This window comes from Carettochelys insculpta, chromosome 3, assembly GCF_033958435.1.
Source record: "Carettochelys insculpta isolate YL-2023 chromosome 3, ASM3395843v1, whole genome shotgun sequence".
NCBI classification, from domain to species: Eukaryota; Metazoa; Chordata; order Testudines; family Carettochelyidae; genus Carettochelys; species Carettochelys insculpta.
In genome coordinates this window covers 97,722,198-97,859,044 of record NC_134139.1, presented here as the reverse complement: position 1 = coordinate 97,859,044, position 136,847 = coordinate 97,722,198, and the positions used below count along the sequence as shown (strand labels likewise).

At 45.7% G+C, this 136,847-nt stretch overlaps 1 protein-coding gene across 1 annotated transcript; it reads left to right on the top strand.

Moving 5' to 3' along the window:
* The first annotated feature begins 77,144 nt into the window (after window positions 1–77,144).
* RAB32 (RAB32, member RAS oncogene family) lies at window positions 77,145–120,893 on the top strand. The gene is made up of 3 exons (XM_074988711.1): window positions 77,145–77,484; window positions 109,456–109,733; window positions 118,999–120,893. Exons 1-3 carry the CDS (start codon window positions 77,256–77,258, stop codon window positions 119,146–119,148), a joined length of 657 nt encoding a protein of 218 aa, XP_074844812.1. The 5' UTR covers window positions 77,145–77,255; the 3' UTR covers window positions 119,149–120,893.
* Window positions 120,894–136,847: the final 15,954 nt, after the last annotated feature.

Genomic DNA, 136,847 nt, shown 5'->3' with positions numbered 1-136,847 from the left:
AGAAACAAGATCTCTGTCTAAGAGAGTTTATGTATATATATTTCTTCTGATTTGGTAGGTGGGATAAAAAGTGCAAATGCAAGTCATTGTAATGTTTCTGTTGGGGAAAAGCAAAGGCAACATGCTGGCATATGATTTCAAACGAATTTTGTCAGAACAATCAGTTGCTCACATTAGATTTTCTTTAAAACTTGTGCTGATTTTGAAAAGGGTCCAGGATAATCACAACATTTTTTGTGATGAAAATTCAAGAAGCCTGTTTAAAAGAGCCTTTGTTGTAGTACTTGTAATGTGCCAAGTACTCAGAAGAACAGCCCTTTTATATATGAGTGCAAGCCATGTGGCTAAACTGTTACACTACATTTACTGTAGCAAAATATTTACCAACTAAACTTTCATAACACAATAGATTTCCATGTGATTACATTATTTTTTGTGCTACTATAGGAACAAATACATGAAAAATAACTGTATACTTATAGCAACAATTACTACTTTAAACAAAAAGGCAATTCTTTATTGTGGGTCATAAAATCCATCTTAGAAGCAAGAGAATGAGCGTGTGGTTGTGTCTGTGTGTGTGTGTGTGTGTGTTTAGTATGTGTGAAATGTAATATCTAATAACTGCTACTGGAAGATTGTTTTACAAGTATACATGGATGTTTTTATGTTCCAATCATGTTTTACAACATTGTTACAAATATACTATAGATCTTGGAACGTTTGTATGCTGTTAACACATTTTTTCATATATAAACTAAAATGGTCGTTACCCTTATAATAGCTGCTTTATTTTGCAGATATTTTATTGTGTGGAAATATGCTATTGACAACTAGTGCTTTGAGAACTTGTTACTTTACATGTTTGCAACAAGTGTGGTTAACCAAAATAAAAAGTCTTGTTTTAGAAATCTTAAACATGCCAGTATTAAAATTATAAAGGCAAGACTGGGAAAAGTATTTAGACTATTTCTAGTTATTTTAGATAGTTAAAAATAAAATCAAGTTCAGACAAGGACTTTCATCAGCGCTTAATGTGTATTGAAAGATCCAGATCTATTCAAAGTTTTCCATTAATCACTCAGATTCTTCTACTTAAATGTCTTCTTCACAATGTCTGTGTTTTTCCTTCCATTTCACCCATGTGGTGTTCCTTTCTGCTCTGTTTATTTTTAATGCTCATTTGTATGCGTCCCCACTTCTTTCCTTCATATCTTTGTCTCCACCTTTCATATTTTTGCCAGAGATGGGTCTAAACCAAACTCTAGCCCCAAAGATTCTTAAATGTTCTGAGATTCAAAATCCAGATCCAACTGTTGGAGCTTGAATGCATCAATTCAGTGAATTCAGGTTGGTTTGATTTGGTTGGGTTTTGTTTTTTACATGTCGGATATTGTGCTATATAGGACACTCATATGAAGAAGATTCTCTGCTGGTGTAAATTCTCATACCTTGATTAACTTCAGCTGAGGATCTGTCCCATCATTACTACACTTCATTTTCTCTTTAAATTTGTGAACTGTTCTTTTCGTGCCAACATAATTGCATACTTGTTTTTTGACATAGATCTTGTAGGTTTTCTGCCAGAATTATTCTGAACTCCTCATATTTATACTTGATTTTTCCCCTTTTATTTCATTTTAGTCTAAAATTGCTCATTGCCAGTAATCAATTCTTCCATTAGAAGCCAAGTCTTTGTTATTTTGGATCTAATTATATAGCAGCTGAATTAAATGAATTGGCCAGTATCCCAAATCCAATCCAATATTTAATCCTTAGTCTTTTATTTGTATGGTATTCCTTTCAATATTACTTGTTGCCAATTGTTGCCAATTATCATCTTGATGTGAAAAGCATGAATTGACTTTGCCCAAAGAAATTGCTACATCTTTGTCAATGTCTGTGGTCAAACTTAAAGATGCCTTTGGGTTTGTTTTTGTTGAATTGCAGTTGGTTGTTTTTTTTTAAACTGTATATAAATTAAAGAAATAGGAAAAATGAAATATTTTGTCTCTTGAATAGCATACTAGATTATATCTTCTCATATTTATTATTAGTATAAGATATTTTGTGTTGCTACCAATAGCAACGGGGCTAATACGTTGAAGACATGAGTTAGGTAAGATGAAGTGATTGATAAGTACATAAATGTGTGTGCCTATGGCAAATTTTTGGTAGTCTGACCTAACTGATTTGAACACATTAAGCACTGACTTTATTACTGTTTAATCATTATATCATGAGTAGCAGTTTCTTGAAATTTAGTATAGTAGTTCTTAGCTTGTAATTGTTAAAACTGTAAACATACACATACATAAAATGTATTTAAAGGGCAAGAATTCACCTTCGTGTTTGTGGCTGTACAAGCTATTGAGCTTCCTGTAAAAGTTATTTCTTTTGGCCTGTCAAATGCTTGATTAAAATTGCCTTTTTGTCAGAATTACCTTGATGATGCTGTATAATAAATATTTTCTATTTATTATTTTAAAAGAGTCTTAGTTTTTGTTTCATGAGATGAAAGGAAAATTTTGAGAATATATTACCTGGAAAAAGTCTCTGAGCTTTTAATCTATGTATTACAGTATCAACCTTTTGTGTATTAAAGTAGTAAACCATAATGCAGACAAGTATTGATTAAGCTATGATTAAAAAAGAAGACTCTTTTGCTTGCTGGCAAAGAACAGGACAGGGCCTTGGGCCATAGCAAATATATAACTATGAATGGGTAGTGTGATAAAGTCATGCTGCATAGCTGAAGAGGGTAATGGAGAGTGGAGAGGTTAGCCCGAGACTGTTAGACACCTTTCCTTACAAACTGAAAAAGGGGTTATCTCAGGTTAATTAGAGGCACCTGAATCCAATTAAGGGCTTCCTAGGACCTTAGAAAACCCTTATTCAGTGAGCCATAAGGAGGCGAGACAGACAACAGGGAAGCAGTTTCTTTGAGAGGTAAGGCTATTCCCCCTTCTCTACAGGGGCAGCGGACTAAGCCTGAGCACTGACTAGGGGAAGGACTGACACAGGAGTATAAACAACAGGCTGGGCAGGCAGGGAAAAGTATCAACACCCTATGATTTGATGTATGGGATTGTTTCCCCTTTCTGAGTGGGAGAAGGAATGCCCTTTAGGGTTACCCTCAGGCCTACTCTGAAGACACAACCAAGAGAGCACTGAAGGGGAGAAGGCAAACCCTGTTTGAGCTGGTTACACTAGGGCTATCATTGCTGAGAGCCAGCGGAGGGATGTGAAGTCTAGTGAGAGAAAGGAGGTGCCTGGCCACAGTGGGCACCTCTGTCACCCCATGGACTCAGGCTAGAAGATTGTTATATGGCTTTTCATTGGTCTCAGAAGCTTACATAAGCCAATTTTGGCACCCCAACACTCAGACTATTCAGAATAAAGGCCTGCCACAGAGGCTATAAAAACTGTCTGTGTTGCTTTGAGGTATAGACATCAACTTATATCAAACGCCTGCCGCTTCCTGTGCTTCAAGGCTTAAGGTTAAGAGCGGTGAACTTCTTGACTCTGCAAGTGACTCAAGTGGCCCTTTAGTGAGTGACTTAAGCATCAGTTTGGGATTGGTGAGTGAGTCACTTAGACCTCAAAATGGGAGCATAGTACGGTGTGAATAATGGGGTTTTTGGTTTGCTGTCAATTCTAACAAAATGGGGAGAAAAATGGTTATGTTTAAACTGGAAACAAATTTTTTCTAAAGTTTTGGCAAATCAAAAAGTTTTTTAAATATCACTTCATGGCAAATTAAATGTTGTTCTTACTAGCATTTAGCATTTTTTGAATTTTAGAAGTGATTTTTGAATGAAATTTCTAAACAGTTCTTTTGCACCAAACCATTGCATGTTTCATTTCAAAAATCTGAAAATGAAATGCTTTGACCTTTTTACAATTTTGTTATGGTTTGAGGTCTTTTTCTTTGCAAACAGGGAAACGAACTTGAATTTGGGAAATCGTTTAGTGCAACCAAACCTGCACTTTTGACAAAAACGTTGTTTTGGCCCAAAATTTTCACTAGCTCTAATAAGAAGCCATTTTTTAACAGCTTTTCAGAGCCTCAGAACAAAGTATGTCCATATCGCAGCTCAAGGTGTGAGTCCCACTGAAGGTAAACATACACCTGGTATATTTCCTGTAGCTAGTGCACTACTAACAAAAGTGTTGTGCCAGATCTGCACATGTACCCATGGGAAGCCACTCATGCCGCTACTTTTATTGAGAGAAGCTAGTGTGAGCATGGCTATTTGAGCTGGGAATCACACCTGTCACTGGCTGTGTAGCCATACTGCCAAGGTGCAAAGCATTGCTCCTTATCTTGGTAATCTCAGGCACATGGGTTTTTGTTTTGGGGGGGAGTGGGACGGGGAGAGGGCATGAACTTAGCCGACCAGCCTGTGGGATGTGAACTATTTTCAGTGACTTTCTGTTTGGGGCCTTGATCTGCACACATGGGCCGTGTCTACACTAGCCAAAAACTTCGAAATGGCCATGCAAATGGCCATTTCAAAGTTTCCTAATGAAGCACTGAAATACATATTCAGCGCCTCATTAGCATGTGGGCGGCCGTGGCACTTCGAAATTGACGCAGCTTGCCACCGCCCAGCTCGTCCAGACAGGGCTCCTTTTCGAAAGGCCCCCGGAAACTTCAAAGTCCCCTTATTCCCATCTGCTCATAGGAATAAGGGGACTTCGAAGTAGGCGGGATCCTTTTGAAAAGGAGCCCTGTCTGGACGAGCCGCACGGCGGCGAGCCGCGTCAATTTCAAAGTGCCACGGCCGCCCACATGCTAATGAGGCGCTGAATATGTATTTCAGCACTTCATTAGTAAACTTCGAAATGGCCATTTGTATGGCCATTTCGAAGTTTTGGCTGGTGTAGACGTAGCCATGTAGTATAGTGAGGAATCCTGCTGTGAGTAGTTCCATTAACATTGGTTGCTAAGGAATAGAGCCAATCATGACGACTAAGATCAGTACCAAGTGTGTTTTTTCAGGGTCAGGCCTTAATTTACAACAAAGTTTTTAATTTTTTTTTAAACACACTGGGAATTCAGTTTCTCAGCAGGGAAATTGCTGGCAAAATGGGCCTGATCCCGCAATCACCAGAAAATGACATCCATGGTATTACTTGTCTGAATAAGGGCTATTTCCATATACGCCCCTCCCCCCCACACACAGTGCCACTGCTGTAAAATAAATATTTAATAATCCCATTAAATACATTTTTGTGAGACCAAGTACCTAGGGCCAAGCCCTGCACGCATTTCTGCACTGTTCTCTATTTTACTATGTCAGTAGTTAGTGAAGTTACTTGTGAATGTACATGTTATCCATAGACCATAAAGAAGTATTTCTGACTACAGCATTACACAACTGGAAGAAAGCCAGTGCGTTAGCTGCATACATGCCCTCAAATTCAGGTACGGCCAAAGGTGACTGACAAGCAGTAAGAATGCGAAAAGCCCTCTTTTTGTCACTGCATCTCAAAGAGGAAAGAATGGAGCAGTCACTGTTAAAAATTGTTTCCCTTTTTTGAGCCATTTTGAAGACCTAGGAGAGGGAGACCGAAAGTTCCAGTGGCACTGGAGCAGAGGGGAAGAAGGGGAAGCCCTCTCATTTTTTCATGGGGCAGACCCTGTCTGCTTCTTCCCACTGAGGTTCAACCCTTCTCAAGTTAAAGAGCACGAAGTTGGATATTAGGAAAAACTACTTCACCGGAAGGGCGGTGAAGCTCTGGAATGCGTTACCTAGAGAGGTGGTGGAATCTCCATCCCTAGAGGTTTTTAAGTCCTGGTGGGATGATTTAGTTGGGGTTGATCCTGCTTTGGGCAGGAGGCTGGACTCAATGACCTTCTGAGGTCTCTCCGAGCCCTTGGATTCTATGATTCTACAATTCTACCCCCTGGGTAGGCCAGCAAGGGACCTACATAGGAAGAGGGGCCAGGACAATTGTGGGAGCCATGTGCACAGATCCTCCACTTACCCACCAGGTGTGGTGGGAGGGGTGCTGAGAATAACTCCCCCAGCCCGTGTCCTTGCGCTGATCTGTGACTGGTCCCCACCAATAGTTCCTAATACATTGGAGCCATCCCAATAGTGCAATTCTGGGCTGCCAGCAAGCCAGGTAAGGTTGCCATAAATTAGTTCATCTCTGCCCCTACCTTCTGCCTGGCTACCTGTTCAGTTCCTCATCTCAGGGGTCACAACACAGAATTTATTCTCAAATAGTCAAGCATGGTGAATAGGTTCAGTTCTGGTGGTTTATTCCTGGTCCTAGTCTTACTCTGCTCTACGTGTGCTAAAATATTTAGAGCCTGATTTTCCTCTGACAGGCACTGATTTAAATCGTGTACACAAGGTCAGAATCAGGGTTTTAATTTCTCTTCCTAAAGGCACAAACACTTTTACAGAGGACCATTTTCTAGAAGAAAAGTTCTTAGACCCATTAAAGTGTTGGATATTCATTACATTCAAGTGACTGTATGATTTTTCAGAAGCAGTCTTGGAGGGATTTCTACATCTGTTTTTATTTAAAAAAAGCATACTTCAAGGTGAGAATCTTGGACCTTTCTCCTTTCATCTGCTTATGTTTAAATCACGAGTTACATTGTTGCTATCAGAGGCTCAACACCAGCATAAACTGTCCGACAAGAATCGGAGCCTTGTATGTTGAAAACAAAAAACCTGACCTGATTGTGTGACTCCCTACATCTTAGGCTATTGATACAAACACTTTTTAAAATACAAAACCCACAATTTGCTACTCACACTGGCCATTTTGTGTTTTTCATTTCGCTCAGACCGGGTAGTGGAATGAGATTACTCAGTTTGCTTTCAGCATCTAGTTATTTTCATATTCTGGCTCCCATGCCACTGTGGTTTGGATTTCTAATGCTGAGGAAGAATATTACCACCTAAGTCATTTAAAATAATGTACATCTGTCCATTCATTTTGTTTTCATTAACTTTTTTCATAAAAGTACAACAAAATACACATTTACAGAAAGAGCAGATTGTGCACAGTCTATATAAACAAACGTCACTGAGTATGAGCAAACAACAGTTGGCAGAAATGCTAAAGGGAAACATGTAGACTGCCAGATTCTCCATGCATGGTGCATTTCTGAAGACCTTAACCTGGTGCAGTTGGACAATGGAGGGTTCCCCTTACGTAGGGAAAGCCTCCAATGATGTAGAGCCATGATAGCAATTTCTATATCACCCCTTCCCAACCCCAAGCATAGGGAGAAGAGAAGGGGAAGGGGGCTTGCTACTGGTGGTTCTTTGGTCTAACATAGGAAGGCCTAACAAGATCCAGTAACTGGTACTTGAAGTCAGGAAGACCATTTGACAATGAAGGTGGCCAGTGCAACAGATGACCAAGGAAAGCAAATATACTCTCCATTGCTTGGGATCTTCAGATCAAGACTGGAGTTTTTCTAAAAGGTGTGCTCCAGTTCAACCTCAAGTTATTAGACTCAACGCAGAGCTCCTTGGCTGAAATTCTGTCCCGTACTGCACAAGATACTTGATCTATAGATTATGTATTAATTGTACTGATTACTCAAAATCCCTAGAAGTCTCTCTGAGGTTTGACAGGATCTTGTCCCAAGATCAGACACAGTATTATTAAAATTACTAGAGAGTGGAGAACCCAAGTGTGCATAGTTGCAACATTCACACCATAGGAATGCTTCTACAGTTACACAAATGTGTTAATACATTTAGCCAAGTCACAAACAGGCTAACCCACCAAGATGACTAAGATAATACACCAGGTATGCCTGAACATCTTTACAGTCATATCAAACCTTGCAGAATAACCTGAAATGTTAGCCATGACCTTCCTCATTACTGTCACCTTCCTCCTCATTAGCATTGGCCATCATCCTGGCACTCCCACAGGCTAAATTTCTCTCTCCTCTTGCACGCAGGCTGTGATTCAACTTTTATATGTTACACTGATTCCACTGTGTCTAATGCATACTCAGCAGGGGTGAGGGGATGTCCACTTTTCTTTACTAATATTTCCTCAGTCTACTAATGTTGTGGTGCCCTTCTCCTATAGAGTAGTATGTTAATGGTCTCCTCTAACTATCATCCACATCAGTTCATTGCCCTGGTGCTTTTGTGGTGAGACATCTGTAGTTGTTCTGTTCCCAAATCTGTCATGTTCCTCCGCCTGGTGCTGTTATGGACAAACCTCTCCTTCAAATGCTATCCTCAGTTCTCCAAACTTAGAGGTGACTATTAGGCCTTTTATCTGGGCCAAAGTTCATAAGTCTCAAGCCTTCTGCTCACTGGCAAAGCCAATGTCTGATTGGATACAGGCATGTAGATTCCTTGTGTTACTGAAATAAAATGTATGCTAAAGCTAGTTCTATGGGCTACACATGATAATCTAAACTGAATTATAATAATCACTATTTCCAGCAGAGACAGGTTGTCTAAGCTCCCCTGCTTGCTGTCTCTTCAGAGGCAATTAAAAGGCTGTGAATGGGCTACAATCATAAGTTATCCACAAAGCTCTTCTTATGCACACCTATTTTATCCTTAAGGTAGAAGCATTACAGGGGAAAAAAACTATCAAAACAATAAAAGAACCTTTGTGCTGCCAAATGGCCCCTGCAGGTCACAGCTAGGCTGTGTAAGATAGAACACCCTTATCCTGTGTTGAGGGAGGTAGACTGATGACCACCATCTCCATGACCATGGAACAGGAACACGGTTTGATACCACTTTTGGCCCTGCCTCCAGACTTGTGCTAAAGGCAATTTAGTTGCTGCTGAGGATCTGTTTCTCCATTGCCTTGCCCTGTCCACAGCAGGTTTGGCTTGCTGACCTGGCAAGTGCTTATGGTTACTTTGCAAAGGCATAAATGATTTAACAAATGGAAAGGTGAGAAGCAAGCAGCCCTTTGGTGGTTAAAGGTGGCCAAAGAGTTTGCCATTGTTTAGAGAAGGACTGTCACAAGGGTTGATAAAAGCCGTTTTATGCAAAGTCTAAATGTTGTCTTAAAAATAGCTCTTAAAGGGATTGGGAGGTTGTGAGGAGGTGATTGGGTTGTTTTGTTGGGATTTTTTTTTCAAATAAAGTAATTACAAAAGAGATACTTGGCAAGCACCAGTCTATCAAACCACCATGAAAGGGATGCGTACCTGTGGTGAGTATGAAGGCTTAGGCTTATCGACAAAGAGGTTTGCAATGGGCTTTTTGAAACTACAACAAGACAAACAGGAAACTATATGGGAACAATGTTATTGCACGCCCTGCACCTGCAACAAAAGCAATGGCTTTGTGCAGGGCCAGACTGACACCTCTGGGAGCCTGGGGCAACTAGATTTTGTGGGCTTCCCTAGGATCTGGGGTTGACCCCAAAATGAGAAGTTCAGTGTGCTGGGAAACTGTGGGTTGAGGCAGGAGGGTGGGTGTGGAAGGGGGAAGGGCTGTGACTGGGGTGTGGGCTTGGGGGCAGTATGAGGATGAGGTGTGTGGAGTGTAGGGGGCTCCAGGCTGTGGTCAAGGAATTTGGAATGTGGTGGGGGGAGGGCTCAGGGCAGGAGGCTGGCATGGAAGTGTGGGGTCTGGGAAGGAGTTTGGGTGCAGGAGGTGGCTCAGGGTTGGGTGTGGGACGTGAAACCTGAGAGGGAGTTAGGGTATGGGAGGGGGCTGGGGCAGGGAGTGCAGGTGAGCGTGCTTACTTAGAGCAGCACCCATCTGGTGTGGGAGAAACAGATGTGTCCACATGACTCCCGCTCACTTGCAGCCTCCCTTCACCCCACATCTCCCATTGGCTGGGAAGTGCAACCAATGTGACCTGTGGGAGTGGCACCTGCAGGCGAGGGCAGTGATCATCACAGCAATGTGGCTCTGGGGGCAGGGAGAGGAATGGCAGTGCATGCAGTCGCCTCCCACGCCTCCACCACTCAAGGCTGGCCCAGGATGCAGCGTGCAGGTGCTTTTGCAGCTGCAGCCCAGAGTCCCTTCCTTAGCCTGCGGCCCAGGGCTGCATTCCCTGAAGCCCCTTTCTTCCTTGGGCCCTGGTTCCGTGAAGCCTCCTAGCTTCAAAACACAGCTGTTAGCACAGAGAGGAGCATATAAATGTCTGAAAAGAGACTTCTATTTTCAGAGCTCTGACTAATCCCATCCCCCTCAAACAAAGATCAAAGCACCTTTTGCTGAATATTGTTGCCATGAGAATAGCATCTTCCAAATTTAAACAAGTCCAAACAAATCACTGGGGTGTGGGTGGGGGGGATGAATTCTCGCACTGCCCCTTTTTTTAATTAACTTGCTTTTAAGGACAAACACAGATTGGCATTCTGGAGAAACACAACAGTAGAATGTGAGGATGGCCTGCGCAATTTCCCTAAGGCAGACTTCTAGGTGTTGAATCAGCTGACACTGCTACCAAAGCCGAGAGATTAAAATGGCAAGGATGGGAAACGTGAGGGTAGTACATTGTGCATGGGTGGTGTTCACTGTGCCCACATACTTAGTGTGCACAAAATATTTGGGCTCTGGTTAGACGGAAAGGATCCTATACATGGCAGATCCCCCCACCCATGTGCTTGACTCCTGTTATTCTCTTTGGTGGCCTGAAATCAAGTTTTGTGGCCCTGTCCCACTTGTTTGGAGTGTTTTTTAGAATGGCTGAATCAGCATAAATGTGGCTCTGACTCATTTCTGCAGTCAGCCTCCATTTTGACTTAAGCAGAGCAAGAGTGGAGGCCATTTCTGTGCTGTGCCTCGTGTTGTTCCAAGTAGCCCTCAGGTGTGGTTTACATGGCATAGATGGCCCTTTACACAAGATTTAAATGGTGTGTCACCAAGCAGGGCATATTACTCTCCTCAGACAGGCTCCTTGAGGGCTGGCTGGATGTTTTCACCTGCTCATTGGACTTGGTTAAGCACAGCCAGCCAGCTAGCTACCTCGTTCATTTCACAGTGATACGAAAAAAGGAAAAAGAAAAGAAAGGTGGATAAAATCATCTCAGAGGAGGGAAGAAAGGAGAATTGTGTTGAATAAACTGTCTGTTATTTGCCTCGAAAGTCTTCCACCAGATCCTCAGTTCTCCTGAAGTAAATGACGCTACCCTGACTTGCACCTAAATGGAGCTGGAGATCTAGCCCTCCATTTACCTTGTCCTTGGGAATTTATACTATACAAGAGATTTCAATATCCTCAAAGCTAAGAGCTTCCTTCTGGTGTCTGCCATCACTGGTAACAGCAGCTCTCACCTGAGCAGGGATACCATTTTCACTTGCTGTATGTTAGGGTTCTTAAAGGGTTAAAAATTCATATGTTTTCCTCAGCTAAAGGGGAAGAACTGAATTGGAATTTTTGGGAGATACCAGGTTGTTCGAACAATGAATCCAAACCTATTCAGCTACATTTGTATTTTGGATGTGTTATACTCTTGTCTGCTTTAAAAACATCAGCATACTCAGCAGCAGCAGAAAATCAGTAGTTTTGCTCCAATGAAGCTTATGAACTGGTTGATTTCTGCTAGCTGAGGAGCTGGCCCACTTACCCGAGCAATTCAGTTTTTGACTTTCCTAGTTTTTCTTTTAAATTTTCAAGAATCATGTTATATCTAGGTGTATCCTGTGCTCATTTCTTCTTTCTCATCTTTTAAGTGCTGCTCTTCTTAAACCCTTGTTGCAATGACAGAGAGAGAGGAAAGAAAGCGCCAGTCTTCTCATTCTCTAGGGTTTTCCAAATGTCTTTCTTTCTTCTGGCCGGTTACAATCTTTTATAATGTAGTGACTGGATGTTTAGCTCACTTTTTGACCTTAGGCAGCTTGCTGAGGGCTTTGGGCCTCCGTTCCTGTTAACATTCATGGAAACTGAGCATCAGAATCCCCTACACAGCTTGTAAATTCTCAGCTTGAATTTCTCTGTAATTTAGCTAACCGTAAGCATGGACAGGAAAGAGGGACAGATGAAAAGAGTATGACCAGCACATTCTTTACCTTGTCCAGAGTGGCGAAGTGCTTATGATGGTCTAGCAGATGCATCACATTCTAATGCAGTGGTTCCACCTCATTGGATGGAGCTTATTTTCCTTCCTATTTTCAGCTCCAGCAATTCCTTGGAGACTATGAAAGCTGTTGGGCTATGTCTAGACTGCAGACTTCTGTCAACAAAACTTCTGAAGTTTTGTTCACAGAGCACGCGTCCAGACTGCAAATCTCCCAGAAGAGATCTGCCAGCCAGGAGCGTTCTGTCGACATTCCTGTGCATCTTGTGCCACAAGGAAGAAGGGATGTTTTGACAGAGGAGGGTTTTCTGACATTTGGCCCTGTGTGGAAAAGCCTCCTCTGACAGCATTGTCAGCAAAAGATTTACAAATTGTGGTGCACAACTTGTGTATCTTTTTGCCAACAGTTCCCTGTAGTCTAGACACAGCGCTGGAGAAGAAAGGCAGGAGAAACCAACATAACTATCTCTTCTGGCTCTTCTGCAACATGAGAGCTGAGGAGAAAACCGAAATTACCTTCAGGTGCCAGACCTCAGATGCTATGGGTTTGAGAAGCAGCAAAACACCTTGAGGTAGATAGGGCGACTGGTGGTCCTGGAGCTACCGGCCATCAGCAGGAGAAGAAAGTCATGGGAGGGAGAAAAGAAAAGAAATTTGAGGGCTCCTGATAGAATAAGCTCAGCATAGGACAAGCAGCCAGGAGATCCCAAGTTCTAGTCCCAGGGCTGTCATAGTTGCTGTATGGCAAAAAACCACACGCCTAAAATCAGATGACCAAATCCATTTTTTTCAGGCATCAAAAATAACATCGCTGGATTTGCAGTCACTGAATTCCCACTGAGACCAGCCTCTGACAGGATGGTAGTAGCATCCCGCATAGTCCCTCAGAAGCAAGCTGTATGAATGATTACGGTGCTCTCGTACATTCCCTCTGACACTGATTAGTTTTCAAAACTTTTTGAAGCCAACTTTTAACAGGGCAGACAGCACGGGCCCACCCATCACATAGTGAGGTTTCTGTTGAGCACTTGAGAGACTAAGACCCACGTGACTGGGAACAGAAAATCAGGCATTATAGTCAGAGCAAGCTGTCTGCCAGAGCACAGTATAAAAGGCTAGGCCAGCTCTGTAGCCTCTTCCTGTGTTTTTCTCCCTCTCCAAGCTCTGCCCACTGGGTGTCTCACTGCCTCTGTTCACAGCACCATGGACAATACTCATCCTGATCAAATGTGTTGAATAAAGCAGAAGTCACCTTCTGACCTTAATTCGGCAGCAATGTTGTTATACCCAAAACTCACACTTAACTGTCACAGAGAATTTTTCACTTATGACAGAAACAAGAAACAAGCAAACTCTACACCAAAGACCTGGTCACCTTTTAAGAAACCAATGTAAAGATGTAATGGAGTATGCAAAGCCTTCTAATAACTTTATGAAACATAAGGAGCAGGCCTGCTGATGTGGAGCAGGGAGGGCAAAGAAAGCAGTTACCCTGGGGCCCAGCCTTTCAAAGGGGCCTGGTGTTCCAGACAGTGCTGCTGCTACTTTGGCAGCAGTGGTGTGTGCAGAGATCCAGGCCCCTTGGAAGTGCCAGGTCACCACTGGTCCACAGCTCTGTGCAGCTCCAATGGGGGAATCCAATGCCTCAGCCTGAGCAGCACTAAGGGCTGACTGCCTCTGGCCCCGCCCTGTCCACCCTTGACCCCACCCATTCTGGGGCACAGAGCCAGTACTCTCCTACTGTGCCCCAGGGCCCCTGGTGGATGTTGGCCCCACTGATAAGGAGCCATTTCCAAAGGGTTCCTCCAGAATCCACTAACAGGGGGGATCCTCCATGCACAGGTTTCCCTCTTCCTGTAAGAAGCACGAGGCCATTGCCTTGCAACACTATGCCTTCCTGGCTGCTCTAACTTTCGTTCTTTGGACCGTCTGTGTTGCAGACCCCCCAAAGTGACAGGAAGTTCTGAAGTATCAGCTCTTAGGGGAACCATGCTGTCAGGGAGTGGGTCAGGTGCCCTGGAGCCAGGGTGAATATACACACTGTCCATGTGGATGACATTAGCGTCTGGCAGATATCCTCAAATGCCACTGGCTAAAGTTCATTCTTGTTATTAGGGAGCCTCTGTGAGTTGTCATCCAATTTCTAGCCTCATACTTCACAATGGTGGAAGTCCCGCACCTTCTGGTTCATTCTCGTAATGCTAAGACCACTTACAGAGAGAATAATTGGTCTGTCCTACAGCCTTAGCTAATAGGCAGCTGGCTTTTAGCTCATTCATTAGCAACAAGAATTATTAGTGGGGGGCTGGGATGCATGACTTTTGAGGAGAGGCTGATCAAAATGGGCTTATTTAGTCTGCAGAAGAGAAGAATCGGGGGAGATTTGATAGCAGCTTCCACTATCTGAAGGGGTAGGGGTTACCAAGAAGATGAAAAGGGGCTGTTCTCAGTGGTACCAGTTAACAGTTTGACAAGGAGCAATGGTCTCAGGTTGCAGGGGAAGAGGTCTAGGTTGGATATTAAGAAAAACTATTTCACTGGGAGGGTGGTGAAGAACTGGAATATGTTGGCTAGGAAAGTGATGGAATCTGCAACCTTAGAGTTTTTTAAAGCCCCCCTTGACAAAGCCCTGGCTGAGCTGATTTATTTGGAAGTTGTTTTCTAGACTTGTATGATTCTATGGTTCGTGGAACATTTCAGTTTTTAAACTAAATATTGGCAAAGTTATAATAAACCAAAACTAGGGTCTTTTAATAATGTGTGTCAGGCAGTTTTAATGCTAGCTGAAACTGCCACCTCCCCATAACAAATATTAAGGATAGCCTGTCAGCTACAATCAAAAATCTGAAGAAGGACCTTTCTGGTTTTGGTTTTTGCTCACAATGAGATTTCTCACAATGCCAAATCACCTTGTCAGGCAATCTGTCTTGCTGTAACACTGAAAATCTAAGTCTGCCTCTTGTCCATTGACACTTGTTCTTGTGTGTTATTTAGCTGAAAGGAAAGTTTTTTACTCAGGAATAATCTGACAATATAAACAATGTTGTTTTCTGACTTCATTGCCACTACAATTAATCAAGTAAAAGATGAAATATGTATTTTGCCATAGCTCATCTCTGAAGTTGGGCAACTTTCTAGACAGCAGTGACCCTGAAAATTGTGTATCACCACAAGGCCAATTTTTTCCAGCTTGGCAAACAGAATTCGCCAGTAACTTTCAAGAGTCTGCTTTACATACTGGGATAGAACAGAACCTAAATTAGTACTGAGGGGCAAATGATGCTATTTCTTTTCCCTTCCCTCTCCTACACCGGACTCCAGACGTTGGGGAGCACCAGGTCCCTTAGAGATCACCCACGTTAGGCTTCCACCTTCTAGGGGGGTTCTCTTCTGTCTTTTGATTATATGTGTGTGCAGAGATTAGCAGAATGAGATCCTGATCATCGATTAGTGGCCTCATTGCATTATCACAGTACACACAAATAATAAGGCCCCAGCAGCCTGGGAGAAAGGAGAGCAGGGGTAGTTTCAGGGAGCAGGGGAAAGGAGTCTGCAGCCTAAGGAGCCTTTCTGAGATCAGCACCATGAGTCTCAGTAGTTAGATGTTTAAATTAAACATTGGATCAGGTCAGAAACTTTCTAGTGGCAGGGTTACCATATCTGCACTTTCAAACAAGGGGACACCCCTGAGAAGGAGTGTATCTGTATCAGTATCTGCCAGCTCATGTTGTATTAATGTACTATATGTACATACTATAGCACGTTAATACAAGGCGAGTTGGTAGATACTGATATAGATGCACTCCCTCCCAGGGGTGCCCCTTTCTTATTTGAAAATTCAAATATGGTAACCCTACATCATCTACCAATATTTGTACATTGTCAAACGAATTAAGACAACAGGAAGGAATAAGTCAAAAAGCAAATAAAAATTAACTGAACTAAAAACAGAACTAACAAAACAAGGAAGATGGCTTCTGGGGGTAGTGTATGAATATGCTGCTTATAGGAAATTAACAAGATGAGTGCCAATTGTCACCTTATTCTCTTTGTTTTAACATTGTCTCCCTTCTCATTCTCCTCCATCTTTCTGTGAGTTTGTCTCATTTACACTGCTAACTCTTTGGGGCTGAGCTATTTTTCCTTTATGTGTGATAGGTAGCACATTTTGCTACAGTAAACGCTCGAGATACGCACAACCAAGTTGAGTGTGTCTCAGATCAACGTGACTGCCACCCCTGACAGGGAAACTGCTCCTGTCAGGGGTGGCAGCCTGATTCTTGGCTGCCACCCCTCTCAGGAGTGGTTTCCTGGTCCCCAGAGTGGTGAGGAGCCAGCACCCAGGCTGCCCCTGGTTCCTAGCTCCCCTCCACTGACTGGAGCCAGGAAACTGACCCAGGCTGCTGCCCTGGTCAGTTTCCCAGTTCTGCAAGAGGAGGGGAGCTGGGAGCCAGGCTGCTGCCTGGTTCCTATCTCCCCACTGCATGCGGGACCCAGGAAACTGACCAGACATGTGCTGGTCAGTTTCTAGGGTCCAACAAGCAGCAGGGAGTTGGGAACCAGGGGGCCTGGTTCCTGGATCCCCGCCTCTCTGGGAGTCAGAAAACTGACCAACTCTGGTGGGCTGGTCAATTTCCTAGCTCCTGCAACCCTGGGGAGGGCCGGAAACCAGGCTCCAGCCCGTGTCCTGTCTTGTCTCAATTTGCACAAAAATTGAGTTAGGCAAGGGTAGTAGATGTGCAGGAATGCAACCCCTGCGTAACTCGAGGGTTTACTGTATTCATGTGACTGATAAGTATCATAAAAATCAGTAGGCTCATTACTGATAGAGCGTGGATTAAAGAGTCTGTTGTGTGAACTTACTGGGACTGGTGAAATCTGGTTATCACTAGACATTGCTGTAAGATTTCAGGGAGACTCTTCTAAGGTCCTCAAGTCCAGTCATCTTCATACATAACGTAGTCAGCAATGTGCTTGTTGTCTTGTAAAATCGATACAAGCAGTCTCTTATGAACAGCTAGTGATGCATGGCCAGCTCAGTCACCAACACAGAGGCCCTGAGCAAATCCCTCCACAGGATATTAAAGGACACAATGTAGTTGTACACCAGATGTCTTTTTATCTGATGTGTTTCAGAGAGAATGCTCAATGGTACATGAATGCACTGACGCAAAGTTGGCAGGGCTGGCAGCTTACAGCCAAAGATACAGCCCCAGGTTAAGAAAATAAAATATTTTCAAAGTTCAAAAAGGAGAGCTTCAGTGGGACTACAGATTGTAATATTCTGACTGCCCCCTCCACCAAAAATAGTTTACTGCAAAAGAATAAAGCTTCTCCAGAAAGATTAAAAAATGCATTTGAACAATAAACTAAATTTTAAAAATTGCATTCAAATAATGCTAAAGATCTGATTTAAACTGATACAGCCATGGAAACTAAAAGTAAAGGCATTAACTATATTCTTAATGCATTGTTCCTCATCTGGACCCAAATGATGTATTTAACTTCAGTCAAAGTTTTGCATAAGTCAGGAGTCAGTAAAAGCCAAGTGACTGATCCTGCCTACTGCTCCATGCTTGATCCAGGTAAACCCTTTGTACAGCAAGGGAATTAAGCATGTGCTTTACTTTAACTTAACTTTAAGCACGTACTTAAGTGCTTTCCTGCACTGGGACCCCATTCAAGTTTCCCCACAATGCTATTTGCAGGACTGTAAGAGAACCTAATATTTGGAGACTCTGTACAATTTAGAGTGTTAAACACACACAAATCAGTTCCAGCCTTCAGAGTGCTCTTTCATATTTCCCCTTTTTTCTGGAAGTCTGACACCTTCTGTTCTCCATTGCAGCCCTACCCCAGCTCTGTCCTGTGATCCACATGTACAACACAGCAGTGCCGCCCCAACAGGAGTCGGCAGGCTGTCTGCTGGGGGGAGCTGATTTCTCAAATAGTTATTTTTAACCATTCTTGCTTATGTTCTTCTGAGTATTTGTTATCATCTTCATCTCATGCTGTACTTTTCATTGTAGCGATACTAAAATGCTGGCGTGCGCTATACCTGTGTATCTCTTATTCCTGTGAGACCTTGTTTCAGTGAAAACAAATTTTAAAACAATCTGATGGGTCTGATGCAGTGAAGCTACATGAAGTGCATCTCCACTATTGCTGTTCTCAACACAGCAGCATCTCGAGGCCCAACAATGAAGAAGGCCTCATTCTGTTAGGCATTGTAAATACACGGAGACCCAGATCCTCAAAAGCGTTTAGGTATCTAACTCCCATTAATTTCAATGGGAGTTAGGTGCCTAAATAACTTTTCCCTGAAAATCTTATAGTCAATGAGCCCAGGCCCATACACAGGGGCTGGTGGGTGTGAAGGGTGAGAACACCCCTGACCACCTCTCCAGGTATAGGCGGCATGTGTGGGAGACAATGCCTCCCCGGGTCTTAGTGCTCAACCGCTCCCCTCTTCCTGTCCTTATTGTGACAGTTCCTGAAAGCGCATACAACAGACCATTGCAGCTTACAGTCTCATGACTCTTTCCCTGAAAGTGGCTCTGTGAAGTTAAAAGCCTTGCAGCTTGTCAGACCTATTAGCGTAGCACAGACCCTGTGAAAGAGACATTAAATGGTAATTAAAGCATTTAACACACATGTGCCAACCCTGAATTTACTGACAAAAACAGTTGTGTATTGCCATGTCTATGGGACCTGAGTTTAAAATTTGCTTTAAATATTTCATTGATTTCTGGCTGAAGCTTATAAAATTGTATCTCTAAAAATCCTTGCGTAGAAATTTAGATGCACAATCTGAGTATTCAGCTTTAGACTTAACTGCTTGGATCTTCAGACAGTTCTTTTTTATTTTTATTTTTTTAACTAATTCTTCAAAAGACCTCCCTGATCTAAACCCAGCCCCAGGGGCAGCCCCTCTTCCCACACACACAATACCCTAACTCCCAGCCAACTGCCCTGCCTCCTGTACCCCTACACCCATCCCAGCATCCTACCTTGAGCCTCTCATGAGCACTGATGGCTTGCTCTGGGCCCTCACATGCTCCAGCCCTTACTCCTGAATCCCCTACACACTCCAGTCTCATACTCTGGGCACCTATACCTCAACCCTGTCTCCTACATCCCCAGCCCATGGCCCTGAGCCTCTCACTCTCCAGCCCATAATTTCTGAAGTATTTCTAATTGAATCGTAGATTTGTTCAGCATGTTAGAGCTGGGCTATGTGTGGATAATACATGTTTTGGTGTGTTCTTGAGCCTGAGTGGTTAGGAAGGATGATAATACAGGTGCTACAAAAGCAGTGTTTGTTCTCTTTTTATTCGATTTCATGTTAATTAACCATCGTAAACATTACTCCTTACTGTTATCCCTTATTTTAATATATTTTCTTCCACACCTATGGACTGTGTGCAACACATATAGTTATAGCTAAGGTTTTTGTTTGTACTGGTGGTGCGCATTCACTCACTACCTCAGTATTGGTGTTACCCACAGAAAATTTTAATCCATCCAAGCATGGAAAATCTTGGAGGGAATACTACTCCCCAACCCCACAAGCCGTCAGGAGAGCCCTGATGTGTGCACAAGGGTGGGGGCAGCTAGGAGAGAGCCCCGGCTGTGCAGCAGCCAGGACCCTGGCATTCAGGGTAGAAGGCAGGAGGGGGAAGGGCAGCAGGGGTCCCCATGCACACAGGTTGCCACTGGCAGCAGTGATGCTGGGGGAGAGGGGCAGGGCCAGGCTGGCTGGTGGGAAAGTGGAGAGAGTTGGGGGGCAGGGCTAGCTGGAGAGTTAAGGTGGGAGGAGAAGGGCTGGGCCCATGGTTGGAGCGGTGGTCCACATTTGCCAAAAGAGCACCCCTCCCAGAAATTCTTGCCTATGGGCCTGGGGCCCACTCCTGCAAACACTTACACACCTGCTTGACTTCATGGCTGGGTGGGTGTTCGCTCATTGAAACAAATGAGTGTTTGGTGCTTGCTTAGGTACTTCTGAAAATCACACTAGGAACTATCTGCATCTTTAGGTGCCTAAATACCTTTCAAAAAGGTGGTCCTTGGGGTTTGCAGGATTGAGACCGTAACCAACCATGAGTGAGAGAAAGGCAGTAGTAATAATTCTGTGCGATATTTATGCTACTATACTCCAGTACCAACTACCATGTGTTCAACGTGCAATTTATAACTGCACCTGTCACAGTGGTTGGCGGTGGTGTACAATGAAAGCCCTGTGCCTCTGAACAACAAGTTTCACAATGCATACATGCTTCTCCTTATAACATAAAGCTCAATTGCATGCAGAAATGTTACTGTGGCAGCCAGTCACACATGTCCGTCTGTTGGAATACTTCACTGATCAGCATGGCATATTGCTTCAGAATCATGCTCATCAATTTCATGAGCTTTTATTGTTTACTAAACAACTGTCTTCGAAAATTATTAGGCCAAGTAGATTTAAGTGTGAGGAAAAACTACCACAGAGTTTGACAATCCAATTTCCTTTCATTTCAGCTCAGCATTTCATTAAAATTAACATGTCCCCCAAGCAGACCCCTGGCAGGCCCAGTGAAAGTAAGACAGAGGGACAGAGAATGTGTACTTACACTCACAATATGAAATTGTGCAGCAGACCATCCGAAGTTCACAACTGGTTGTGAATTTTCCATCTAAATGTTTTTTTGGATGAAAAATGTGTTTTCCTTTAATAAAATTTCTGATCAGAATATTCTGACATTTTTCAATTTTTCATAACAATATAAAAATAACAGTTTAATTGTGAGCCAGTTCAACACTAATCTGTATTTTCTACTGCTGCAACAGTGCATCATGGGTGTTGTAATCTGGGTTATTGATGCCACTTTTGCCTTCTTTGAGCAAAGCTCCCTGTGTGGAATACATTGCAATGATTCCCCTGTGATTTCATCCTCCATATTTTCTTGTAGTAAAAAGGAGGTTGGTAGTGGATCCCTCTCATTGTTTTCAACAGAGCTGTACTGATTTACAGCAGCTCAGGAGCTTTGTCTGTGTTACTGTAGCCTCACTGAAGCCAGCAAGGCTGCATGCATTTAATGAAAGGGAGAACATAGCTATGTTTTTATCAAATTTAAGACAGTAAGGATGTTTGCAGTTATAGTATAAACCTTTTAAAACTGGGATTCTCAAATAGCACTTTTGACATGGCATTAGTTAGAACACGATTTCTGAAGACACTAGAGTTTGAATACCCAATTCAGAATGTACAAGTTTTCACTCCAATAAAGATATATGATCAGATTGCTTCTGAGTATTAGATTAAAATAGTTTGGAATCCTGAGCTACTATAAATGCATTACTACATGACCCTGTTGCTGAAATAGTTAAGCATATATTATACAATATATCTAGGGAAGACAGATAAAATATTTTTCATGCCATCACTTGGTTGCTAAAAGTGAACATCCCTGAAATTTTGATGTAACTTCAATTAAATAATTAATTAACTAGTTCAGGCAAAGAAAAATACTATCAGTCAGCAGAACTTTCCAATCTTCTGCACCAGTGGTTTAATCCCAGGGTGAATTAAAATGGTAGTATTTTGAGTTTATATCCAAGTTTGTTGTCATTCTGTGAACACATAATTTTTAACAGGATGCACCATTCATAAATGTTTGGAATACAAAGGGAAAGAAAGGAGGATTGTGGCTTTGGTTAGCAAGAAAATAGCTATGACATTTCATAAAACAATCAAGAACATGGATGGATGTCTCATTGGGTCGTTAATAAAATACAAAGCCATTTGGCACTAATCTGGGCAAAACTAGTGGCCAAAAATTATTATTGTCCATGTGATAGTTCAGTGCTCTGTGATAGATACATTTCAGAGGGTCAAGTTCACAGTTACAGAGCTATATGGAGAACTATAATAATTTGAATGCTGATTTCCTTATGGGCATAATAACTCCTTTTAAATATGATTTTAAAAATGGACAGCTATGATACAGTTTAGAAAAATTTTTGCTGCAGAAAAAAAGGCCACCAACCCCAATGACTTATGCATACAAACTGCTTGGGTAAATAAGAAAGACGAGAACTGCCATAGCAGGGCTCATTCACACTGTTTCTACTAACAGCATTTCCATTTATATTACCCTAAAATATTGCTTCTACATGCTATGTCCAATAATACACATGCTGAGAATTTATCTGCATGGGGGGCACAGAAAAATCAGTCTGAATTAAATAAGTGTGAGTTCAAGGTGGATTGTTTAAACCACACTAAGCCTTATTCTGTTTATCCTAATTCACTTCCAAAGTGAATTAAGATAACCCAAACTAAGGCCAATTTAATTTTGAATAAGTCCACAGACAGTGGCTGTGGCTACACTGCCCCTCCCTTTTGGAAGGGCATGAAAATGCGGCCAATCAGAAATGTGAATGAGGTGTGGAATTAAACATCCCGTGCCTCATTTGCATATTCAGGCGGGATCCGGATTCCAGAAGAGCTGATTCAAAAGCCAAAACAGCCATGGAGACGGAGTTCACTCTAAAAGAAACCCCGCTTTCGAAAGTACCCTTCTTTCTAATTTTTTAGAAGACACCCACAAGCTGCCAGCAGCACGTTCACCCAGCAACACTGGACTGCAAGCAGCCACCCTACTAGCAGTGTGGCCAGCAGCCAGGACCGCCGTGCCCCCCAGGGATCCCTCTCCCAGCCATCCAAAGGTTCCCAGGAGCCCAGCCAGTGGCCAAAGAAGAGGGCCCCCTCCTGGAGTAAGGCCGAGATCAAGGAGCAGTTGGGACTCTGGAGGGATGAGGAGCTCCTGCTTCACACAACCAGCCAGTGATAGAACACTGCCACATTTGGCCAGCTGTCAACCAGCCTGACCCCCCCAGAGCCACCCTCCCTGCACAGCCAACCAGGTCTGCAGTAAGGTCAAGGAGCTGCAGCAGGCACACTGCCAGGGTCGGGACGTGGCCTTTTGGCTAAGATCAAATGCAGTATGCAGGGGGTGCTTACGAGCTCTATTGCAGCCATGCTACGCTTTTTCTCATTTTTACACTAATTTAATTTTTTTTTTCCTGCCCACGGGGTACAGCCATTTTGACGATGTCATTTCCAGTTTCATGCAGCCGGCTTTTTTAAGCTTGCTTGCTCCTCACACAGTGTTTTTTTTAAGTACTCATACCCGTTTTGCTTTACACAATTGCTATTTGGGGTATGTGGTTTTTTTTGTTTGTTTGTTTGTTTGTTTGTTTCTTTTCCTCTCGTAGGTTCTGGACACTCAGATGCCGAAATGAGTACCTGCCTAAAGCCTTCAAAAAGTGTCACCAGGATGACTAGAGCCAGTAGCAGAGAGGGGAAGATCAGTGCCTGGTTACAGCCTGCTGCAGACTCCTCCCGGAGGATGACAGGAAAGACGATCCTTGCTAACTCTGCTCTCTGAGAGGCTGACACCCGGAGGATGAATGCCCCATCGATGTTGGACCTGGTGAAGGAGATCCTCCCAACACCGGACCCCGCTGATGCCATCCCTCCATCGCAGGACCGGACTGGAGCTTTAGTCCAGTCCAGCGTTGGGAGGACAATTTTAATCTCACTGCTCTAACCTGTTGGAACGGACTAAGTCGCATTGTCATGACTGACTGAATGCAGTCCTGCATAGCAGCCATTGTAGGAACATGATGCTTTCCAGTTTACCATGTACATAATTCTGTGCACCAACAAGCCACTTAATTATACCAGCTACTAGCTTTTTATGCAAAGACACATGCTAATAAGTATCAGCTGCAGCAATGAATCTGATGAAAGGTTTGCTGGAAAATACATCAGATAGTAACATCAATCCATGGAGTAGCTTTTCAGGGTTATTATACTACAGTCTGTGCAGATGGTGATTTGCTTAGTGCTTGATTTCTAGACCCGCTGTTTCAAACAGTATTTCTTTTCTAATTTGCAGCATTCAAGTTCCAGAAATTACTGTTTGTATTTCACAACATTTCATACTCTATGGTGCTATAGAGCAGTGTTTCTTAAACTTTCTGAGACCGGAACACCTATGAAAATTTTCTTCAAAAAAACTTCAGACCCAAAAAAATCCCAAAAAAACCACCCCCAAGCAGCAACATATACAGCAGAAACAAAATAAATTAATTTAATCAATCAGAGCAATGGAGATGTAACCCTGTATCTGGTTTTAATAACAGAAAATATGTACCATCAGTGTATGATATCAAAAAAGTGCCAGATTTTCATGGCACACCTGCGAGTTGTTCATGGAAAGCCACTGTTCCGTACAGCATTGTTTAAGAAACACTGCTATGGAGGATGTAGAGAATGGTGGCTGCTTAAGGAGGAAATGACCCTAGGGACACAGAACTGCCAACAATTATTCCTGGCTTGTCTCTCTTTTCATACCTTTTTTTTTTTTTTTTTGTTAAGTAGCAGGCCAAGGCTATTTCTTTTCTAAATGGTCTTTCAGCACCTGTGTCCCCAAGGATGATTCACCACATTCTTGATGCCTTCTGACACTTGTGAGTCAAATCACGTCAGTTGCTGAGCGGATTATGTGTTTCTGAATCAGTATGTTTTAGCCAACATACACCTGATTGGGCTCAATACAAGGCCAGCGAGATTCTGTGTCTGTGTTACACAGGACTCAGACCAGATGTTCTAATGATCCTCTCTGCTCTTCAGTTCTAGGACAATTCATTAAGGATAGTCCTGTGCTGGTTTCTGTCTTGTTGAATCTAGGGGATCTCAAGGTTCTGGAGGCAGAGTCAATTGTCTAAAAATTACTGCTAGCTTGACTCAGTTTCTGGACTCTGTGTGGATGTGGGTACATTTGGGCTGCATGTAAGTGCCTATCAAGCCTCCCTTTTAAAAATCCTCTTGTGAATTTAATACATTGGCAGCATCCCCCACCAGGCCACTTTTTTTCAGAACCACTCAAGATTCCTTCTGCTTTAGTCTTCTTCTTTCAGTAGTTTCAATGCTGCCCTTTTCCTCCCGCCAGTCATTAATCTTCTTTCACTTTTACTTCTTAATCCGAAATCCCACTAGCAGCTTCTGGTATATGTGTGACACTGTGTGCTTTAAACGTATCTGTGTAAGTCACTTTGGACATATGAGTGATAGGTGCACCCTTTACAGATGGCCAGAATGTGACATACTTTCTCACACAATATTACCATAATACCATACTCCTCCTCCGGCCCCCTCTAATGCAGTGTGAGTGTGAGAGGAGCCCAGTCTGGCCTGAAAGAAGGAAGATTTTTATATCCTCTCCAGAGCCAGGGGTTATTATTACCAAGAATGGCTATTGCCCATGTTATTTTTATGTCTTGTAAGTTTTACAGCATTTGGTAAAGTGCCAAACCCACAGTGATTTTGCTTCATTTTCAAAGACAGCTTGTGTCTGTTAGGCAAAGCCTAGAGAAAGCGGGTGTTTGGAAGCTCTTCTAACAAACAGAATGCCTTCCTGAACAGCTTGGCATATAGAGGGACTTGCATGTCAGAGTAACTCCTTTGCGCCGTGTGTGTCATCTGGTTCCTTCCAATCCTGATCCACAGATCAAGTGACTCTTTACAGCTCATCCTTATAGGACTTAGTCTTTTAACTCAGCCAGTGGACAAGAGGCTAATGTTTTTGTTTATCTGCAGTCCAAACCCTAAAGATTCATACATAGATTACAAGACCAGAACGAACCATTGTAATCACCTAGTCTGGCCTCTGGTATAATACAGACCACAGAACTTCCTCAATATGTCTACGTCTACACTAGCATCCCCGTTTTGAAAGGTGGATGCTAGTGAGACACTTTGGGGGTATGCTAATGAGGCTCTGCAATGAATATGCAGTGTCTCATTAGCATAATGGTGGCCACAGCACTTCGAAAGTGCCGCTTTTGATCGTGCCCGGCTCGTCTACATGTGGTCCTTTTCGGAAGGACCCCTCACACTTCAAAATTCCCTTACTCCTATTTGGTTATAGGAATAAGGAGCTTTTGAAGTGTGCAGGGTCCTTTCAAAAAGGACCACGTGTAGTCGAGCCGCGCACCATCAAAAATGGCACTTTCAAAGTGCCGTGGCTGCCATTATGCTAATGAGGTGCTGCATATTCATTGCAGAGCCTCATTAGCATACCCCAAAGTGTCTCACTAGCATCCCCCTTTCGAAAGAGGGGTGCTAGTGTAGAAATGGTCAATAATTCCTAGAGCAGACCTTTAGAAAAACATCTAATTTGGATTTAGAAATTTTCAGTGATGCAAAATCCACTACAACCCTTGGCAAATTGTTCCAGTTGTTAATTTCTTTTCCTATTAATTTGTTTTCCTCTTATTTCCAATCCAAATTATCTGCCAGCCATTAGATCATGTTATACTTTTCTTTACCTCATTGAAGAACCCGTAACTGAATATTTGCTACTCATATTGGTCACATCTACTCTAGCAATGAACTTTGAAATAGATAAATTTCCAAGTTAGGTCTTATTTCAAAATTCAGTGTGAAGCATCTACACATCTTCTATATTAATTTGAAATAGCGGTCGAAGTAAGGGGGCCCAACTTCGAAGTCCTTATTCCATTCCTGAGATGGGAATAGCGCCATACTTCAAAGTGTAACTTCAAAATAGGATGTGTGTAGACACTCTGCCGCTGCTATTTGGAAATAGCGGGTCTGCCATGGAGGTGGCCCACAGGAGCCCAGAGACACTCCAGACAGCCTAGATGGGGCACTATGGTCAGTGCCAGCCATGTGCAAAGATGTAGCTACCCAGCAACCCCTGGTAGGAAGCTGAGAGCGTGCTACAAGGAGGGGGATCATGGGCTCCCTGCAGCATACTCGCCTCCAATGACACCGCGGCAACAGCCACGCCCTGCTAGCCATGTCGGCCGGCCAGGAGCCCTGAGCCCCGCCCCTTGGAACCCACTGGTGAGCCTAGCCAGGGGTCCTAGCAGCCCAGCCAGTGCCGGCACAAAAAGGGGCTCTCCTGGATGGAGGATGAATTGAAGGACCCCCTTGCACTCTGCGGGTGAGGAGGAGGTGCTGCTACAGACCAGGGTGTGGTGTCACAATGTGGATGCATTTGACCAGCTGGCCAGGGGCCTCGCCAACCAAGGGCACCCCAGCAGGAGCCTGGAGCACTTGTGCTCCAGAGTCAAGGAGCTCCAGCAGGCCTACTACCGAGCCAGGGACACCATCAGCTGGTCAGGGGCAAGGCTCACCCAGTGCCCCCCAGTACAAAGACCTCCACTGCCTCCTTGGGCCAAAGGAGGTGCAACCCCCGAAGCACCTCCTGGACACCATCACCCCCCACATGGAGACTGAGGAGGAGCCGGAGGCAGGAACAGACGAGAAGACGGGACCCTCAGGCACCACAAGCACACACCCAGGGAACCAGGGGACCAAGGCCAGGAGTAAGGATGAGGGTTCCAGCGATGGGACCCATGCCATCTCCATTCCCTCAGAGATATCAAGCCAGGACACCTCTAGCCAGGCATCAACCAAGTTCATGGAGGTACCAGCCAGTAGGTATGGGGTATTCGGGATGCCTCAGTGCCTGGGGAGGGGGACTCTGCCCCCTGCCACAGATGGCAGAGGGACACACACCCATGTGACACTTGGAGTCTGTCCCTGCACGGCCCCACAGTCCACATACCCAGGGAGGCGGGGGGGACACCGCAGCCTGACCCTAACCATGCGGAAATCCCTCTGCACCCAGCATCCTAGGGGGCCCCCAGGACATTGGACAGTGGGGGGGCCAGAGTGAGGGCCAGAGGAGTGGGGGCCCCACCCCTGGGATAAGGACACAGGACTCACAGGCCATCCCCTGTCCCCTTCTGTCTCCATAGGACCGCCATACAGAAGCCACTCCAGCCCTGTCCAGGACTAGCCTGAGCCATGGAGGGCCAGGAGTCTGCCACCTCACCTGATCCTGCATCCCTGCAGGGTCGCCGACAGGCCAGGTGCTGCCGCCAATGGGGGGATGAGGAGGCAGCTGCAAACAGGACTGTCAGTCAGGAGACTGCTGTGCTCTGGGACTGGCTGACAATGGAGCAGAAGGTGTGGATGCAGATGGCTGGCAGCCTTGAAACCCTGACCCAGGCTGTGGCCACCCACCTCGTCCAACCTCCTGCTCCCTCGCCAGCATCCCCTGCTGCTCCTGGTGCAGCCACTGGCTTTGGGGCCTTGCTCCTGCCCACAGTCCTGCCAGCCAGTTCCACCCAGGGTAAATAGGCCCCTCCCTCCCAACCGTCTCCATCATCACCTCATGAACCCTGCTGACCCTGAGGCCACCATACCCCCCAACACCCCTAGCTTCCTGTTGTCCCAGCCCCAACGGGGTCCCTGGACCCAGGGCGGTAGGGGTTCCTATGGCTACCGTGGCTCCCAGCCCTCCACCCCAGTGGACGAATGAGTCCTCGCCCACGCTGGCTCCCTCTGCCAAGTTGGGTCCTTCCCCAGAATGCCACCGCTCAGTCCCTCTTGTATACAGTCCCCCCCTTGTACACAGATGTAGGCACTCATTTTGTTTTGAGGTTTATAAACATGCAACCTTTATTTACAACAGTAAAGTTCAAGTTCCACCCCTACTCCCACATCCTTATTGTGTGGTGGTGGGTGATGGGGGTGTGTGGCTGGGAGTTGGCTGGGGAAGGGTCACTATAGGCCCCAGGCGAAGGCCTCCCGCAGGGCCTCCCTGACATGCACCCCATCTCTGTCCACCTGGCACATGGGGCTGCAGGTGGCTGCTCATACCTTGCAGTGGGCTCGGCATCTGAGACCTGGACAAAGGACTCCCCTGTGCTCTCCACAATTGGAGAGCACAGTAGGCCGCAACCACCATGGGCAGGCTCGCCTCCAACCTCATAAGGAGGCATCTTAGCTGCGCTTCAGCTGCCCGAACACCCAATCCATGGTGTTCCTGGCATGGTTCAGGCATGCATTAAAATGGTCCTGGGATGGGTCAGTGCGTCCAACGTAGACCCTCATGAGTCATGGGTGTACACAGCATCGGCCATGATGCAGGAGGGCATGGTGATGTCTCCTACCAGGACTTCCCACAGGGGAAGGTAGATCCCTCCTGCATCCTGTGGCCAAGCCACGAGTTCTGAAATACCCAGGCATCATGGGCCCTGCCCGATCCCCCAACGCATGCCCACGAACCAGCTGTTAGCATCCATGAGGGCTTGGAGGACCATGAAGTGGCACCACTTTCTGTTTGTAAATGTGGTCTGGAGCCCAGGTGGTGATGTACACCAAAACAGCATGCCGAAACAGTTGGGGAAGCCCAGGTATATGAAGCCAGCGAGGGCAACATCCAGGTCCCCGATGGTGACGACCCAGCGAAGGAGAAGGGTGTTGATTGCCCAGACAACCTGCATGGGGTGCAAAACAGATGCATCCATGAGTGTGTGGCCAGGTGGTACCCGTGCATGTGCAGGGATCCCCTCCCTGGCCCCATGCAGGGCCACCCGTTGCTGGGTGCCCCTCCCCAGTTGGTGTGTGGCCCCAGCCTGGCTTACCTCCATCAGGGATACCCCAATGGTGTCCGTGCCTACCATGAACTGATGTCCATTGGACCAGTGGTTGTCTGGGGTGGCAAGCTTCCAGGGGGCAACGGCTACCCTCTTGTGCAGGGTTATTGCAGGCTGCATCCTGGTGGCCCCGTGCTAGAGGGCTGGGGCGAGCCATTGCACGGCTCCCTGAAGGTCTGCCTGGTCATCCTGAAGTTGCACGGCCACTAGTCATCATCCCAGTCCCCCAGTACAAGGTGGTCCCAACAGTCAGTGCTGGTGGGAAAGCCCCGGCATCACCGGATCACCAGAGTGGGGCACCATAGTCCCCACTCCTGCAGAGGGCCTGCAGGAGGGGGACTATGCAGCAGAGGGCCTGCAGGAGGGGACCTTGCGGTACTACTGGAGGATGGCCACAAGCAGCACTGCCAGCAGGCTGGCCACAGCCTGGAGGAAATCCCCCTTGGGAGCTGCTGCCGCAGTGTTTCCTAGCCTCTTATTTCAAAAGAGGGATGGTGGGTCTGTAAATGCTTCCTTACAAAGTGCCAGGCCACTACTTCAAAATAGCCAATGGTGATTTCGATCTGCTTTGTATGTGTGGACACACATATTCAAAGGCTGTTATTGAGAAGTTGGCCTTCAAAATAGGCTCTTTCAAAATTCAGGTGTAGTGTAGACACGGCCATAGATACTTAGAGTTATCCAAGCACCTTTTCTTGTTAAACTAAAAAAGATTAAGCTACTTAAGTCTAGCACTGTAAGGCATGTTTTGTTTTTTAATCCTTCAATCATTTCTGTGGCTCTCCTGTAAACCCTCCTTTCGAAAAGGAGCCCCGTCGGGACAAGCCGCGCGGTGGCGAGCCGCGTCAATTTCGAAGTGCCGTGGCCGCCCGCATGCTAATGAAGCGCTGAATATGCATTTCAGCGCTTCATTAGTAAACTTCGAAATGGCCATTTGCGTGGCCATTTTGAAGTTTGGGGCTAGTGTAGACATAGCCCAGGTAAATTTTCTGTTTTTTAAGCTATCCATGTGTGAAATGATGATTACATGGATTCCTATCCCACTTAGGCATTGAGAGATTTAGCTAATGCTTGTCAGGTGCTTTGAAATCCTTGGCATCATAAAAGTGTAAAGCATTACTAAAGGGTTAAATGAAATCTCATGAGCTCCAGTCCTGTATGATGCTGCCAAGTGCCCCTTGTGAGGTATAGGTATGCCCTACGGTTTATTCTGGGGAAACGCTGAGGCTTGAGCTAGGCAGGAGAGCAGGCTAGATGATCATAGTGGTCTCTTTGAGCCTTAGAATGAATGGGTATGCCTGCACTTCACTTAAACAGGTGTGTCTATCTCGTGTGAGCTGATGTGGGATACAGGGCTGTAAAAGTACTGTTATAAACCTTGGGCTTGAGCTGAAGTTGCACCACTGCATGTCTACACTGCAAATTTACAGCCACATAACCTGAGCCCTCCCAGCCCAAGTCAGCTGGCACGGGCTAGTAGCAGTAGCCCAAAAATGCACACGCCAAAGCTCAAATGAGGTTGGGCTTGTGCTTACACTCACTCATAACCCACTGTCTTGCCAGCATTACTAGCGCATTCTTTTACTATGCACCTTGCTGGTCTCCAACTGAATTTATGTCGATGCTAACAAGGCAGAGTAGAAGAAGATAGCCATTTCAGAGATGAGCAAACTGCCCAGATACTAGTCGGAGAACCAGAACATTGTGAATAGAATTCACTTATGAATTTTTATTTTAAAACAAAATATTTTTAGTTTTTCCAAACTGTTGTTTCAGGAAGGGCTATAAACGGAGCAGGGATTTTAGTTGTCTTTAAACTACAAGGCTAAAAATTTTAAAAATCAAACTTTTTCACACTTTATAAGTGAGGGGAATATGTTTACCTTTAGTTTCTTCAAAAATATTTCAAGCTTAATAAGCCACAAATTGTCAGATTCCTGATTGCAGCTGCAAAATTTACATCTGCATATTTCACACTTGCAAATGACTAGTAGGTACAGATATTAGTACAGACAAGCTACCTGACTCACAAGAGGAGAAAACTGCAAGTGCTCATCATTTGCAGGTACATAAAAATGCCCATTTAATTTTTACTGGTACAAATTGCCCTCACAAACAGCTGAGGTCAGAGCAGACTGAACTTAATCTTTTCTCTTTGTCTTCTACTCAAGTCTGTATGCATGACTAACGATTTGTAATTGCATATAAAATACAAACAGAGCACCATGTGCTGAATGCAAACCAATGTATATGTGTTGGATCTGGCCCATCACATAATTAATAGCCATCAGATCTATAAATTCCAGTCCTACTTTTTGTTATATAAGATTTTATTTTGTCTCTTTGGATATGATCCAAAATCCATTGGAGCCATTGCAAAACAAAAACAAGAGAAAAAAAACTTGCTTTAACTTCAATGGGTTTTCATCAGGCCCTGCATCACCACGGCATGAAATCCTCCTTTGCAATTCCAGCACAAAAGGCTATAGGGCTTTCATCTTCCCTGTCTTTACTAGCATAATACCTACTGGGTGCAGCTACACTAGGAACGAATTTTGAAGTTAGGAGCTACTTTGAAGTAGCCAGCAGAGAGTCTACACACATTTTCCCTTACTTTGAACTTAACTTCAAAGTAGGGAGCCCAACTTCGAAGTCCTTACTCCCTTCTCAAGAATGGAGTAGTGCCCTATTTCAAAGTTAAACTTTAAAGTAGGGTGTGTGTAGATGCTCAGCTTCAAAGTCTGTTATTTAGAAGTTGTACTTCAAAGTAAGTAACTTCGAAGTTATTTTTGTAGTGTAGACACAGCCCATGTCTAAAATGCCTTTTGTGTTTGTGCCTTGTAGTTTTCTAGCTAATATCCAACCTGGACTGTAAATGGAAAACAAGCCTTTACTCTGCCACAAGGGGTCATGAACAACTATACTGTATTATACCAATACAAAATAGTAGAGATTTGCTTTAGTTGCAAGAATCAGAGCTTAATCTGCCAACCTCTTCAGAGCCATCTGTACGGAAAACAAAAGCTTTAATTGTGAAGGCTGCATGCAAATAATTTTTCAGACTTTGGTAATTTAGAACCCTGTAAGAGACAGCAACAGTGACTGTAATTGATTAGATGTGAGTAGCTTGTTTTCAAACATTTGATCTTAATAGTGTAAAACTAGCTTTTATCTTTCTAAAGTATGATTTATGTTTAACTCCGTTCTAAACACTTTGGTAGGGTTTTTTTGCATCATCTTTTGTAACAGGCAGAGTATGAGTCAAGTATGACTACTGAACATTTGCTTTAAGTAGGAGATAGCATTACTTACTGGAGCATCAGGTTACCTGTTACTGCTGTGTGCAAACTATGATGGGAAGTGAAAGGCGCACCTGAACCCGAATTAGTAAAATATTTGGATCCCACTGTAATCAACAGCAAAATATTCAATCACTTCAGTGGAAGCAGGCTGGTGTCCAATGTAAATAAGTCCCATTATATTGACATATTTTGGTTGTTTTCTGCATCAATAAAGTGTTTTCTCAAATATTATCTCAGCTTGACTGGTCTTAGCATTTTCAGCACCTTCTTGGGCTATTTCTACACAAGCAGCTTCTGTCAATGTAGGTCACTGTTGACAGAGAAACCTTGGCAAAACTTCTGTCAACAGATAGCATCTAGGTACAAAAGCCGATCAAAAAAGCAATCTGCTCCATCGACAGAGAGCAGCCAAATAGACCTCCCCTCTCTCAACAGAACAGCTGACTGGAAGCTCTGCAAAATAGGGTGCCCAGTGAACTAGAAGCCCTCTCTGTCAACAGAGGTGCTATGCCTGATCTGGGAGCGGTATAACACTGCTGGCTGAACAGCTGAGTTTTGTCAACAAACTCTCAACAGAGCACTTTACCCATGTGGACACTCAGCAAGTTTTATCGACAGAAGCTGCCCATATAGATGTAGCCTTGGTTACATGGCTTCACATAGGGTTGGTGAGGGAAGATTAGTTTTGAAGGTATTTTCATTAATGAAATAGAAGTTTAGGATCTCCCTTCTCTTTGAAAGTAAATAGAAACTTTTGTGCACATATAGGAAATCAAATGTGTGTTAAAAAAATCATAGGACAAACGGCAGAAATTATGTAAAAAGTTCAAAGGAGAAGAAGTGAATAATGTTTTGTGATTTGCTGTTGCTGGGTGTGTGTATCTCCCATCATGGTGCCCTTTCGCTTTGTTCGTATAAATTGGGGCATGTCTCCTTGGAACTGATATAGGGGCTTTTTAAAGAATCTCAAGTGGGAGTCTAATGTGCTTGGTGGTCTCCCAAATATAGGTTAAAAAAAAAGGGAGAAATTGTCATACTGGATGAAAGGAATGGTTAGAGCAGGATACAAATGGAGGGTATTTAATGTAATAGTTTCCTGCTGTGTCAGCATTCTTTAGTTGCTGGGAAACAAAATAAGAATATAGAAAATAGAAGATTTCTAAGTGTTGTCTGAGTAAAAATACACTTTAATGACAGACATTAGCAAATGCAGATCTTCTGCGGGCACAAAGCATTTGCAAAGTCAAATAATATAAAGAAATACAATCTCTAAGCCTGCTCATTCAGCACAATAGAGAGCACAAATATGTCTTTCACACCTTTTTGAGTCATGTGAAAAATTATCACTGCTTGCCAGTTCCAACATGCAGAAATTTTTCAGAAATTATAACATGACTCTTTAGGTCTGGCTCTTGAAGAACTATCATATTTCATTTGCAACAGATTTCATAGTGTGAATATGTTGTACAGCAGGTAATGAAATGACAGTCCATGGTAATAACTTAACTACTAGATACTGCAATTGTACATAAGATTTTCCACAAGGCAATCTTCTGAAAGTTAGGTCATAAGAAATGAGTGTGAGATCAAAGGAAAGAAGTAGAATAATTGTATGAATGAAGATAATTGTAACCTTATCTTGCTCTGTTTTGGGACACAGGGAAAAAGCCTGCAAGAACAGATGGCTTGATGTAAACAAATAATATTTTGTGAGTACGCAATTAGATATGATGACTTCTATTGTTTTTTGCACAAGGCTTTTGACAGTAGAAGCAAAGTCAGAGATTAAAGATTGTAAACAAGGGTTTATCAGTTTTCAGAACTGGAGAACGGCTGGATTTTATTTAAATAACTAGATGTGCTTCTCACAAGTGGTTTTAGAGAATACGATTATTTACAGATAAACATTATAATCTAAAAAAATATTGTATTCTGCTAGATAGTTTCATGAAGGGACACCCGTCTCACTGAAGTAGATCACAATTGAATAGAAATAGACCCCTTCAATTTTATTTTAATTTAATAGGGACAAAAATGTGAAAAAAACTGCTGTACAAGCAAAAGCTCACTGATTGATGACCAATCTCCTAAATAAATTAGATCCTTTTGCATGATAGTTCACACCTCCTCAGACTGCTTATTACATGCCACAACTAGAACCAGGCAAAATGTTCTTCCCAAAAACATTTTTGGTAAAAAATGCAGATTCAATTACACTAAAATGTATGATAATAACAGAGAGAAAGCCATGCTAGTCTATATACTATCAAAACAAAAAAGCAGTCAAGTAGCACTTTCAAGACTAACAAAATAATTTATTTGGTGAGCTTTTGTGGGACAGACCCACTGCTTGATGAATTTATGTCAGTTTCACAAAATTGTGGTTGCCAAAAATTACCCTGAAAAATATCTAGATGATTTCTTCCAACATTTTCAAAGTTAAATGTTTTGATACTGTGGTTAAAAATGACCTTCATATCAAAATTCCTTTAATTTTTTATTTATACTCTTTAAATGCTTACAATAAAAAGGTACATAGGTTTTGTCTGATTGAACTGTCTCATTTGCCCTGAAACAATTTTTTAAATTTAGTGTAACATTATGAAAAATGCCATTTTCATTCAACATGAGACTTTTCTTTTTTCTCTTTTGAGAAGTGCCAGAAAATTTAAAAAAAAAAAATCCATTATTTTCATAACCCTAATCGCAACAATCACACAGTGCAAGATACCTATTGCAGAGTGAATAAGAATATATCAAGCAAAACCCGTAACAGAGTACATACCATTCTTACTTAGAGCACCAAAGATGCCATAAAGGAAAGGGAAACGCCCTGCGTTCTGTTCATTACACTTATGAGCAGGGAAGCTCACAAACTTGCTGAGCCTGTGGGCGAGGTTGTGGAGGACCTGGCTCCACTCCATGCTCTTAGAAGAGGTGGAACCTGACGCAAAAAGGGCAGTGCCGGGGGCAGCCAGCCCTCAATGCCACCCACAGCATGCCACCCCTCTCCCTGGAGTGCACATCTCAGAGTGCTGGTGGTGATTTAAAGGGCTCACGACTCTGGCAACAACCACTGCTCCAGAAGTGGCAGCAGCAGCCAGGAGCCCCTGGGCCCTTTTGAATCACCTGGCCCAGGGGCAGTTGCCCCCTACCGCATTGGTTGGCCTGCTTATGATGGGCCTATTTCATTACAAATATGCAGTTAACAAGTCAATGTGTGTGCAAATGCTTTTAAATGGTCTCATGCTGTGTTTCCTGGGACACAGAAAACCTCTATATAGGCTGAAAGGCTTGTCTCTGGCCACCAGAAGTTAGTCCAACATCCAATACAGGATAATATTTCATCTGCCTCAATCCTCTAGGAGGAAACATGCACAGTTATGAGGGGAAATTGGTTGATAATGGTGCAGTGCTGACAGTGTGCTTGATACTATGAGACATAAGAAAGACGCTATGCCTGCTCTGTGGAGTTTACAGCATAAACAAGTGGACAAGGCAATTCAGATAGAAAGTGCACTGAGGCAACTGCTCTGGCTTTGCTTTAAAGCATGTTCCTTATTTATGTTTATACTTAGCATATATGGGAGACCCAAAGTCACTGATGTAAGTTAGCAGTGTAGACTTGATTTAAAAACTGAGAGAGGATATGCCCATCAAATTTAAGCAGAGATTTTTCTTTTTAAGACAGTTTATAGAATAGGCATGAAGCCACATGAAACAATTTACAAGTATCCTGACCCGCAGATATTTTACATTTGCAAGTCCATCAGGGTAGGTCCAATAAACTACCCCCTCACCCGCATTGTCTCTTTAATGTCCTGACACTAACACGACTACGACAACACTGATACAACATGTTTCCTTGAAATTAATGCTGTAGTTTCTTCACAGGGACCTCTTTGCATTTTGCTAACAAGATAAAAATACTAATGGTATACTCACTCTTGTCTGCAGCACAGTTTCAATGGTTAGAGGAAATCATGGGTTGAGCAACCTGATTCAGGGCTGTTTAAAATATGATATGGGGACATCTACCAAATAGTACAAGTACAGCGTTGTGCAGAACTCTTTGTAATTTTAATATTGTGGCCATACAGGTAAATAGAACCCTAAAAAGAAAGAGACTGATGTAACTGAAAGAAATTGTTCAGATGGAAGAATTGCTACTGTTGGGGAATAAAGCAACTATACACTGATCATACATGGTTGGTAAGAATTGCAATGTGATTTTGATTCCCCCCACCCTCCTTTTTGCAGGAATAAAGACTTGTTTGTCTTTACTTCTTCTTATGCTACTGCTTTCCTCTTTGCCCTGGCACATAAAGCTGTGTGGTGTCATTCCTAACACAAACATTAATTTGTGTGTCACTGAACTAAACAGCTAGTTTCTAGAATATTTCAAAGGCTACTGCTGCATAAACAAGCAATTATACATTAAAACCACTCACCAGGCAGGCCATGTGCTTACCTAGCTACAAACGGAGAAGCAGTCTATTAGGAATTCACATACCTTTATAGTTATCACTAGGCAATACAAATTATGGGCACACAATTAACTGCTACTAATGTTCATCCTTCAGGGTGCATCTACACTGGCACCCCTCTTTCTCAAGAGGTATGCAAATGAGACAAATTGAAAATGCAAATGAGCTATAAAAATGCATAATTGGCACCTTATTTGCATATTCTAATTTCAAAAGGCTTGTTTTGAAAGAAGAAAGCCAGTGTAGATGCTGCTCTTTTGAAAGTAAACCCATCTGTGAAAGAATCCTTCTTCCCTTTATTTAATGGGAGGAAGGATTCTTTCCAATATGGGTTTACTTTCAAAAGAGCAGCATCTATACTGGCTTTCTTCCTTCCAAAGAAGCTCTTTTGAAATTAGAATATGCAAATAAGGTGCCAATTATGCATTTTTATAGCTCATTTGCATTTTCAATTTGTCTCATTTGCATACCTCTTGCGAAAGAGGGGTGCCAGTGTAGACGCACCCTGAAGGATGAACATTAGTAGCAGTTAATTGTGTGCCCATAATTTGTATTGCCTAGTGATAACTATAAAGGTATGTGAATTCCTAATAGACTGCTTCTCCGTTTGTAGCTAGGTAAGCACATGGCCTGCCTGGTGAGTGGTTTTAATGTATAATTGCTTGTTTATGATGCACCCTCAACGTAAAGACCAGGGCCACCCTCTCCAAACACACACCTGCCCAGAGGAGCCCTGAGCTGGCAGAGCCCTGAGGGACATCCCCCTCACCTGAAGGTGTTCAAACACCACCGCTGGCCTCCTGCCTGAAGGAGCCTCAGTCCAGCTTCAGCCATGACTCCCCACTGCCCCATAACCAACTTGTCTCAGGGAAAAGCACCTCTTTGAAGATGCATTTGATATGGCCCATGCAGGTTTCCTAGTGGCTGAGGAGGCAGTATCGTCTATTCATCTGCCTGGGTTTCACTGTAATCTCCCTGTACTCTTTAGGATAGGTTTTCTGTAGTGTACAACTCTATTTTTCCAATACTAAAAGTTCTGAAATGAGGCATAAATATGTGCATCATGTCAGATGTATTTTCTTTCTCTAAAATTTGTAATAATTAAGTTTGTGTTTTTAATGTTACTTCGTTCAATTTTAGGAACTCACCATCCTGCCAAGTTTCACTGGCAGTACCAAGCTACAGTAGGAAACTCAATTATGGCAGCTGAAACAGAGAACTCCCTCCTCACCCAGAGAAATTTAGGAAATCATTTGCATTTTATGTAGATTCCTAGGCTGTATCTACACTGACTACAGAAGATTGACTACTTAGGTTCAATCTTCTGGGATGCCGTTTTGCACATGCGCAAAATAGCACATTCTGGGGTCAACATCAACCTCAGAACTCCTCAAGAGTGGCGAGGATTAAGGAAGCGCTCTTGTCAGCCTTCTGCCTTGAAGACAGCTGCAGAAGTCGACGGCTACAAAGTTGATTTTTGGTGCACAATTGGCATACCAAACAACACATAGCAGCCTTCAACATACCAGGTAAGTGTAAACGTAGACGTAGACTTTCAAGGTAATTGCTGCTTCCTCATTATGATTAATAAGCCATCTCTACTAAACTCCAAGACAAATATAAATTTGCAATCTGAAAGAAAATCATAATCTCACAGAGATGCTGCTAAGGTACTGTGAGCTGTCTACACTGAATTAATTGCATTTGAATTATACATAGTGATAAATTGTAAAGCCTGGACACAGGAGCTCTGAAATAAATAGACCATGCTCACAAAATACAAAAGTCACATGCAAATTAATTCTCATGTAACCATTGCTACTATGGTGAGCCAGAAGGCAAGCAAAAAATTTACAAGGCATTGCAAATTATTCATCAGGAAGAAGGGCCCTAACGCTCAAGTAAGTAATCCAATAGGATCTTGTGTGCTTGTATGAAAAAGTTTTGCATACTAATAAGTACGCAACAGTCCAAGTCAGCACCACCTTAACTCTGCTTACTTCACAAAGGCTGGGTCTACATTTTGAAGGGTGCCTGTTAATCAGGGCAAGGGGAGATTACTAATGAAGTGCTGCAGTGAATATGCAGCACTTCCTTAGGCTAATTCTCCCCTGCGGCAACTTCGAAGTGTCAAACTTCGAAGTGCTGGCGTGTGTGTAGCCATGGGCACTTCGAAGTGCCCGCACTACTTTGAAGTGCCTTTACTCCTCAAAATTCTGGGGAGTAAAGGCACTTTGAAGTGCCCGTGGTTACATGCATGCCGGCACTTCGAAGTTTGACCCATCGAAGCTGCCACAGGGGAGAATTAGCCTAATGAAGAGCTGCATATTCACCACAGCACTTCATTAGTAATCTCCCATCTCCCTGATTAACAGGCCCCCTTCAAAGTTGGGGGCAAGTGTAGACAAGCCCAAAGCGGGGCAAATTTACTGCTGGCCTGCTCTTTGTATAATCATCTACAACAGTGCTCAGCAACCTTTATTACCCAATCTGTGCCCACTCCTCCAGAGCCAGGCACCCCCAGCTCCCCACTATAACCCAGTGTCCCACCCCTCTCCAAGAGCCAAGCAACCCTAGTCCCACCCCCGATTCTAACTCAGTGCTGGTGAAACACCAGAGTTGCTGCCGCCACTGCCACCATCCCAGAGCTGCCGCCACTGCCACCGCCACCACGCACTTCTTCCACCAAGCAGTGGGGTGTGTGCGTAGAGCGGTAGATAGCACTCCCGGCACACATCTCTGGGGCACACTAAGCGCAACCTCACAGCACGCCAGTGAGCCAGAGCAGACTGGTTGTGGAGCACTGATCTACAGTAGCCACAAAAATTAGGTGTAAAATGATATTAAATTAGAGAGGAAGCTTTTTACGCCCTTCTCCATGCAGGGCAATTACTGCACAAAGTGCAGGGGAATGGGGAATTGGACCCAGTAGGTTTATCTTTCCTATGACTTCATCATGCAAGGTGCTGAGGAGTCTCAAGCTCCCCCTCTGGACATAAGGGGGACTTGGTACCCTCAGTTCAGCAAAGACTAATGTACATGTTTAATTTATGCCGTACGAGTTGCTCATTGCAATCACAATGTATACAGCTGAGCATGCATCTAAGTCTTTGCAGGACCAGGGTCTTAGCAAATAAAGTAACTTGACCAAGAGAACTACTGGAAAATCACCCTAACAGCAATATTCCCCATTCTAAGCATTTGACCTTTATCATTCCAGGGCCGTGTCTACACTAGCCCCAAACTTCGAAATGGCCATGCAAATGGCCATTTCGAAGTTTACTAATGAAGCGCTGAAATACATATTCAGCGCTTCATTAGCATGCGGGCAGCCGCGGCACTTCGAAATCGACGCGCCTCGTCGCCACGTAGCTCGTCCCGACGGGGCTCCTTTTCAAAAGGCCCCCAGCTACTTCGAAGTCCCCTTATTCCTATAAGCAGATGGGAATAAGGGGACTTCGAAGTAGGCGGGGTCCTTTCAAAAAGGAGCCCCGTCAGGACGAGACGCACGGCAGCGAGACACATCAATTTCGAAATGCCGCGGCCGCCCACATGCTAATGAAGCACTGAATATGTATTTCAGCGCTTCATTAGTAAACTTTGAAATGGCCATTTGCGTGGCAATTTCGAAGTTTGGGGCTAGTGTAGACATGGCCCAGGTGTCGAAAGAGTCAAAGCTATGGAGCTTGAGGATAATAAAATGAGAACTACGGTACACTTTAGCAAAGCGAGGAGCTTCTACATGAAATGGGAAATTTCTCTGTTGTTGTTTAGGGGTGGGGGTTTGGTGTCAGTCTTTTTAGTTTGTTTATTTGTTTTATGGTAAGTAGTTTCTTCCCCAGCATTTACCATTTGTGAAGACTGATGAATCAGAGCAACAGGACATGAGTCAGAACCTTAAAAACAGAATCTGCAGTGAGGGATGGAGGTGCAGAGCGATGTTTTAAAGGGTACATCAGCATTATGGGAATGTGCATCCTGAATATTAAACAATTTTTTATGTTGCCTGAACAGCTGCCTTGAACCAGCCCTTCATGCTCTATTATGTGCAGAGTGTTTAAAAACGTGTAGGCAGTGAATCCTCCCTAGATTATAGAGTGGTACAGAAAATGAATGTGGACTTCAGCCAGATTGAATATAGCTTGTATCTGTTTAACTGCCTTATTGCTAAGTAACGCAGAATCTAGAAGGCCATGCTTCTGGTGACATGTAGTATATGTATGTAGTGAGCAGGGGTGGCTGCTCACTGACCAAGAGGGAGAAACACCCCTCCTTGAGCCCTGGTGGGCAGAACCTAGCAGCACCCCCATACCTGACTGGAGATCAGAGGGTGGAACTATCTATATAAAAGCCCCAGCCAGAAGCACGGTCAGGGTCCAGCCAACAGAGAAGGTAGATGGTGGACCTGAGGTCCCAGGTTGCCCAGACTCCTGGGCCTTACCAAAGGGGAGCTGCAAGCTGAGATGGAGACCCCACTCTACCCACACACGGAGGAACCTAGCCTGAGGCCCCATGAGGTGTGAGCCAGGGGGGAGTCAGGAAATGGCCCCGTGATAGCTGGGGGAGTCAGGAAATGGCCCCGTGATAGCTGGGTCAGCATGTTGCCATTTGGACCCCTGCTGATCCCACTGGGAGACCACTCTGCTGCTAGTAGGTCCCTTGGCTGGGACACAGTGGAGTGGGCGGCCTGCACCCACTGCCGTCCCAAACCTGTGGGTGGCAGTCTCCCACTCTTGCAGTTCTAGGCACAGGCATGGGTTGTCGGCCCTCTGCCTTGCAAGGAGGCCTGACCTCTGTGTCTGCTGCTTATCTATTGCTCTGCCTTGAACCAGGGCCTGGGCCTAGTGACTCTTACTTGGACCTGCCATCGTTTGTAGCCCCACCCTGGACCAAGGTGTGAACCTCATGAGGCCCAAGCACAGTCCCAAGCCCCAGAACTAAGCTTTGGTGCTGAAAATATATAAAATGACAGTATTAATAATAAATAAATATATTAAAAAGTAGGAAGAAAGGATAAATAACCACTGTGGGTCTCGCTCCACAGATCAGCAGCATTCTGGAGACTTGCCCTGTCCTCTGAGCCCTGATTGACTAGGGGAAGGGCAGACAAGAGAAGCTGGCTACGCCACTGCCTGAGCTCTCTGACTGGCTAGTGAACTGGCAGGAGGCCCCACCCCTACTTGCTGCTGCCAGTTTGCCTTGGATAGACAGGAGGATGGGATTAAGATACAATAAATGACTGTACAGGCTGCTAGGGAGGGCACATGCTGCTGCAGGGTCACAGCAGGCTGGGAGTCTGAGCTCAGAGCATGGAAATCGGCCCAGGGAAGAGCCTGTCTGTCGTCACCTTGAGCTTACATCACAGGGGATAATGGCTAGAACCCAAAAAGAAGAACATGCACTGGTTGCTGATTTAGAGATGAATGCTCACGGGGCACTGAAAGTGTTTGTTGGCTAATAAAGATGGCATGATTTGTGGGTAAATCTTTGTAGCCCCAAGGCTGTAAAAGGCTCCTTCACCCCAAGACAAGTGGCTGGAGTTTGGAACTAACTAAAGATGCTTAATGGAAAGGATTGTAGTTTTACAGATTTCACTGAGTTTGAGGCCAGAAGAGAAAAAAGACCATCTAATCTGACCTTCTGTATATCACACTGAGTCTCACTCACTTATCTCTATATTAAACCCAATGACTTTAGTTACAGTAAAGCATTTCAGTCCTTTGGAGACCCCCAAACTTTACTGAAAAAAACAGGATAAACTAAGGTGCCACCAATGGACAAGGCAGGGGACTGATCAGTTAAGATCCCACCAGGTGATCCCAGCAGATGCTGTATGCCACTGCTGCCTTCTGCTACTGTGACCTGGGAGGAAATTGCTCCCTGACCCCTAAGCTGGTGACCAATTTGACCCTGTGCATGTAAGCACATAGCCTGGCACCTAAAAAAAGCATGTTCTCTATATCACCTTAGGGCCCAGTTTCACCCATTCCAGTGTCCCACTTGCAGGCACAGCCAGCCTCTGATTCTTTAGAGGAGGGTGAAAAAAACAAACAAAACTCCCTACACAAAACAAAACTAAAAGCCCAGCCAATCAAACAGAATACATTTGACAACTATGAATCGGAGAGAAATAATCTTTCCTGTTGCCTTGAGGCAACTGACTAAAGCCCTGAAGCATGAGATTTGATTAGTCATTGTCTCAATGCACAGCTGAAAGTATTATGTACACGTGGAGGCAATGCAGGCATTCCGGTTCTTCCTGTGGCCTATGAAAGAAGGGGATAAACAGGGGGACTAACACATTCACAGATTCCAAAGACAAACATGACCATTGTAACCATCCAGCCCAACCCACTGAGTGCACACAAGCCACAGAGCATCTCCCAGAAGCAAGATAATAACATATCCTTTAGGGAGACATCCAATCTTGTCTTAAAGACTCCGTGTGATAAGAGTCTGCCACCTCCCCACTATGTTGTTCCAATGTTTAATTACTCTCACTGCTAGGAAATTGCTAACTTGGTCTAATTTCAACACCAGCCATTAGATCTTCTAATGCCCTTGCCAACAAGACTGAGGAGCTCTCCACCGTCAGATCAATTTTCCATGTCTAAACATTGATATAAAGTGATCAAATCACTCTCCCCCTTCTCGTCGATAAACTGAATAAGTTGAACTCCTTAAGTCTCTTGTTATAAGATTATTTCCCAGTCACTGAATCATTTTTGTGGCCTTTCTTTGAACTCCCTTCAATAATTCCATATTCTTCTTGAAGTGTTCCAAAAATGGAACACGGAATTCTAGTAGCAGACTTACCGATGCATAAACAGAGGCAAGATAATTTCCTTACTTTTACATGATATTCTAATTTTTATACATCCAAGGATCATGTTAACCCTTTCGGCCACAGCACTGCACAGACAGCTCATATTGGAGTGACGCTTTATGATTACCCCCAAGTTCTTCTCTGAGCTCTGCCTTTCAAGACAGTGTTTCCTATCCTGTAGTTATAACCTGCATTGTTTTTTCCAAAATATACTAGCTTGCATTTGCTGGCATTGAAATGAATTTTGTTGGATTGTTACCAGGTGATTTAGATAATTCCATAATAGTAACTTGTTCTCTGTGTCCTCTGCCACCAATCTTTGGGTCACCTGCAAACTTTATCAGCAGCTAAATTCCATGCCAGGAATCTGCATTAGGGCAAATATTTCTGGGACACATCAGCAAAAACAGTTAAGCTGTTTATCAGAATGAGGCTAGGGCACAATACATTGTTTGGCCCATGTTAATTTTTATAACTGGCTGATAATCTCTACCACCTCAATGCCTTTGAGCAGGAATTGAAAATGGGCAGCAGGGTGTCCTAGTGTCATGGACATGCCGATTCATATCCTCATGAAGAGCTGCCCAAATTTAGATAAGTTATAAGGCATCAAGACTTTTCAGTTCATACAAGTGCTATAAAGACGTGTGGCAGAGTGCTCAGAAACAACAGCTAATCCAGCATTCTGGTCATTGTACATCCAATTAGTTCTGCCAGAGAGGGCTTGATTGATGGAAGGAAGCTAATTTTGAGATCAGTCTAGGCTGAGGATAGCTGAGGAGTTAATTAGCCTGTTTAATGTAAGAGTACAAAATAAAGAAAGAGAATGGGGGTGGGAGGCCATACAGTTGGTCAGACAGCCAAAGTAAGGGGACAACTCTGGGGCTACGTCTACACTAGAGCACTACTTTGAGTAGCATCTTTTGAAGTACAGACTTCAAAAAAATGCTACTTTGACATGTAGTGTCTACACACAGGCTGGGGCTGGTGTCGTCAATGTGCAACATCAAAGTAGCAATGTGGCACGTTGACAGGGGCTGCCCTGGATGTGGAAAGAGAGTGTCTACACACATACAAGTGGCCCCTTTCGAAATAAGGGTCCAGGAAAGGCTGTGGACGGGGTCACAGGGCAGACAAGCCCTTCCTGGGGCACAGCAAGCCACTCCTTTAAAGGGCACACACACCCAAACGCAGTGCCTTCAGGAACAATCACAGAGCAGCAGCAGCTTGACATCCTGCTGGCTGCCACCAGCGAAGCAGGTGCCCTGCTAGCCAAAGCTATGGGTGGCCACCAGCAGCTCCTGGCAGGGGAGCACGCCCCCAGGTGGAGAAGGGGACGCCCCAGACTATCAGCTCCTCCTGCCCACCAAGGTTCCCCACCGGCTCTGGAGCCACCCCACCAGCTCCAAGTGGTGCTAGCAACTCGTCATAGGGGAGTGGGACGATGACCGGTAGCTGTGGTATTTCCATATGCGACAGCAGACCTTCCTGGAGCTGTGCCAGTGGCTGCGCCCCTGCCCCCAAGACACCAGGACACCCGGATGCGGTGTGCCCTCACCGTCGAGAAGAGGGTCACGATAGGTGTCTGGAAGCTGGCCACTCCAGACAGCTACCACTCCATGGGACACCAATTCGGTGTCGGCAAGGCCACAGTTGGGGCCATTGTAATGGAGGTAAGGCAGCCCGGGCACGCACCCACCGAGGGGTGGTGAGCCCAGGGTGGGTGCCTGGGGTGGGGGGTCTGGGCACACCCCACACACTCTAATGGGTGCCTATGTCCCCTCCCCATAGGTGGTCTGTGCTCTGAATGCCCTGCTCCTCCAGAGGGTCATCCGCAGAGGAGACCTGGAGGCAGACATTGAGGGCTTTGCCACACTGGGGCTCCCAAATTGCTTCAAGGCCCTCGACGGGACCCGCATACCCATCCATGCCCTGGAACACAGCGGAGGACAATTTATAAACAGGAAGGGCTACCATTCGGTGATCCTGCAGGCCGTGGTGGACAGCTGGGGTCAGTTCTAGGACGTGTACGGGGGCTGGCCCACCTGCACCCACTACATGCACGTCTTTTGGAACTCGGGCCTGTGCCTCTGGCTGGAGGCAGGGACCTACATTTCCCAGAGGGAAATCCCACTGGGGCACACCACAGTGCCCCTCTACCTGGTGGCAGACGCTGCACACCTGCTCCAGCCCTGGCTCATGTGGCCCTATATGGGCCACCTCACTGCCAGCCGGAGTGGTTCAATGGACAGCTCAACCATGCCTGCCAGGTGGTTGAGCACACCTATGGCCACTTGAAGGGGTAGTGGCGCTGCCTCCTCGCCTGCCTGGCCGTGGGCATTCTCAGCGTCCCCCAGGTGGTTAGCACCTAAGGGGGAGGCCTTTGTGCCGGGGTGGGTGGTTGAGGCTGGGACAGGCTATCCCCAGCCAGTCACCACCGCCCCTAGCTGCCAGGCCCACCACCTGGGGGACATTGGGATCCGCATCCAGGAGTCCCAGTAGCGGTACTTTGATCAGGGGCCCCAGTGAGTGCCGCCCCAGCCACCCCCGTCAGGCATCCCGCACACTCCCCTCCACCTTTGGGACATTCCCCCCTCTCCAACGAGCAAACAGCACACAGGGATTTGGGAAAAATAAAGCTGTATATATTGCAAACTAGTAAAACAGTGATTAATACCAATTTTTGCCAAACAACTGTGAGGATAACTATGTACAGGAGGTGGGGTCAACTATTTATAGAGGGAGGGGACATGGATGGCCTGGCTGTTGTGCCATCACTCCAGGGTGGGAGTGGAGGGGCATGATGCCTGCTGGCTCTGGGTCCCACACCCCTCTCTTGTCCAGAGTCCATGGCAAGGTCGGGTGTGCCCAGGGACACTCCAGCAATGCTGGGCCCCCGACAGGTGGTGGGAAGACACCACAAAACAAACCCTCACCACCTTTTAGGTCCCAGAACCCACCCCCGCGGCCTTTGTCAGGGTGCACCCCTAGGGGATGCAGACCCACGCTGGCACCCCCTGGGAAGACTGAGGTCGAGGAGAGCAATGAGGCAGGCAAGAGAGATGAGAAACACAATTGGTTTATTAATACACTAGGAAGGAACGGGAAGTATTACTGCCAGTCCTATTCTAATACCAGTGTACACTTACTTGGATTAACAGGAAGATGACCATTTTTAATACCAGACCGTGATGTGGTCTCAGGTAAATTTGGCCCAGGGCCAGTTCAAAGGAAAGTAATTTGTATGTATATATTTTGAAATAAAAGGAAGGGAGAGGGCGCTACTCCTCTTTACCCTTACCAGGGACCGGGTCGCTACTCCGATCCCAATAGTAATAGTGATTTTTTGAAAGGCTGATGGAGGTTGTTACCTCTTTATCAAGCTAGATCGATAAGACAAGGAGAGGGGAGGCCACGCCTTCACCCTGGTAAGTATTCTTTATTTGTACCAATATTTTAACAGGCTAATAACATTTTTCCCCCTAACTAGGTTATTAATAAACTAACAATTATTACCTATAATTTACTACTAGAATGGTTTAACAATCCTATCTGTTACTAACTTAATTAACAATCCTATCTATCACTAAGGTTCTTATCTATTAAAACTAACATTTAAAAGAACTATCTATGATAAACAAATTAATTGAAGTGGTAACAGTTCCAAGCTACAAGAAGTCTTAATAAGTATCTCTTGCACTAGAACCCAGCCAGCAGCCAGCAAGGCCCGGCCTAAGGTCGATCCTCGGGGTACTGTGCCTGCCCTGCCTGACAGGCACACAGCAGGGGGATCAGCCCCACTCCCCTACTAGGGGTCCCTTAAGCTACTGGCAGGAAAGGTATCACCTTGTCTGCAGGCCCTGCGCAAAGCACAGGCCTGCCGGTAGGTTAGGATACTTGTTTGATAAAGATTTGTCAAATCCAGTAGTAGATCGCTGCTGGTTGAGCAGGCAATGAAGGTGGGTGCTGCTGGACGCAGTACCTGTGCGGACGCAGGCCAGTTCGACCTCTGGTGTGCTCGGTCTCAGGGACACCGCCTTGCTGCCGAAGCCGCCACCCCAGGAACACAGGCTGGAGACAGTCTTGCACCTCTCTTGGTGGTGACAGTTTTGCGCCTCTCTTGGGTCTTCACCTCGAAGGACAGGCCTAGGGATTTGGCGAACACTCTGGCATACCATCCAGGCATTCCCCACACCCTCATCTAAGCAGCAGCTGCAAACCTTTCTGGGCCTTCTCGGTTTCTGGCGTGCTTTTATTCCGCACCTTGCTTTTCTTATGCGTCCCTTACAGGAGCTTGTGCGCAAAGCCACTCAGTGGCACTGGACAGAGAAGCACCAACGCGCCTTTAACCTCTGCAAAGAGGCGGTAGTAGCACACGCCCGCCTCACCGCACCGCTGCAGGGCCAACCGTTTAAACTGGAGGTAACAACCGTTGGCGACGCGGCGTCCTGGGGTCTGTGGCAGCAGGCAGGAACCCAGTGAAAAGAACCTATCGGTTTCTGGTCACGAACCCTCCGCGGGGCAGAAGGTGGGTACACCCCCCTGGAAAAGCAAATCCTAGCAGTGGTGTGGGCGTTGCAGAACACTGAGCGGGTCACGGGTGTCGCCCCTGTTACCGTGCGGACCCCGATCCCCTTAATGGGGTGGGTCACGGATACCTCTGAGCGTGCACACACGGGCGTAGCCCAAGCAGCTACCCACTTCAAGTGAAAACACTACTTACAGCAGCGCATGCGCTTGGGAGCCCCCACACTTACTGTTCCACATGCCCTGCTGCTGGGAACCATTACCTTTCAGCATGACCCCCAGCTAGCGGATAAGCTACCCGCCGTCGACCCACCAGTGGCCCCCTCACCGGTGGCGGAGGCACCTCCGTTGGATACCGTGCCTGAGGAAAGGAGAGGAAGCATCTGGGTAACCAACGGGTCTGCTACATACACCGCAGCAGGACAGAGACAGTGGCGAGCAGTCGCGTACGCCCCCTACAGGGATAAAATCGCCTTTGCCTGGGGAACAGGTAACTCAAGCCAATGGGCGGAATTGCGGGCAGCAACACTGGCAGTAAAAACTGGACAAGCGAAAACCTTTATCTATACTAATAGCTGGGTAGTCTACAAGGGTCTGCGCTCCTGGGTAACAATGTGAAAAGCCAAAAAGTAAAAAATAGCGGATCGCCCCCTCTGGGGTGCCAACTTATGGCAACAACTTTTAGCTTTCGCTCGGCAAAAGCCCCTGGCGGTGCGGCACGTTGATGCCCACACTAAACAAACAACTTTAAAGGCGCAATTCAACGCAGCCATGGATCAAATGGCAGGGCACACAATCACAGAGCGCGCCATGGCCCTCCATGTGGAGTCAGGGCACCGAGGTGCTCATGCAGCCCGCCAATATGGCTTAACCAAGGGTAAAAACCTCCCCCTGGTGGCGTATCGGGCAGCCCAACTGAAATGCACCGTCTGCACCAAACTGGCCCCAGTGGCGCTAGCGCTAGCCACAGGAAGTGTACGCTGCGGGCACCTACCCTGTAGTGAGTGGCAAATCAATTACATCAAACCGCTACCTCCATCGCGCTCGTGGCTTTATGCGCTAACTGCAGTGAACACCTATACGGGCCTGCTGTTTGTACAGCCCTGCAAGCACGCGGATGCTGCTGCTACAATCACAGCACTCACTCAGCTCAGCGAACGGTATGGTGTCCCGCTAGCAATTCAAAGTAATCAGGGCACACATTTCACCGCCCAACGCGTTCGTGACTGGGCGGCTAACCTACGGGTAACCTGAACATTCCACATGCCCTATACCCCCACTGCGAGTGGGCTAATTGAGCGCATAAATGAACTCCTAAAAGAGCAAATCCGCAAACTAACGCCCACGAACACCCTAAAAGGGTGTGGGGAGGTGGTGCACCGTGCTGTTTTCTTTCTTAACAACCGGGCGGTTGGCTCCACTACGCCCTATGAGCGCCTGCGCCTTGCCCCGGAGCAGGGAGTTGTACTCCGTGTCAGGCAGGCCTCCCTCCCAGGCCAGGTGCAAGTGGAAGAACACCGGGTGGTGCTCCTTGCTGAAACTCCAGAAACAGTAGCACCCCTAACCACTGCTGAGCCCTGGGCGGGGGCAAACAGGCTTAAGTGTACCCCTAAAATCCTCTTTGCTGTCAATACCCGAGTACCTGGGCTGAGTTGGGTCCCAACTTACTGGTCAGTTCCTGGCCCACCACTGGCTGACTTACGGTGTTACAATCACACCGACCAGCCAGTGGTCTGGGAAGTAGGGCAACCCCTAGCTGAGCTGGTCCCTGTGACCCCCACAACGGCACATATAAAGTGTGCCCCTGCACCAACAACCAGTGCACCTTTGCTCAGCGCCTGGTGCCGTGGTGCGCCATCAGGGGCTATACAAGCAGTCACGATCTTAGCAGAAGGCTCGGGCACGGCCGTGGTCCTCCCTGAGGGTGAGGACTCTCCTCACTGTGTTTCTTCCCGCAGGCTAACGCTACGAACCCTGTAACCATAACCTGGCTGTGGCGCTGGTACCTCTGGACTGCTGTAGCACTGGCCTCGGAGTGGGGCCCACGTATCAGTGACCGCTCCAACGTCTGGGTAACATTGGCACAAACTGCCATCAACGCGTCTGCCTTTTGTCTGCCCCACAGCATGGCCGTGGGACAGCTCATGGACACTTGTTTCATAGGTGTCAGTGCTTCTCCTGCTGTTTTGCAAAACCATACCCTTTTGCGTAACTTTGCTTTCACTGCCACCTTTGCCAATTTGTATAATATGGGGACTGTGTTAACAGCCCCCAACAGCCGCACATATGCGTTTCGTGTAGCCAACGTTACACAAGCTACACAGTGTATGTTGTTTGTTAATGCCTCAGGGCCTCGCGTAAATCTAAATAACACCAAGTTACAGTGTGCTCAAACCAAGTTTATTTCATATGCCCGCAACTCCCTTTTGTTACCAACAGGGTGGTTCCTGTTATGTGGTCGTGTAGCCCGCACCTATGTACCTGCGAATAGCGCAGGCGGCCCTTGTACCATTGGCAGGCTTGTGCCCCTTATCAGCCCTTATCCATCACCACGCAAGGCCCAACGCCGTTTGGCACGAGAACTACCAACCCTGCCTCTGCCACCCACCTGTAATCCGAGGGTGACTTTGGCCGCCAAAAAAGAAGCAGCAGCCCTACTATTTGTTTTTGGAGGCCTTTCTGGCCTCTTGGGCCATAATTATTATGCTATAACTCACCTTGCGTGTGCCCTTGCTAAAACCATTAATCTCACCTCTATTCTCATTGCGGCCCTCAATCAGGAACTCGGGGAGGTGCGCAAAGGAGTGATATAAAACCGTATGGCTATAAACTATCTCCTTTTGCGACACGAACACACATGTGCTAAGTTTGCAGGTATGTGTTGTTTCAACATTACTGATGTTGGTAACACAGTGAAAACCAACCTAAATCGTTTAGAGGCCCTAGCCCAGGGCATTCAACAAAGCCAGGGCAGTAGCTGGCTTTGGTCCTGGGTGGGCTCACTAAGGGGCTGGGCAGCCCACTTAGTGCAGATCCTTTTTCTTGGGCTCTTATGCCTTTGCGCCGGGTACCTCTGTCTCATGTGCTGTTGTCAAGTCTGTTCTGCAGGTACACACTGTGTAACCAAACGCCTTGCCAAGGGGGCCTCTACCGCCTCCCTCAAGTCCTATGATTAGCCTCAACCTTCACAAAGGGGTTGCGGGGAGGAGTGTAGGGTGCGAGAAGACTTTGTAACGGTCTCATGAGAGCAGTCCGACCCCTCTGTGAACTCGCACAGGAATCATATACAGAAGCAGGCTGCCAACAAACAAGAGATACCAGAATTGCTGTGCAAGGTAAAAGCTGCAAAACAACTCTCACCACCTGTGGAACACGCTGCGCCTGCCAAAACTCCAAGGCTACATTGGCAGTAGGCCACTAAAAATAGTAATAAGGAATGCATAGGCAATTGTAGGCAATTTTATGTTAATGAGCTCAGCTTTATCAGCTAGCGTTAGGAGGCCTGTTGTAGAGCCTCTCCCCGAGCGAAGCTCCGGCGCGTCGGGTTTCCCCCCATGGGTGACTGCGGCGTCTCCGGGGCTCCCGTCGCGGGTGTCACGCGCTTTCAATAAACCAAATATAGCACTCGCCTTCTGGGTGCAGCCTCGTCTCCGGGGAACCCGAGCCTGGTTGGCTACAGCTGGCCTCTGGTCTTGGCCTGTTTGGCAACCTGTTGGGGCTCCTCAGCCATGGTGTCAAGAATGCCTGGGAGGAAGGAGGTGTCATGGGGGCCCAAAATGGCCCTGAGCTCCCGGTAATAGGAGCAAGCAGCAGGGGCGGCACCTGAACCCTTGGGAGCCACGGGGACCCTCAGAGGGGAAGCCATGGGAGCTCTCAGATTACTGCCTGGTCACCATCCCGCTCCGTGGGCTGCTGGAGGTCATGCTGAGGAGTGCAGGGGCACCTTGTGTGCTGGCTGCTGCCTGCACACACTCAGCTTCCTGCCACGAGCTTTTCACATCCGTGCCACTTTAAGACCCAGTGCGTGCACAGACCATAGAGTCCCACAGGGGCTGGGCAGCATGCCTTCACCTAACAGCTGATTGCCACCATGATGGATCCCCACTATTTCAAAGTAGTGGGATGCAGAGTATCTACACATTTTTCAACATGAGACCTCGAAGTATTGCCCATTCCTATTTCTCACTGGGATAGCGGTTTCGATGTCTCCATGCCTAATGTCGATTTCAACTTCAAAGTAGCACATGGTGTGTGTAGAAGTGATGAGCGCTACTTCGAAGTGCTGGGCTAGTGTAGACACAGCTTGTATGGACAAATCTCTTCCCTCTCGTAATGACTGCCTAATTAGCTGCTATTTCTCTCTACTCTCTACGCATGATAGATTAAATTCTTCCCCTTCCTCCAGCCATTTGGCAATGCTTTGACACCACAAAGAGTCCAAAAGGCCCACAATATTGCATTCTGTGGGGATTTCTTCCAGCCTGGAGGAATCATGTCCTCTGTGGTAGCAAGACTGGACCAACAGACTCAGGCTCACTCAACAGGACTAAAACAGTACACAATGTAGACAATCCCGCTCCAAATGGAGTCTGGCCTTTGAGACTGACTCAGGCTTACAGGACTTGCATTATGAGGTTAGAAGTAGACAGTGCTGATACTTTGCTCAGAGCCTGGGCTCCCGCCCTAGCAGGAACATCTACACAAGATGTAGCCCCCTTGCACAAGTCTGAGTCAATAAACCTGGATTCTGAGACTCACAACAGCAGGGCTTTTTCTTTGCGCCATAGATATACCCATAACTGTCACAGTCAGCATGGCCAACTCTGCGCCACTCCCTGGAGTTTCCAATGTACAATGTGTATTAGGGTGGGAGGAAGTCTGGGCAGAGGACTGATGGATAGCTCCTAAGGACTGCAGCCAACTGGTGTACTTTAGAGCAGCCCGCTGGACTCTGAACACTGAGTCAGAGAGAGTTCAGACCAAAGGTTTTAATTCCACCTTCCTTTTGGATCAGAATTTAACAGTTTGTTCCTGTCTTTAATTCTTCTGAAAGGAGAATACTACTACTGAATAATTGTAGGTAGTCCGTCATGTCCGACAATGATGTCTTGAGCTTTTACTGGCTCATTGGTTGTGGAGTCGCACGTGGCTGAGGAGTCCAAGCTTTGAACAACATGGGCATTCACAGTGGGGGCAAGGGAATTGTCCTGGCTCTGTTGGTGCAGCTGCTGATGTTGCTTTCTTCCTCTCACGAGCATCAATGAGGCGTACACGTTGCTGCTCTTCAAAGTTGTCATACACGTTTCGCATGAGAGCATGCCAGCCCGTTTCGTCTTTTGCATGCTGCTCTAGCTGATCTGGTTTTAAACCAGCATGAGCAATGTTGGCTTTCACGCAGTCGTTATACCTCTTGCGAGACTTACCTTGATTCCTTTTGCCCTGGGAGAGTTCACCGCAGAGGAGTTGCTGAGGGATTCTTGACTCCTCCATTCGTATGACGTGCCCTGCCCAGCAAAGCTGGGCTTTCAGAATCATGGCTTCGATGCTCGTGGTGTCTATTCTGTCCGGGACTTCCAGGTTCATAACTCTCTCCTGCCATCGAATGTGCAGTATTGACCTCAGGCTGTGTGTGCGGAAGCGCTCCAGCAGTTTTCTATGTTTTCTGTACAAGGTCCAGGTTTTGCAGCCATACAGCAGACTGGTCAGGACTACAGCCTTGTACACTTTCAGTTTAGTGGACAGTTGGATATTGTGCTGATTCAACACTTGCGCTGTCAGACATCCTAGTGCCCGGCTGGCCTGGCAGATTCTGGCATTGACTTCTTTGTCAAGTGAGCCATCATTGGCTATCGCTCTACCAGGGTACTTGAACTTCTCTTCTGTTTTTAACTCTCTTCCTTCGATAAAGCGGAGAGAACAGCAGATCCTGGGCAGCTTGGAACAGTACCTCAGACTTTCCTAGGCTGATAGTCAAACCAAACTTGTTGATGATGAGCTGGAGGTCAGATTCCTTGTGTGCCATAAGTGCCCAGTCATAAGCAAAAAAGGGCTTCATGGATGAGCCTCTCAAGCATCTTGGTTTTAGCATTCAGATGACGAAGGTTGAAAAGTGACCCATCAAGTCTGTGCTTTATGTAGACTCCATGGTCCAGGTCCCTAACTGCATGGCTGAGGATGCACATGAAAAAGAGGTTGAATAACACTGGGGCCAGCACGCACCCTTGCTTCACACCATCGGATATCTCAGATGGATCTGAGGACTCACCATTTGAAAGAACAAAGCCAGTCATGTCATTGTATGAAGTTAAAAAATCTTCTTGGGAAGCCAAGTTTTGACAGGATAATCCATCTTGGTCAGGTCTATAAAGACAGCATACTCCCCCAAGTGACATGTATTATAATGGCATAAGGGCAGAGGTAGTTTTTATGCCAACAAGAGAGAGCTCTCCTGTTGACATTGAGCATCTTTACTACACGTACATATTGGTACTTATAATAGATGTGGCCTTAAGAGTCTCCAGGCATCTCAACTGTGTTGCAGTTGGAGCACAGAAAGCACCCATATTTTTAGGTGCAGATATGAAGAGTTAAAGAAAAGCAGTGCATATCAAAGCAGGAAATAAAAATGTCTCATCTGCTTAACTACAATGTTATTAGTTACATTTGTGGTCACCCTGTATTATTGTTTTTCATATTTGTGTTGCACTGGAGAAAAGAAGGTCCTGGTGGCATGTGATTAGCATTATGCACATGCGTAATCTCATGGAAGTGGAGGATGCTACTTATGGGGCATACAGTTAAGCACCTGTTTAGATGGTTGCTGGCCTGAGGGTTTATTTGTTTCTGGTTGAGGAGGAAAATGGATTTTTTTTTCTATGACATAATTAGAGTAAATGATACCATTTTCATTTTTTTCCAATGTAGTAACTTTTCTCTGATTAAATTTTTTGATATATTGAGCTGGTGTGAATTTGTTCATTGGAGCGAGGAACAGCTCTGTCATGCATACTCCTATTAAGCAATGGAAGTAGATTGGGACTGTTTGTAATATCCCAGAGTCAAACAGTTGATGTTTTCTTCTTTTTCTTAAGAAATCATACCTTGCAGGAGACATTTTCCAATTCTGAAGTATAACATAACCTCTCCATGAGAGAAATAGTGACATTTTGTGTTTGAATATCTCATATATGACTTGTCATGTTTCTGTAATTATAGATATAATGTGGTATAGTAGAGAATTAGTATATTTATTTTCTGAGATTGTCTAACAGCAATAGCATTTTCTATATAAAAATATTATCAAACTTATCAGCAATGTGAATGTAGTATTGGAAATCTCCAACATCTTCCTCACAGTCAATATTTGAACCTTTATTTTCTCTAGCATCATGACTATGATGATGGGTGGGCATGGGGCCTGGGTTTTGCAGTTTTAGCTATGAAGTAGATATAAAACAATTCCAGGTACAGAACAACTATGAAGCAGTTTCTCTTTTCCCGATCTGCCCCCACTGCGATAGCAGAGTGGGTAGATTGAATACAATTGCTCTTGTGGCTAGTTTATGGAGTTGTAGATAAAGGTTTAAGATGGTGTTGCCCCATTTTTGTTTACTCTCTTACTTCATTTAATTGCCTCAGCACTGAGGCAGGGGACTGAGATTCAAGCAGTCAGAGAGCTGGGTGAGTATTTTATGCTTTACAAAAACAATAAGAAGTCCTGTGGCACCTTATAGACTAACAAAGATATTGTAGCATAAGCTTTCCTGGGCAAAGACCCATTTAGTCAGATGCACTTATGCTTTACACTTTCCCACCATCGGCCAACAGTAAATTTACCCATCAGACATGATGATTGCAAAGACTGCAGAGAGGACTTTCAAAAGAAGAACCAGCATCACACAATGAAATTGTCCCAGCATAGAATGATTGTGATTAGTAAGACCCATGTAGATCAAGATCAAATAAGTCAATCACCACATAGGCTACGTCTACACTTGGACACTATGTCGAAGTAGCCTATTTCGAAGTAACAACATCGAAATAGGCTACTTCAATGCGTATTGTCCACACATCCTCCAGGGCTGGTGCCATCAATGTTCAATGTCAAAGTAGTGACATGGAACATCGAAAGGAGCCACCCAGGAAGGAAATGCAGAGCGTCCACACACACAAGTGCTCCCTGTCGAAATAAGGGGCCAGGAATGCCTGAGGATGGGGTCACAGGCTGAACTAGCCCTTCCGGGGCAACAGCAAGCCATTCGTTTAAAGAGCCCCTCCAAGACACACCTGGCCTGCACAGCACGAGGTCTGCAGAGCACTGGCCACACTCACGCAGACTGAAGCACAGCAGCCATGGACCCCCAGCAGTGGCAGCAGCACCTGGAAGCCTTCCAGGTAGTCACCCAGGCAGCAAGCACCCTACTTGGTGCTGCATAGGAGGCCGCCCAGCAGCTCCTGGCAGGGGGGACCTCCCCAGGGGCAGACGGGGATGGTCCTGACCACTGGGCTCCCCTCTTCCTCCCCCGCTGAGTGCTCCACTGCCTCTGAAGCTGCCCCACCAACTCCAAGTGATGAGAGCAGCTGGTCATGGGGGAGTGGGACGAAGACCAGTGTCTGTGGAACTTCCTCTTGTGCCAGCAGACCTTCCTGGAGCTCTGCCAGTGGCTCACCCCTGAACTGAGTCACCAGGACACCCAGATGCGGCGCACCTTCCTCGTCGAGAAGAGGATCGCAATAGCCGGCTGGAAGCTGGCCACTCCAGACAGCTACCACTCCGTGGGCCACCAGTTTGGAGTGGGAAAAGCCACGGTTGGGGCTGTCATCATGGAGGTAAGGAGGCATGGGCATGCACCCAAGGGGGGCGGGGCAGGGGGCCATGGAGGGGGACCCAGGTGTGGAGCTGAGGAAGGAGGAGTGCTGGGGAGGGAGGGGGGCTGGTGTGGGGCCGGGGAGAGAAGGATGCCCTGGAAGGGAGGAGGTGGGTGGGGGAGTGCCTGAGGGGGTGCCCCTGAGGGGACCCCAGGGAGAGAGGCCTGGGGCAACCTGCACATCCTCATGAGTGCTTGTGTCCCCTCCCTACAGGTGGTCCGTGTGCTCAATGCCATGCTGCTCCAGAGGGTCATCCGAGTTGGGGACCTGGATGCAGCCGTCGCCAGATTTGCTGCCATGGGGTTCCCGAACTGTTTCGGGGCCCTAGACAGGACCCACATCCCCATCCGTACCCCAGACCACAGCGGGGGAAGATACATAAACCAGAGGTGCTACCACTCCATGGTCCTTCAGGCTACGGCGGACAGTCAGGGCCACTTCCAGGATGTGTACGTGGGCTGGCCCAGCTGTACACATGATGCCCGTGTCTTCCAGAACTCAGGTCTGTGCTGCCAGCTGGAGGTGGGGACCTACATCCCTCAGATGGATCTCTCTCTGGGGGACACCACCGTGCCCCTCTGCCTCGTGGTGGATGCGGTCTACCTCCTCCAGCCCTGGGTCATGCACCCATACACCAACCACCTCACTGCCAGCCAGGAGTGCTACAACGCCCAACTGAACCACGCCCACGAGGTGGTGGAGAGGACCTTCGGCCACCTAAGGGGCTGGTGGTGGTGCCTCCTCTCCCACCTGGACGTTGGCCTCCAGAATATCCCCCAGGTTGTGGGTGCCTCCTCCATGCTCCACAACATTGTCAAGAGCAAGGGAGAGGCCTTCGTCCAGGAGTGGACAGTCAACACCGGAATGGGCTTCCCCCAGCCAGCCACCACACCCAGTCGCCAGGCCCACCACGAGGGGGTATGGGTCTGTGAGGCTTTGCAGGCCCATTTTGATCAGGGGAACCCCTGAGCACCTCCCTGGCCATCCCCAGCGGGCCTCCTGCACACCACCCCCGCCTCCTGCACACCACCCCCACCACCTGCACACCACCCCCTGGGAGGGTGCAGCTGCGGAGAGGGAGAGAAAGGGAGGGGAAGTATGTTAGTACTGTGCCCTGGCCCATGGCCCATGCTCCCCGTCCCCCCTTGGGTGCTGGGTCTCCATCTCCCATCAGTGGGTGTGGTGTCCCTGTTGGGTGGCCCCTTTGCATGGTCCCCCCGCCCCCGGGGTTAGAGCACAATGCTGTCCGTGGGTGTGGGAGCTGACTGGCGCTGATGGCCATGTTGCCATCCTGGGATCATGCTGTGGCTGGGCAGTTATGGGTTGGGGTCCGCTGGAGGTGTGTGGGGTCCCTGGTTGTGTCTGGTGCCCCCGCCCATGGCCCAGGGGTGTGTGCCCTGTGGGGTACGTACCTCACCATCCACTACCATGGTCGGGGGATCCCTGGTGGGCAGACACCTGGCTGGTGCTCCGGGAGGGGAGGTCTATGAGGAGCACCCCCTCCTTGCTGCTGGACCCCTCCTCCACCGTCCCAAGGGCCGGCTCTTTGGGTGGGCCCGGGGTGCAGGGCTGGCCTCCAGGCTGGCCTCTCGCTCCGAGGCCTGCTGGGATTCCTTGGCTGTGGCGTACAGTGTGGCCTGGGGGGAGGAGGTGTTCTGGGGGCCCAGGATGGCACTAAGCTCCCTGTAATAGGGGCAAAGGGTGGCGGTGGCCCCAGACCGGCTGGCCAAGTCTCAGGCCCAGGCGTAACCCTGCCACAAGTCCTTCACCTTGCTACGGATGTGATCCAGAATGCGGGCAGGGTGACCATGAGTGGCCAGGCCCTCGGCCAGTCAGGCAAATGCTTCCACATTCCACCATTTGCTCCCCATCATATAGAGCACCTCCTCTTCACCCCAGAGCCTCAGCAGATCTCAGAGCTCGGACTCCAACCAGGAGGGGCCCCACCACTTTTTAGAACATAAGAACATAAGAATGGCCATACTGGGTCAGACCAAAGGTCCATCCAGCCCAGCATCCCATCTGCCGACGGTGGCCAATGCCAGGTGCCCCAGAGAAGGAGAACAGAAGACAATGATCAAGTGATTTATCTCCTGCCATCCATCTCCTGCCCTTGTTCTGAAGGCCAGGGCACCATACTTTATCCCTGGCTAATAGCCATTTATGGACCTAACCTGCAAAAATTTATCAAGCTCTTTTTTAAACCCTAATAGAGTCCTGGCCTTCACAGCCTCCTCGGGCAAGGAGTTCCACAGGTTGACTGTGCGCTGCGTGAAGAAAAGTTTCCTTTTATTAGTTTTGAACCTACTACCCATCAATTTCATTTGGTGTCCCCTAGTTCTTGTATTATGGGAAAAGGTAAATAATTTTTCTATATTCACTTTCTCCACACCATTCATGATTTTATATACCTCTATCATATCGCCCCTCAATCGCCTCTTTTCCAAACTGAAAAGTCCCAGTCTCTCTAGCCTCTCCCCATATGGGACCCGTTCCAAGCCCCTAATCATCTTAGTCGCCCTTTTCTGAACCTTTTCTAATGCCAATATATCTTTTTTGAGGTGAGGAGACCACATCTGCACGCAGTACTCAAGATGTGGGCGTACCATAGTTTTATATAGGGGAAGTATGATATCTTTTGTCTTATTATCGATCCCTTTTTTAATAATTCCTAACATCCTATTTGCTTTACTAACTGCCGCTGCACACTGCGTGGATGTCTTCAGAGAACTATCCACTATAACTCCAAGATCCCTTTCCTGATCTGTCGTAGCTAAATTTGACCCCATCATGTAGTACGTGTAATTTGGGTTATTTTTTCCAACATGCATTACCTGACACTTACCCACATTAAATTTCATTTGCCATTTTGCTGCGCAATCACTCAGTTTGCTGAGATCTTTTTGTAGTTCTTCACAATCTGTTTTGGTTTTGACTGTCCTGAACAACTTGGTGTCATCTGCAAACTTTGCCACCTCACTGCTTACCTCATTTTCTAGATCATTGATGAACAAGTTGAACAGGATCGGTCCCAGGACTGACCCCTGGGGAACACCACTAGTTACCCTCCTCCATTGTGAAAATTTACCATTTATTCCCACCCTTTGTTTTCTGTCTTTTAACCAATTCCCGATCCATGAAAGGATCTTTCCTCCTATCCCATGACCACCTAATTTACATAAAAGCCTTTGGTGTGGGACCGTGTCAAAGGCTTTCTGGAAATCTAGGTATATTATGTCCACTGGGTGCCCCTTGTCCGCATGTTTATTAACCCCTTCAAAGAATTCTAACAGATTAGTTAGACACGACTTCCCTCTGCAGAAACCACGCTGACTTTTGCCCAACAATTCGTGCTCTTCTACGTGCCTTGCAATTTTATTCTTTATTAGTGTTTCTACTAATTTGCCTGGTACTGATGTTAAACTTATCGGTCTATAATTGCCAGGGTCTCCTCTAGAGCCTTTTTTAAATATTGGCGTTATATTGGCCGTCTTCCAGTCATTTGGTACCAAAGTTATATTTGGCCTCCCGTTTGCCACCAGGGGGCCCTGGGTCCCCTCAGGGGGGAGCCCTGGGGGTGCTCTGGGAACTGGCTGGATGCCATGGTGCTGGTTGGATGGGTCAGGGTCTATGGAGGGAGTGCAGGGCTGCCACATGTATGTGCTGCCACCTGCATGCTCTCAGCTTCCTGCCACAGGAAACCTGGGTGTGTGGTGTGTAAGGGCCGCTGTGTGTGGTGATCATAGAGCCCCACAAGGGCTGGACAGCATGTCTCAACTTCTCAGCTGATTGCCATCATGGAGGACCCCGCTATTTCAAGGTAGCAGGACTTGGATCGTCTACACACACCCTACTTCGACGTTCATCGTCGAAGTAGGGTGTTATACCCATCTTCAGATAAGAATAGCAATTTCGACGTCTTACTGCCTAACGTCGATTTCAACATCAAAATAGCTCACAGCAAATGTGGACGCAACATGCGCTATTTCGACATTGTGCCAGCTACTTCGAAGTAGCCAGCTAGTGTAGACGCACCCATAGAAAGCCAGCCAAAACTCTGGTACAAAATTCATTTCTCTTTAGAGACTGGTTATAAATTAGTCTGTGGAGAAACCTTCTATCCTTTAAGCAAAATTCTATCAGCAGGCTTCTTTCCACATTCATGTTGAGCTCATATAGGCCGTGTCTATACGTGCACGCTACTTCGAAGTAGCGGCGCCAACTTCGAAATAGTGCCCGTCACGGCTACACGTGTTGGGCGCTATTTCGAAGTTGAAATCGACGTTAGGCGGCAAGACGTTGAAGTCGCTAACCCCATGAGGGGATGGGAATAGCGCCCTACTTCGAAGTTGAACATCGAAGTAGGGCACGTGTAGACGATCCGCGTCCCACACCATTAAAATAGCGGGGTCCGCCATGGCGGCCATCAGCTGAGGGGTTGAGAGACGCTCTCTCTCCAGCCCCTGCAGGGCTCTATGGTCACCATGTGCAGCAGCCCTTAGCCCAGGGCTTCTGGCTGCTGCTGCTGCAGCTGGGGATCCATGCTGCATGCACAGGGTCTGCAACCACTTGTCGGCTCTGTGGCTCTTGTGTTGTTTAGTGCAACTGTGTCTGGGAGGGGCCCTTTAAGGGAGCAGCTTGCTGTTGAGTCCGCCCTGTGACCCTGTCTGCAGCTGTTCCTGGCACCCTTATTTCGATGTGTGCTACTTTGGTGTGTAGACATTCCCTCGCAGCGCCTATTTCGATGTGGTGCTGCCCAACGTCGAAGTTGAACGTCGACGTTGCCAGCCCTGGAGGACGTGTAGACGTTATTCATCGAAATACACTATTTCGATGTCGCTACATCGAAATAAGCTATTTCGATGTAGCATGCACGTGTAGACGTAGCCCTAGTGATTGAAGGCAATGTGAGTTCCTCCAAGTTTGTTCCTCTTCTCCTTTGAATTAGACCTCTTCATCTGTCACATCCAAATATTTGCTGGGTTCTACCCCCTTTACTGGATTCAACTATTTTGAAGATCAAAGGGTAATTGTTTTATACTTTCTATCAAGGACTGTCTTTGCATTCTATCTTTCTAGACACTCCAATATACCATTTTCATATCTTTGCTTGACGTCTCTAGCCATAAGCATAACTATGTTTGGTGTAGTTGGCGTACAGACAGCATTCATATTTTCAGGGGCATATATGAAGTGTAATGGCACCTATGTATGCAGGAAATAAGTATATATTATGTCTTTAAATGTATGATATTAGTTACATTGGTGGTCATAGAATGGTCCTACTTTGTATTTTGTGTTGCATTGCAGAGAGCAGGTTCCCAATAGTGTTAATACATAATCACAAGTTTAGTTTTATGCATGTGAATAATCCAAGTGATGTGAATGGGAATGCAAAATGTGCATACAGCTAAACAACATAAACTTCTTTGTTCACAGGACTAGACCTTACTGAGGCTTATGTTACCTAACTTTGACTTCCCATCACCAGGCCTGTGGCAGGCAGCACTGATCTATCTTAGTTACTATATTGATTCCATTTTAAATCTTTTGTTTCCACAGGCTGATTGAAAACTCTTCATTTAGCAGCACATAGGAGCTACTGACAGGAGGGGCTGGGGAGTTATGTAAAGGTCCATGAAAATGAACTCCATCATTGGAATGGACTAGCTTCCACATGGTGGCCGTGAGCTCTCTGCTTCAGAAGCAAACAATTCCCTCCTAACTCTAGTAGTACATTTATCCAATGGTGGGCCAAGCTACTCAGGACAGGCACTGGCTATGGATTTCACTCCCAGTGCAACCCCTATAATGGAGAGAATAAGTGTTGAAGAAGAGAGGATGCCTACTGCAGCTTTCCTCTCCTGGATGGCTAACCTCTCAATCCTCTTCTCACTGAAATCTGGGTAGAGGAAGTGAGTAACTACAGGATGAAGAACAAAGAGGAAAGAACAGAGGGATGGCATAGGACTGGACTTGATGACCTCTTGAAGTCCCTTCTTGTTCTAGTATTACATTGTATGGGAAAGAGAAGACTCTGGAGAAGAATGGAAGGTTTCAGCAGTGATGGAGAGGAGAGTAGCCAGAAGAAGAAAGAATATGAATGGAAAACAAAGGGGAAAAGATAGATGAATACAAAGGGTCTGGGAAACAGAAGAATGAATATGATCAGTACAATACAAGGGAGGTAAAACAAAATGATAGAGGAAACGGAGGAAAGAGAAGACAAATTGGTGGAGGAGAAATTGGAAAAGACAATTATAAAGAAAGAGCAGCACAAGAAAACATGGAGGTCATCATCATCATAATCATCATCATAATCATCAATACCCATGGGCTCAGCGCCCATTGGTGTCTGATGCCTCTCTTACTATTTCCTTCCATCCTTCTCTGTCCAGTGTGGAGTTGCTTAGTTTCTGTAGACTAGCACTGCACCAAAGCATTATTAATATATTTGATAGCAATTTTGTTTTACTCAGCTTTTTTGTATTCATGATTGAATGGTCTTAAGGTTATTTACAAATTAGAAAAATCTAAAAATGCCCCAGCATGGCTACGTCTACACGTGAAGCCTACATCGAAGTAGCTTATTTCGATGTTGCGACATCGAAATAGCCTATTTCGATGAATAGCGTCTACACGTCCCCCAGGGCCGGCAACATCGATGTTCAACTTTGACGTTGCTCAGCCCAACATCGAAATAGGCACAGCGAGGGAACGTCTACACGTCAAAGTAGCACACATCGAAATAGGGATGCCAGGCACAGCTGTAGACAGGGTCAACGGGCGGACTAGCGCTTCCGGGGCAACAGCTAGCCGCTCCCTTAAAGGGCCCCTCCCACATACACTCAGCCTGCACAGCACGCGGTCTGAGGAGCCATAGGCACACAGACCCCGGGCACTGCAGTCATGGACCCCCAGCAGCAGCAGCAGCAGCAGCAGCTAGAGGTCCACCCAGCCCTCCTGGCAGGAGCAGGGCTTGCCCTGGCCCATGCCATGTGGGAGGCAGCTGAGTACCTCCTTGCCCCAGGGGAGGAGATGCCCCCAGGGCAGCAAGGCTCAACCCCTACCCCTGCAGCACCCCGCTCCACCCCCCGCCTCACACGCCGGCGGCTGTGGAGCTACCCCACCAGCACCGACTGGTGGGAGCGGCTGGTGCTTGGGGAGTGGGACGACGACCACTGGCTCAGGAACTTCAGGATGAGCCGGCAGACATTCCTGGAGCTGTGCCAGTGGCTCACCCCCGCACTCAGGCACCGGGACACTGCCATGCGGCGTGCCCTCCCTGTGGAGAAACGGGTCGGCATCGCTGTCTGGAAGCTGGCCACTCCGGACAGCTACCAATCCGTGGGCCAGCAGTTTGGTGTCGGAAAGGCCACCGTTGGGGCTGTCTTCATGGAGGTAAGAGAACCCACAGGGGGAGGCCAGGGCAGGGCAGGGGGGCCAGAGCAGGGCAGGGGGGCCAGAGCAGGGCAGGGCAGGGCAGGGCAGGGCAGGGGGGCCAGAGCAGGGCAGGGCAGGGCAGGGCAGGGCAGGGGGGCCAGGGCAGGGCAGGGCAGGGCAGGGCAGGGCAGGGCAGAGCAGGGCAGGGAAGGGGGGCCAGAGCAGGGCAGGGCCACGCACACCCTGCTCACCCCTCACTGGGGCTGTCCCATGTGCTTTCTCTGCAGGTCGTGCGTGCAATCAACACCATGCTCCTGCACAGGCTCATGAGGCTGGGGGACCCACATGCCACTGTCGCCGCCTTTGCCACCCTGGGCTTCCCCAACTGCTTCGGGGCTCTGGATGGGACTCACATCCCCATCCACGCCCCGCATCACAGTGGAGGACGATACCTCAATCGGAAGGGCTACCATTCTGTCGTCCTGCAGGCCTTAGTGGACAGCCGGGGACGTTTCCAGGACATTTACGTGGGCTGGCCTGGCAGCACCCACGACGCCCGGGTTTTTTGGAACTCGGGCCTGTGCCGCCAGCTGGAGGCGGGGACCTACATCTCCCAGCAGGAGATCCCTCTGGGGGACACCACCATGCCCTTCTGCGTCATCGCAGATGCGGCATACCCCCTCCGGCCGTGGCCCATGCACCCCTACACGGGCCATCTCTCCGCTAGCCCGGAGCGCTTCAACGAGCGCCTGAACCGTGCGCGCCAGGTGGTGGAGCACTCATTTGGCCGCCTCAAGGGACGCTGGCGATGTCTCCTGACCCGCCTGGATGCGGGCCCCAACAACATCCCCCAGATTGTGGGTGCCTGCTGCGCCCTGCACAACCTCGTGGAGAGCAAGGGGAAGACCTTTCTGCAGGGCTGGGCCGCGGAGGCCGGCAGGGCACACATGCAGCCACCTGCTGCCCCCAGTCGGCAGGTGGACCCCGAGGGGACACGGGTCCGGGAGGCCCTGCGGGCCTACTTCGACCAACAGGCCGCGGGGTGAACTCTGCCCAGGCCCCCTACTGTCCGCCCCTTCCTCCCCCACACTCCTGCCCCAACGCCCACACCATGGAGCACCCCACCGCCCCCCCCCCACTTGTCCTGGACAAATGACAGCACGAACTTGTGGGTGAACGTAAATTTTTTTTTCTGGCCGAACCTTTTTTTTGGGGTGTAAATAAATATGTGAAGCACAAACAGAAAACTAAGTACAAACGTTCAACCAAAGCAATATGTACACAAATAAAACAAACCAAAGAAACAACTGTGTGGCATACATAATAAAAAGAAAACCAGGGAGGAGAAAGGGGAGAACTATTTACATGGGGGGGACGGGGCAAACGGGGGGACCAAAAAAACAGGGTCCAACTATATACAACAAGGGGGGGGCCACGTCCTGGGCCCCTCACCCCTATAGCCCGGCACTGGGTGTGCCCGGCCGGGAGCCCCGCCACGCCTGCAGTCTGGTCCGCGGCTGGGTGGGAGCGGGCTGGACCGGAAGGTATCGGTGCCGGCGAGTCTCAGGTGGCTCCAGGGGTCCCTCGGCGCTCTGGCCCTCGCGGGTGGGTGGTGGGGCGACGGCGGACGGGCCGGCGACGGCCAGAGCAGCTGGTGGTGGGGCTGCAGGAGCGGGCAGGGCGGGCGATGGCTCAACCGGCGCAGCATGGGGGGCCAGGTAGTCCACGAGCCGGTTAAATGTCTGCATATAGGTCCCCCATGCCTCCTGGCGCCAGGCCAGCGCCCGCTCCTGCAGCTGGAGGTGCTGCTCCGAGACCTCCAGCTGCCGGCGGAGGATGGCCAGCAGCTGGGGGTCCGTCGCCGTTGGCGGTAGTAGGCGCGGGGTCCGCTGTCTAGCCCTCCGCGGGGCCGGTCGTTCCTCGGCCGAGGGGCTGCCCTGGAGCGATGGTCCCGGAGGGCTCTCCGGGACAACTGAGGCCTCGCCGGCACTCTCTTCCGGTCCTTCGGATGGTGCAGGTGCAGGTGCAGGACACAGGAGAGGAGGGGGGAAAGAAGAATGGAGACAGGCGTTAGTGTGGGCCCCGAGCCGTGGCCTCTGTCCCCCCCGCCCTGTGCTGCAGGTTCCCCATCCCCGTCCCCGGGAGATGCTGCTGTGATGGATGGGGGTCTGAGAGCAGGAGAGCTTTCTTAGGCCACAGATGGCCAGTTTCTGGCAGGAGTGACAGCACCAGCTGTCGGAAGAAACAGTCCTTCCAACCCGTCGTGGGGAGAAGACCCCAAGGGGGGCCCCTCTGGGATGCAGCTTTCCCCCTCCTCAGGCTGGCTGCCTACCAGCTCTCCCTTCCCCTAGCCTCTACCTGTGGCCCCCGCCCTCGCCCCCCAATTCCAAGCCAGCTTGGCTCCTCCCTCCTGTTGGTTCAGGGCAGAGGTGTCACCTGCCAGCTGTAGCGCCAGGATCCTCCTTTGGCCCTGGGAGCTCTTCTGCTCTTGTAGCTCATATGTAGCCTGAGTCTCCCTTTGGCACTCCCCCCACTCCATCACATGCTGCTGCTGCGGGGTGTCCCACCCCCTCCTCCCGGGGGCCCCTCAAGGTTTCGCTCCCCCCTGGCCCGGGGATGGGGCATGGCACTGTCATGCAGGGTGGTGGGGGGGCAGGGGCTGATGGCTGCAGTGCTGTGAGGGCCATGGCCTTGCTGTCCTTGGGGCCATGGCCATGTGAGCGTGTGGGGGGCCCTGGACACATCTCTGTTACCCCCACCCCTCAAGCCCAGGGGTGTCCACCAGAGAGGGGTACCTACCTGTGGGTCCGCTCCCACGGTCCGGAGATCCCCGGGGGTCGGAGGCCCTGCTGCTGCTCCGGGATGGCAGGAGGAGGATCTGCAGGCTGGATTCTGCAGAGGAGGAGCCCCCCTCCTCCTCCTCCTCCTCCTCCTGCCGCGATGTCCCGGGGATGGCCTCTGGGGGGGGCCCCAGGGGTGCGGGGCTTGCCTCCGGGGCGGACTCCAGCTGCAGGGCCTGCTGGGGCTCGTCAGCCGAGGTGTCAAGGGTGGCCGGAGGGGAGGAGGTGTGCCGGGAGCCCAGGATGTCCCTGAGCTCCCTGTAAAAGGGGCAAGTGACGGGGGCGGCCCCAGATCGGCTGGCCGCATCCCGGGCCCGGGCGTAACCCTGCCGCAGCTCCTTCACCTTACTCCTCACATGATCCGGAGTGCGGAGTGACTCCGGGCAGCCAGGCCATCGGCCAGCCGAGCGAACGCATCCGCGTTCCGCCTCTTGCTCCCCATTACCTGGAGCACCTCCTCCTCGCTCCAGAGCCCCAGCAGGTCCCGCAGCTCGGCCTCCGTCCAGGAGGGGCCCCACTGCCGCTTCCCAGACTGGGTGGCCCTCTGGCTGGGCTGGCTGCCCTGGCTCCCCTTGGGGGGGGTCCCCTGGGGGCGCTGGGGGGGCTGCTGGCTCGCCATCGCCGCTGGCTGGGTGGCTGAGGGCTGTGCAGGCTGCCCACGTGTGCAGGCTGCAGCCTGCACGTTGCCTCAGCTTCCTGCAGAGTCAGGGCGATGGAGGGGACCTTTAAGGGGCCGCTCCACGCGGCCACCAGTGAGCTGAGGGGCTGGAGAGAGCGTCTCTCAATCCCCAGCTGATGGCTGCCATGGAGGACCCGGCAATTTCGACGTTGCGGGACGCGGATCGTCTACACTGTCCCTACTTCGACGTTGAACGTCGAAGTAGGGCGCTATTCCTATCTCCTCATGGGGTTAGCGACTTCGACGTCTCGCCGCCTAACGTCGAAGTTAACTTCGAAATAGCGCCCGACGCATGTAGCCGCGACAGACGCTATTTCGAAGTTAGTGCCTCTACTTCGAAGTAGCGTGCACGTGTAGACACAGCTCATGTGTCCAGTGAAAGGGCGAGACTCTCTGCTCTGACTGATCCTCCTTTGGCACCATCTATTCTGAAACTTGACAAGTATGTGACCCACCACAGTGCCCCTGTTGGATTGGCAGGCCAACATCAGTTGAGGGAGTAGTACCAAATCAAACATAAAAAAAAAATCCTATTCTTCAGTCTTCAGGGCTAAATTACAGGGATTCCCAGAGAACTATTTTGTCAAGTTTTCATTTTCTCCTCTCAATTGTGGAGGGATTCTTGAAATGTCCAGTGTATGAAAAGAAAAAAAGAATGGTATTTATAACTGCTAGTTGAAATATGACACTGGCAACTGATTTTAAATGAAAAAAAAAAAACGGCTGAGCTAGTTAAAAATTGGCATGATGACAGCCCTATCCAAGTCCCTCAATGCACTCAATTGAAGGAAACAATGTATAATGGTAATTACTCTACTGCAATGCCAACGTTCTTCATTTACTTCGGGATTTTCACTGGCACAGAGGAGCCAGCTGAAAAAATACAAGTCCATGAGAAAGACTGCATTCCACCAAAACATAGTTCACAATACAAACTATCTCCCCTGCATTAGGTAGATAGTGATTTTATATACGTTATTCTGTAATCTCATGCATGATTGATTATACTGCACTGTGTAGAGACAGAAGGGTAATAGGATTGCATAAACTGATTGAATTTCACTATCCAAATTTTGTCAAGCTGTTCTACACTGATTACAGCCAACTTAGATTAAATGAAGAATAATAATGAAATTAAGGCAAGTCATTTATAAAGCAAGATCCTGTGCTATTTGTAGGGCATGTTACAATGTAATTAAAGCTGATCAAACTATTAATTGTGAACAATTTATTAGTCACATTTGGCCCTTTTTCCGTTTGGGAATTGTCTGTGAATCACTCTTTTTTGTTTCGTTTTGTTTTTAATTGCTTAAAGATATTTAAACATGTTTTTGAAATGGTCTAATTACGTACTTGAGCTTTTGCATTCAGAGTTTATTATTAGGGCTATCAGGTGATTAAAATTTAATCATGATTGTACAATTCAAATTTATAATGATTAATCGCACAATTACCATTTGTTTAAGTATTTTAACGCTTTAATATTTTTCATTTTAAAATATATTGATTTTATTTACAACACAGAATACAAAATGTGCAATGCTCACTTTATCTGTCATTACAAATATTTGCACTGTAAAAAATAGTATTTCACAAGTCACCTAATACACATACTTTAATGCAATCTCATTACCATAAAAACTGAAATTTAAAATGTAGAATTATGTACAAAAATAACTTAATTCAAAAATAAAACAACATAAAATTATCACACATACAAGTCCTCTGAGAGCTACTTCTTGTTCAGCTAATTGGTCAAACATTGGTAGTAAACAATGCTGCCTACTTCTTGTTTTCAATGTTACCTGAAAGATTCATATGTTCCTTCATGCTTTAATCATTATTCCAAAGGACATGCTGATTGTTGGAACCAAAGTCTGGACACCCTATATGAAGCAAGCAGGAGGGTTTATTAAACACAGCGCTGGCGGAGCACCACTTCACTTATTAGACTCAGTGGACACTACCAGACAAGAGGTTACCATTGATTATATAGGATGCTGATGGGCAGAGGGAAGCAATGGCCTGGGTGTTTCCAAAGCCTGGATAAGTTCTAGAGGCAAGCCGAAATGAGCACAATAAGCCAATGATCTGAAAAGGTTACACAGCGTCTCTGACAAAAACTTCTGCTGACAAATCTTTCTAGTCTAGACATAGCCTGAGTCATATACCACCAGCAAGTTTTCTTTTTTGGTTGTTCAGGTTCTATAATTTCTGCAGAATACCTTATTTCTAGTACAGGTGATTTTCCTTAACAAGTTACTTAAACAAAGCAGACATCTGATGACAACTATGTGTCTACTGGAGTAATGATGTATCTATAGGAGTAGTGATGACACTTTTGCAAGGGCATAATCCATGGGTGCATTATCTAGAAGATTAAGGCAAAAGATGGTAATAATATATCACACTTGCACATTTGCTTTTATGTATCAGCCTGGGACAGTGTATGGGAAGAAGCCATATCTTAGTCCTCACATACAGGGCCTCTTCTTGGAATGGGGTTGCCGGAGCAACTATTCCTCCCTCCAAACTCCAAGGCCCTATCTGAGATAGGAAGACCTTCCCTGGGTCTTGTGAGATGGAGGGGGCCCAAGCAGGGGTAACCTTCCACTCATGCTAACTGGGCTTCTGAACTATAGGTTTATAGGCCTACTCCAGACTTTAGAATTCGAATAGGGGGGTCTTAGCAGAATACCATAATCTGCCTTAGAAATTTCCATCCTTCACTGATGACAAATTCTGCTCCATAACAATACAAGCAACGCAGACTGACACAGGTTCATTTTCATCATCTGAGGTTATGTCTAGACTAGAAAGTTTTGTTGGCGAAACAGCCATTTTGTGTACAACACGCGTGGAGCATCCAGATTCCAAGAGGCAGTATGTTGACAGTAAGTTGACAGAACGCAGCACTTTTGTTGACAGCTGTCCCTACTTGCCACAAGGATGAACACCTCTGTCAACAAAAAGCCAGTCTGGACATTCCAGGGAGTCTTCTGTCAACAGAAAGAGCTTGTGGGAAACGGGCAACTCTGTCTGCTGTACTTCCAGTTAGCCATTTTGTCGATAGAGCAGCTGGGCAGTCCAGCCACTCTCTGCCAGAGTGGATTGCTCTTTTGATCTGCCCTACAGTCTGGCTGTGATCTGTCAACAGTTTTATCAGAAAATATCCTCTGACAAAAGCTTCTGATGACAAATCCCTCTAGTCTAGATATAGCCTGAGTCAGAGACCACCAGCAAGTTTTCCTTTTTGATTGTTAAGGTTGTACAATTTATGCTTTGGAGTTTTGCTCTTTTAAAACTTCCGAAAGCATGCGCTACACTTTATCCCTCTCACATTTTGGAAGACACCTGAGATTTTTAAACCTTGGGCTGAGTGCTGCCTTTAGAAAACTCATATTGGTAACTTCTTTGCATTTTTATCCAATTGGTAATGAAAGTGTTCTTAAATAAAAAAAAAAAACACATCACCTGAGACTGCTATAATATGAAATATATGGGAAAATCAAGGTAAAACAAAGCAGGAAACATGAAATAATTCCCCAAGGAGTTCAATCATAAATTTAATTAACATTTGTTTTAACAAGCCTCCTCAGCACGAAAGCATGTCCTCTGGTATGATGGCAGAAGCATGAAGTTGCATATGAATGCTTAGCATGTCTGGCATGTAAATACTTAGCCATGACAGATAAAAGAATGTCATGCAAATACCTGTTCTTACTTGCATGTGACATTGCAATAAGAAGCAGACAGCATTATCTTCCATAAATTTAAACAAAATTGTTTATATTAGTAATTCATTGAACAAGAAGTAGGACTGAGTGGACTGGTATTATTAAAATGGCAACTAAGTTTTAATCACAATTAATTTTTTGAGTTAACTGCTCTTAATTGACAACCCTATTTATTATCTGAGCTTGTGGTTGCTCACCTACTCATGTGATATGGTTTCTGTTCCCAAATAGGATAACAACCACTATAAATAGGGGACAAGAATGAAAACAGTCATGAGGGTGATGCATCTTTAGAGAGTAGGTCTTGCAGGATATTAGGAAAGAAGACCTTAAAGATGAAAAGAAAGTACTATGAAAATTATGTTTTCCTATTCTTTTTTCCACTAGAAAGAGCATTATATTTGACTGTATGTGAAACTCATACTTAAAACTAGTTAGATTCCCTCCTGACTGAAAGAGAAATATCAGATTTATTGGTTAAGTAGCAGGCTTTACATTCATTTTTCTTTTGTTGCATTTACACCATGTAACCACATATATGTGTGGTGCTCTTCACAAAATTTGCTGCCTGGTTTGTATGTGTGACAGAAATTTTGGAGAGGTGCCATGGAGTCTTTGTATTCTTCTGTCCCATAACATGTTCTTTAATATGTCAGCCAAGCATGATGGTTCAATCCACTCTTCACACCACAATTTGTCCACCATTCATCCTTGTGATTAATAGCATGTATGTGCTCAGAAGTGTTTGCAAAGGTGTCATGTGACTTTGTCCCTCTCATTGTGTTGTATTATTGTCAGCATCAGCAAAAGAATTTTAGAAATTTTGTACCAATGTTGAGTATCACCAGCTACACAGGTCAGATGAAGGACCATTTTCATTTTTTATGTCTTCACCTTAATGCTAGTGGAAACTTGAATCAGGACATGTGAAGTTCAGAGTACCTGAAGTCCTTTGAAGCCCCACCACTGAGCTAAAGGATTATCTCCATTGGCTGCTGGTAATGGTCCTGATTCTTGTCTCACTTACATGACTGTAACCAGAAATAACAGTGCCAAAGTCCATAAAATTACCTAGATGTAAAACGAGCATAAGAGAAGAATCAGACCTGACAGACTTGTTAAGTCTTATAGAAATTGATCCACTTTAAATTTCCCATTTAACTGCTGATTTGATTATACCTGAATTTGAGAAAAGACAGCTTGATTGTTTCGTTACAGGTTTTTATTAAGCCTTAACGTTTTGTTTAGAAAACATTTCTACCATCTGAAAGCACAGTAGAAGTGTAGGTCTTATTCGCACTGCCTGTCTGAGGCTACAAGCTCCATTCACCCCCCAGGCCTGTTTTTGTCCCTTTCTCCCACAGGAAAATCTGCACTTTTTGCCTTGCCACCTAGAACAGCCTTGCTGTCCATGTGTGCATGCCAGCTTTGGTTTTCTCCTTTTGGCTAGCATCCTGTACCTGATCTGCATTCAGATGCTTCCTATTGCCCCTTCCCCAGCGTGTCACTAATATAATACTGATTTTAACATGTCAACTGTGAAAGTTAATGTAGCATAACAAATGACTGCAGGCCTAAATGAAAGCATAACATAAAACTGGTCTCCCAAGAACATCAATTCTCTCATGAGGTATTCTTCTCGCCCACCTCCATCTGTACTCAACACACCATCATTCTGTCTATGCACACTGGATAGTAAATTTCTTAGGGCAAGGATCTTATCCTGTTTTTATGTCAGACACTAACAAGGATCTATTCACTTAAAGCAGTAGATACATTTTTAAAAACACGAACCATGGTAAATGCAATTAATGCAATTAATATTGGCTTCCGCAGTGCTACGTATAAGGCTACATCTACACAGTACACTAAACTTGAAATAAGACATGCAATTTGTGTATTTTATTTCAAGTTTATTTCAAAATAGGCTATTTTGGCAGTTGGCGCTGTCTAAACAGCTCCAAATGTTGAAATAATGTGCTATTTTGAAGCGTCTCTTACTCCTCCTGCAACAAGGAGTCCAGGGATGCTGAAATAGCATGCCTGGTATTTGGACAAGTATCGTGAAATAATGGGAGAATTTCAAAGATACCGAGTAGCTATTTTGCAATAACAAGTTATACTGAAATAGCTCTGCTGTATAGACATAGGATACATGTTCTATTGGATACATTTAGTTACAAAGACAACTGGGTTTACAATTAAGCATTTTAATGGGAAATCAACAAATGGGAACGTCATTTGTTACGCTAGAGTGTTAGCACCTTTAGAAGATTACATTTTCCCCTTTTATGCTTATGTAAGTGATGTCATTCCCATGAGCTGATGTCCCTAAGAGTTGATTAATGATAAAACCAAATTCCCTTTGTATCTGAAGGTATCTAATTAGAAATGCTTCTTGACTATACAAAATACTCCCTTTGCCATGCTGTTCTCCAGCAAATGGAAGAAAACGATGACTGGTAAAGAAAGGTGAGTGAGTGTGCCTTTTTATTAAAGGGAGGGAAATACCCATGAGAAGGAGGATCAGTCTGGAGACATGCAGATGAACCATCTGGGGCAATGTCACAGAGTACAGCAACATGCTGGAGTGGAAAATGCTGGAGTCGTTGCTTTGACATTTTGCTCTTGTAAATCTTCACTTCTCCCAAGCTACTACATGCAGTGTTGCAAAGGGGCTGAGGGAAAAAGAGGCGAAACTGGCTCCCTGGTGAGCTATGAAAAGAGGCACTAGCATGTATCTGTAATAGGCTGTCTACACGTGCCCCAAACTTCGAAATGGCCATGCAAATGGCCATTTCGAAGTTTACTAATGAAGCGCTGAAATGCATATTCAGCGCTTCATTAGCATGCGGGCGGCAGCAGCGCTTCGAAATTGACGCGGGTTGCCGCCGCGCGGCGCGTCCAGACGGTGCTCCTTTTCGAAAGGGCCCTGCCTATTTCGAAGTCCCCTTATTCCCATGAGCTCATGGGAATAAGGGGACTTCGAAGTAGGTGGCTTCCTTTCGAAAAGGAGCCCCGTCTGGACGCGCCGCGCGGCGGCAACCCGCGTCAATTTCGAAGCGCTGCTGCCGCCCGCATGCTAATGAAGCGCTGAATATGCATTTCAGCTCTTCATTAGTAAACTTCGAAATGGCCATTTGCATGGCCATTTCAAAGTTTGGGGCACGTGTAGACGTAGCCATAGAGAGATAGCCGTCCTAGTCTATATACTATCACAACAAAAAAGCAGTCCAGTAGCACTTTAAAGACCAACAAAGTAATTTATTAGGCGATGAGCTTTCATGGGACAGACCCACTTCTTCAAATCATAGCCATACCAGAACAGACTCAATATTTAAGGCACAGAGAACGAAAAATAGTAATCAAGGTTGACAAATCAGAACAATTATGATCAACATGAGCAAATCAGAGAACAGAGGAACAGAAGGAGGGGGGATGTCAAGAATTAGATAAAGCAAAGTGTGTAAAAGAGTCCTTATAGTGACACAGATAATTGCCATCCCAGTTCAAACCACGTTAATGTGTCAAATTTGAACATAAAAGAGAGTTCAACAGCCTGTCTTTCCAAACGGCTGTTAAAATTCCTTTTCAGTAAAACACAGACTTTCAGGTCATTAACAGAATGGCCCACTCCATTAACGTGCTGGCAGACAGGTTTGCGAATCCGGAGTGTTTTTATGTCATTTTATGCCCATTAATCCTTTGTTTAAGAGAGTTTGAGGTCTGTCCAGTATACAAAGCATCTGGGCATTGTTGGCACATGATGGCATATAAGATGTTAGTTGAGGAACATGAAAACGTACCTGTGATTCTGTGAATAACCTGGTTAGGTGCAGTCATGGTATCTCCAGAATAGATATGTGAAAAAAGTTGGCAATGGGGCTTGTTGCACAGAAAAATTCCAGGATTGGTATTCTTGTGGTATAGTCTGTGGTTGTTGGTGAGAATCCTCACAAGGCTGGGAGGTTGTCTATGGGAGAGAAAGGGCCTGTCACCTAGGGCCTTCTGGAGTGAGGCATCCTGATTAAGGACAGGTGGTAGGTCTTTAATGATGCATTGCAGTGGTTTGAGTTGGGGGCTGTAGGTGATGACCAGTGGTGTTCTGTTATTGGCTTTTTTGGGGCCTATCTTGGGGTAGGTGGTCTGTTCTGTTCTGGTATGGCTATGATCTGAAGAAATTGGTCTGTTCCATGAAAGTTCATCACTTAATAAATTATTTTGTTAGTCTTTAAAGTACTACTGGACTGCTTTTTTGTTTTGATAGCATATATCTGGTGCTGTTCCAGACTGGATCCCTGAGGATATTTTTTAATAGTTCTTCACCCCTTTCTGCAAAAGGGAGCTAGTAGGCCTGATGTGGCCATTTCACTCCAAACCCTGCCCTTGCCTCACACAACACAGCACCAGGCCCTGCCTGCCCTGGCCCTGCCACGTTACCAACCCACTCCTGCACCAGGCAGGCAGGCCTGGCTCTATCACCTCATGCAGGTGCTGGAACTATGGGGTGACAGGGATGCTCCCGCACCCCAGCTGTAAGTGGTTTCCCTCATATGCAGGGTTTTCAGTCGGATTCCATGGCTCTCACATGGCTCCTCCCCCTGCCTTCCCGGCCCTCCAGGACCCCCGTGTGGACACCACCACCCTGCCCTGGCCCGGCTATTCAGGCACAAAACAAGGGCGGCAACACTCTGGCCCGGGCCCAAGCGCCCCAGCACGCTGGGACCCAGACTCTGCCCTGGGCCCGACTCCGCCTCCTCCTGCCGCCCAAGCCCCCTCGCACTGACTGGGGCAGCGCGGCCCGCAGCAGAGCCAGTCTCAGCAGGGGGCGGGGCGGGGCGGGGCGGGGCCGGGCTCCTCCCCTTTGCCACTCAGGGCACCGCCCCGCGCCGGGGTTTTATAACGCGCCGCGTTTCCGCGTCCTGTGACTGCAGTCAGGTGGTTGGTTGCTGGCTCGGGCCGCGCTGGGGGCGGGGCACAAAGTTGCTGGCGGCGCAAAGTCTTGGAGCAGGAAAGTTTGCGGGCTGCCGGGGTGGGCAGTGCCGGCTGCTTTCGCCTTGCCCGGGAGCAGCGGGAGCGGGGAGCATGGCGGGAGGGGAAAGTGGAGGCGCCGCGGTGGCCGAGTGCCGGGAGCATCTCTTCAAGGTGCTGGTGATCGGGGAGCTGGGCGTGGGCAAAACCAGCATCATCAAGCGGTACGTGCACCAGCTCTTCTCGCAGCACTATCGGGCCACCATCGGGGTGGACTTCGCCCTCAAAGTCATCAACTGGGACAGCAAGACCCTGGTGAGGCTGCAGCTCTGGGACATCGCAGGTAAGAGGCGATGCGGGGGGCTCTGCCCCGCCTTGAGGGGCGAGCACGTTTCGTTTCGTCTAGTCCCGCGTTCTGCAGGGCCCCGTTCAGGCGCTGTTGCTTTCTGGGTTACACAAGGCAGCACGAAGCCAGGCAGCTAAGCCCGCCTGCCCTCTGTTTGGAGCTCATGGTTGGCTCCACCTTCCTGCAGACTCAAACTTGTCCTGCTCGGCCTGTACTGTCTAAATCTTCTCTCCCCTTTCCCCTGGCCATCCCGCTTTCCTCTGGGGTCAGAGAAGTAGCAAAGCTTGTCAGCGCCTTTTGAAGACATGGGGAAAGAGGGCCTGGTATCATCCTTCCAGGGTTGCATTCCTTGCACATGTAATGTCCCTCCAGGCTTCTGCTTTGGCCACACTGAGTTCATGGCTTAACAGCTGACTTCAAAAGGTAGCTGTAGTCTTGCTAACCACCTGACTCTAAGGGAACATAAAACAGTTCATGCTCGGATTTATTCCAGGATTTTAGTAGCCTGGTAACTGTAAAACTGTTAGTTCATGCACGCTTGACATACTTATGGTGGTCATTCTGCATTAGCTTTAAAATAAATGTAGCCTATTTCAATTTAGTGCTGGTAGGTAGAGCCCCCTGGCAGACTTGAAGTAACTCAAGCATGTAGTGAAGCTTAAGTTGAGGAGAAGCGTTCCTAGGCAGGATTTACAGTTGTTTAGTTAACTGAAGGACTAAAGTCAGTCTTCACGCAACTCACAGTGAATCTTACAAGCTGTGCTTAATATTTAATTTGTTCATATTCTGGAGAACAGAAGAATGACATTTTTCTGATTTTAATGCATGTATAGCTGGAAAAAATGCATAGGAATCTATTTGCATTCTCCAGCAATAAAAGCATAACAAACGTGTTCACAAGCCTGCCATTACATACAGTGGAAAGGAATGTTGTGTGAGTCAAACCTCTTGCTGTACTTTGGACACACCTGGGTTAGAGAACAAAAAAGCAGTCATGTAGCACTTTAAAAACTAACAAATCTTCCAGGTCTCAAGAAGTGGGTCTGCTCCATGAAAGCATATCACCTAATTTTGAGTCTTTAAAGTGCTACATGACTGCTCTTCTGTTTTGTGAAGATTCAGACTAACATAGCTACCTCTCTGACTAATCACCATGCTGGATCAGAGAATTAGTTCAGAGTCTGTGACTCTGTTATTTCATCTTGTTTGATGTGAGAAGCTAACTGTATGTAGCATGTAAAATAACACCTCCTCTGTTATACTATGAGAGAAGTTAAAGATGTGGACATAACTCTAACCTCTTTTTATTTAGTTTATATCTAGCCCAGTGTTTCTCAACTTTTTTCCTAAAGTACCCCCAGATTTCTCTCCCATACTCTAAGGGTACACGTGCCACTAGTTGGGGAAACATGGTCCTAAGGTAATCTGAGGTCTTGAAAAGGGTATAATAATCTGGAAAGTCAAAAGTTATTTCAAGAGTTAGATTTGTTTTGCAAACCCCCAAGTTACCACTTGGTTGAACTAATTACAAAAATATCAAGACTACTGGAAAACTTGTTGACTTTTTCTACCATATTATCAAATAAATGAATGGGGATAGAATTATTATTGTTACACTTCAGCATAAGGCATATGAAGCAGTAGAAACAAGTCATTGTCTGAATATACTTGTAGATTCTGCTGACTTTACTAGTGGTTTTATGTAGCCTGTTGTAAAACTAGGCAAGTATCCAGATAAGTTGATGTACCCTCAAGGGTTCCTTCCCCTGGTAGAGAAACATTGAGCCCACAGTGTCCAGCCACACATGTGCTTTTCCATTTCTCATCACTCCCCCACCCTGTGTCTGTTTGCAGATGTCAGAAATTGGGCTTAAGTATCACTGCCCAGTATTCTGTGCTTTCTGTATAAAGTATGGCTTTTAACCACCTGCTCATTGGGGTAGCCTCAGGTCTCTACCTCTAAACTTATATGGAACCAAGAGAACAGAAGCTGCAATCTTATTCCCACATGAGTCAGCAAAGCACAACATAATGCATGGTACTATAGCAAATGTCACTAACAATAGCAATTTCCATCCATTTATGGTACCTGGGTTGACCTTAAATAGAATGTGGATTCCTAAAATCAGTCCTAGGTACTGATGCAATATGTAGAAAGTGTTCATATACCTTCTTGAAGCAGATTCCCTACTGTGTAGTATGAATTATTCTAAGTGGAGAGCTCTTTCTTACACAGAGGTTTTGAGGTATGGCTGTAGAAACTGTAACAAACTTAAAAGGGCTGAAATTGTGATTATTGAATTTCTGCCATGAATTTGCACATTCTTAATGGACAAAAATAGAAATGAGTTACAAAGACTATGCCCTCTCCCATTTTCTCTCCTGCATATGAATGCCTGACTTTCATGTCTGAGTTCACACTGGTATAAGAACACTGAAATAGGATTTATTTTGGGTTCAGTACCATTGTCCTGTCTTGTGTAAAAGATCAATGGAGAAGAAACTGTTTTAAAATTGCTTCATGAACTCTGATGTCATGGGTTTTGTAGTCTAGCTATAAAATTGAATATGTGACTGTCAATTTCCAAATACACTAGTTTTTATCAGTACTTGTGTTTAGTAATATCTAGGGCCCTGTGTGTTTATAAAATTGGTGTCTGTATCTCCAAAAATCAGAGATCTGCAGATTTTTGTAGGGTTCTAGATGCAGAATGTCTGCATTCATACTGGTAAAAATGAGCCGCAGATATCTACATCTGATTTTTCAGGACTCTAGATAATCTAGAATTGGGATGATGGAGGAAACCATTCTGGACTGTAGTAAGAGTGGTACTTGACAGTGAATCGCAGGGGGCTAAAGCTTTCAAAGGTGTGTAACTGGCTTTCATTGGGTCTTAGACTTCTAAATCATACATGCATTGTTTAAAAATATTGTTCTCAAACTGTCTGCACTAGCAGCATCTGTCTGCGGAAGTTACTGTTGGAAGAGACGTTTCGACAAAACTTCTGCTGGCAGATTGGCAGAACAGATCGATCCACCTGATTTTGTGTAAATGCAAACACTCCCCACTAGTGCTTATTTTGCTTAGCTTGCTTTGGGAATAAGGGAATTTCAAAGTGTGGCACTATTTCAAAGAGCCTGTGTCTATACAGCCAGTCTGCCTTTTGAAAGCAGTACTTTCAAACCATGACTGGCTGCCATTATGCTAATGAGGCACTAAACATGCACTTCAGCATCTTATTAACCTCTTCCAAAGTGCCTTATTAGCATGCCTTCTGAAAGGCAGGGGCATGTGTAGACACGGCCATAGCGAGGGATCCCTTTTTGATATACCTTTACATGCCGTTGGCAGAGAGGTAGAATGGTATGTGGGAAATATGGCTTTATCTAAAAATCAATTTCTATTAATCCCTGGAGGATCAAACTTCAATGGTACCTCTAAAGACTCAAACAAAACAAGCCTTTTTTGCTGTCTCATATCACCATGGTGATGGAGATCTGCAGTTTTATAGAACCTTAGGAAATCTGGTTATTCCTTTTATAATTAATGCAAATGATAAAATAGTGCTGTTATTAGTCCATATGCTCTGCGTTAACATCAGAGCTCTAGCAGAATGGAGTGGAGTTGGAGAGCAACTGGTTTTGTTCTATAAAAGTCATTAAGTTCAATCCCTGAATGAACAAAGAATATGGTTAAAGCTTCAGCAGCTAGTACTTTTGAGGGCCCAGAAAAAAATCACTCCTGTTCTAGGACTTTAATTGTGGTGCTAAAGAATAGCTCTATTTTTCCTAAGATAATTAGGATGTTTTAAAACTGCATGGCTCTGAAAAAGTAAGAGCTGGGAAAGCATGGTGGAAGGATTCTAAATTCTCAAGTGCTACTTGAGCTCTAACCTGCTTAGAGTTAGTGAGACTGAGCAAAACTAAGATTTGCACATAATTAAAACTCTCAATTGCTGTATCTTGCTATCAAAAGATCTCCAAGCATCTTGCTGTGAGGTAGGGGAGTACATACCAACTTGAAAGGAGCAGGTAGCTGACAAAGGTCAAGTAACTTGCTCAAAATTGGTGAGTCAGTGGAAAAGGAGGGGCCTTTGTAAATCTATCCACTCAGCTTTATGCACAGATCTAGACAGACACCTACTGGGATATACTAAAGCTCTCAAGTGACTGAAGTTCCTAAGACCCATTAACCTTCATGGCCCAATGAGAGCAAGGGACGGAGGTGCGGGAATGAAAGACTGTCCATGGCCCTGATTGACAGTGAAAGAGGAGGAGGAGGAGGAGGAAATATTGCCATAAGGTCAGTTAGGATGACTGGCTTCCTTCTGGAGAATAGGAAGATACAAAGCCCCATTTTCTTGGTTTCAGGGGGGGAAGGATGGTCGTCTCTAAGGCTATGGCTATGCTACAGAGCTCTTCCAAAATATCATATTTTGAAACCACACAGCCACATACAATGCATTTTGAAATAGCATTTCTGGACACATGGAGCTATTTCAAAACAGTACCATGGGGCACCATTATAGCCTATTTCAAAATAGGCATTAAGACTCTGAATAGCACCGTTTCAAAAGAGGCATTGTTCCTCCTGCAATGAGCGTTAGATTTTGAAGTAACAAATGCGTTACTTTGAATTTATTTATAGATGGTGCTTATGTTGTCTAGATGCCAGCAAAGTTATTTCAAAATAACAGCTGTTATCTCAGAATAACTAATGTAGCTGTAGTTTAAGAACACAAACTTTGTATTTCCTTCTTCCTTCTCAGTTTTGTCATTTTGAGAACAGATCCTTATCTGCTGCAGGAGATTGCCCATGAAACTTGTGCTCCAAATTATCTGTTAGTCTGTAAGGTGCCACAAGACTTGTCTCATCATAGCACTCTCCCCACCAGTGGGTATTTTGCTTGGGGGAGAAGAACTTATTCACATGCCTGAGCAGCATAACTTATGCAGATGCACGATGGAGTGTAGAAACAGCCTAAGTTGTACATCTACTTTATACACAGCTTAGCAACAATAAACCTTTTAAGAACCTGTGTAATTCACCAATGGCTTTATACTCTAGATTCTATCGTGATAAAACCGAACAGGCTAAAAGATACAGCAAGCTCAACAAGGTGCCAACAGTGAATTCATTAACCATCAGGCAAAGACCCACTTCATCAGATGCATGAAGCATCTCATGCCTCTGACAAAGCTGGTCTTTGCCCACAAAAACTTATGCTCCAAATTATTAGTCTCTAAGGTGTCACAGGACTTCTTGCTGTTCTTGAAGATACGGACTAACTTGGTTACATCTCTGATATATGATGAGAGCATCTCCCATTGACGTAGCTGTCACTTCTTCTCATGAAGGTGCATGTGTTTTTCTTGAATGCTGACAGAACTTTTATCCATCAGCATAGCTAGATGTGAATCCTCTGGGTCATTATAGGGGCTCTTTAGCATACTTGGCTTAATCTAATTCTTGACTCCCCCACCCCCTTCTGCCCCTCTACTCTGATTTGCTCAGCCTGATAATTTTTTTGATTTGTCAACCTTGCTTACTGTTTTTGGTTCTCTGTGCCTTAAATATAGTCCGTTCTGGTCTGGCTATGGTCTGAAGAAGTGGGTCTGTCCCACAAAAGCTCACCGAATAAACTATTTTTAGTCTTTAAAGTGCTACTTGACTGCCTCTTTTTTTTTTTTTTTTTTGATCACATAGCTAGAGTATCTTCACTCTGCCCTTTGCGTTGGTGCAGTTAAGCCTTTGATTTAAGGAACCATTGTTTAATTCAATTTGGTAGCTATTATGAGCCTAGTATGAAGAAGCAAATCCAACTCCCAAGCTTGCAGTGTTTAGCTACATAATGCTTTTTCTTCCCATCTACTATGTCTGTTGCCACACACCTTTTTAGAGAGGCTGGCATTCCAGAGCAAGTCTCAAACTCTGCATTTGGTGCACTCAATATTTCATCACTTCAGAAAACTATCATGGTTGACTTAGAAATCTGTAGTTTACCACTGATATGCTTTGTTGGCATTGGGGAGAGACTGCAGTAACTCAAATGTGTACTACCATGTTTATGCCTATTCCACAAGGCATGTCTTGGATAGAAATAAATAGGTAGCTTTGGTTAATTTAGCCTCTGGAAAGGTATGCATTACAACTTCTGAAAACTAATAGGGTCACACATGCCAAACTCATTCTCTTTATTCTGAATCTGACTTCAGTTGACTACATGCTTGTCCTTAAATAAAAAAAAAAAAAAAAAAAAGCTCCTAGCGGGCGGTAACTCACAGCTCTGAAATCTGTCATCTCCTCCATAAAATAGTAACAGAGCCATCTTTTTGTTTTGATAGAATAGACTAAAGCAATCATGTAGCACTTTAAAGACTAACAAAATAATTTATTAAGTAACAAGCTTCCAAAGGACAGACCCACTTCAGATCATAGCCATATCAGAACAGACTCTATATATAAAGCACAGAGGTCCAAAAAAGTCATCTGATTTGCCAACAATGATAGAGTGGGTGGGAGGGGAGTAAGTGTTGGGTGAGGAACAGGAGAATGACAACCTCCTAACCGTATGAGGATTCTCACTAGCAACCATGGGATATACGACTAATCCTGGAGCTTTCTGGCAACAAGCCACGTTGCCAACTTCATCCACGTTTCTATCCTGGAGATACCATCACTGGACCTAACCACATTCATTACAGAATCAGGCACATTCTCCTGTTCCTCAACTAACATCATATATGCCATCACATGCAACAATGGCCACATGCTTTGTATGTAGGGCAGACTGCAAACACACTTTGCCAAAAGAATGAATGGACATAGAGCAGACATCAAAAATCTCCAAATACACAAACCTGCCAGCCAGCACTTTAATGGAGTGGGCCATTCTGTTAAAGACCTGAGAGTTTGTGCTCTGCATAAAAGACTTCAACAACCAACTACAGAGACTGTTCAGAACTAACATTCATGTTTGAACAGGGACAGCAATTACCTGACTCCATTATAAGGATTCTTTCGCATACTTTAATGTTTGGCCAAACACTTCTCCCCTCTCTCTTCCCCTTCTCCTCCTCACTCTTCTAGCTGATTTTGCCAGCCCTGATGATTTTTTTCTGTTTTTGAAACCTTGATAATTTTTTTGGACCTCTGCTTTATATATCCCTTTTGTTAAGGCTATAGAGCTGAAGTGGGTCTGTTCCACAAAAGCTCATAACCTAAAATTATTTTTAGTCTATTTAAAATGCTAATGACTGCTTTTTTCCTCTTATGTAAAAGATTAACATGCAGAGTACTGTCAAATTATAAGCAATCAGTAAACAAAGGAACTTAAATATCTTATGCTGCTGTAAGAGTTCTGTAATTTTTAATAAAGAATTTTGTAAGTGTGAAGAAATGTGGCATCTTGTACTATTTGAGCTACCCTACTTATAATATGAGCTCTAAACAAATCAAAACATGGATTTTTTTTTTTAATTTTTTTTTTTTGAGGATATAAAACTTGTTGGAAGTTGGTTTGTGAGGGAGGAATTCCAACATAGACATACATGGAAGTATGTGCCTATTGTGAAGGGTTATTTTTAAGCTTTACTGCCCATTTCAGAACAATTAGGTACTCAATCCTTCCTTGCCCAGGAGGACAGCTATACTGTTCAGTTTTCTTCATTTCAGTTAGATGTCTCTTCAGCCAGTTCACTAGTCTGGGTGAACAGTGACTGCAGGAAAAACTGCACTGATAACACTATACAGGTTGCGCTGATTTGAACAATACTGCAATGCGCACACAACCAGTTTTTCTTAGCTGTCTTTCAAGAATTACTTGTACAGTTTTATTGACATGGCACAACATGCCTTGGATGAGACCTAACTAATGCTAGTTAAACCAGTGTATTCTAGAATGGGAATTCCATAATATGCCCAGGAAGCCACAAATGCTGCATCTGTGCTAGTGCCTCTAAGTCTCATGTATTGCTTCATGTCTGGACACCATTATTACTCATTTGGGAGGCTTTTAGGTGTGAGAGGTGACTTTAGAGATGCAGAATACATTCTGAAGTGGCAAAGTGTGCTGTTAAGTCCAGTGTTGCTTGGAATAGCTTAACATCCCTAGAATAAGATTGCAAAAGGGATTCTACAATAGTGTTTTCCACCTGCCCACCCCCTCCCCCCCAGGTTAGGCCACATCTACACTCACAAGTCCTTTTGGAAAATCTGGCCATCTTCCAAAAGAACAAGCATCCACTCACACAATTAGCTCTTTCTCTTTAGAAAGAATTTGGTGCTTCTTCCGGAGGCCCTCTTCCTCTCAAATGAGGAAAAGTGCCTTTCTGAACGAGCCTTTCAGGTGTGGAGGGGACCATGTGTAGATGCTCTATAGGCCCACTGTGCAAAAGAGCAGTTCTCACAGTGCCAGATTTTTTCAGTCCCTGGCCCCTTCTTTCAAAAGAGCTGGGGCGGGGGGGGCTGTGTGGACACTCATCAAAAGATTGATCCACTTTTTTGTGTGCACATGATCTTTCAAAAAGATCATCCTTCAAAAGGTCACCATAGTGTAGATGCAACCTTACTGAGTGAGACATGGATTACTGCACGGAGTGCAAATGCAAAGTGACCCCATCAAGGGGGAGAAGTTTCATTAAAATATGATGAAACTGAAATAGTGCTTTAAAGAGAACAGGCAGTCTCTGTCCAACTCTTTTTTTTTTTTTTTTTTTTTTTCTTGTTGGCATCAGTAATAATTATACTGAAGCTAACTGACCAAGAATTGCTTTTCAAGTTATGGTCGTAAACTTCAACCTTCTCAAGGCAAAATTTTGAACTCAGATAAAACTAGCTTGAAAGGACAAAGTGTGAGTTGACTACATGGCTGACAAAATGTCAGTTTGTGATGGCTGCAGTGCATACTTCCCCTGCCAGCCACCAAAGATGAGTCAGTAGGTGCTTGAGCTACTGATGTGGCACAGACCATAAATATACAGGTAATGACCATTTTTAAAGTGAGAGGTCCTGTTAGCTGACCAAAACTCTTCTATATCAGACATGTTAGCAGATTTTGTCATCTTGTCTGCAAAGCTTGGTAAAGACCTGATAGACCTGTTGTGGTCTGTTTATTTCATTAGGATATGAATAGCTGTAACCTGAAATGTTTGTACATGTTGTTGTATGCTCTAGATCAGATGAAACTGCATCAGATGTTTTCATTTAAACTGCATTGTTCCTTTTTCTGTGCCTCGCTAAAAAGGGCACCTTCATGGTATGTGTTGGCTGGACCTTCAAAAATTACAATTCCCAGACTTGTGAGAGCCACATATCTGGTTTTTCTTCTATTCAACCACTCTATTGCCCCCACCCCACCCAGTATCTAGCAGGAAAGAATTATAACACAGCTGTAATAACAGCCCTCATCTCCTACATGGGTCTCAACATCAATCCCTTTTGAATTATAGTTTCTCTTGGAGTGAATGGCTTTCTTCAGATGCCTTTATACAGTGAAGTCTTTCATATCTAGACATCTGTTATTTAGAACTCTCAACCAGCATTTGAACCATAAATAAATAAGATTTAGTTTCCATATTTACAGTATAGAGAAAGTAAATACAAATACAGTAAGTTTACAGCATACAATAACAGCTGTCAGTAACTAATGTACTCTGCACAGATATGTTAGTTAATAGCCCATCTTGGTTTTCTTTAGTGTTAAGCATTGCTAGGTATACCTCTCTATCATCCAGAATAGTTGAGTATTCAGCAACCGTCTGGTGCCAGAGCTGCCAGGTGTGGAAGTTTACTAATGTCTTTGTAAAAGATTAGTATAATCTTGTGTCTGCATGTGGCACAGCAATAGAAGAAGGAAATGGCTTATGACTAAGGTGTTCTGGATCTTTCTCAGAGTCCTAAAAAGCACATTTATGAATCCCCTAAATTTGAGACTTTGGCAACTCTGTAGCCTCTTTGAAGTATGACATGCATGGCTTTATGAAATGAAGGAACAGTTCTTATTTTAGCTAATTAAAGTTTGTCTCCAGAGAGCAGCAGATGTAACACTGCACTAGAATAAATTCCATAACTTGAAAAATCAACAGATTACTACATGTCGTCTCCTGGGGCTGGAGAGTTTGTGTGTGGATTTGGAAGGCTCACTTTATATAGTTGTCTCTGAAGTAAATCAACAAGATGATAGCAGGGCTTTAGGGAAAAGTACACATAGCAGAAATGTGGTGCAGGGCATTGCAGAAATCCTTGAACAGAGTATTTACACAGCCAATTATTTTTAATTGGTGTGGAGGCCTTTTGACTGAAAGATATCTACTGAACACTTATCGCCTGCTTTTAGTGAATAGTTGTAAACCTTTCTCTGTGCTGTAATCCAGTATTATGCAGTACACTAAGATATTTTCCTTTGTTTTGGAATTGTTGAAAAAATATTGCTGCACAGTGGGAACTCTTTTTTGTTACGCAGCTTTAGGCAAAGCAAAGTTGTGCTATCTCCGGAGCATATGAGTAAAATTGAAAAATTCTGGTTTGGCATTAAGAGATACAGAATGTAGAAGAGAACATTTTAAACCAAACTCCCATCTTTATCAATAGATGATCCATCTCTCCCTGTCTTGAGTGAAAGGGGGTGGGTGGAGACTCATAATCAGCTCTGCAGATTATAGTAATCTAAGCATGTAGACATAAGACCATGTATCTGACTGAAGTCTAGGCCGGGGTGGGTAAACTTCTTGTACCTCCAGGCCCCACTTTTCTTCCCTGCAATTAACTAGACTTCCAACCAGTCTAATGTAATCCAAAGCAATGAAACTTCAGTTATGTTCAATGGGCGGGGGGTGGGAGGAGAACCTTTTTTCAGTATGTAGAATGTAAAATCTTGATGCATGTCTTATGTACAGATGACACATTTCATCATGTTTAATGAGATGGATGAGCCTGAAACTCAGCAGTCAACTGTGCTGTGCCCCTCTATGAAATGTCATACCTCCCCCTCTTCCTCTCCCCTGCACCCAGCAGGGGGTCCATCCACTCCTTTGTGTGCCTCTGGCCTAGGCAACAATAGTAAAGGCTTTGTCTTACAGCTTATATTAGCGGAGACCGACCCCACTCATGGCACTTGTCAAGAATAGGGCTGATTGTGTGTTTGTTTCAGAAACACTCGCATCCATACTATTGGAACAGGCAGTACAAATCCTTAACAAGGTGCTCGGTTTCCATCCCTCTGGAAACACTTGGTATGAACACACACCACCGAGCTAATAGGGACATACTGACCCACGTTTGGGACAGTGTGTAAAATGACACCATGATGGATAGTGATGTTTCAGTTGAACCACCATGCTACAAAGTAACAGCTAGTATCTAGGTAATGTCAGTGGCACCCTGATGTGCCATGTGGGCTGGAGACTTTCATTTGACAGTAAATATAGCTTAGGTCCTTCATCCCTTATCTGGTTTTTTTTAGTCTTTGGAAACAGTGTACTGTATTGGCTACCTGTGCTGAGCCAGCACAACATACACAGAACACGTAGCCAAAGTTACCATCATTGGTCAGAACAAGATTCCTGTCAAGATGCTGTACCAGGAACTTCCAACCACATAGACTACATTAAAATCCAGGTTTAAGTTATTTCTTACTGTTGGGATAGCATATTGCTAGGAGCCTAAATTAGGCAAGCCTTGCAATTTGAGTATTCAGACAGCTGGAGAACAGTGTCAGAGTGCAACTCTTCATAACTCTGTAACAAGAAGCTCTTAAAATTGGCCCAAAAGAAGGGCTTATGTGCTTGTTCATATGGAGTCGCTTCCTGTACTCTATATTCTGCTTATCAGGTTAAAGAAAGCAAGGCCCTGCAGATCTCTAGTTGTGAGCTGAGCATGCAGATATACTACCTCACAACTTGACGGGTGAAATTATTTCTGTAACAGTAATATCAACCACAAAACAGACCTGTATGTCGCTCTGCAACTGGGACCTCTAAAATGAGGCTTGTATCGACTTCAAAGATTATAGTGATGTATTGAAAAACACTTGAGTACTCCATCCCACGACTTAGATCAAGAGACAGCTTGAGTTTGTCACATAAGATTATTTTTCTGGAGGATCTGAATCCAGGAAATATGCAAGAACTGACAATTGGCTGTAACTTGTCACTTTTTGGGGAATATTGTAGTCTAGTGTGAGGCTTTGAGTGGTACAAATAGTCTTCAGGAAAGCTGAATGATGAAGCGTTTAAAACTAACTAACCAAGATGGACTTATTTTCTAATGTCATGGGCTTTTGAAATAATAATTTCATGATTTTGGCTATTTACATTTGCAACACTGATTGTATTTAGGGTTCCTGACCAAAAGGAGTTTTTGGATCACTAGGCTCTTGTAGGGGTGTTTTTTAATACTGGTACCCTCCTGTGTTGCTACTGATAGCACCGCCTTCAGAGGGGGGTAACTGGCAAGCAGCAGCTGCTGGCCAGGAGCCAAGCTCTAAGGGCAGAGCAGCTGTCAGCATCAGTGCAGAAGTAAGGATAGACTAGTACAATACTGCCAGCCTTGCTTCTGCACTGCTGCTGGCAGTGTGCTACTTCCAGAGCTGAACACCCAGCCAGTCGCCACTGACATCAGATCATCCAGCTCAGAAGGCAGTTTGGACAGCGGCAATACCATGACACCCTTCCTTTTGGATCAGGACTGCTAATTTAAGAAGCACTGGCTTTCTCTGTGAAATTGGCATAGCATGGGGTAAAAGTGCATAAGCCCAGATTGCAGTCCATGTGTTTTTTCATGGCTGGATTTGGTAGGGCCCTAAAAATAAGTCATACCCTGTAACACAGCATGTCTGGAAGTAGCACTTTGCAACTCCCTCACTTGGCAAAACTTTACATCCACTCATTACTCACTTTGTCCCTAAGCCAGTCCCTTTATACCATTTTATTTAAAAAAAAAAAAAAAAAAAAAAAAAATCCATATCCTTTAACTTGTAACCAGTTACTTTGGATTAATCTGAATAGCATGCATTTCTAGGACATACGAGTAAGAGGTTAGTGCCGTGTAACTTAGTGTAAGTGAGAGATGGTATTATGGGCTTTGCTGCAGACAGTGTGCAAGTCAGTTGCAGTACAAATTCTGCAGATGCTGTAATCTTGCTAGACATCTGCCAGGTGTTGCATGTCTTTAGTGGTGGATTAATGTGATTATCTAGACATCTGTCAGCATGTTATCTGGGTGCACCATATCAGTTAAATACAATACTTCAGGTGATCATTGCACTTTTGCACAAATAACAGTAGTTCTCACCAAGGGATATGTATACTGTGGTGAGGGGTACATCAATTCACCTAAATATTTCTGTTTTTGTAACAGGCTACTAAAATGCACTGAAGTCAGTCACCAGTTTATAATAATAATATGTAGGTACATGCTTTATAGTAAGTAGTAAAAAATGATGGTTTCTTTGAGGAGCTATGACATCTTTATTTCTGTATCTGACATGTAAGGCAGCTATTTTTAAGTGAGGTGATACTTGTGGGGAGGGGTGCACAAGACCAATCAGGTTGGACTATATCCATTTCAGTTTGAAAAGTTTGAGAGCCACTGTGCTATATAGAAAATGAAGATACAGGGACTGCTGTCAGGAGTAAATTGGGATCTAGATGAATTCTGGGAGTGAATTGGAACCATTTTGCTTTAAGTGGAATTTACTTAAGTACATGGAGCAGAGTTATTCTTTCAGGGTTCTAGAAAACACCATGGGGGTGTGGGGGAGTTGGACTGCCACAGCAGCCCTGCATTATGCCTCTTGTAATCTCTGAGGCTGCCTTCCTGGGGAATGGAGGTACTACAGGACAGGGAGGGGCGGAGTGGTGGTAGCAACAGATGGGAACAGACAGGCCTCCCCCCCCCCAGCCTCCTTCTATGTCACTAGGTCCACTTGGCACTGTTGGCTGCCTTCCAACAAAGTATGGAGGGGAGACAGCAAAGGGGTATAAAGTAGAAACAGCTTGTAATGCTGTAGCTTTTTTGAGTTTACATGTTACAGTTCCAGCAGTTTCTTTGGTGTTTGCACAGCTCTCCACCACCACTTTTAAACTTTCTTAAAGAAAAGAGGTGTGGTTTGTTGTTTGTACCACCCATCTCTGCTTGGAAACTTGCCATAGTCCAGGCTGGCATTTAATTTGCAGGTTCTATCTGTCCTCCTCCCTCCCAACCCACCACCCCTACCTGGGGCAGGAAATTGCTGACAAGGCTGTCAGATTCAATTTTTTGATAGCAGTGAGGGGGCAGTCAGTGTTCAAGTTACATAGCTGTTGGAGTACATTAGTATCTGAAAAGAGTGGGTTTAAAAAGGTGACCTGCAGTTTCCAAAAAATTGAGGAAATGCTGAATAGCAACTCTAGGCTACTATGCTTCAGTGTTGATCATCTGAAAACTCTAATTTAAGAGGTAGTTTTAAAAACGCAGGCCAGTGTGTTTTTGGGTTTTTTTTTGAAAATTATTACTCCCAGGACTTGTCCTCCAAGTTGCTGTTTCTTAGTGGGCTGAGACCAACAAATCCAAGAAATAGCTTTCTGAAACAACTCCCCCCCCCCCCCCCCCCGGCCCCCAAAAAGCACCCTTGATAGCCTAATTGAAAGAACGTTAATACTGATCTTCATGTATCGGTCACTAAAATGTACTTACTGTGAATTCATACTATTCAGTGAATTTTATTACTACATCTTGTACCATCTGTGTAACTGCAGAACTTTATGGGAGATGCAAGGGTTTGCTAAAAGTTTAGCAACTAATGAGCTGTTGCGTTAAGGGGAATTTTCACTTCTGCATATTCTTGCCACTGTATACCTTGTCTTATAAGAAAAAACACATTTCTTTGTGCATTTGACACACTTTGTACACAGCCTCAGTTTCACTGTTAACTTTGGTTCATCTAGTGACAATGGGGAGAAATATTTCTGAAATGTGTGGCTTTAAAAGCAAAGTGGCAGGAGGTTTTTGAGTGCCAGAAACTAATTTTAATAATCTCTTCAGAAAACCCTGGATTGCAGGGCAAAGTTAAACTGCAGGGTAGTGTGTCTGGGTGGGTTTTTAAAAGGCTGAAAATCCATTTATACTGTAATTCTATCCAAATGCTCCATTGACCAAGCAGCCCAGGTACTCAACAGACTTTGAAGCTACTTGAATGCTGAAGTGCAGGCAAAGCAACCAGACAATCAGCAGTGCTAGTGGAGAGAACTCACTTGTGCGCAGCAATATTTTGCGAAGTGTAGCATGCACCCAGGTGTAATGCTCCAGCATGACCCTGCAATTTTGAGTGCTTTCAAAAATTCAGTTAACTGTTTGTCTATATATAATATATGACAGTCTTATTCCTTCTTAAATCCATGTGAGAGGGTAGGACTCAACCTTTACGTCAGTCTGTCGGGGGCAGCTGCTTCTTCCTCGGATTTAGGGGTTTGGTCAGGAGCTTTTTCAACTTGTGTGATTCTGAACTTTATTTCTAGCAATTTCTGACTACAGGGACCTCATCTTCTTGCATATTGAACCCTTCAACTTATCTGTCTAGGATGCCTTCTCTACCTTAAGAAATCCACATCCTCAAGTTTTGAGCTATGGTAGAAAATAAAATCACTTCAAGCTACTGAATAGGCGAGATGACTTTCTAAGAATAAACATCATGCCCTCCTGTCTTGGAAAGCTTTTAGTATCTTGAAGGCAGTCAAGCTACTAAGCTGTCAGACTGTTCAGCACAAGGAATGTAAATGCTGGTCTGAATATGCCAGAAACTATTAAAACACATCCATAAGAATAAGGAGGGGCATTTGTTCTTGCAACACTCAATACTCAGACTACTTGGGGGTTTTTCCCCTTTAAATCTCCTACTTGGAATTTAAAGACATCAATGGGTTCTCAGTTGTGACCTTTAAATATTTTACACTGGCTTTGAACAACCCACATCTCGTTTGGTTAACTCAATCTAATACAGTAAGATACTTCTGGGTTATAAAACTGAGCAGCTGAAAAGGTTTAAAGTAACTGAGCTGGCTGTAGCAGATCAGTTAGACACCCCCCCCCCCCCCATATTTTCCTTTCACAAGTCTTGTAGTTAAGGAAGTAGTTTTAACTGTCCCACTTCTATTGCCTGCAAAAAACACAATGTTTAGAGAGAGGCTAGGGGCTGGATATGCCCTGTTCTGTCAGTTATGGTAAATGTGAATACAGACAAAATTAGAGCTGCATCTGAGCATAACAGGTTTGAGCCACTGTCTTCCAATGCATCATTGAGCATTATGTTCCCTTCTTGCCCTATTGTGGGCTGTGGTGGCCTATAATTCATCTTATTTAATGTGTTCTTAGTAAATTTTAAACACTTCTAATAATTACTGAGTAAAATTGAGTGGCAGTTTTACTTTGCTGTCTACACAACTCAGCTACTATTTTGAAATGTTGAAATAGCAGTTGGCTTATTTCAAAATAGCTATTCCTCATGAAAATGAGGTTTACCACTTATTTCAATATTGGTGCTTTTAAGACAAAGCCTATTTTGAAATGACATTGCATCCAATGGCTGTGTTTTGAAATAGCGCTATATATGTAGATGCAGGAGTTCAAAATGCATTTTTGTCTCTGGCAGCCTTAATTGCAAAATAATGCTGCTATGTAAACATACCCTAAGACTGACACCTTAGCTCTTCCAGTTCGTTCAGTCTCTTTGAACCACATGCCATGGCTGGCTTTGCTATGTGTATATATTAATTCCTATTCTGTCACCTGCATCCCTGTTGACTTAGCAGCACTATATTAGGTTTCTAAATACTACTGCTCAAACAAAGACTAAACCATTATTCTACTTTTTTCTCTGGCTCTGTACTTCTGAGCTTTGTTCACTTTAGTTCAGTTTTCAGACCTCTTATCCATTATTTTGTATTTAAAATTCTGAGAACATGATTTCTGTCTTTGGAAACTTCTCTGCATACCTTCTTGCTAATAACAAGCGGTCCCACAGCATCTTAAAGACTAACAAATACATTAGATAATGAGCTTTGGTGGGTAAGGACCCACTTTCTCAGAGGTAGTCCCTTTCTTGCTGTTCACTGTACTATAAAGCTAACGGGACTCTTCTTACCAATATTGTCTACTGCAGCGCGTCGACATTTTATTCCCTCCTTACATGTCTTCTTTTGAGACTCCCAGCTATTCACTGGTACTGCTTCCTTTATAACCCTTCTGGAACATACACAGTAGCTTTGAATTCTCAGTGACCTTTTAGAAGGTTTCAAAAGCAAGTATCTATTTGCTGAACGGTGCTTGAGGTTTTTTCTTTTTCCTAGTATTGATTGTCAGTGAGAACACCCTTTCTTTATTCATCGTGCTAGTGGAGATACATACTATTAATTGCAAAGACAGTTTCAATAGAACTTTGTTCTGGCACATGCAGCTCCAGTCCATTCAGCAGAACTGTGTGAGCTGAGAGTGGGCCACAACTAGTTCCTTGCCTTTCTGAAAACTCAATCCACCACCCTTGCCTTATTTCCTTCCTCAATAACTGCAATGCTGCACCATGAAGTAAGGAACAGTTACAAAATACCAATAACATGGCAAAGAGGCAAGAGATCTCAGTTTGGAGCCTAGAGAAGTACCAAAGCATTCTAAAGTATAGAGACCATCACAAGGACCTTTGACTACCACTCACAACTAATCATCAGTTGGACAGGATTGTCTTCTAGACCTGGGCATTGAGCCTACAGGCCTGCTAGGATTGCCCCTGTCTAATATAATCTTTGGTTTTTTCAGATTTTTTTTCTCAAGGTAGGTAAAGACACTTATTTGCCATGTGAGTTAGCAGGCCAAGTTGCAGCCTATGTGGAGTCTCAGTAAAGTAACTGGTCAAATTTAACTAGGTACTGCCTTGTCTTGATTAGAATTTTTACATTCATTCTACTTGAGAATGCATCTAATTTTTGACTGTGAACCCAGCAAAGCTTAAAAGAATGCTTTAATGGCCCATTGCAGAGTTTTTTTTAAAGTAATCAGCTAGTATGCTAAATAAGCTTGATCAATCAGGTGCACAACTGCACCACAGACTTAACTATTTCACACTTATAATTTATGAATTGAGTTGCCTTGATACAATCTGCTGTACCATTTTTGGCCTTGTCTGTTTTTATGATTAATGGAGCAAACCAGAAACAAAACCCCTAAATGGTGTGCAGATAGAGAATAAGGGCTTCTAGGTTGGTCAGTTCCTCAAAGCTTGAAAAGGAGCTAGATAAGCAAATGACACTTGCAAAAAGTGCTGCAAATATGTCTATCGTGCAAGATGTAATTACTATTTCTACTGTTACTGCAGGCAACAGTTGCACATCCAACATATTCATTGGAGGGCTCAAGTGAACAATACAAAAACTAATAGACTACTTGAATCTGTTGGTCTCTTAAATAGTTCCCAAATAGGAAACTAACTCTGTAAAACTATTTCAGAACTTGACATATCAATAGACTGCCAGTCATGAACAGTAAAAACTAATCAACTTTTGGAACAGGAAACTCATGTTTATAACTAGCTTGTGGTCTAAACTATCTGATGCCACTGGTTCCCAAACAGAACAGAGAAGGCTTACAATATCTGTTTAAAATTCTGTGAATATGATCTATTCTAATGTGATAAAGGCCTGACCAGTACACTTTTGGTTTTGTGTTGTCTCATCATGTCCATCCGTCCATGTCCCCCCCTTCCCGCCAAGAGCATAGGGTAGAAGTTGAATTTAGCTTACCTTGAAGTGTGGTATGGGTGGCTGGGTATGCAGGGCTTCATGTTGACCAACTGAAGGGCTAATACATACCACTTTGGGGGGGTGGGGAAAGCAATATACATGTCTAGTGTCATAACATGAAAATGTCTGAGCAAATTCTAACCATATTTTTGTTACATGTGACTCAAATTATACCACAAACTACTTAACGTTTTTCCTGTAACAAAAATAGATTAGTAGGCCTCTTTGGATGGTCAGTTTTGAATCAATATACTGGTGTCTTTCTGCACAACTGAGGTCTGTAAAAGTGTCAGACTAGAAATCCTTGACCTCTCCCTAGAACATAAGGTAAAAATTTGGTTTTAGTTTACTTCAAAGATTTCTTGACTAAATGAAAAGCTGCTGCACAAGCTTATTTTAACAAAAACTGGGAACATAACTGGACTTCACTGTCAATGCCTCACCTAGGGCTGTCTTATCAGCCTATACAAACCAGGAGCAAAGCACACCAAAAATCTAGTGTATTGCTCTTGCTGAAGGAATTTTGGCAGCCATGGATTTATTTGAAAATGTATGAAGTCAGATTGAGCCCTCTGACTGATAATACAGATCTATACTCTTTTATTTAGTCAATCTTTGCATAAAAAGACATTCTAGAAGTTCACCTGAACTGCAGTAATCTGTCAGCGTTACTGTTGCAACTCTCTGGTCATGTGGTGATGTGCTTGAGTTACTGTTGCTAATCTGCAGTTTATTAGATTGATAGTCCTTTATTGAAGCTGTAGCAAGGGTACAGGGAACAGCAATATTACTTTAAGGAAACAAATATATTGGACTTGGTTGAGCTGCCTGGTTTACATCAGAGAAAGGCATATGCAAATCTGTGAACAGCTACTTTGTCTTGCTTCCATAGTGCACAAGGTAAACAGAAGTCCTACCGTGACACTGCATTGGGGCCCTTATTCAGATTTATACTACACATTTTCTCACCAATCCCCCTCTTCCTGTGGTATCAGGAAAGGAGGAAAGCCTGAAAAACAGCTCTGATCTGAACCTCTTTTGGGGAAAACCCACAGAAAGTACCTTGATGTGGCTCTCCATTCTGCCTCACCACAGCCCAGTTTTGAACACAGGTTTTTTCCCCTCCAGTAAAAGTTTCAAACTGGCCAGTGCTGGCATGTTTAAAATATGTAAACTTGAATCTATCACCAGGAGATGGAGAGTCTTAACTGATGGTACTATACACACTTGCCTCTCAATACAACCACCCCTTCTATAAACCCATCAGCATGCAGGAGTGGCTTGTGGCAGAAGACCATTGAAGTTAATGACAGTTCTTGCAGTGTGCCAGGTGGGGAGTAGTTCTGCAGCGTGGACTTGTGAAACCATGACAACATGAATAATGGGAAACAGAATAGTTCAAGGAAAAGTAGGTAGACAACTTGTGGTCAGTTAAGATAGGTCTAAATGAGTCAAACCCAGCATGTAGGGTAATGGGAGCTGCAAAAAGCTTAGCTGGCATTTGCTCAAGTCCAATGCCCCCAACAGTTCTCTAATATCTAGCAATCTTGGGGTGAGCAGCCATAATCTGTTACATATTTGCTGGAGATTACAATATTGAAAATGAATTTATAGAACTAACTTTAGTGGTAGGGTTGGCATTGTTCCAAACTGGTTTGGGCAGGGGGAAATGAAATAAAACAGTTTCAAACTATGGGACTAAACTAAAATACATGCATGGAGGGTGGGCATAGTGGTGCATCTCAGTACTGTCTTCAGAACTGACGCATACCTTCTGATTTCAGTGTTATAATTTGCATGTTTGAAGGAAAATACCTTGTCAGCAAATCTGTCAGTTTCCACATAAAATATTACTTCAAGCTGAATAAGAGAACCAAGTGCAACAAGAATCAAATAGTGGGTCTTTAGTTTCCTCAGTTTGCAGCTAGAGAGCTCTAAAGCTCCTGTGTAATTTTGGCTATCATATGTACAGTACCATATTGTAGTGATAACAAACGCTGGTAACTAAAGGGTTTTTAGTCTTCTCCAATGTCTCTAACCTTTTTACTGTTGCAGGTGTACTCAACTTTTTGGTTGCACAAATTAAGTTTTGTAACTTGTATGTTTCTAGTATATGGGGAAGCTATATAGAGAGTGATCCTCAGGACTTAAGGCAACCATAACCTGGGGTCTAACACTAAACCTAGTAGCCATCTTTTTTTCCATCCATGGGTAGAATAAACTTTGTTCACCACAGCATATGTGAATGTGCACCATCAATAGAAACTCACGCTGCTGGCTGTGGGTGCTCCTCTAATAGTCATGCAGCATCTGTCATGGGTAGCCACCCAAACACTCCCATTGCACAGAACACTGCTAGTAACCCAAGCTTGGACACATGTTAATTACAAGTAAAAGGCCTTCTGTTGTCTCCTCCTTCCTCCCTCCTCCATATTAATCACCAGCTTGTTTCCACTCAACTGCTGGGCTTACCTTCAAGTGTGCCCCTTGCCTTTCTTCCTCTAAACCAACTTCTCTAGCTAAGACCCAATGGCTAAATGTAAGGATCTTGTGTGTGTGTGTGTGTGTGTGTGTGTGTGTGTGTCACATCTACACAATAGTGTAGACATGGCAGGACTGCCTAGCCCCCACAGTATGTCTCCAGTTTCTCAGGCAAGCTTGTACTGATGCAACTAACATATCATGTCTGCTTCTGTTGTCACCCATGCTGGGCCTATCTGTGTGCTAGATTAAAACTAAGAGTGGATATGCCCAACCATGCTACAATCACATGGTCTACTTGCTTGGTAGATGTACTGCTTCATGCCACTGTTTACTAGTGGGCCTGTTTCATAATGGGGCGTGGGGGAACTCCTAACTTCCACCAGCCAAGAAGAAAAACCTTTATTAGACTAAAGGAAACAATACTAGTATCCCTCAAGATACTTCAGGAAGGCATTAAGAAGAGGAAGTATGTGCTGCTGTTAAAGAGCAGAAACCATTCTTGCAGTTATGCTGAGCAATGCTCTAAGAAGAAATGAGGCCTGATGTAATCAAACAAAAGATTTCCATTCCCAAGAAGTGTTCATAATACCTCTGCATTTTCCCATTTTGCAAGATATGGTCTCTGACAAACTCAAGCCTCAGGAAATTCAAATACTTTATCACTAGTCTTTAACAATCAGCTTTGATTAGAAACACACCACACCCTTTTTCCAACTCACAGGGTTAGTTTGTTGCTCAGATGTTTTTGAAATGTGGTGCATGCTCTCTGGCTCAGCATCCTTTTCAGGGAAGAGTTTGACTTGATCCATAGGTTGCCCCTGCTTCCCCCTCTCCACAGCAGTATCTCTTTCGTTCCCTCCCCACCATGCGGACATAAATGTAGAGGCTTCACATGATCCACTTGGCTGCTTGAACTGGTTTCCATTTGGGAAGATACTTTGTTAGGCTCCTGAGTCTAATTATTTCTTGTTGAGGAGGCAGTACTCTGCCAAGTCCACTTAATAGTGCCTAAATGAGCTGGCATTCACATTGCACTGATCTTACCTACAGTGAATAGTAACAACTGGTCATCTAGGTTATCGCTCATTTAGACAAATTAACAAGTGATGCACAACACCTCTCAAAGCTATCGCTTGAAGTTCTGCAAATAGATGTCTTAAACTGTTAATTTGTTTCATGGTTCCAAGGCTCCTAGGGTTTGTCTAAACGGTAGTTGGATGCCCATGGTTGGCATGTGCCTGCCTCCTGGCACAGTCTTGAGGCAGTGTTAATTACAGCATAGATGCTCTGGCTCAAGCTGTGAAGACCTTCCTTTGCTGCCCAAACTGGGTAGTGCATGTTCAATAAAGTGCCTGACAGATGTTATCACTGATTATAGTGGGTTCCTGTAATTAAGGAACAATGGATCATTGTTGCATAGTCATGAGAATTTGTACAATTAAAAAAAAAAAAAAAACCTCCTTGGGCTCTTGGCTGTGAAGAGAACTCCCATTGTCACTTTAGACAAAGCTTTCAGTGTGTTTCAGTGCAGCAGATGTAAGTGAGGCAGTACAGGCGTCTCAGACACACCAACGCTGATGCCTGAAGAATAAAGTGGTGCATTGTATCTCTAGTTGCATACCTAGACTTTATTTTCTTCTGACAGGATTGGGGTTCCGTTGTTGTGTGGTGTTTTTTTTTTTTTAAGGCACTATGCGAACAGGAAAGGGCAGCCCTTGTCCAACTGACTATAATCTAGGCTAAATCATGATCTGAATTGAAGTATTACTAGAACTTCAGCTGGAGCTGTATCTTTTTATTAGGAGCTGTGAATCCAGATCTTTGCCAGACACACAGTCAAACTCTGGAAGATCTTTGGTTTAGTATAGACCAGCCCTGTGGTGCATTTATGGTGTAAAGCTTTTCATATAGCTCAGTGTTTCTTTGAGTCCACAGAACATGAAAAGTGTTTGTGGAACACCTATGGAAAATTTTCTTTAAAAAATTGTCAGACCAAAAAAAAGCAACATACAGTAGAAGCAAAATGGAATAATTTAATCCAATTCCTAGAAACGAAGAAGTAACACTGTATCTGGTTTTAGAAACAGAAAATACATACCATCAGTGTAGGATAGCTGAAGTGTCAGATGCTTGCAAGATTCAAGGAGGCAACACTGCATGCCATGTCACAGTCAGACCAGGAGCCAGTGCCACACTTTGTGTGAGTCACCTTAACATCAGAAAGATCTTCTGGCCATCACAACATTCCAGGACAGTGAGGTTAATTGTGCATTGTGTGGAAAGAGTAAGTACTTGCTCTTAGGTAAAGTAAACTTGCTGCCTATTAATTTCATTGGGTAGCCCCGGTTTTGTGTGCTTAACATCACAGAAAAGGGAAATGTCACAGCTATTATGACTTTACAGACCTTGTAGCTCTTTTCTTAGCAATTGTCTCCTCTAAACTGAACAGCCCTGTTTAAGTTCCTACAGAAGCTGTTCCATACTGATCACATTTTTGTCCTTTTCTGAATCTAAGCCCACTCTATCCATTCTGAAATGAGGCAACAAGAACCAAACATTATTCTTGGTGTGAATATATAGGAGAGTCATAACTTTCTGTCCATCTATTCCTCCATAATCATTCCTAATACAGTAGTGAAGCCAAGATGTTCAGTGTTATCAGCCAAATTAAAGCCTGTCATTGTAAGTACTTGGTATCTACCAATGTAGGACTTCATCTGCCATTCTTTTGCTCAGTTAACCACATTAGTGAGATCCCATATCACTCCTCACCTATCTTGAACATTTATGATCCTGTTTTTTGTTTTTTTTTGCATCTGCAGACTCATGTCACTGTTCACTATAGTTTTTTCCAGGTATTAATGAATGCAAAATAGCACACCTCCTGGAACAGACCCTGAGGTCTTTACCTTTTTGCATTGTGAAAGATTTATTCCTACTCTAGTCCATTACTGATCTATGAGAACCTTCTATCTTGTCATATGACCACTTACTTGGCTTTTCTTCAGTCTGACTGCTTGTTTTTCTAAAAGTTCAAGTAAATTATAGCCACTGCATCTCACCCTCATGAACATACTTGGTGGCACCCTCAAAGAATTCTCCTTAGCATAACTTCACTGTTCAAAAGCTAATTATATCAAGGATAATGCTGTATAAGGGACCAAGGTGTGGAGCTGATTTGGAAAAGGTTAAATGTGGCTCCACGTATTGGGATGAACTTTGAGGTCAAGCAAGAAGCCTGAACTTGATGGGGTGGAGAACCTGCAGTGGAGCAGGTCAGAAGTGTGTGGGAGGGATTTTAGACTGAGCATCGGCTGGGAAACAGTCTTAATACCAACTTTCCTTTTGACTTCATTCAACCTCCACTTCAAAGAAGTCTGAGGTAGCAAATATTCAGTATACTTCTACCATAGTATGGTTTCCTACAATGGCTGCCAGAGTAGATCAACTTGGATTAATCTTTATTTGGTGCACCCAAAACTCAGAGCTGCCCAGGGATAATGGAAAGAAGCTGTGAAACTTATTTTTTAGCTTTAACACTCCAAGATTTTTGTACTTTTAAAAAAAATTCCACTTAAACCGCCAGTAAATTAGTCGAATTACTACTATAGATATGTCATAGATGTTACAAGACACTGCAAGTTTATCCAAATTGAGATGCTAAATTACACCTTGAATACTTCTGAGCCTGTTCTACCTAGGGCAACAAGATCATCTTTAAAGATGACACCTCTGTCTCAGAATAGAGATACGAGCAAATAAACTTTCCTCTATTTTGTGCTATTTGGGAAGTATAGTATAGAATCAGTCTGATTTATTTTTTTAAATTTCAATTTGAAGATGTTTGTTCCTTTATCGAAAATATCCTCTCCTTGAAACTGCTTAAGAACTGGATTCTTTAGGGAGGAAGTATTTTGGAGGGTGGTAATACTAGACTCGTCTACTAGGTAGTGAGACAAAGAAATAGTGCTATTTCAAAACAAGTACAGCTATCATATTAGCCATGCAGTAATTGCTAAATGAAGTGTAGGAATCATTTGCTTCAATATGAGTAACTCATATAAAAACTAAAATTTAATTTTTTCAAGTCAAACATTGCTCTCAATAGTGTAATCTTCTGTACTGCCTGTAAGCTAATTTACAAACTACATGAGGATAACAGTGCTTTTTACAGAAGTGCACATTGTACCTCAAGTTTCTATATTAAGATGCCACAGTTCATATTTGAACCATTTTAAAGAGGAATGTTACTCTGACTATCTCGGAGGTTTAGGAAGTGTTCATCTGGACTTCAGAGCTGACTGTCAACCACAGTGTGTAGTGAAGAGACTTAAAGTAGTAGTTCTTACTGATGCAATGTAAAGTGGCTGGAAATGCACAAAAGGAAACCACAAGGGCAGAAGCATCTTCTAGACTCCGTACGTCAAGCTCCCTGGTTCACACAGACAACGCCTGCTTTGATTGTCTCTGAAATTTCAGAGTCCTTTCTGACTCTCAAAAAATATGCAGCAGCTCTTCCTTTACCTCATTCAGTCAGACAGAAGTATCCTTTCAGAACTACTGATTTCGAATGAGGAATTTAAATTGCCATTAAACTTTGCTGTGCAGTATCAAGTGTTTGACCACTTCAGATGGTGTTTCAAATGTATTCACTTTGTGTGATCCATCTGTAATCCATGTTCATCTTTTCCTGGTGATGTAGTAATGATACTGTCTGTTCTAATGATCTCCGCTGAACCACAAGCTCTTTGTGGTATGTGCCCTCTTTATAGCAAAGCATAGGGAATGTTCTGGTATGTTTTTATATAAAAAAAACAAACTTTAAGCCACTAGTTTAGTACAGCTTGAATCTCTCTAGTCCAGCACTCTGGACTGGAAATACCTGTGGTCTGGCATGATTTCAGTTAGCTAGATGCCCACTTACCATGGGTGTGCCAAGTTTCCCTGGGTCCCATTGTAATCTGTTTGCAGCCATCAGTCTTGACAGTATTGTGCTGTTTTTTAGGGATCAAATACAGCTCAGTGCCTAAGAACCCAGGAAGCAGAGGAAGTCATGGTAATTCTGATAGACAGTGGTGACCTCCTGTGGTTCAGCTCTGGTCCTGAGCAGCCAAACAAAGAGGTTCAGCCTTTGTTTTTTGGTGAGAAGTTCTAGCAATGCAATGTTTTAAAAAGGAGGTACAGCTTTAGGAGTTTCTCTCTCCTTTCTCACTAATTGTGAATAGTGTGGTGGTTTTCTGCATTTGTCCTGTATTTGGTGCAGAAGTCACTTGTCTGATTTACTGGCAATCTCATCTGTCTTTACTCACTCTTCTTGAAGTTTTCTACATGTTGCCTGAGGCTATTTTGAGGTCAGGGTTGTGGTGACTGTGTATATGTGACTCCCACTTCCTTTTCTTTCCTCTACATCAGAAACAGAAGCAGGATTTTTGAGCAGCTTCTGGAAGGGAGCAAGTCAATAGCAGTTACTCTTGATGTATCAAAAGCCTCACTGTCCTCCCTCTTGTGCTGCTCCCAAATAAAGGACTATGCCATTTAGTATATTGTCATGCTGCTAGCATTGGCTCATAAATGAGAGGTGTTTAACTGAATTCTTCTGCTTTTTATCACCTATTGGTTGAAAATATCTTCATCCTAGAAACTGCACAAGTCACCTGATATATCAACCAAGTTGACTAGGTAACAGTATAGCAGTTCTGGGGATCCAGTGTCCTGTGAGCAAAGATTCCCCTGGTGCATGCAATCTGAAGTGGGTCAGACAAAAGTCATGATTTCCAAATCCACTGAATTTGGACTTACACAATTCTCCCTCATACGAGACATTTTTGGTCCCAAATGGACATGGGGGGCAGGTAAAACCAACCCTGGTGAACTTTAGAAGAGAACAAAAACTTTCTTGCTTGAAACAGCCAAAGCAGATTCCAAGAAGGTGGAATTCAACTATACCATGGTTAATTGGAAAGGTGAGCAAGCAGATGAGAGTGGCTTGGAAACAGAAGAAGGCAAGAGTGATACAAGGAATTGAGCAGACAGATTTGAAGTTGTTGTTTTAAAAGTGGAATTAAGGACAAAATACAGAACTTCAGAATTATAAAGAGAAATACAAAACATACATTCAGTGGGCAGACTTAAAGTTTTCTCCTCACTCAAGCAGAATAACAGTGATAGAGCTTCTTGCTGAGGGGTGATGAGAACAGGTGGAGAAGTTACAATAACAGTCTGGCTGTGGTCAGGCATACAATCATAATTTAAGATAGAAAAAGTAGAGAGCTAGAACAATCAATGCTGTGAAGAGTGGTGTGTGCTGTTTGGAAACGAAGTCTGGAGGGGAACCAGAGGTAAATATACAGAATGTAGTCATGTGTCTTGGCCTGCTATGAAACCAGCTTGTGTGGTGGTGGTTCCGCTAATAACCCCCCCCCCCCCCCCCCCCAAAACATCCTAGACTCGCAGAAGTTTGCTCATGTGCTATGAGCAGCGAGATACATTAGTTAGCAAATGGTTGTCTCCCTTCTTTAAGAAGGGAATTTTTTTCCAACAAGACAGTCAGCCGATCATAACTTGTGTGGGTGAATATGCATTTGCTAATCACTTTGAACATTCTACATGTATATCTATCACATGATTTGCAGAATGTAGAGTGTACAGTCACTCACTGATCATGTGCTTCATTGACTAACCAAAAGTGTCATACTGATCAGCATGCCTGTCTTTGGAATGCCCCTGACCACCAGTGTGTTCTAAAGTATGTCCTTGAACTCATTGCAGGTCTTCAACAGCCCATGGTACAAAAAGCAAGTGTGGGGGGTGGGTGAGTGAGGCAAGGGTGTACTTTTTTACTTGTCCCCAAACCTCATGAAATTATGCACAGACTGTATTAGAAGGATTCTTGGAAGGCTTTGACCAGTGGAAGGAGCTGGGCTTTCTACTGGTGGACATTTCTTAGTGGACCTCCAGATATGCTAATGAGACCATACTTTCTGCTACAACCATTGTTGCTTTGGGTCCAAGTCTGTTTCAAAATAGTGAGGAATAAGGATTTTTTCCTGTATGTTATAATCATGAAGCAAGTATGACATTGCTAATAAGATGCAAGCTGACGTAATTTACTGCCTTTAGAGCTTCTCTGTTAAGCTATCTCCAACCAAGGACCACAGCAAAAGAATTGAAAAACTAGAAGTGGCTTGCTCAGCCATGGCCTTACTTCAAGATGCCATCCCATCCCTCCCCACCCCCCAAAAAAAACTTTAATTTCAAGTTAAAGCTGCTTCAATTTTGTCAGCATTAGCCTGGAAAAGGCTCTATTTCCTGGGAGGGGACTGGAGGAAGATTGATGCCTGCATTAAAGATATTGAACAGATGCAAATTTATGCAGTTCAGTCACATTAGGCGCAAATAAAAGTAACCTTAAGAGGTGTGTAAGGAATGGTGAAGAGGAAATGGATGGATTGTGTGCATTTAGCAGCTGGTCACCCAGTGACTTAGCATTAAAAGTCCGAAATGGATTTGAAGGCTCCAGAAAAATGTGTCACTGTTCAGATAAGGGGGGAAAATACCTTGTAGACCTGGCCTGAGTAAACATAGGTTGAAAAGTCTACTTTGAGAGGCAATTCCAGCTACAACAATTACATCAATTTCCAGCTACAGAGTGGGATTTTTAACCATTCACACATCAAGAGGTCAACAGGAGAATTTCTTCTGTCAACCTCACTTCATGTCATGACAGCAAGCTGTACCAGTGCCACCTTGTAGATCCCAGATGGTTTGCTTTTAATGTAGTCCCCCACCCACCAGACAGCCAAAATGGAATGCTGGAGGTCAACCCTGAACAAGTCTTTATTCTCCCTCCCCCATGTATATGTAAGTAACTTTAGTATATTATTGTATTCCTATTAAAATACTTCTGCTATGATTGGATGGTGGTTGATGGGGATTCCATGAGTTATTGCTGACTCTAGATTTTTAGCAGCTGCTTGACTGGGGCCTTTGTGCCCTAACAATGTTTTGGGTATGATTCTATCACATTTGAGAAATGTTACTGGAATAAGGCTGACCTAGAAAGACTTGCTGCTGAACTTGTTGCTTTCCTCTGTATTAGCTGTGCAGTACTGCTAATAGTGGAGTTTTTTACCTCCACTGGGAAGTATAGCATATTATAGTTGGCTTAAACCATCCACTTTACACAAAGGACTTGTCTACACTACCACCTTCCTTCAAAGGAAGGATGGCAATTAGGGTGTTGACTAGTGAAGTGCTGCTATGGATAGGCAGCACTTCATAAAGCAAATCTCCACGCCTCCCCCCCATCCCCCGGTGGCAACTTCGAAGTACTGACACACATCTAGCCATGGCTCACCTGCTGGTATTTCGAAGTGCCAGGGCAGCTTCAAAGTCCCCTTACTCCTCAATTTTGCATGGCAGCACTTCATGAGTACATGCCCAACACCCTAATTACCATCCATCCTTTTGAAGGAAGGTGGTAGTGTATACACAGAGTTAGTAAAACAAATGTTTGCTTGTTGAGCACTTAAGCACTGCTGGATGACAACAGCATACCTGCCAGCTAATCTCCTGCGTTTGGAGGAACTTGTTTTGAGCAAATCTTATAGGTTCAAAAGAATTGCCAGGATGGTGGGTATGTTGTGGGTTTTTCCAAAATCTACTCTACAAACTGCCTGGACAATCTATCTTCCTAGCCTAATTTACTAATCTCATTTTGAAGTATGGGCATACCAAATTTAATTGATGCACAATTTTCCCAAGGATATTCTAGCATTTGGTAATGCTGGAACATTGCTTGTAACTGTTTGGCCAAGAGCCTAGGTTTTATGCTTTCCAAATAGCTGTACAAGTAAAAAATGAACTTATGCTTCAGTATAAATGCATATAGGTGTATTCACAAATAGTTCTGCAGTTCACCTTTCTTTAATGATTTTTAAGAGCAGTTGTCAGTATTTTTCAGATGCAGCATTACACAACAACCAATATTGGTTTTCTACCATATACCTAAATTGTGGGTCCTTTATTCTGTCAATGGCTTAAATTTCATCTAACTTGATGCAGCTCCTTGCTCAGCTCTCTGGAGAAGTTAACCTGTTAAAATGTAGTTTGAGAAGGCTGAGTCTTAAACTTAAAATGGCCCATAAATCTTAAAAATGGATTAATTGTGACTCCATGGGCTTGTCTACTCTGCCTCCCTACTTTGAAGAGAGGATGGTAAGTAGGGTGTCAAGAGATTAACGAAGAGCAGCACTTAATTAAGCTAATTCTCCCCCCACAACTCTGAAGTGTTACTGCCAATTTTGAGTAAGGGACTTTGAAGTACCAGCGGGTGAGATGTGGCTACACATGAGCCAGCACTTCAAAGTTTAATGCTTCAAAGTTGCCTGCGGGGGGGCCTAGGGAGAATTGGCTTAATGAAGCGCTGAATATGCATCGCAGCGCTTCATTACTAGTCATCTGACACCCTACTTAACATCCCCCTTTCAAAGTAGGGAGGTAGTGTAGGCACAGCCCATGTGTTCAGCCACTTGGTAGTAACAAATGCTTCGAAGTACTTGTCCCTTTCTGGGAAAGGGCTGATTAGTGTTTGTTACATACTCTTCACCCTCAAGTCCAATTCTTTAAGAGCCAAAGACTTCCACTGTTACTACACAATGTCAGTTCACAAGGTAACTCTCCAACATTAGGTGATGGCCTGACAGCTTTTCTCAGAATAGGATCTTGTGGCTTTTTTAGACTGGGATTTGGGCTACAATTAATGATCACCATGTGAGTAAGCCTGACTCCAGTTGAGTTCAGCACTGGTCTCCCCTAGGATAATGACTGCCACTTCATAAAGCAGCATACCCATCCATTCAGCTCAAAAGCATGAGAACACTGAACAATAAACTGGCTTATGTGCAAGGTTATTCTTCCTAAGCAGTCCATTGTCTTTGAAATGGAGACCTTGGCAGTGCTTTTGCTTAGTCCAAGAACCTCCAGAAAGAGGCAGGTGTCCCTTTCTGATGAATTCCAGTCCCTTAGCCTGGTTAAAGGTGATCAAACTGGTATATCCCCATTGCCCCAACGCCCAAATGGAAGCATTACCAGTCTATATGGATTTGTATTAATTATCCTAGTGACTTTTAATTTTGTGCAGAAAAATGCTGTAACTCCTCCATGGAGCTAGAGTACAACATATTAGCTCAAAGATGTAATAGCATTCACAAAGGTGATACAGTAATCTCAAAATATTACCCATGACCATAACATTTGTCAAGGTATACATTTATTCAACTACCTGCTAAATTGAAACACTCTATACATCCACTGGGCTTCTCCAAAATCTTTAATGCAGCTATAGGATCTAGCCATTTTAAGAGATTTGGTTTGAAATATCTTGGTGACACTTCAGAGGGTATTGCATGTGTCTTAGGAAACCCATTCAGTGCCATATTCACCAAAAGAGTTGAAGAAACTCTTACCACTGACAAATATCCTAATACTGAGCAGTAATCGACCATAAAACTGTAACATACTGATATGCATTACAGTGGTCTTTGTATGCTGATAGAAAACAAGTCCACTTGGTTTTTCCAGTTTACCTAAATAATTATAAATTGATACTTTGTCCATTTCATACTTGTTTAAATTTTTATGTACCTAGGATAAGTTCCTATTTATGCCCAGAACTTTTTTGCAACTTAACATCAAATGATCTGCCCTCTTTATTTCAGGCCAGGAGCGTTTTGGTAACATGACGAGGGTGTATTATAAAGAGGCAGTTGGTGCGCTTGTGGTCTTCGATGTCACAAGAGGCTCCACTTTTGAGGCTGTATCCAAGTGGAAACATGATTTGGACAGTAAAGTGTTACTTCCAAATGGCAGCCCTATACCTGCAGTTCTCCTTGCAAACAAGTGTGACCAGAGAAAAGACGGCAGCCAGAATCCCTCTCAAATGGACCAGTTCTGCAGAGAAGGTGGCTTTATTGGGTGGTTTGAAACATCTGCCAAGGTGAGCACTCCTTTTTAAAAAGAAGTTGTTTCAGCCAGTTTTAAGTATTTAATGTACCAGTGATCCTATAGACAGGTTCTACTTATTTTCTCAGCTGATTTAGTTCTTGTTTGTGGGCCTACTTATGTTGTCCTTCTTCCAATTTCTCTTCCTGATGTGAGTTTGTGCCACAGCTTGTGCTACTCAAGTGCTTGTTCACTGTGGAAGGTAGGGTGTGTAAAATTAAAACTGGGAGGAAAGGAAACATCTTAAAACCAGATTTTCTGGTTCACTAGTGGTACATCCCGTGCATGTATCTTTGTTTAATGCATTAGAAGTGCATGTACAACTGTTGAGCAAACAGAATAGTCTGTACCACACTGATTGCATGATTCAAATAACTGTTTGTAACAACAAATATTCCTAAAGTGTACAGTTATCTATGGGGAGTGGTAAAAACTGGTCAGCTAGTTGCAAAAATGGCAAAACTAAATCTGAAGAATTGTGATTTAAAGCAATTCAGTCAGTGCCAAAGACAGACTAAACATTCTTGCCAAGACTTGAAGTGGCTAGTGTTATGCTAGTGCAGAATTCTAGCTATTCTTTCCTCTAATCTTCTGTGATGGGGTTCAGGGGTCCCCCTGCACTGCACCCCATCCACTGGCAGGAGTGACTCTCTCTCAGCAGGTACAACAGGAGGTTTATTAGGCAACAGATGCCCAGTTTCTCACAGAAGCGTCAGTACAGCAGTCAGTCATTCCAACCCATCCTGGGGAGAGGAGCCCGAGGGGTGCCCCTGTGGGGTGTAGCTTCCCCCTCCTCAGGCTGGCTGCCTTCCAGCTCTCTCCCCCTAGCCTCTAACTGCCACCCCCAATTCAAAACCCGCTCGGCTCCTCCCTCTTTATTCAGGGCTGAAGTGTTACCTGCCAGCCTAGGTTATAGCCCTATGGTCATCCTTAGCCACTGGGAGCTGCTCTGCTTGTCTCTCACATGCACTCCCCCCACTCCATCACATCTCTCCCCCCTTCCAGACCAAACTGAGCAGGGTCACTTAGCCAGTGACCTGGGGAAGTTCGGGTCCCTCCCTGCATGACAGGGCATCGGCTATGGTGGTGGTGGTCCCCTTAACATGGACCACCTCCATGTCGTAGTCCTGCAGGAGCAGACTCCACCTCAGGAGCTTGGCGTTGGCCCCTTTCATGTGATGCAGCCAGGTCAGGGGCGAGTGCTCGGTGTACACTGTGAAACACCGTCCAAACAGGTACAGCTGCAGCTTCCCCAGTGCCCACACCATGGCCAGACATTCCTTCTCTATGGCCACGTATTTCTGCTCCCAGGGCAGTAGCATCTTGCTCAGGTACACAACGGGGTGTTTCTCCCCCTTGTCGTTCACCTGCATTAGCACAGTGCCCAGCCCCACGTCTGAGGCATTGGTGTACACCAGGAAGGGTTTGTCGAAGTCTGGATTTGCCAGCACCGGCGCCCTGACCAGCACCTCCTTCAGCGTGCAGAGGGCCTCCTGGCACTGCTCGGTTCAAACCACCTTGTCAGGCTTTCCCTTTTTACACAGTTCCATGAGGGGGGCTGCGATGGAGCTGAAGTGGGGCACAAACCTCCAGTAGTACCCCACCATCCCAATGAAGGCCTGGACCTGCTTCTTAGTCTGGGGTGGAGGCTGTCAGATTGGCCAACACTTTAGCTGGCTCTGGCTTTATGCTGCCACTGCCCACCTTGTGGCTCAGGTAGGTCACCTCAGCCATCCCCACCTTGCACTTCCCTGCCTTGATAGTCAGCCCGGCCTTCTGAAGTTGGTCCAGCACCCACTTGACCTGGGACACATGGTCCTCCATGTCTGGCTGAAGATGCAAATGTCATCCATGTAAGCCAGGGCAAAGCTCTCCATCCCTTTCAGTAGCTGGTCCACCAGACGCTGGAAGGTAGCAGGTGCCCCCTTGAGGCTGAAGGGCAGGACCAGGAACTCGTAGAGCCCCACAGGGGTGATGAAAGGCAACTTGAGCTGGGCATCTTCGTCTAATGGCACTTGCCAGTACCCCTTGGTGAGGTCTATGGTGGTGAGGTAACAGGCTCCCCCAGCTTGTCTAAAAGGTCATCAGGCCTGGGCATAGGGTAGGCGTCCAATACAGTGATGGCATTAAGCTTGCGATAGTCCACACAACTGAACAGACCCATCTTTTTTTAGGGACTAACACCACAGGAGAGGCCCAGGGACTGGAGGAGGGTTGGATCACCCCCAGAGCCAGCATGCCCTCAACCTCCCGCTCTGTCCTGAGCAGTCTTCCCTGTGGCTCTGAATGGCATACACTTGATAGGGGCGTGGGTGCCTGTCTCTATTTGGACAGCTAGGTCAGTGCATCCGGGTCTGTCCGAGAACAGCTGTTGGTGTGAATGCAGCACCTCCTTGATCTGTCTGCTGGTCTGAGGGGGGAGTAGACTCCAGCAAGGAGCCGGCTCCAGTCCCTGTGAGCAAATCCACCAAGGGATCATTCCCCTGCACATGACCAGCACCAAGTTCTCCCTGTCCCATAAGGTTTCATCATGGTCACTTGATAGACCCGGTGGCTGTGGGCTCGGTTCGACAGTTCCACAACATAGTTCACCTCATTCAGCTGTTTGACAACCTTGAAGGGGCCATCCCAGGCCACTTGCAGCTTGTTCTCTCACATGGGTACGAGAACCATCACTTGGTCCCCGGTGGCATAGGCTCAGGCCTGGGCATTACGGTCATACCAGACCTTTTGCTTCCTTTGGGCCATGGAGAGGTTCTCCCTGGCCAGGCCCATGAGCTCAGTGAGTTTTTCCTGGAAGGTCAGTACCTACTGTACCACTGACTTCCCTTCAGGAGAGGCCATCCCCCTCCCACTTTTTTCTCTGAGCAAGTCCAAGGGTCCCTGTACCCTCCTTCCATACAGCAGCTCAAATGGGGAGAACCCCATGGATTCCTGGGGCACCTCCCTGTATGCAAACAGCAGGTAGGGTAAGTACTTGTCCCAGTCATGGGGGTATTCGATTCATGAAGGTTCTCAGCATCTGCTTTAGAGTCCCCTTGAACCTCTCCACCAGCCCATTGGTCTGTGGGTGGTAGGCTGTGGCCCCGGTGTGCTAGACCCCACACTTGTCCCATAAGCTTTGCAGCAGGGCTGACATGAAGTTGGACCCCTGATCTGTGAGGACCTCCTTGGGGAGCCCCAGTCTGCTGAAAATGGACAGGAGTGCATCTGCCTCAGTGTCAGAGGTCAAGGCCACTGCTTCTGGGTATCACGTGGCAAAATCTACCACCACCAAAATATATTTCTTCCCCGGACGCATTGTCTTGAAGGGTCCCACTATGTCCATAGCCACTTTCTGGAAAGGCTCATCTATGATGGGCAGTGGCCTCAGGGCAGCTTTCCCCTTGTCCCAGGTCTTCCCCACCCTCTGGCAGGGATTGCAGGACAGCCAATATAGATGGACTGCTACAAAGATTCCCTGGCCAAAAAATTCTGTAACAACCTTTCCCTGGTGCGGTGGATCCCCTGGTGTCCTGCGAGCGGGACATCATGGGCTAGGTACAGCAATCTGCGCTGGTACTTTTGGGGAACCACCAGTTGCCTCTGGACCTTCCATGGCTCCGCTTTGTGTCTGGGAACCCATTCCCGGTACAGGAATCCCTTCTCCCACAGGAATCTCTCCCTGCAGCCCTCCCCCAGCTGTGGAGCTGGGCTGAGACTGGCCAGTTCCCTCAGCTTCTGCAAGGAGGGGTCTCTGCTGCTCTGCCTGGAACTCTTCAGCAGGGGCGGAAGCCACTTCCCCATCCCTGCCTGGCTCCAGCACCACTGGCCGGTGAGATCTGGTTTTTGGGGGCCCCTTTCTCTCAGGGTTGGCTTCTGTGGCTTTGGCTGGGCCTGTACCCCCAAATCTAGGCAACGCACACCTCATTTTCTTTGGCTACGGGTCAGGACCAGGGCACGAGGGCATTCACCTGGCCAGGTCACCCCACCATCAGTACATCTGCTGGCAAATGGCTGTGCATGCCCACCTTCTTGGGGCCTTCCTTATCCCCCCCCATTTCAGGTGCACCCTCACCATGGGCACCTTGAAAGAGGTCCCGTCAATTCCTGTTAGTCCAGTGGGAATTGAGTATCATGCAGCCCAGTGCCACCACCCTGGGTCGGGCCAGTGTCATGTCAGCGCCTGTGTCCCAGAACCCCGTGACCTTTTCCTGTCTACCTCGAGGGGTGAGACACACTTGATCCGCAGAGGCATTGCCGCCCCCACTCTAAACTGACCTCTGAGCATTTGGTCCCCCTGAGGAGCTGGTCTGTGGGATGGACTCAGCCCAATCCAAGTACCTGCTGTCAGCGCCAGCCCCTCTGGCTTCTGGGACTCCACCCCATTGACTCCATGACCCCCAGTCTGCTCAACCTGTCTGGGAGCTTGGGGCACTGGGCTGATCTATGCCCCTTTCACCCACAGCGATAACAGCCCGGGGTCTTGTTGTGTCCCTTGGGCCAGCTGCTCTGTCCAGGCTCTGCTTGGCTCTCTGGGGGGGTGGGTGGCCAGCCCCTCTTTCCTGGGCTCGCCCAAGAGGTGGTCCCCTGTCGTACGGTCAGGAACCAGTCTCTCTCCGGGACTCCCTCTTTGTGGGACTCACTTTCAAACATGGCCCAGATGTTTGAAGTCATCTGCCAGTTTCCCTGCATTGTATGAATCCCCAGGCCTCCGGTCCATGAGCCACACCCTCAGGTCAGGTGAGCACATCTCGTAGAATCGCTCCAGGACCACCAACTCGACCAGGTCCTTTACAGACTGGGCTCCCATCCCAAACACCCACTTCTGGTAGTATTGCCTCAGGCGGGAGGCCACATCTACATAGGTTTCCTCTGGCCTCTTCTGTGCCTCCTGGAACCTCTTGTACATCTCCAGAGTCAGCCTGAACTTATGCAGCAGGGCCTGTTTGACTCATTCATAGTCCTCAGGCTGCAGCCCCTCCAGCTGGCTGAGCACTGTTGCGGCCTTCTGGCTCAGCAAGGGGGTGAGGTGTCAAGAGCCATTCAGCTGGGGGAACCTCGTGCAGTTCACAGGCTCGCTCAAAGGCAGTAAGGAACTTGTGCATGTCCCCTGGGTCCTGACACTGGGCCAGCACATGTCTCCAAGTGACTGGCCACCCCGAGCTGCCTGGCCCTCTCCCCGCTTACCGCAGCTGGGGCCTCTTGGCGTCTCGCCTCCACCATGGCCTGCTCATGCGCCTGCTCTCGCTCGCTCTCCTCCCGCTGTCTCTTGTAGCTGGCGCTTGTGCTTGGACTCTGTCCCGTTCCTGGTGCTCCACTTCCTTTAATCTCACCTCGAGCTCCAGCTGTCGCAGCTCTGCGGTGGGGGACTCTGCCCGCGATGGACTACCGCTAGCTGAGTGTGACCTGTCTGGCACCGTGTCTGTCTGACGGCATTGAGCCCCCGCTCCTGTCAGAGTCTGAAATGCTTCCCGAGGGTGACCGGCCACTTCCTGCCAGGACAGGATCTGGCCCCCTGGATTGGTCATTCTCTTCCAGCTGGAAAATCAGCTGGGCCTTGGTTGCCTTCCCTGTGGTCAGGCCCCTCTCTCTGCACAGCCCCGCTAGCTCTGCCTTTAGGAGTCGGGTATAATCCATCTCCTGGGGTATCCACTCACCAGCAGCAGCTGCAGGAATTGCTCTGTTCCACCTCTGGCTCTTGTGAGGCCCCTTCCTTCTCTTGCGCTCAGTCAGCCACTGCTGGGACCTCATCTGTGGGTGCAGTGCATCCCACTGACACCACTGTGGTGGCGTTCAGGGGTCCCCATGCACTGCACCCCATCCACTGGCAGGAGTGACTCTCACTCAGCAGGTACAACAGGAGGCTTATTAGGCAGCAGGTGCCCAGTTTCTCACAGAAGCGTCAGTACAGCAGTCAGTCATTCCAACCCATCCTGGGGAGAGGAGCCCGAGGGGTGCCCCTGTGGGGTGTAGCTTCCCCCTCAGGCTGGCTGCTTTCCAGCTCTCTCTCCCCCTAGCCTCTAACTGCCACCCCCAATTCAAAACCTGCTCGGCTCCTCCCTCTTTATTCAGGGCTGAGGCGTAACCTGCCAGCCTAGGTTATAGCCCCAGGGTCATCCTTAGCCACAGGGAGCTGCTCTGCTTGTCTCACATGCACTCCGCCCACTCCATCACATCTTCATAGAATAGAAACCCATCGCCACTGTATGGGAATACTTTCCACCATTTTTTGGCGATTGTGGCATCCCTAAGAGAATTCATGGACTCTTACCCAGAGTTTTCAAGTAAACTCCTCTCCAGTCTGAATTCTGAACACTTTGGCCTGCTTGATCCCTTTGGTATGCTGCACAAAACCACAAGTCCCCTTTTCTCCTCTGTTTGCCCACTTCCCCTCTAACTGTCTCTGAGATGAGTCAGCAGAGGGAAAAATGGATGTAAGTGTGAGATGGCTGTTGCCAGCATGTGAAAAAAAGTGGAACAGTGGGGCAGGGAAGACACCACCACAAAGACTGGGTAGAAGAGGGAGCATGCCCCTTAACTAAGACCAGCGATTGAAGAGTATTTGAATATTGATGATGCAATCATCTCTTAAACCCAGTGGAAGGAGATAGGAATAGATCGAGAGGCTACAATAGTTCAGGAAAAGGTGTAGAAGGCATGCACTATTAACGGACCTTGATAATGCAAGACCACAGCCTGTCAGTTTGTTGCTACAGGAAGCTTGCATTGCTGGCATGATGATGAATGCCCTACTTCTTGTATCCTCAGCTTAAACAAAGCATTGTAGCCAGAAATTTTACTGATGGTAGCTTTTTTGTTTTTCCTAACCTTTTTAGATCTCTCTAAGCTTGAGTTGGGCATAATTCTTCCCTTTCCTTGAGTTGCTGTGTGCTGCTGAAATGAGTGTATAAAATGATAAATGGATATTAATAGGGAAGCACTCCAAAATATATCTAGAGGTTCTAGTTTAATTGTAACTTTTTAATACATATTGCAGTTACTAACTACCCAGAGTGTGGGCTGAAATTTGTGTCTTACAACAATGCAGTAGCATCAGATGGAATGCAGCTGTAACTAACTGCAGTAGTTAGTCTTTTGGCAGAGAAATAGAATGAAGAACCCACATCTCAGAAAGCAAGCTGAACAGATTTAGTCCCTTGTTTTTATATCTAAGGTTCTGAGATGTGCTACAACTAAAACTATTTTTAAAGATGTTTGGAGTGCTTTTTAAGAAGCCAATCCCATAATTCTTTTGTGCACTTAAAATTGCAAAAAAAAAAAAAATGGAAAGGGTTTAACAGTTCAACTTGAAATTCACAATTTCTCTCATTTCTCTATCCATTGTGTACCTCTAACTCTGCATTAATGGCAAATAATAAACCTTCAGAAATGGAAATTATAAATACTGCACATGAATATGTAGGTTCACCTCTAGTAAAAGGGAAATTCTGTTTTTGGTCCTCTCTAAGGTAAGTTGACACTCTCCGATATTAAACCCACAGCCCTAGAACTAGCCACAACCAAATGAATCCCGTGTAAGTTTGTGGGCTTCTGTTGTTGCACCAAGGGGCAAATTGTAGTGGGAGCTGCTGCAACTTGCCTTCAGGGGAATTGGCAGAAGCAGGTGATTCTGAACATGAAAGTTTGTTCAGAGGACACCCTAAATTGGCTATTCTTCAGACTGCCAGGACCAAGCTCATTTCACAAAGCTAATGTGGTTTACTTTGGCTCAGATGGCTAGTGTAAATTCAGTTAGTGGGGTTGACGGGTGGGGGTGGGGAGCTTTTTCTTAGGCACCTTACACCACTGCAGACTTCCTAGTCCTTGGCATATAGCAGCTGGGCTATACCTACAGGACACCAGGTCGTCATCTTTCCTTGCTTAACTGGAACGTACAATGGTAACATGAGTCACTTCTGAGCTTTGATGAAATCCAACATTTAAGGTCTCTGAACCTGCAAGTCTGACTGTCTAATGCCATTACTGATGGTTTATCTAAAATATTTCAGATTACTACTCCTGGATTAAAAACATGGACAGACCCTCAGTCAGTAGGTGGGTAGGCATCTTGCGATATCTGCAAGATATAATAAAAGGCAAAAAAAAGAAATAGATGGCAGTGGGCACACATGCCAGTGCATGAGTTGGCAGCTTAATGTGTCTCAAAACCCCCTTGTTCTAAAGCTCTATTAGTGACTTTTCCAAATATCATGTAAGTAGTGAGCCATCACTGTATTTTCTGAAGTTAATTTTCTGATGCCTCCATTTTAAGAAGCTGCTGTTTTTCAGTCACTTTTCTCGCTTCAAGTTCTTTATTTCCACATCCTCTCCCTCACCCCAAAATCTGCTTTCAAATTCATATCCAGATACTTGGTTGTATCCCTCCTATCAGTTGAAACTCCAGTTTTCTGTTCTGTTTAAAACACATAGGGCTTGTCAACACTACTACCTTCCTTCGAATTAAGGTGTTGGGAGTTTACTAATGAAGTGCATAGGCAGCACTTTGAAGTATTGGAGAGTGCACCACAGCTAGATGTGTGCCAGTACTTCGGAGTTGCCGTGGGGGGTGGTAATTGCTTAATGAAGTGCTGCCTATGCATGGCAGCACTTCATTAATAAACTCCCAACACCCTAATTACCATCCTTCCTTCGAAGGAAGGTAATAGTGTAGACACGGCTGGAGGGAAGTCAGCTAAGATTCATTGCTCAGACTTGACTATTTCCTGTATCTTTTCTAAAAAAGACTCGGTGTATCCTTTGCTCCATGGATTTTTCACTTGGCACCACAAACTGCCAAGACTACTCTATCTGCCAGATAATGAACCCTTTCATACCCTAGTTTCCCATTCTGGTCAAGAGGCTAACATATTGAGTCCCTTGTCAAACTGTCATTCACATGGCATTTCAAAGCCCTTCTTGACTCTGCTGTTCTAGTGAGACAAAGTAAAATAGGAACGCTTTGCATGTTTTTGTGTGGATGCTGCTTCTAATTGTAGCTCTTATGTCTGCTTAGCAAACTGGATGGGGTGGCTCCCTTTTAACCTGAAATAGGCATTTGCTATACAAAGAGCATACAGTGAAGCTAGACAACCTTTCCCATGCTTTAAAGGACCTTCAGCCTCCACGCTGAGGCAGGAATGTTAAGCAGCTTGGATAGAATTGAAGTCAAGTTAAAGAACTTTTAATAAGCACTTGCCAACCTCCCCCAAAAGGCAGGAGTGGCTATAACCTGTTGGTGAAAAGATCACTGACTTTTTTTACTGTCACATCTTTTTCAGGACAACATCAACATAGATGAAGCTGCTCGATTCTTGGTGGAAAACATCCTTGCCAACTACAAAAGCTTTCCTAATGAAGAGAATGATGTGAACAAACTAAAACTGGACCCAGATCCCTTGAAAGCAGACAGTAAATCACAGTGCTGCTAATGTTACTTTCTCTTGCATGTAAATGCAACAGAATGAGCAGAAAGACTCTTGTTCCTCAGATCAGACTGCTGCTACAGTGCTGCCTTAAGGACAATTTAAGTGAGGGGTTTGGTTATGTTTGATATTTTTGGGTGTTTACACTTTTTTGTATGAAGCTGTGTCTAACAGTAGCTACCTTTTTCTGACATGAAAATGGAGAGTAGTGTTTACATTTTTATTCTCCAAGGAATATAAACATTTAGTATGATGCGTATTAGGCTAGGTGTTAGTTCAGAGGAAGAATATTTGATTCATTCTTGACAGAAGTTTGAGTTGAAATAAGCACTTGCCTATTTGCCATGAGTATTCTTATACCTATGACATTTCATGCCTGCTTGCCTCCTTATCTTCTCCAATCTACTACTTTTTGTTCTTAGTGGTTACCTCCTAACTTGAGGGCCCTGAAACTACAGTCCCTTACTTATTTGGTCACTAAGCCCGAATGCAAAGTAAGTACACCACTTGCAAGTAAGTACCAGAAGAGAAAACAGAGGTATCATCATCTCTGACGGCAAAGGCATGACTATTGGGCTGATGCAGTTGGTAGCAAGTGCAGCTCCAGTTACTAGCTGAGAATTTAGTTCAAATACTTTTAACTAGTTTGAACTTGTCAAACACAGTCCAGTGCACATAGCAGGCTTTTCTTAGTGTGGTGTACCCAGTTAAAAGAAATGTAAAGGAAGCATCACCCCTGTGCACATAATAAAACTAATGGCCAGAAATACATTTATACTAACTCTTTGAGATGGTAGCTTAACTTCATCCAGGAGAGGACTGTCAAATAAGTGTTCTGGTTTTGTTACATATTTTAACTGTGTGAGATTAGCTTATAGTGTGACTAGATGAGTAATTCAAATTTCTCAGATCTTGGTCCTGAGACACCTTTTGATTTTGGTTCCATATGGAAAGGAGGGTATCTTCAGATAAATTGAAGGGGTAGTTTTTTAAATCACTTAGTTGCTAACCTTTTACAAAGGTCTTCATGACATAAAAATGAATGCTACACAGACTTCACCTATGCAAAGTGCAAATGAGAAGTGTATTACTAATTTGGAGTGCAAACAGTTGAAGTAAAAACTTGCCTAGCTTGCTTTGCTACCTGGTAGAAGGCAGGTTACAGTAAGTTTTGACTTCTGCAACTTCATGAATATGGCCAGAACTTTGGGAGTCACGGTGGCAGCTGAAAAGACATTCTCTAGTGATGTGGAAATATTACATTTAAATGCAACTCCTGTCTTCCTCTAAGATTCTGGATGTTTTGGTTTTGGGTGTGGGGTGTTATCTTTCCTTTCCCCTGTATGCCTCTTGCTCCCCCAATCAGCGATACCTGAGTTGCAATTTATTCTGAAGGGTTGTTTTTAGGCTTTTTGTTTTTTGTTTGCTTGGTCTGACACTGAAAGTTTGGGTCCATACACTTTGTCCATGTCTGATTTAGGTGTGCTATTTCTTCCATACTCTGTTAAAATGAGAAGGAAAATTGTCAAGTGCGAGCTAAATTTTAATTAGATGCATACAGATAATTGTTTCTTTTTTAAGCAATAAATAAAACTATTCAGGCATAGTTATTTCTATGTGAAATAAAATTCTTGTATGTTTTTGTGTTGAATATTCCAATTTTTCTCAGGAATACCTTCTCCCTCAAGCCTGCAGAATTTCCCAATATACTTTGTTTGGATTTGCTGTTGCATATTAAACTAAAATGTGGTCACTGCTAAGTATTAACCATTACTTAGTTCCTTAATTCAGAACACGGGCATGTTTTTATAGATTTTCTGAAGAGTTCCTTTGAAAGGATACTCTTCTCTAGCCCCCTCCTGCCATAGTCAGTCAGCTCTGGGGCAATGCTGTTTTTCCAAATGGATGAAAGTTAGTATTCAGGTGTGGAGATCCTTTCTCTTTTGTAACTTACAGAACATGCCAGTGTTCTAAAAAACTGTGCTGGCTAAGTTTTAACCGTGAAACAGGTGGAATGATGCCATCAATATTATGTACATGCTCTGATAATTGCCACCAATCTCTCCTGTTTTTGTGCAACTGTAATTAGAACCAAAGTGTTTTAACTAATGGGTTAAAGCAATGTACACTGCTGCCCCATTAGTTGGGGGGTGCACGCATGCACGCGCGCGCGCGCACGCACGCGCAGACACACACACAGAGTAAGCTGGAAGGGACCTGGGGAGGTCAGCAAGTCTAGACCCCCTGCACTCGCAGCAGGACCCATCACCATCCCTGACTTTTAAAAATCTAACCTGCGCCAGACCCTTGGAATGCCCCAGTGAGGGCTGAACGCCTAACCCTGGGTGAATAGGCTAATATGGGCAACACATGACAATTGTATCTCTGCTTAATTAACTTACTTACATGCTCTCTTGTATTAAGACACTGGATATATGCAATATTTTGCTAACCTGGTTCAATGATGGCTTGAATCTGTCAGATTGACTGACTAATCTATTCCTATTACCTGCTTTAAAAGGTCAGGTCAGTTTTTGCTTGAATTTAAAAACAGAAGCGACTAATTTTAAAGTTAAACTGGACAAGTAGTGCTTTTCCTTTAAGGCTATCAAACTGGTCACTTCAAACAATGAACTAACGTATTTGTCCCTGAAATACAACAGCAAACTTAATACCAATAGTGCACTGTGTAGTGTAGACACAGCACCATAATTAATATTCTCATGCCCAGATTTCTCATTCTCTACTGATTTTTATCTTCTGTTAAAACAGTTCAGTTGCAGTTCACTGTTAATCTCACGCTGCCAAAACTAAACTCTTACCATAAACCAATGAATGGAACATTATAGAGGAAAGCAGTGATCTCTAAGGAGTCATTGAACTTAAATCTATTTGCTGTTGTAGCACTCTTTTAAAAAGATCTCTTAGGTAATTTAAGGTTCTTTCGCTCTTGCCAAAAGCTCTATATTGCCTTAAAGTCTAGTTGACAAATGGTGGATGTATTGATTAAAATTAAGCATATGCATCTGTTCTTGCAGAAAAGGGACTTTTTTTCCCTAACAGGTATATTTTAAAAAAAAAAAAAAAAAAAAAAATAGTCTAGGGGCAGAATGGGAGAGAGATGTCCCCTACTGCCCCCACCAAGTTATCTAAACTTCTCCACAGAACCTGTCTTGGACTGGATATATTACAGGGTGCAGGAAGTAAGCAATTCACTTACTATATATTGCTAGAAAAAGAAATGAGGAATCTTCAAAGTGACTGTATAGAAAGAAGAAAAATAATACACTATTAAACTTTTATTTTTATAGTCCCATTCCCTAGACTTTTAGGGAACACAGTATTCAAGGAATCTGAAAATTAGCTATTTTATCACTGGAATCCAGATAGGCAAGACACCAGTTTTGGTTTTTTGTGGGGAGTAAGGGGTTTACAATGAAACAATTTCAGATATGTGCCAGCTTGATCTTGTGTGGACAGAGAGCTGACCACTGGTCTCCAGCTATCTAGAACAATCTTGGAGAAATGAATGCATTCTTCATCAGCAGTACACTGTATGCAAGCTTCAGTCATATTACTACTTCAGAATACTCCATTAAAATGCTGAACTTGTTTGGGGGCAAAATGGAAAAAGTCTTCCTGGTTCTTAGTCACTTACTATTCTTCTGTCTAAGGCAGGTGTGGCAACCTATTTTTAAAACCTTAATTTGTGCAGCCACCATGACAATGCATTACAGGAGGAGTTAAAGTAATTGAGCTTTCAGGATGGGAATCTGAGAAGCAGTTAAATGGTGGAAGAGAATGAAGTAAGAAAATCCACACTCTTCTGTAGTTCTTCTCATCTTCTGGATGTATTAAACAGTTTTTGGACCTACCACCCCTTTATAATCTTTGTGGTATATGATGGAAGTTTTCTTCAGTGACTTGACACGGGTAGCTTCTCAACCCTTGAGCACCTATTTAATTGTGGTAAAAGGGCAGACCGTGGCTTTAAAAAAGTGGTGCTAAATTTTAAAAGCAAAACTTATTTTACCCTCATCCTTCTCTGGTTCTCCAATGGCTCAGAGCTTTTAATGCAGACTTCCACCCCTGATTGTTCTCTTTAAACAGCTTCAGTCCACAGCTGCATGTGTTTTGTAGATGTGCTTAAAATTCAAGGTACTTCATATAAATGAATGACAAGCTAAGACATTCTGGGTCTGCCTTTCATTTCCTTAAGAGATTTCAGTGCAGTTTCAGTGTGATAGATTAAAAGTCATATACTGTACACTGAAAATATGCAAAATGCCACATTTTTTCAGTGGGTACATTTAAGAATCAATCTAAAGGGGCTTTGTCCATGATCAATGTCAGAACTCTGACCATAGTCAACTGGATGTGGAGAATTTTTTTGATAACAGCTGTCAGTTTTGGCTTGGTTTTTAAAATTAATTACCAAGAAATAAAGGTACTACCTACCTTGCATTCTTTTACCAGCCTTTAAATAGTGCAAAAAGAGGAGTTTAAGCAAGTCTATAGTGAAGGAATAGTACTATTTATGTGTGACTACGTCACATGTTCTGTTTCAGTGCCTTGAATAAATGTGCATTCAAAATGCTTCCTGAAGTGAGTTTCTTAAGCTGCTATCCCCACCTTCTGTGGACAGGGACCCAATGATGAATGGAAGGGACCTGAGGCTTGTATGGGCAGAGTAGCTTGACTCCTCTATCCTTCAGTCACTGCATAGGTGGGAGGGAGGACAGGTAAGAACAGGGCCTCTTCCTTTCTACTCTGTGAAGGAACAATACAGATCCTGTCTCCTTTTCAGTCTTCACCACCACTGAAGCATGCCAGCTTGCTCAGATCAGTGTTTGGAGCGTGGTGGTTGCCTGGGAATGGTATCAGCACAGCCCCCTTGCTGATGCTGTTGTGATGGAAACAGTGAGCTTGGCAACTCTCAATCACAGTCAAGAGGCAGAATATGAATAGATTCTGTGAGGATTTGAGCATCCTGACCCCTGTGCTCTTTGTAAAAGCAGTCCAATAGGACCCATTTATTGAACTGAAGGCTATGCCTGCGCTAGAGGATTTTTGTTGACAAAACCCCCAGTGTCCAGATTCCCAAGTTGTTCAGTCAACAGTAAATCAACAGAATGTTGCACTTCTGTTCCCAGTCCTATCCCACTACCCATGAGGAATGCCTCTGTCAACAGAGAGCCAGTCCAGGTGTTCCAGGGGCCCCTCTGTGGACAGACAAGTGCTTCTGAGACACCAGCCATCCCTCTCTGTGCTTTGGGGAAGGGGGAGTGTTTTTTAGCTGACAGAGCGGCTAGACTGCCCAGCCATTCTGACAGAACAGATCACTCTTGAAATCCACTTGGCAGTTTGGCTGTGATCTGCTGACAGAAATTTTGTTGGAAAAATCTGTAATCTAGGCCTAGCCCAAATAATGAGGCACAGGTATGAAAAATTATGGCCCGAGCCTACAACAAGTCTATGGCAAATCTGACACTATCTAGCTGTTCACAAAACTGTCACACTAACTAGATACTAAAGTATTGAGGGTGCAATAACCCATCTTCATTTTATCTCTATATCTGCTCTACTTTTATTTAAAAAAAAATTGTTTTAGCTAGAATCACTCCATAAATTGATGGCTCAGAAGCCAGCAACTGGAAAAACACCAGACTCCTCCTGTTCTAAGTCCTAAATCTTGCCAGTGAACTTCTGTGTAACCAGGGATGAGTCATTTCATGTGGCCATTTATTGTCCACACCCTTTGCATTTTAGCTCATTAGCTCTTTGGGCAAGAGCTACTTCAGTGTTGGTGTGAAGCCTAGAATATGGGGGCAGGGGGAAATGGTAGATCTGTAGTGCAGGAGTTCCTACTACCAGTAATCCAACAGTTTAAGGTTCAGGCTAATTCTGTGACCCTTAATGACAGCCTGCTCTGTTTCTTGAACTCGCTAGTCTTTTCTTTGACCACCTACATATGGGGAAGAGTCATCCTCTCCAGCGTGGTCAGAGGGGACTAGTTGGTGACCCCACATCTTGTTAAAATGACGGCTTACTCATTGTAAAGCACCATAAAAAATTAGAAGTATTTGTTGAAGTGATTCTAAACACATGTCCCTTGGGCTTGACCACTAAACAATTATAAAATACACAACAACACTTGCCAGGTGACTGAAAAATTTGGGAATTGTAGGGCTCTGGGGAGGGTGGTGTCTGAGACAGGAAGAGGAATGGTTGTCGTCGATCTCTGCCTGACTTTCCCACTAGGTTGTGGGCTTCTTTGCCTACTAAGAAGGATTTATGCAACCAGAAATTCAATTTTGTTTTACATTTTGAGATGTCTTCTCAAAAGTTCATGCTGCTGTATATTTAACCCTTCTTCCACGGAACTCAATTTATCTACTCCCCCCAGAATTAGCAAACTTTTTTTAATTGGTTGTAAGTCAGCAACAATAGTTTAGTATTTATTTATGGGGTACAGGGAAAGTAATCCTGGTTTTACATGCGTATCCGTAAGCACAGGAGAGTCACCTGGTCACCTATCCCTCCTCCCCTCTTCTCTCAGTATACAAAGGGCTCTTCCAAGGGGACAGGAAAATGTCAGGGTGAGGGGGCAGCTCTACTGGCTTTGGTGTCCAACCTTGTTGGTGCTGCTTCAAAAAATAAAAAAAATTAACCCTGGTTGAGTGAGAGTTATCTGCAAGTTAAAAAAAGGGGGGGGGGTAAGCCACTGAAGCCAATCTTCTATTACCCAGTTTACCTCAAAGTAAACCTAAAGTTAGGGCAACCATATTTCACTGTCCCAAATAACAGCTCCACCAACCCCCAGGAATCTGGTGCCTCCACCCTCACCCCCTGCCAACAGCCCTGGGAAAGCAGCAGCCGTGGGCACTCCTGGACCCAATCCCAAAGGGCCTAAATACAGGACAATTAGTCCCTTTAAAAAAAAAGTCAGGATGCTTTTTTGGCACCCCAAATCTGGGATGGGTGGTCACCCTAACTAAAGTGCTTCAACTGCCTTAGTTATCCCATGCTTAAAATACACTTTTTTTAACAGAGAACACAAGGCTTTGTATTGAATTGAAGCTAATTTTTAGACTTATCAGTTAGCTGAGTTCTTTTTAATATGGTATTTTGTGAACTTCACCATGTTAGAGAGCCCTTTTGGTAGCTAGAAGTTGACAGGATGCACAAGCTAGTCCTTTGAAAAGCTCATCTGTCCTCCATAAGTTCTCAAAGAAAATTACTAACAATCTCAGGATTGTTTCAGCTGCTTACATAAGTAACCTGGAGTACGTATCATCAGGGCATGCCAGTTTATTCATAGACCCTTAGATATGAATGACTTAGAATTATTAAAAGATGGATAAAAAATAAATGACAGCCTGACAATTCCTTACCAGTGCAGTAAGTGATGGTAGCTTTTTTTTCCTGTGGGGCCATTGGTCCATGAACTGTACAGGTGATGTTCAAATATTACTGCAGTGTCATATCCTTTTAGAATACCACGGGCAAATAGATTGTTAAAGAAGATGACCATGTCACAAAGATATGGACCATCACATAATATTCATTCTTAACTCTAAAGTATAATGCAAATATGCCTTAAACAGTCTGAGCTCACACTAGAGGAATACCCTCAGCCCTTCAAAATCTTAACAGTTCCTTATGATTCTAAGAGTGTTGGAATGAATCACACTGAAATAGTTGTACTGCACAGGATAATTACTTCCTACCTTCATCCTTCAGATGGTATCTGGCCACTTAAATCCTAATGATTTTTAAGTTACCTTATTTTTATAAGCAGGTAGCTTTGCTTAAAACCTAAAAATTAGGACTGCTTAATTCAAAAAATCTTTGTTCTGCGTATCCAAAATCATCTTCCAACAGGCAGTATTTTAAGAAGGATTCTGAAAACCATTGTTTAAAGTAACTTGCAACCTGATAATCTGTCATGCAGCCATTGGTTTGTTTAACTATGCAAAGAACGGTTGAGTAGAGTTCGTGTAATTCATAGTGTTTTCATGGTATCCCCTTTGTCCTTTGCACTTCCATAGGAAATATGTAAGGAATTTGACCCAAAGAAGTGGGGATAGAGGTCACAAAAGGAGTAATGGAAAGTAATGTTTCAATTGGAGAAATGGCTAGTTCCATGACATTTATGCAGTATATATTGTGCATCATTAGAATATTGAAATATATTCAGATTGAAATATCACAGAGATGTTTGGTCTTGAGTTTGTAGGTCTGTCTCTGATATTGCAAGGAAAACGAATGTTTTTAAATGAAAATCTTTTGTGACAAACAAGGTCTGGATTGATGTATCTGTACTTTATGTTAACGTAATCTCTTCCAATGTTTAGATGTTTGTGACACAAATGACCCACCACTGAACTTTTCACTTGGGATAGTGTTGTGTGGACCTTTTTAATAATGTAAAATAAAGATTAATTAAAAGGTTTGCCATTTCACATCTGTGAACCACCGGAAAAGGTAAGAGCCACTCGGGGGGAAACTGCAGTTCAAGATCCCTTTCAATTTGGACGTAAGAGCTTGAATTTGGAAATAAATTATTATATGATGGTTAGTCTCACTCTTTTCCTTGAGCCTTATTAAAAAGTAAGGTTCAGGTTTAATTACAAAAAATTAGGCTTGAATAAAAAATGTGGGGGGAATTCAGGTGTCTTTGGAACCTCCTTCTCCTAACATTAATAAGTCCTATTTCTTCCTGTTCTTATGGTACCCTTGCAGCAGCATGCAGTAGGCAGCCAGAGTTATGTTGCCGTGTACCTTATATCATCACTGTATATGGAGAAACTTGCAAGCCTCTTAAGTAGTTGTATACATTTCTCACTTTGAGATACTAAACATCCTAAGAAAAAAAATATACATATGTTTTCATGTTCTAAAAAACTGCAGAATATAGGGCATCCTAGAAATGCCACAAATGCCTCGATGAAGCAAAATGCAATTTTATATCATGCCTCATTTTCAATATCTCCATGGATTATTTGAGAGATACATGGTACATTGCATATGTCAAATAGTTAATGTACAAAAAAGTAGCAGCTTATCTAACATGAGCAGTAGCATCTCACCAGAGTGTTTTATCACTTAATGCTGCTAGTCCTCTTTCACATTATTTTGTATCACTTAGTAGTGCCACACAGATGCCAAGGTACAACCAGCTGTCCTGTTATCTTCCATGCTACTTGATTATCTAGCCAATCATAATAGTAACACTTAAAATCTGTAGCCAAAAAGAAAATGGAATTATTTGGGTTTGGCTTGTTTTCCTCCCCCTAACACAGAGTCTTCAAACAGGAAATGTCTTTTAAAATAGATGACTACAGTTATGCTAGAGAATTTTGTCTTTTTTTTTTTTTCTGTCAAAACTGGTGGAGTGGCAACTTTTCTCAAGATATTCTCCAACAACCTTCTGCCACTCCCAGATGAGGAAGAGCACCTTGGTCAACAGAGGGTCGAAAAAATAGCTGTGTGGATGCACTGGGGGATGGGGGGACCTTGCGTAGACAGACAGGGCTTCCCATTCACCAGGCAGCCCTGTTTGCTGAGCTGCCAGTCCACCGTTCTGTCAAGAGAAGGCTGAGCAGACCTGCTGCTCTCTGTCAACAGCAAATTGCTCTTTCAATCTGCTTTATTGTATGGCTGTCCTCTGCCAGATGTTTTGTTGGAAAATCTACTCCAACAGAAACATCCATCGACAGATGCTTCTAGTGTAGCCATAGCCGATGAGTGTGAGGGGTATGATGATCATCTGATCTACTGAGATAAGAACTGTGTGCTTGTATTACCTGGGTTCTGTGACGAACACTTAAAAAACTAACCAAGTATTGAACACATCATTATTTATGCTCTCCTTATGACATGCATGTTGCTTAATTTCCCCATATTCTGCCTTTGAAGAAAAAAGCTGTGTAATTAACCTAATAGCAGTCAATGTGGTACAATGCTAAATTTAGAAATATTGGTGGGGCCTGATTATAATCTCTCATACAATAGTTTTCATAGTTTAAGTAGTAATAGTTTAAGTAGTAATATGCCTCATAGGCACTGGCGTATTAGAGACTAAAACTGAGATTCTGTACGTTCACAGTTGGATCTGGACTAGGTTGTAGCTCTGCCAGAGAAAGATGATGATGAATGGGTGAACTGCACATGTGATGCTCTTTTCCTGGAATGCTTAACACAAGACTCTGGATTGCACTCTTCAAAAACCAGATCCACTAAGGTACTAGGTGTCACCATGTCTAACCCCTGCCACCTAGTGGACTCCTCAGATCCAAGTGTGGTGCCCAGGCTGTCCATTAAATGAATTGCTAGGCATGTAAGGAAGGGAGCCTCAAAATCCAGCAAGCAAAGCAGGGAATTGGCTAAGTTAACCAGAAGTGAAATGTAGAAGAAAGGGGCCTGGGCTGTGAGCTTAAGAACAAATCTTCAAAAGTACTTATGCATTGTGATAAAGCCAAGCCCCATGGGGCTGCAAAAGGGTAGTAGAAAGTAGATATAAAGCCTTTTTCCTATCAGCTGAAAGGGGGTTACCTCGCATCGGTTAGGAACACCTGAATCCAATTAAGGACCACCGAAGGCCTGTTTAAAAGCTCTTCCCTGTTGAAGAAAAGGCGAGACCAAGACTAGTTGTTGCTGGGCTAGCAGCAGCTCCTTTTCATAGGGGAGCAGTTGGATCAGGAGCCACAAAAGTTGAGGGGGGGGGGTCCTACTGATATGGTCCTTTACAGAGACACCTCACTCCTCTCGTGCTCCAGCCCCATGGGGAAGGAGCAGATGGAAGACTGAGGTTAAGAGCTTTTCACAGGCCAGATTAAATCGGGGAGGGTAAGGGGGTGTCTAGCAGCTTTTGTGGGCTTCCCCCAGGCTCTGGGATAGGGCCAAAATGAGTTTAGTGGGGGGTGGGGCTGGGAGACTGCTGCGGAGCAGGATGGGGTTGGGAGTGCAGGGTCTGTTTGGGAGGGTGGCTACAGGAGAAGCAGAGGGTTCAGGGTCTGGGCAGGAGGAGGGTGAAAGAGGGAATGGGGATGTGGGCAGGAGGGGAGCATAGGGGTAGATGGGTGTGGTGCCTGGGTGTTAGGAGGGAGAAGGAGTGGACTGAGAGTGCAGGGGCTGGGCAGAAGGCAAGGTGCAGGAGTGAATTTGGAGTGGGTTTTGTGGGTGGGAGAGGGGTCCAGGAGTTTGTTGGAGGGGCACTTTCCTGTGCAGCTCCCTGGGGCACATGTGACTTCATGCCCCTCACAGCTCCTTGGGGGCACACTTGGTTTCATGTACCACACCAGCCAATAGGAGCAGTGGGGGAAAAGTCTCCAGGCCAGCACTTCCCTGCACTGCTGGTCCCCCCGCCCCAGCTGGGGAAGGTGAAATGGCAGGGCACAGAGCTGCTATTTTCCCCACCAGGCAGAGCCTGTGGTCCTGATCAGGCTTGCCCAGGATTCTAGCTGCTGAGGCAGTAGCAACAGTAGTGGTTAGAAGTCCCAGACCCTCTTCAATCACTGGGCCCCAGAAATTTTTGCCTCTTTACTTCCCCTCCCACACACACACCCCATCAGTGGACCTGCATTGAAAATTCCTGATCTGCATGACTCAGCTGTCTTTTCACATTCGCCTTGCTGTACTGGAAAGGTAGACTTTCTCCAGTCTCATGAAATCCTACTTCAGTGTCTTTGGAGCTTTGGTGTGAGCTAGGGGTAGGAGGGACCAAGGCGAGAAGACTTTAAAAGCCAGAGGCCACACAACCAGCAGGAACTGCAAACAAACTGCTCTGGGGGTGGGGGGGTGAAAGAGTTTGGCACTCAGGTGGTAGTCTCCCCAGTCCTTCCAGTCAAAGGTAGGGGTCCAGGCACAGACCAGTGCATCCTGGAGGTGAATATCTGGCTTCAAAGTTGGTGTCACTAAGAGGGCTTTGGATTTCTTGACCATGAGATGCTATTTCAAGAAGGGCTGATAAGCAGAGATGGGGTTCGTCTGTCTAGGAAGGGGAAGAGAGTACTTGCATGCACACTGGCTTTACACTAGGTGACCAAAGCCCACAGGTAAGTGCAAACCATGGAGACCTGGGAGATAGGTCAGAAAATGTTGGGAGTGTGAGCTATAACAGCAGAGATAAGGGAAGGACAGGGCAGAACTGGGGAAGGGTGAAAATAATTGGTAACTAAGTTGTGTATAAATGCACGAAGTATGGAAAATAAGGGGAGAGAACTTGGAAAGGCTGGTAAATAAACACAGATATGATATGGTTGGTATTGCAGAGACTTGGTGCATGTGATTGGAATGTTGGTATTGAAAGCTACAGTTTGGTTGGGAAGGGGACAAAATAAGAACTGGTGTTTGAGGTTGAGACGGACATAGGAGACCCAGGTGTTGAGAGTGACGGGGTAAGGTTAAAAAGGATAAAAAGCAGGGGTGATGTCAGGGGTCAACTACAGACCACCTAACCAGAAAGAAGAGGTAAATGAGGCACAGAACTTGGTGGTGATGGGTGACTTCAACTACCGAGACCTCTGTTGGGAGAAGAACACAGCAGGGCACAGATTACCAAGTTCTTGGAATTCATTGGAAGCATTTTTTTATTTCAGAAGGTGGAGAAAGCCACTGGATGGGAAGCTGTTTTAGATTAAATTTTAACAAATAGGGAGGAACTGGTCGACAATTGGAAAGCGGAAGGCAGCTTGGGTGGAAGTGATCATGAAATGATAGAGTTCCTGATTCTAAGGAGTGAGAGAAGGGAGTACACCAAAATAAAGACAAGAGCTGAGGAAGGTAGATTTTAGTAAACTCAAGCCGTGTCTACACGTGCACGCTACTTCGAAGTAGCGGCACAAACTTCAAAATAGCGCCCGTCATGGCTACACGTGTCGGGCGCTATTTCGAAGTTAACTTCGACATTAGGCGGTGAGACGTCGAAGCCGCTATCCTCATCAGGCGATAGGAATAGCGCCCTACTTCGACGTTCAACGTCGAAGTGGGGACCGTGTAGTCGTTGCGCGTCCCGCAACGTCGAAATTGCGGGGTCCTCCATGGCGGCCATCAGCTGAGGGGTTGAGAGACGCTCTCTCCAGTCCCTCAGCTCAATGGTGGCTGCGTGGAGCGGCCCCTTAAAGGTCCCCTCCCCCTCCCTTCCTGTGCAGGAAGCTGGGCGAACGTGCAGGCGGCAGCCTAGACACGCGGCCAGCCTGCACGTCCCTCAGCCACCCAGAACAGGGCCAGCACCTGCCATGGCTGCCCGGCAGTGCCCCCAGGGGAGCACCCCCCCAGGGGAGCCAAATCAGCCAGGCCAGCCAGCCCAGCAGCCAGGCTGCGACGCGGCAGCGGGGCCCCTCCTGGACAGAGGCCGAGCTGCGGGACCTGCTGGGGCTCTGGAGCAAGGAGGAGGTGCTCCAGGTAATGGGGAGCAAGAGGCGGAACGCGGATGCGTTCGCTCGGCTGTCTGCGGGCCTGGCCGCCCGGGGTCACCCTGCCCGCACTCTTGACCATGTCAGGAATAAGGTTAAGGAGCTGCAGCAGGGTTACGCCCGGGCCCGGGATGCGGCCGGCCGATCTGGGGCCGCCCCCGTCACTTGCCCCTTTTACAGGGAGCTCAGGGACATCCTGGGCCCCTGGCACACCTCTTCCCCTCCGGCCACCCTTGATACCTCGGCCGACGAGCCCCAGCAGGCCCTGCAGCTGGAGTCCGTCCCAGAGGTAAGCCCCCCACCCCAGGGGCCCCCCCTGGAGCCCACCCTGGCCATCGCGGCAGGAGGAGGAGGAGGAGGGGGGCTCCTCCTCTGCAGAGTCCGGGCTGCAGATCCTCCTCCCGCCCTCCCGGAGCAGCAGCCGGGCGTCCGCCCCCCACGGATCTCCGGACCGTGGGAGTGGACCGACAGGTATGTACCCCCCTCTGGTGTACACTCCCCGGGGTTGAGGGGCGGGGGTAATAGATATGTGCCCAGGGCCCCCAACATGCCCACATGGCCATGGCCCCAAGGACAGCAGGGCCATGTCCCTCACAGCAGTGCATCAGCCCCTGCCCCCGCCCCCTCCCACGATAGTGCCATGCCCCATCCCCGGGGCAGGGGGGAGCGGAACCTCGAGGGTCCCCTGGGAGAAGGGGGTGGGACACCCCACAGCAGCAGCATGTGATGGAGTGGGGGGAGTGCAAAAGGGAGACTCAGGCTAGATATGAGCAACCAGCTGAATAGCTCCCAGGGGCAAAGGATGATCCTGGGGCTACAGCTGGCAGGTGACACCTCTGCCCTGAACAAAGAGGAGGGAGGAGCCGAGCTGGCTTTGAATCGGGGCGGGGGCCGCAGGTAGAGGCTAGGGGAAGGGAGAGCTGGAAGGCAGCCAGACTGAGGAGGGGGAAAGCCACACTCCAGAGGGGCACCCCTTGGGGTCTTCTCCCCAGGACGGGTTGGAAGGACTGTCTCTGACTGCTGTGCGGTCACTTCCAAGAGAAACTGGGCATCTGTGGCCTAAGAACCCTCTCCTGTCAGACCCTGCTGACTGAAGTGAGAGTCACTCCCACAAGGGGACGGGGTGCAGTGCAGGGGGACCCCTGAGCCCCATCCATCCCAGTAGCATCTCCCGGGTACGGGGATGGGGAACCTGCAGCACAGGGGTGGGGGGACAAGGGTCATGGCTCGGGGCCCACACTAACACCTGTCTCCATTCTTCTTTCCCCCCTCCTCCTGTGTTCTGCAGCTGCACCATCGGAAGGACTGGAAGAAAGTGCCAGCGAGGCATCAGTGGTCCCGGAGACCCCTCCGGGGCCATCGCTCCAGGCAAGCCCCTCGGTGGAGGACCGACCGGCCCCACGGCGGGCTAGACGGCGGACCCCGCAACAGCACCCGACGGTGACGGACCCCCAGCTGCTGGCCATCCATCGTCGGCAGCTGGAGGTCGTGGAGCAGTGCCTGCGGGTGGACCAACGCCAGCTGGACCTGCAGGAGCGGGCGCTGGCCTGGCGCCAAGAGGCATGGGGGGCCTACATGGAGACATTCAACCGTCTGGTGGACTACCTGGCCCCCCCATGCCGCGCCGGCCGCCGCAGCGCCCGCCCTGTCTGCTCCACCCGCCGCACCACCTGCTGCTCCGCACGTCACTGTCCCGTCCGCCGTCGCCCCGCCACCCACCACCGAGGGCCGGACCGCCGAGGGACACCTGGGGCCAGCTGAGACTCGCCAGTCATATCTTCCGGTCCGCCCGGCCCCCAGCCAGCCCCGGACAGGGCTGCAGCCGAGGCGGGGCTCCCGGCCGCCCACCCCCAGTGCCGGACTATAGGGAGGTGGGGCCTGGGACGTGGCGCCCCCCCTTGTATATAGTTTATAAGACTGCTGTGACATTTATTTGTGCCCCCCCTTTGCCCCGCCCCCCCCCCATGTAAATAGTTTTCCCCTTCCTTATAACCCCTGGTTTTTTTTTTAATTGAAGAACATATCCATTCTATGCAATCTTTTTTATTATTGTTTTATTTGTACCGAATACTTTTGTTAGGTCTTGTATATAGTTTGTTCTTGTTTTAATTATAGTTAAAAAAAAAAGTTCTAAAAGAAAAACCAGTTCAGCCACATGTGCGTGCTGTCATTTGTCCAGGAAAAGTGGGCGGGGGGGGCAGTTGGGTGCTCCGTGGTGTAGGCGTAGGGGCAGGGAGTGTTGTGGAGGAAGGGGTGGGCAGTGGGGGGCCTGGCAGAGTTCACCCCGCAGCCTCATCATCGAAGTGGGCCCGCAGGGCCTCCTGGACCCGGGTCCCTTCGGGGTCCACCTGGCAACTGGGGGCAGCGGGTGGCTGCAGGTCAGCCCTGCCGGCCTCCACAGCCCAGCCCTGATAAAAGGTCTCCCCCTTGCTCTCCACCAAATTGTGCAGGGCGCAGCAGGCACCCACAATCTGGGGGATGTTGTTGGGGCCTGCATCCAGGCGGGTAAAGAGACATCTCCAGCGTCCTTTCAGGCGGCCAAATGAGCGCTCCACCACCTGGTGCGCGTGGTTCAGGCGCTGGTTGAAGCGCTCCTGGCTGGTGGAGAGATGGCCCGTGTATGGGTGCATGAGCCCGGGCCGGAGTGGGTACGCCGCATCTGCGATGACGCAGAGGGGCATGGTGGTGTCCCCCACAAGAATCTCCCGCTGGGGGATGTAGGTCCCCGCCTCCAGCCGGCGGCACAGGCCCGAGTTCCGGAAAACCCGGGCGTCGTGGGTGCTGCCAGGCCAGCCCACATAAATGTCCTGGAAACGGCCCCGGCTGTCCACCAAGGCCTGGAGGACCACAGAATGGTAGCCCTTGCGATTGATATAGCGTCCTCCACTGTGATGCGGGGCACGGATGGGGATGTTAGTCCCATCCAGAGCCCCGAAGCAACTGGGGGAGCCCAGTGTGGCAAAGGCTGCGATGGTGGCATCTGGGTCCCCCAGCCTCACGAGCCTGTGCAGGAGCATGGCATTGATGGCACGCACAACCTGCTGGGAAAGCACATGGGAGAGCACCAATGAGGGGTAAGCAGGGTGTGCGTGGCCCTGCCCTGCCCTGCCCTCCTCTGCCCGGGCCCCCCTCCCCTGCCCTGCCCTCCCCCCGTGGGTCCTCTTACCTCCATGAGGACAGCCCCGACGGTGGCCTTGCCGACACCAAACTGCTGTCCCACGGATCGGTAGCTGTCTGGAGTGGCCAGCTTCCAGACAGCGATGCTGACCCATTTCTCCACAGGGAGGGCACGCCGCATGGCAGTGTCCTGGTGCCTGAGTGCGGGGGTGAGCCACTGGCACAGCTCCATAAATGTCTGCTAGCTCATCCTGAAGTTCCTGAGCCAGCAGTCGTCGTCCCACTCCTCAAGCACCAGCCACTCCCACCAGTCGGTGCTGGTGGGGTAGCTCCACAGGCGGCGGCGTGTGAGGCGGGTGGGGGGGCAGGGTGCTGCCGGGTTGGGGGTTGAGCCCTGCTGCCCTGGGAGCAGCTCCTCCTCCGGTGTAGCAAGGAAGTGCTCAGCTGCCTCCCGCATGGCATGGATCAGGGCGAGCCCTGCTCCTGCCGGGAGGGCTGGGTGGACCTCTGGCTGCTGCTGCTGCTGCTGCTGCTGCTGCTGCTGTGGGTCCATGACTGCGTCGCCCGGGGTCTGTGTGCCTATGGCTACGTCTACACGTGCCCCAAACTTCGAAATGGCCATGCAAATGGCCATTTCGAAGTTTACTAATGAAGCGCTGAAATGCATATTCAGCGCTTCATTAGCATGCGGGTGGCAGCGGCGCTTCGAAATTGACGCGCCTTGCCGCCGCGCGGCGCGTCCAGACGGGGCTACTTTTCGAAAGGGCCCCGCCTACTTCGAAGTCCCCTTATTCCCATGAGCTCATGGGAATAAGGGGACTTTGAAGACGGTGGCGTTCTTTCGAAAAGTAGCCCCGTCTGGACGCGACGCACAGCGGCAAGGCGCATCAATTTCGAAGCGCCGCTGCCGCCCGCATGCTAATGAAGCGCTGAATATGCATTTCAGCGCTTCATTAGTAAACTTCGAAATGGCCATTTGCGAAGTTTGGGGCACGTGTAGACACGGCCTATGGCTCCTCAGACTGCGTGCTGTGCAGGCTGAGTGTGTCTGGGAGGGGCCCTTTAAGGGAGCGGCTAGCTGTTGCCCCGGAAGCACTAGTCCGCCCTGTGACCCTGTCTGCAGCTGTGCCTGGCATCCCTATTTCGATGTGTGCTACTTTGGCGTGTAGA

Excerpts from the sequence above, each read along its gene's own strand:
- RAB32 (XM_074988711.1), top strand. The coding sequence starts at position 77,256 with ATGGCGGGAGGGGAAAGTGGAGGCGCCGCGGTGGCCGAGTGCCGGGAG. Across the intron at positions 77,485-109,455 it reads GCAGCTCTGGGACATCGCAG|GCCAGGAGCGTTTTGGTAAC; the intron begins GTAAGAGGCGAT and ends TCTTTATTTCAG. Across the intron at positions 109,734-118,998 it reads GGTTTGAAACATCTGCCAAG|GACAACATCAACATAGATGA; the intron begins GTGAGCACTCCT and ends CATCTTTTTCAG.